Below are 144,179 nucleotides of genomic sequence, written 5' to 3' on the forward strand. Positions count from 1 at the left end.
CACCCTGGGTATTTTATATAGGTGATGAAACACTAAATTCTATACCTGAAACTAATATTACACTGTATGTTAACTAACTAGAAGTTAAATAAAAAAATTTAAAAATAGAGTATTTAGAGACCCCCAAAAAACTAAGTTTCTAATATCTCCTGAAGCTAATATTTTCAACTTGACCCAGAAGCTATATAAAAAAGGTATTTTGTATATTTCTAGGTATATATTTATTAACCCTTTGATATTAATTTTTATTTTATTGTTTTGGGACCAAAAATGTGTCCTGTATAATTTATACATTTATTGTGAAATGTATTTGTGACCTAGAATACCATTGATTATTATATATGTTCTAAGGCAATGTTAAAGAGAGTGTATATACTCATTTTAAGAAGCAAAGCTTATCATATCCATATATACAAGATGTATTTCATTGTAAAATTCATTTGGTTTATTATATTAATCACATGTGCATTTTTGGAAATATGATATACAAAATATCCTGACATTTTTTTCCCTCTTCAGACCACCTAGAAATGATAGATAAAACCAAACAAGCCCCTTTAAATTAAGTGCTGAACTTTCCAGAAGTAAGGAAAATTCTTCAGAAGACAAACAGAAGTGGAGTGTAGGCAGCAGGAATCAGAGTGGTAGCTGAAGCTGAAGCTTATTGACTGTGTTTTTTATGAGACTTTTAGGGGATGGGAAATACACCTTGGACTTACCCCAAGGAGTTGGAACTGAGAACCTACCACTCACAGCTGTTAAAAGTTGCAGGGTTTCCAACATGCATAGAAGTAAAAGGTATGGCAGTAAGAGCACAAAGGACTAGAAAAAGGACATGAAATTCACCATTTCAAGATTGGTACACTCCATGTGAAGAGGTAAAGGCAAGCTCTGATGCTTTAAAGATACATAGCCCAGAGCAGCTACTGAAAGATAAAGCTAACCAAGGAAATAAAACGGAATTCTAAAAAATATTCATTTGTTACAAAAGAGGGCAGGAAAAAAGAACAGATAGACCAAATAGAAAACAAAGAGCAAGATGATAGATTTGAAGGTCACTGAATTGATAATGACAGTATATGTAAAGTAGGGACCTAGAGGACTCAGTGAAACAGACCTGGGCCAGAACTTCATTTATTACTTTGCCGCATATACCTGTACTCAAATGGGAAGTGTGGGGCAAGGATGTCATTATTTTGGGTCCCTCAATATCAACACCAGCTTGGACCTTATATCCATCAATTTACAAATGATCTGGGAGTTTTCCCTTCCTCAATCTACATTTATCAAAATAAAGGGTCTTTGTTAAAGGACTAGGAGAATCACTATCTTCTACCCTTGCTGTGGAGTTGCAGAATCCTTGCCAAAGCATGAAAAAGAATTAAAAATGTATCCAAATTAGAAAGGAAGAAGTAAAATCATCTTTATTTGCAGATTACATCATATTTTATATGGAAAATCCTTGGAATATCACTCAGCCATAAAAACAAATGAAACCTTGCCATTCACAACAACATGGGTGTACCTAAAGGTATTATGCTAAGTGAAATAAGCCAGAGAAAGACAAATACCATATGATTTTACTTTTATGCAGAATCTAAAAAACAAAAGCAAATAAAGGTGCAAACCAACAAAAAACACACAGACTCATAAATACAGAGAACAAACTGGTGATTACCAGAGAGGATGGCAATAGGGGTTTGGGCAAAATAAGTGAAGGGGATTAAGAGGTACAAACTTACAGTTATAACATAAACAAGTCATGGGGATGAAAAGTACTTTTCATAGGGAAATTAGGGAATACTATCATAATATTGTAATAACTTTATATGGTGACAGATGGTAACTAAACACAGTGACCACTGCAAGTATATATAGAACTGCTGAATCACTATGTTGTACACCTAAACTAATCCCAACATTATCAACTATACTTTGATCAAAAAAGAAAATCCTAAAGACCACCAAAGGCTGTTAGAACTAATGAATGAATTCAGTAAAGGAAAAAAGAAAGAAAGAAAGAACAATGAATGGAGGCTGAGGTTTGTGCCCCAATGGAAAATCATGAACCTTTGTCTAGTGACTAAATGCCAGAGCTAGTTTTGACTCTGAACTCAATAACTAAGAAAGAGATCTGGTTCCCATGAGGAAGGACTCTGTGATAGATCGATAGATAGATGATAGATGATAGATAGATAGATAGATAGATGATAGATAAGCGAACAAACAAAAATCTCACTTGATACTTTGTTGAGGAATTTTGCATCTATGTTCATCAGGAATATTGACAGGTAATTTTCTCTTCTTGTAGTGTCCTTATCTGGTTTTGGTATCAGGGGAATACTGGCCTCATAAAGTGACTTTGGAAGTGTTCTATCCACTTCAATTTTTTTGGAATGGTTTGAGAAAGACTGGTATTATAAATGTTTGGTAGAATTCACCAGTGAATATATCTGGTCTTAGACTTTTCTTGTTGGGAGGTTTTTATTATGGATTTAATCTCCTTACCAGTAATTAGTCTGTTCAGATTTTCTTTTTCTTCATGATTTGATCTTCATTCTTTATTTTTTAATACATCGATTAAGCAATACCTTTATTGACTACTGTTATGGACATTGTGATGCCCCACTCAGACCCCTCTTCAGTGAAGGACTTGATGTCCCAGATGCTGGTGCCAGTGATAATGGCAGATAGTCCTCAGCTGCCTACACTCTCAGGCATCACCTGAGCTGCAGAGACACCCTCAATTAAGGTCATGCCCCTTCTCAGAGTGGTACACATCCAATGACTGCTTGATGCAGGAATATAAAATGCTAGCACTTTGAGGCACCCAGGTGGCCCAGTCGGTTAAGCATCTGCCTTCAGCTCAAGTCATGATCCTAGGGTCCTGGGATCAAGCCCCACATCAGCTCCTTGCTTCTCCCTCTCCCTCTGCCTGCTGCTCTCCCTGCTTGTGCTCTCTCTCTTTCTTTCTGTCAACTAAATAAATCTTTTTTAAAAAATGCTAGCACTTCACCTCAACTTAGGACAACTCTATAGGACCATTTTGGCTCCAGAGCTCTTGTGGTCAGCCAAGACTGGTGTTGGGTCTGCAACACAGCTGGATCTTCCTCTGCCCAATCTTGTTTCCATGCCCTCCCTTCCACAGGTGATTATTCCAAGTACACATCTAATAAACATCTGGAACACTAAACTCTATCTCGGAGCCTGCTTCCCAGAGAAGCCAAGCTGCAACAATTGGTACTAGAAATAGTCTGTGAAAGCAGGAGATAAGATGGGGTTTTGGAGCTGGATTACTTGCCATGGGGACAATATCACTGTTAATAGGCAGAGCAATGAGACCATATCACTGTTAGTAGGCAGAGCATAGGTAGTCCCAGGAACAAAGTAACAATCCAATTGTTAAAACTTTCACTGGTGATGAACTGTGGTGGTAAGTCAGTGGAAGAGAATGCACTAACTGCTGTAGTGAATCAAGCATTTGAGAGATATGGTGGAAATAGTAACTACAGGGGCACCTGGGTGGCTCAGTCAGTTAAGCGTCTGCCTTCGGCTCAGGTCATGATCCCAGGGTCCCGGGATGGAGCCCCATGTCAGGCTCCCTGCTCAGCAGGAAGCCTGCTTCTCCCTCTCCCACTCCCCCTGCTTGTGTTCCCTCTCTCACTGTGTCTCTTTCTGTCAAATAAATAAATAAGGTCTTTAAAAAAATAGTAGCTACAAAACTAATGAAAACGGGTGAGTATGGTTAAACCGTATTAAATGCTGGAAAAAGATAACAAAAAGCTCAGAGTGATTAGTGACCAACTGAAAGCTGAGTCTGAAATTCAGATGGTTTCCTTTGTAGTTTATCAAGTATTGGGAGGGCAATGAAAGCTGAGGATCATACCCAGGAATAAATTTTCGGTGTACAGTTACACTGAAACTCTAAAGAAAGATGAGGTCAAAACTGAGACCGTTCAGGGTCAGGGTCTGATTGGGAAAGAATGCGTCCTGATACATGAGAAGGATACATCTGTCTTAATGGTCTCAAAATCTTGAATCCCAAGATTCCCCTGAACCTTCTGAACCTGCACAAGTGTTCCACCCCTATTAAAAGCTAGCATCCTCTTAAAGAGAATGCAAAAGCCTTTTCAAAGCAACATGTACCCTTCTCAAGATCTGCCCCATCTCCTCTCTTGGTGTCTAGGCCTATAACTAGGATTATGTCACAATATAACCCAGTCAGGAACATGCTGGGCCTGATAACAGAAGAAAAAGACTATACTTCAAAAGAACTACAAGATTAGCTTATATAAACTAGAAAGAACCAGGAATATTCTCATAGGATTAGATTCTAAGGGAGTTATGATGAAATGAGCTAGTACATAAAGTTGAATACATATTACAAAGATTCAGGATTTAATATCCTGGCAAGGACCCCAGAAGATGGTACTAGAAGCATGGAAAAAGCAATGGACCACACTAAAGGAATTTGAAATACCAGAATTACCTTGGAACACAGTAGAAAAAGAGATTCAAAGGCTCAAAGAAGTGTTCATGTTAGAATGAATATATCATGTAAGGCCAGAAAACCTATCAAATTATTATGTTCTATTGGAAATACAAAAGAGACATTATTTCCAGCCCATAAGAAATACACTGGTGAGAGATCACCAATAACATTAAAAACTTCAGTAGTACATCTCCTATGTAGTCTGGGACTGACAGTAGGAGAGTCCTTTAAAGAGTCTCCCTGGTAACTATGGGGTTGATAGAAGCCCTTACAAGTTAGAGTCCAGGTGAATGCACATAATCACAGGAAACAAATTAGGTGCAATTATAATGGGTAGCAAAGTTGGAAGGGCATCTAGTTGGACCTGATACACAGAGAGTTGTGGAGATGGTTTAATAGAACATGCTCCCCCAGGGGAAATATGGATGGATAGCCAACAAGTTACTATTCAATTTGTCCCATCAAAAGAAAGAAAGGATTGATATTGAAGGCAATAGCCACAATTTTTTTGTGGCAGCTTCCAGACCTCAAACAGGTTTTCGAGATGGAACTCATTGCCTTAAAAAAAGACTGGGTCTCCAGGAAAAAGGATCTTGTAGCAATAAAGCAAGTGTACACAGGTATTTACTCATGTAACTGCACTGGGGAAAGGGAAATACCCAAACATTTCTAGAACTCCTTTAAACACAGAGTCCAAGTTAACAGTGACACCCAGTGGGGCGCCTGGGTGACTCAGTTGGTTAAGCAACTGCTTTTGCATTCTCTTTAAGAGGATGCTAGCTTTTAATAGGGGTGGAACACTTGTGCAGGTTCAGAAGGTTCAGGGGAATCTTGGGATTCAAGATTTTGAGACCATTAAGACAGATGTATCCTTCTCATGTGTCAGGACGCATGTGTCATGACCTGGGCTCAGGTCATGATCCCAGGGTCTTGGGATTGAGTCCCACATCGGGCTCCCTGCTCATCAGGGAGCCTGCTTCTCCCTCTGCCTCTGCCTGACACTCCCCCTGCTTGTGCATGCTCACTCTCTCTCTCTCTCTCTCTCTCTCTCTCTCTCTCTGTCAAATAAATAAATAAATAAAATCTTAAAAAAAAAGTGACACCCAGAGACCCAAAATACTATCATGGCCCCCTATTATTTCAGGAGCATATGGGAACAAGGCATTAAAAAGTTCCAGACAAGGTGTGACCCTCAGTGGGTTCACTGGGTCCATGTACAAACCTGATGGTCACTTCCCTGGATCCTAAAAGAAAAATTGGAATTGACATTACTTAGAGATTAGCACAACCCCCACCTTGGGTTCTTGGCCTACAGGGTAAAATCTATCATAGTGGGAAAGACCAAGTAGAAATCTCTGAATCTGCCTCCCATTCAAGTTAAGATAATAAAAAATTGTCATATTGGGCATGGGTCAGGGGCAGAAATGAGTGCTACTCTTAAAGATTCAGGATGAGGGAGTGATGGGTCCCAATACCTAATTCACCAGCCTGGCCTCTGTAAAATTAGATATTAGAGAATGACAAAAGACTACCACAGACTTAACCAAGTGTTAGATTTAATTGCAGCTATGTTGCTAGATGTGGTCATCGTTGCTAGAGAAGATTATTAAAGCCTCGGGTACATGTTGGTCAGTGAATTTTTCCAATCCTATGGAGGATCAGAATCTGTTCACATTCCCATGAAATGGACAACAATATATACTACGAATTTTCCCAAAGGCTCTAAAGCTCCCACCTTCTGTTAAAATATTGTCTGAAAAATATGTGGACATCCTTCAGAATATCACATTGATCCACTATATTGAATGTTATCATGCAAAACATCAGGTGGCTGGCATGCTGGAGACCTTTGTAACACACATATACGTCAGAGGTGAGAGATAATCCTGCCAATACTCAGGGCCCTGCCACATCAATAAGATGTTTAGGGGTTCAGTTGTCAGGGGTGCACTAGAATATCCCATCCATGATAAAGGACAACTTATGACATCTTGTAACTTTCACCAAGAAGAAGGAAGTACAAAGCCTGATAGATATCTTTGGAGCCTAGAAGCAGCATATTCTATACCGGTATATGCTCCAACCCATACACAAGGTGGCAAAAAGCCTGGAGCAGGAAAGGGCTCTATAGCAGTTCCAGACTGTGGTATAAACAGCCCTGTTCTTTGGTCTGGACTACCTATTAGACTCTATGATATTAAAAGGATCAATATTGGGGAAAGTTGCCATGTGATGTTTTTGGCAAGCCCCACATGAGAATCACTACACAGAGCCTTTAAGTTCTGGAGAAAGGCCATTCCACCTTCAGATATGCTACTGGGACCTAGTAAAGACTGTATCCAACTGATGAGACAACAAGAGATCATATGGGTACAACTGCCCATCTTGAGGATATTTCTGTTAGGCCCAACAAGTCTTAGTGTTCGGAAGCCCAGCAATAATCCATCACAGGTAGCAGTAGTACAACTGGGATCAAACCAGAGCAGGACCAGAGAGCACAAATAAGCTCCATGAGCAGATAGCCCAGACCTCCAATCATCACCACAGTTGTATGAGTACCTGTGTCTAAGTCACACTGAGGGATTCCTTATGTCCAGATAACAGGGGAGGAAAAGTTCAAGCTTGATTCATGGATTGGTCTTCTTGGAATGTGAGTGCAAGCTGAAAATGGATGGCAGTATAAATCTACTCAAGTACAGCCTTGAAAAACAGGAGAGGGGGGCCTGGGTGGCTCAGTTAGTTAAATGTCTGCCTTCAGCTTGGGTCATGGTCCCAGGGTCCTGGGATTAAGTGCCGCATCTGGCTCCCTGCTTAGCAGGGAATCTGCTTCTCCCTCTGCCCCTCACCCTGCTTGTGCTCGCTCTCTCTCCCTCATTCTCTCTCTCTTTCTCTCAAATAAATAAAAAAGAAAATCTTTAAAAAAAAAGAAAAGAAAATAGGAGAGAAGAAAATATCCTCCTTGTGTCCAGAGCTTTGACAATGTACCTGGTCAGACATTTTGTGGAGAAAGAGACATTGCTCAAGGTTAAAATATATACAGACAGACTCTTGGGCAGTGAAAATGGCTTGGTCAACTGGTCAGGGACATGTAAGAGGAAGAAAGATTAGAAGATTAAATACAAGGAGGTCTGGCATAGAGGCATGAAGATGGGCATGTCGAAAGGGCATGAAGTATGAAGACATTCATGGTACTGTCCATCAGAAAGCATTCACTATGGATAAAGTATGACTCAAGCAGACGACATTAGCCATCTCTGACATCAGTTGTTCTACCACTGGCACAATGGACACATGTCCAAAATGACAGGGATTGAGGACTTTTGTAGAGTAAACATGGACCCCACTTACCAAATGTACCACACGCCGGCAAAAAACTAAATCTGACTCCCTAATATGGCACAATTTCTTGGCCATTCACTGGCAAGATGACCACAGTGGACATTTTCAGCCCTGGAAGAGATAGGAATTTATTTTAGTAAAAATAGATATAGCCATTACAGCTTATGCTATCCAAGTTCCGCAGTTCCGTTGATGAATAATCCCCTTCTTTCCTTAAGCAAACCCAGAAATTCTCCAGCTGGGTTATGTAAAAGCCATCAGGAAGAGCCACCCCCTGGCCAAACTGGAGGCATTTGGGGCATCAGAATAAATAAGATAGTAACATATTCCATGATGATTTAAATGATTATAAAAATAAACAAATTAAAAATTGCATAGCAAATATACCAGAAATTAATTAATTACTTTAGTACTTGATGACATATGAAATGTTTACATAGTTTCAAAGTATCGTGCTATAAAATGCTTATTAATGGCAAAAGAGGAAAAAGTAACTTTATAGTAGAGAGGCCTGGAAGTCACTATTTCGATCATTTGAGTGACCAAAGTGATCATTAGTAATGGGATAAATTGAAATTACATGCCATTTGACAGGATGCCATGAAGAGAACACAGCATCACTATCAAAGATGTATAACCTGAGTCTCATCATGGGAAATATTAAACAGATACAAACTGACTTATATTCCACAAAATAAGTGTCCCACATTTCTGAAAGTGTCAAAGCCATTGTTATGAACTGAATCATGTCCCTCACAATGCATATGAATTTTGGATTGAAGCCCTAACCTACGATGTGACTGTACTTAGAGATAGGGCCATTAAGGAGGTAATTAAGGATTAATAAGGTCATAAGAGAAGGCTCCTAATCTGATAGACTGTTGTCCTTATAAGAAGAGGAAGAGAGAGAGGAAGATAAGGAGTGTGAGAGAGAGAGAGAGAGAAAGAGAACAAGAGATCTCTTCAGGTCCATGCAAACAGGAAAAGCCATATGAGGACACAATGAGAAGAATGGCTGTCTACAAGCCTAGAGGAGAAAGAGGTCTTATCAAAAACTGACACTGACATCAGCTTGATCTTGGACTTGCAGCCTCCAGAACTGTGAGAAAATAAATGGCTGTTGTTTAAGCCAGTCTTATGGCAACCCTAATAGACTAATACAGCGTGAAATCAAGAAGACTGAGTAACTGGCTTTGCCTTTCTAACATGTACACATGAATCTTTCTTAAGCAAAAGAATTTCTGAAATTATATTAGCCATACTATTTATCTCAAATGTCTTCTTTATGAATTTTGTAGAAAACATTGTGGTTAACTCCTCAAAATCCAATTCCACCTTTCTGCCACTATATAGCAATAATATTGTTGAGTAAATTGCTTGAGCTCCAGGAATGATTTCTGATTAATACAAACCAATCACTGCAATCATAAAACTCTTCTTATAGAGTGGTTCCTAACTTCAAACTTAAACCAACCTCAGCATAGCAATCCCCCGGCAACAGAGATGGATTTCTAAACCATTGGCCAAATTAAGGAAGAACACTTTTTCAAAGGTTGAGGAAGAGATGTTCTCTTTATTCCACTTAGACATGAATGAGGAAATAGCCATCATCCTAAAACTCCAAGATGAACAAGTCTTAAAAAGAAGCATATACTTTGTATACCGGAGATGAGCAATAGTAAGATTATAGGTCCTTGAGGACATTCTTGAACTACTGGATCAACCAACCTTGACCTTTATTCTACTTCTGGACTTCTAGTTATGTGAACCATTTTCATTAATGATTTAAGCCAAACTGACTTGTGTTTTCTATGTTGCAGATTAAAGCATCCTAATTGAAGCAGTAAGCAATTATTTTTTCAACACGTACAACCATGACCCAGGCACTCTCCTATACATGAACAAAGCAGAAACAATTGCCTTTCCTTCATATAGCTTATTCTAGCCAATTATCTTTATTTTGATTCTCTATCTTCTCTACTTTATCTACCATTACCTTACACATTGCTCTAATCTTTTGTATGCATGCTGGAACATTTATTCCAGTTTGTCTACTTCAGTGCTTAACTGATTTTCTACACCCCTAATTACGCCGTTTATCACCTCTATGACAGATCTTTCTTCTTCCCTCTACTTCCCTACTATATTTTTAGTTTCTTCACAATCCTCTCCTATTGTGAATCCATTTGGTGTCATCCATCTTCACTTTCCTCTTTATCTACTAACATTTTATCTCATATTTTCTATCTTCATTGGTTTTTTGATAAATAAGGGGAATTTCTTTTTTATACTACTGATGATGCAAACAATATCTTAAGTTGACCTCCTACAGTATTTTCCACTGAAAGCATATTGTCTTCAACCTACTGTAACTTCACCTGTTCTCCATGACCTTCAACAATAACAAAAAATTAAATCCTTTATTTTCCCCAGTTTCTTAAGTTATACAAGATTCATTTGTTATATGTTTATATGTAATATACAATATGAATATATATAACCACTTTGCATAAAATTTCTGTGAAAGAAAATGATAAGCAACAACTTTTTCAATGAATAAAAGCATGCTTTCTGCTATCAGGGAATGCAAAGTCTCAAAAAGATAAAAAGTCCAGCCTAATTAAAAAATCATTATTCACCTTCCTGGCATAAAGAAAAAAAGGGCAATTGTAAAATCTTATGATCTCTCGTAGAATGGATAAGTACCTGCAAACAAACTTTGAAAGAGCATATGGCAGATAGGATTTGAATATTAACAAAATAAGTCTGGAATATGCCTTTATTCTGTTTTGTGCCAGGAAAAATGATACTCCCCACTCCTAACTACTCCAGCCAGAAGAAGAACCACATCTGAAAATCAGAGATTCTGCCTTCCTAATTTAAACCCTAGTGAAGAATCACAATATGGTAGGATACTGCATAGAGAGGATAGGATACATATCATCTGTTAACATGATTTAATAGAAATAACATTTGTACTATTCTGTACACTGCCTTTGTCCTCTTAACTTCCTCACTTACTGTACTACAGAGTAACTATTGTAGATAAAATTTGATTTTTTTCAGTCCCCATTTTGTAATGAAAAAGAACACATAAATTAGAGTGATCTGGCTTAGTCTAGGCTATAACATTCAATTTCAGTGTAACTTCTGAAGACTTAACTGTGAATTGTGAAAAGAAATGGATTGTTACAGAGTTGTATAGTAAGAATCAATGAGAATAAATTTGAAAATGTGTCTTTAAACCGTAGAAATATGTTTTTAAAATTACATATTAAACTTTTCACTAAAGGAACATAATTTTAAGAATATCTCTTAGCTTAGTAATAAAATAAAACAAAATGTGTTTACTGTTTGATAATTGTATCACTTAACATATAGCCCCTAACTGGGGTGTCTGCTCCCAAATGGTTTATATTTTATCTGCTTTGAACTGAATTTCCATCTGCTGACCTACTCATCTAACCAATACAAATGATTTTAAATATGTTTGTTTCATTTGTTGATATTAGTGTTGCCTACATTTTTAGTACTGCTAAAGAACTGTATCATTTTCATTTACTTTTTCTCAAATCATCCATATCAACAACACAGGACTAATTAGCTTAGAAGAGCTAGCTGTTCCCGAAATCACTGAGGAGAATCACAAGAAGCCTCAAAGTAATCTCTGTCAGTGAGTTCCCACTTCTTATTCCCACCTTCTGTGATCATGCTGTGACTTTGACAACCACCCTTGAGGGAATAGTTTTGCCAGCTTACATAGTGAATCAAAGGCAGAACTAGGAAAGGAATGGAGCCCAGTATTTTCCACTATTGGTCATCTTTATGCCAGTGCATACAGGGCTTCCTATTCCAAACTGACCCTGCATGACTTGCTGCAACATGATAGCATCCCCACAGTGGTGCTATTTCTGGGAACACTTAGGTACAGAGAGAGCTCTTGACATAGCTGTGACTAATGTAATATTTAATAGTATACATAAAGGAAAAAACATAAATGGGTATTGTCTTGCTCTTCTCAGTATTAGAAAAATGCAGTGTTTTTACAAATACAAAGGAGTATTTTGAAATTTATAAAATTAAAGTGAGAATTTGTGATGATCTAAAATATTAAATCATATATTATAGATAAGTAGATATCAAAATATGTAGCTACCTGTCACAAATATTATTTTTGGTTATGAATTGCTTTGTAAACAAAATAGCATACAAGTGCTCCTACAATTTCTAAAAGTATAATATACATTAGAAGAATCTGGCCAATTTTATTCCACATGATCTAATAATATAACAATTTTATAAAAAGAAAACCTAAAACCATGGAGAACCTGGGTGGCTTAGTCGGTTAAGCATCTGACTCTTGATTTCCGCTCTGGTCATGATCTCAGGGTCCTGGGATGGAGCCCCGAGTCAGGCTCCCCACTAAGCAGGGAGTCTGCTTGTCTCCCTCTCCCCCATCCCTCTCCCTGATAGTACACATACTCTCTCACACGCAAATAAATAAATCTTTAAGAAAAGAAGAAAACCTAAAATTACATTTTCTTAGGGCACAAAAGCAATGACAGAATCATCTAGAGAAGGTGAGATGCTAACTGATAGGTGCAAATATTCCAAAATTTTTTCCTTTTGCAATATTCAAACCATAATACAATGCCACCACCTATTGATGGAATGGCAGAATTGAAATCCATAGATTACAGACAATGCAGTATCAAATATTCATGGGAATTATAAATCAAGGTTCAGAGCATAGGTCATTAACCATTGATTAGATGACATATATCAGTAATACGTTTAGATGGTAATTGATTTGTTTACATCAATGGCTTCTTTGACTTTCTGGCATTCTGTGGAAGGACACAGCATTTCTTTAAGGGCTAATTATTGCTTGAACATAAGAAAATATATAATTGATTTTAGTTTTCTTACATATATTTAAAAGTAGATTTTAGAAGAAAATATTGTAAGAATTATTTTTTCATATAACACATAGTCACACTGGATTGAATATTAGGGATCTGCAGAACACATTTTGGGGAATCTAGACTTCATTTTCTGGAAATATGTTGGTTTGGATAACATCCAGTAAAAACATTTAAAAATAAACTTTATAATAAGGAAAATATACTCTCCAGTGCATACTTACCCTTGCAAGAAAGCAAGAGACATCCCCATACACCAAACCTGAAGAAGAGCCCCAAAAGAAGAGCCATAAGCCAATGAACTAAATATCCCCCAACTGTCCTGAAGGAAGGTGTATCTGTGTTTGGGGGATGGGGATTGCCTTCAAAGTTCTTGGGTTTTAAGAGTCAAATCAAAAGATAGTAACCTGAACTTGTATGATGTTTTTAGATGAAAGTGAACCTTTCAAATAGCTATACCTTTAGTAAAAGTACAGAATAGAAAAAAAAATACACCCACCAACTTGGGAAAATGACAAGGAAGTTTGTGTTGATGCGAATCTAGATCAATAAAAAGTTGGGCTTAATAATTTGTGATATTGGAGTTTTCGTCTGACAGGATGAAGTTCTTATTTCTACCATGTATATGGCCCAGGAATGTTTCAGCTGAGAAAGCAAGATAAAATTAGTCTATGGCTCCATTACTGTACAATATCACTGGAATATCCAGACGAATGAAATTCAAAATCTCTTTGAAGGACAAATCATCTAGATCATACAGGCATACAAGATTCTCACAAATAAAGCTTCACAGAAAATATGCTTATAATCCAAAATCATAAAACCAACAAGGAAACATTTCATCATAAGTGAGTCATGTAACACTATTATAAAAGCTCTGGCAAATCTGAAAAACAATGAAATATTTTGATTTGTACAAATTAAAAACAATCATTGATATTTAAAATTCAATAAGTTGGTTAAAAGCAGGTAAAACAAACTTAAGTAGAGAATTAATAAATAGAAGACTTTATTTCACATATATAATGCTGCAGAGACAGATAAAGAAATGAAAAATATGAAAGACAATTTGAGACATAGAATATGAAATGACTAAACCTAATGTGTGCTTCTTCAGATTTCCAGAGATAGACAATAAGTGGAATGACTGAGAGAAAATATTAAAATTTAAGTGGTTGACATATTTCCCAAGTTTATGAAAAACATAAATCTCTAATTTGAAAATGTAACAAATACCAAGCAGGATAAATAGAAAAGAACCACACCTACATAACACAATGAAACACAGAAAACCAAAGGTAAAGAAGTACTCTCCTGTGCAAACGGAGAGACAGGACAGATTTCCTAAAAGAAATGACAACTACATAAACTACAGACTTCCCAAAAGAAACAGTAAACAGCAGACAATGGTAGAATGTTGTGCTTAAGCAATGGGAGAAAACAACACTCACATTATTCATGTATTTTATTTTATTAGTTTATTTTATTTTATCTTATTTTATTTTATTTTTATTCATGTAGGCTTGACACATAACGTTACATTAGTTTCAGGTGTACAGCATGGTGATTCAAGTCTATACATTATGCTGTGCTCACCACAAGTGTAGCTGCTACTTTCTGTTCCCCTACAACACAGTTAACAATATCACTGATTATATTCCTTTTTTTTTTAAGATTTTATTTATTTGACAGAGAGAGACACAGCGAGAGAGGGAACACAAGCAGGGGGAGTGGGAGAGGGAGAAGCAGGCTTCCCGCTGAGCAGAGAGCCCGATGTGGGGCTCGATCCCAGGACCCTGGGATCATGACCTGAGCCGAAGGCAGACGCTTAACAACTGAGCCACCCAGGCGCCCCCTGACTATATTCCTTATGCTGTATCTTTTCTACTTCACTTTTTAATTCCATAACTGGAATCCTGTATTTCCCACTCCCCTTCAACCATTTTACCCATCCCTTTTCCCCCTTCACTTCTGGGAACCTTCAAATTGTTCTCGGTATTTATGAGTCTGTTTCTACTTTTTGTTTGTTTTGTTTTTTTAGATTCCACGTATAAGTGAAGTCGTATGATATTTGTCTTTCTCTGTGTGACTTATTTCACTTAGCATGGTATCTTCTAGATCCACCCATCTTATTGCAAATGTCAAGATCTTATCCTTTTTTATGGCTGAGTAATATTCCATTGCATATATCATTTCTTCTTTATCCATTCATCTTTGGATGGACAAGTGGATTGCTTCTATATCTTGGCTATTGTCAATAATGCTGCAATCAACAAAAAGGTGCATATATCTTTTCTATTTAGTGTATTTGTTTTCCTCGTGTGAACACCCAGTAGTGGAATGACTAGAGCATATGGTAATTCTGTTTTTAATTTTTTGAGGAATCTCTAAATTGTTTTCAATAGTAGCTGTACCAATTACATCTCCACCAACAGTGCACAAAGGTTCCTTTTTTCCCACATCCTCACCAACACTTGTTATTGCTTGTCTTTTTGAGTCTAGCCATTCTGACAGGTGTAAGGTAATATCTCATTATAGTTTTGATTTGCATTTCCCTGATGATTAGTGATGTTGTGCATCTTTTGTGTCTCTTGGCCATTTGTACGTCTTCTTTGGAAAATTGTCTATTCAACAGGTCCTCTGCCCATTTTTTAATTGGATTATTTGTTTCTAGGGTGTTGAGTTGTATGAGATCCTTATATATTTTGGTTATTAATACCTTTCCAAATATATCATTTTCAAATATTTTCTCCCATTCAGTAAGTTGCCTTTCTGTTTTGTTGGTGGGTCTCTTCTCTGTGCAAAAGATATTCATTGGTGTAGTCGCAATAGTTTATTTTTGTTTTTGCTTCCTTGCCTGACAAGACACCTCTGGAAAAATGTTACTACAGCTGATGTCAAAGACATTACCACCCATGTTTTCTTTCAGAAGTTTTATGGCTTGAGTTCTCACATTCAGGTGCTTAATTCATTTTGAGTTTATTTTTGTATATGGTATAAGAGTGTGGTTCAGTTTCATTCTTTTGCATGTAGTTCTCCAGTTTTTCCAACACCATTTATTGAAGAGACTGTCTTTTCCCCATTGTATATTCCTGCTGCTGTTTTCATAGATTAATTGACGATATAAGTGTGGGTTCATTTCTGGGCTTTCTATTCTGTTCTATTGATCTATGTGTCTACTTTGTGCCAGTACCATACTTTTCTTATTATTACAACTTTGTAGTATATCTTGAAATCTGGGATTGTGATGCCTCCAACATGGATGTATCCTGGAGAATGTTCCACGTGCACTTGAAAGGAATGTGTATGCTATTGTTTTTGGATGGAATGTTCTGTTTATATCTGTTAAGGCCATCTGATGTAAAGTGCCATTCAAAAGACACTGCTTCCTTATTAACTTTTTTACCTGGATGATCTGTCCGTTGATGTAAGTGGGTGTTAAAGTCACCTACTATTATTGTATTACTGTCAATTTCTCCCTTTATGTATGTGTTAGTATTTGGTTCCTGAGCACTCTGCACCAGGGGTGTCCTAGCAAGCCGTCTGGATTTGAAGTGACAGAGACTTGGAGTGTTCCCAGTGCAATGGCTGGAGCTGTAGAAACAGGAGTGTCGCAGTGTGCACCATGTTGGGACCATATAGGTAGAATGGCTGGAGCTGGTGTGGTCTAGGTGACCAGGACCCACTGAGGCAGCAGTGTCTAGAACCCTGCTCTTGTCCATACTACCAAGGAAGAGGGGGAACATAAACTGGGACACTTGCCAACCCCTCTGACCCAGAGAGTTTCAGCAACTCCTCCAATATTTGTCATAATTCTAGGCCTTGTTCCTTTCTATTCTGTTGCTCTTTTAAACCACAGCTTTTTGTCTGTGCGCCAGGGCATCCAGAGCTGGGGTGGGCTAGGGACCTTGCTCACCAAGGCAGCAGACCAGCTATGGCATCCGGAACTAAATATCAAATACTACCACTACTTATACTAATTCAGGTAATTACTTATAGCTAAAAGAATAATTTTCCAGCTAGAGATAGCAATTTTAAATTCATGGACACCTAATATAAAATATAGCAAAATATAAAGCTATATCTGTCACAGCAAGAAAAATATTGACAAATCCTCCTTAACAGTGGGAGATTTAACATTCTCTCTGAATGACTGATCAACTAGATTTTTTAAGAAGTTTTTCAGACTGTGGATGGATACAACAATGAATTAATCTCTTAATATATTAGTGATACATAGGATGATATACTAAAAAATCAGGGAGCAGATACTCCTCTCAGTCGTGGACAAAGCTTTTACAAAAGTTGACCATGAACTAAGCCTAAAAGCAAGTGTTTCCAAATACCAGAGTAACAGAATCACAAGATGTGTGTTCACTAAACAAAATATAATTAAACTAGAAATTGATAATAAATTGATTAAGAAATATTTGAATATTTAAAATTTACTTGGAAATAATAAATTGAGGGATAAAATATAATGGGAATGTAAGCATATTTAAATGAATGATGATTATGAAAATAGTATATATCAAAACTTGTTTAATTCTTGCTGATTTTGTAGTACTAAACACTATATTAGAAAGCATCAGAAAGATTAAAAATAATGAAACTAACAATCTAACTCAGAAAATTAGGAAAAAAAGAACAAATAAACAGAATATAATCATTTTGCAATGCCTAATGAAGTAATTGATTCAGGCCAAGATTTTAGTGGATGCCAAACCATTAGACAAAAAGTTGACAGAAAATGGAATTAATACAGAACTAAAGTAGAGCCCACACATTCCTTTATGGTGACACCTTACACTGTGATCAATATCAGCAACATTAATAATTAGACAGCCAGATTTTTGATGTGATGTAATAAGAAACACATAGTATTATTCTTAAAATATTCTTGCAAAGAAGATTTTACCAACTTAATAATGTATTCAAATTAAATCAAATAAAATCTTTACACCTAAACTTCCAATTTATAGGAAATACCAAAACCTACAGTGATACCAAATATCAAACAATCCACAAAGGAAGCATATATACTTTAAAAATCAGATGTTCTAAGGGAAAACTGATCCGATCTCTTCAAAAAACTAATGTTATAAAAAAGAAGAAAGAGAATGCTCTATATTAAAATATCCTTTAGAGAAATACTGTATATTGCCATTGATTGAATCATGGTCTGAAGAAACTAGATTTAAAAGGAATTGTATGAACTAATGGAGATATATGGATAATATTAAATAATATTAAATTATTTTAGGGAATGATTTATTTTGTTAGGTGTGATAATACTGTTGTGGTTATGTAGAAAAGTGTCTCAGTTTTAGAGATGCATAGTGAAATAATTAGGAGTATATTGTTATGATATCTTTAATTTGTATTTAAAAATTTACCCAAAATGGATGAAACCAATGATTTAATTGTTAAATCTAAGAGGTATTTATAATTCCCTTCATTTTTTGCATGTTTGAAATTTTTTATAATAAGTTTCAAAATAAAAAGAAAAAATAGAAGCAGCCTCAGAGATCTACTATTCTGTGCTAATGTGAACCAGACGTTGGCCCATCTAGGCTCCAATCTCACCTAAAGCTGCCTCCCAGTGTTGCACAATGTGTGGCACTGAAAGATTTAGGGGCAGAGGTCATTCATCCCACAGCAAGCGTGGCATTCTGCCATGAGTGATCATGACACTAATTCAATCTTCTCTGGTTTTATACTTAGCGCTCCAATATGAACTTGAGTCAGGCAAATTTGGAAAGCTCCAACTTGAGATAACCAAGAAAACTGGGGAGACATTCTGAGATTAAAAGCAGTTTCAATTCTTGGAACCAATTTTCCTATCCAGTTTTACCATTGCTGACTTGGTTTAAATCCTCCAGAACATTTCTGGCTGTCTCATTCTATCCAGTTTATAAGCTTTACCCAACAGAAGTTGCCATTCTTCTTCCAGAATATGGAAAAAGAGTTATATTCTTATACTGATAAAAATTAAACAGCTGAATTTCATATTCATTAATATGAGCCTCAATCTATCCAAATGGCATTCAGTATGTGCTGTGAGGGACTCACTGATAGGCAAGCCCTAAAGGAAAGCATAAGTGACATTGGGAGAGAAAGATCTTGAGCATTAAAGGCAAACTTTGCTACAGAAATTCAAGGGAAAAGTACGACCTATAGAATGAAACATGGGACAGGCTATGAATAATGACAGTTTTGTTTCTATCTTATTCACCCTTTCATTTCTTTTTCTTGCCTTGCTGACTATGACCTCCTTTATTATGTTGAATGAAAGCGACAGTAGCAGGCATCCTTTTCTTGTTGCCAATCTAAAAGGGAAAATTTTCTAGTTTCTCCACTAAGTATGATATTGCCAAAGGCTTTTTTACTTTTTGTTCCTGTAATGGATTCTATTGGTTTCCACCAAGGTTCTTTTCATTGAATCAGTCAGTGTAGCCAACCCCCAGCTACTGAAAATTATTGACAGTTAAAATTTATAGCTGCCCTTTTCCACAAAGAATTATCCTGGATCAAACTGGAGCCAGGGTGGCAACCAGTGTCTACTGAGTGAAATAGGATTACAAAGACTGACCACTTTGTAAATACCATTGGGACATTGAAGAAAGAAAATTACAGGCTCAGGTTTATTAATCAGCAGTCTAAGACAAAGTATGAGACTCAAAGTTGTCCTTGGCAGCATTAAAAACAAAATTTCTTGCAGTAAGGGAGTAAACAAAGCTAAAGGCTAGATATAGAATTTATTTGTGAGAATATCAAAAATTCAGAGGAGGCCAAATTCTCCTTGCCTAGGTCAGGGCCCTCATAATAAAGTGGTATCCTGAGGTTTCGGATGGGGATATGCAGCCTCACTTCCTCTCTATATGTGCCTATCCACACACAGCTTAGATATCTTCCCATTATGGCAGCTGGCTTCCCACAAAGTGGAAGATCCAAGAGATCAGGCAAAAACTTCAATACTTTTCATGACCTAGTTTTAGAAATCAGGTACCTTTACTTCCACAATACTGTGCTGGTCACACAGTTCAGCCCCATCCAGTGGTAGGAAACCACTCAAGGGCATGAATATCAAGAAGCATGAATTATGGTTACCATCACGGAGGCTGTGTCCCACAGACCACCATTTGGCTTTTAATAATTCAAGTCGCTCCTACACATGAATTCTCATAAAGTCTCATACCCTTGCCATATCAACTTGAATTCCATGGACCTCATCATCTAAATTAGGGACAAGCATGTATGAGCTTCCTTGAATGTAGTTTCTGAAGACTAATGAATGAAGAGACAGTTATCTGGTCTGCACACCCATCAAAATGGTGGGGCAGGGATAGGATAACCACCATAGACTCTTCCATATAAAACTGGTGAAACAGAAGGGATACTGGAGTTATGGGCCCATTTCTAAAATCTAGAACATCAGACACATGTTCATAGATCCTTGATTAGGATTTAAGTCTTGGGAATGATTCGGTGTGGTTCTGGATCTGCCTTCTGAACTTTTGGTTCTACCCTTCCTTTACTTATGAAGGGTATCTCAAATTTACAACTGGCCATGTTCTCAGCCTTCTTCCTACATAAATTTGAGGATTCCAAGTTCAATTTTTATTTTTATTGTCCCTGTTCCTTTCAGTTCAAATTAGTGCTGCTTCCATAAGTATGATTATTTTTAAATTATATATTAGTGTTTTTTTAAGTTTTTATTCTAACTTCAGTTAGTTAACATACAGTGTAATATTAGTTTCAGGTATACAATATATGATTCAACACTTCTGTACCAGAAATGAACTCACAACTATATGGTCAGTTAATCCTTGACAAAGCAGGAAAGAATATCCAATGCAGGAAAAGACTGTCTCTTCAACAAATGGTGTTGGGAAAACTGGACAGCAACATGCAAAAGAATGAAACTGGGCCACCTTCTTATATCATACACAAAAATACCTTTAAAATGGATTAAAGACCTAAATGTGACACCTGAAACCATAAAAATCCTAGAAGAGAACAGAATATGTTTATTTTTAAAATCTTTGTGGTTCTCCTAGGAATCTTACTAAAGTTTAGTCCCTTAGATAATAGCCACACTGCAAGTCTCTTTGAGATAACCCTTTTTCTAATTGGACTTCCCAGTGAGGCTACTGAAATATAACACACTTTAGATTCTTAGAAGCCCTACTATTTAAAGTAGAAGGTCCATGAGACACGACTTTAAAACATTACAAGGATTTTTGTTTGACTGATTTTTCTAAGGTCTTTACAGGCACATTGTCCTCTTCATTTTTAGACCATGTTTTCCTGAACTTTTCCTGCACTTAATCTTTGCCTGGAATCCATTTTTAAATGTTTACATCATTCATCCTATGGAAAGTCCAGGAATTCTCCAAACCAGCAAATCCTTCATTTTCATGCTTAACAGTTATTTCATGAGCATCTCTCTCTCTTCTTGGATTTTACTATAGGCGACAAGAAGAAGCCAACTGGCATGTTCAACAGTGTGCCTAGACATTACCCAGTTCACGAAGGAAATTTTCTACTTTCCATGTTAGTGCAGGAGACAGCATGTTACACAGGGATCCCCTTCGCTCTAGTTTCCAATAGTATTTTTCTCACTGTCCTTTAAGCCCTCACTGTCCATCCCCTTGGGATCACCTGGTTCCCATAAACAGTCTCATTGCTGCCATTTGCCTAACATTTCTTTTAAAGGCTTTCCACCTTCTACCTCCTTCCTAGTTTCAAAGAAATGCCCATATTTTTTAGATTTTTTTATTTGAGTGGCATCACAGTCCCAATATCAAAATCTCTATTAACTATCTATTGCTATATAAACAATTACCCCCAAATGTAGTGGTTTAGAATAACAATAAATATCTTCTATCTCTTAGTTTCTTTAGACAAGAATTTAGGTGCGGCTTGGCTGGGTAGTTCTGGCTCAGGGCTACTCATGAGGTTCAGTCAGATATCAGCTGCGGCTGCAGTGATCTGAAAGCACAAATGGTCTGGAGGATCCACTTGAAGATGGCTCACTCCCATGGCTATCAAGTTGATATTGGCTATTGGGGGAAGGTTTCAGTTCTTCTCTATGTGGGCCTCTCCATAAGACTACCTCAGTATGTCATGACATGTTAGTTGACTTTTCCATGAATAAGAGATCCAAAAGAACTAAGGCAGAAATTTCAACACCCTTTAAGACTTAGCTTCAGAAATCACACAATGTCATTTCTGCAGTATCTTATCTTCTGAGGTCACCCACCTCAGCCTTATTCACTGTTGGAAGGGACTACACAGGGCATGAATGGCAGGAGGTAAAGGGCATTGAGAGCCATTTCAGAGACTAGCTACCCTAAGATGGCTCCCTTCAACCAAGACAGAAAATCAAATACAATATTTCATTCTGGAAAGAATGTCAAAGATTAGTGCCACGCTAAAAGACTTAAAGGATGCGGAATAATGATCTCCATCATAGTCCCCATTTAATTCACCAGTCTGGTCCCTTTCAGAACTGGATGAATAAAGGTGGATGTTGGTAGGTTACGACAAACAGCTAAAGAATAGCCCTTCTTGCGGCTCCTGTGTGGGCTTTGGTATCTCTACTACAGTAGATTCATACAACTTTGGGTGTGTGGAATGTGACTACTGATAAAATAAATGTGTTTCTTCGATACTTTTCTGTAAGGAGGATCAGAGGCATTTCACTTTCACATGGAATGGACTACAATACATATGCATTATCTTGCCCCCAATTTGTATTATGTCTACTGCTTTCTGTTACAAGATAGCCCCAAGAGATCAGGACTATCTAGAAATTCCATGAACATCACACTGGTACAGTATATTGATGATGTATTATCTGTTTCTACATAATGAAGTGCCCCAAACCTTAGGACTTAAAATGCCAATAAACATTTATTACATCACATGGTTTCTGTTGATCAGGAATTTGGGAGAAAGTTAGGTTTTGGCTCACAGTCTCTGAGGATTTTACAGTCAAGGTGTTTGTCAGGGCTGCAGTCATCTGAAGTCTTGACTGGTGTTGGAAGTCACACTTTCAAACTGGCTCACCCATCTGGCTGGCAAATGGGTGTTAATGATTAAGAAGAAACCTTAGATCCACATGGATCTCTCCATTGGGCTACTTGAGGGCCCTTATAACATAGCAGGCAGCATCCCCTAAGAAAGCAAGGAAGAAGGTTCATGACCTTGCCCTAGAAAGATTGCCCTATTCAGTGTGAGAGAGGAATGCAGAAATAGAGGAATAGCAAGGGGAGAGAATCACTGGGAACAGGCTTGGAAGCTGGCTACTACACATAACATCATATTAATTGGACCTGATAACTAAGAAATGGCAAGTACAGTTGATCCTTGAACAACAGAGGGGTTTAGAAGTGCTGACTTCTCATGCAGTTGAAAATTTGTGTACAACTTTTGACTCTTCAAAAACCTAACTATTAAGAGCCTACTCTTGGCATTAAGACTTGCAAATAAAATAAGCAGTCAATTACCATGTATTTTGTATACTATATGTGTTATAGACTGTACTCTTACAATAAAGTCAGCGAGAGAAAATAAAATGTTATTAAGAAAACCATAAGAGCTGGGGCACCTGGGCGGCTCAGTCAGTTAAGTTTCTGCCTTCGGCTCAGGCCATGATCCCAGTGTCCTGAGATTGAGCAGCGCATCAGGCTCCGTGCTCAGCAGGGAGCATGCTTCTCCCTCTCCCTCTGCCTGCCTGCCTGCCTGTCTGCCTACTTGTGATCTTGTTCTCTCTCTCTCTGTCAAATAAATAAATAAAATCTCTAAAAAAATTAAAAAAGAAAATCATAAGAGCAAATTTACAGTTTGTACTATATTTTAAAAATCCACATATTAAATAGATCTGTGCAATTCAAACCTGTGTTATTCAAGGATCAGCTGTACTCTGGATGCCTGGTAAGAAATGTGCTCCAGAGGGTGAAGGATAAACTCAACAAAGATACGGGAGCCCTATCAAATCAGTGAAACGTTTCTGGGTTTACTGGTCTGGGCGTTTCTGGACTTCCCTCCAAAATAAGACAAGTTATGTACCTTGTACCTCCAACCACTAAGAAAAGAGCACAATGCTTAGTAGCCTGCTTTATACTTCAGAGGCAGTACATTCCATACCCGAGCACGATATTCTATCGTATTTATCACGTGGCACATGAATTCTTGAGTGGAGTCAAGTGCAAAAAGAGACCTTGCTGCAAGGTCAGGCTGCAGTAAAAGCCCTCTGCCTCTTCCGCCATATAATCTTACAGACCTTGTGGTTCCCAAGATATCTGTGGGAGAGAAAGAAGCTGGGTGGACCCCTAACAAGCCCCAGTAGGAAAGTTGCAGTGCAGAAAAAAAGGCTATTTCCTCATTTGTCTGCAACTTCAGTGTGCAGCCTGCAGTTCTGCCAGCTAACCTGGCTATCTCTCCATTTGTCTTTGCAGGTGATATTTCCTCTGCCTGAACTATTTTATCATTGTATATCTTGGCTCACTCTTTCATGGCTCTGCTTACATGCAACTTTACCATGAGTTAGGGAAGGACTAGATAAAATTGCAACCCCTACTCCTCACCCAGAGCTCTCCTTCTCTGCTTTACTTTCTACAGAGGTTTTAATGCAACATACCAAATACTTCATTTGTTTTTTTTTGTATGTTATCCATATTAGAATGTAATTTTGATGAGGGTAAGAATATTTGTCAATTTTTAAACTACTGGATCCCCGGTGTGTGTGTGTGTGTGTGTGTGTGTGTGTGTGTGTGTGTATAAAAGTGCCTGTATAGTAGACAGTAGGTAAATACTTATTGGATGGATAAATGCTAGACCCCAAATTTTAGTGAACATCTAATGAACATCTTCATTTCAATGCCCTTGAGACACTGATCATTATCTCTCATTCCATTTGGCAGACAGAAGATTACCTCCATCCAAAGATGTTCAGGTCCTAATCCTTGGAAATTGTGAATATAACTTGTGTAGATTATGTGGAAAAGGGGAATTAGGTTGCAAAGGAAATTAAGGTTGCTAATTAGCTGACCTTAAAATAAGGGCATTATCCCAGAGCGGCTGCAGGGACTCACACTGAGTCCTTAAAGCTGGAAGAGGAACAAGAGGAGGAACTCAAGAGTGGTGTGATGTTAGAAGAACGCAACTAGCTTTTGTTAGCTTTAAAGATGGAAGAAGGGGGTGACAAGCCATGGAATGCAGGCAGCTTCTAGAAGCTGGAAGAGGCAAGGAAATGAACCTTTTCCAAAGCCTATTGAAAGAATAGCCTTGGCTTTAGCCTGGTGAGACCCTTGTCAGACATATGACCTTCAGAACTAAGTAATACATTTGTGTTGTTAAGTCACTAAATTTTGTGGTAATTTGTTAAGATTGCAATGGAAAATTAATACACTTCCTCCCTGTTCTCTTTAGATCTATTTATTCTCCTACACCCTCTTTATTACCAGGAACACAGTATAATACAGTGGTCATAGCTTTCTTTCTGGAGCAGGGTCAGCCTCCTCAAATCCAGTTTCTAGGTAGTAGCTTCAGGAAACTTCAGCCTTCAGAAGACAAACTCCTACTTATTTACTCCTGTTTCCATATCTGGAACCAAGCACACCTATAGTTTTGATCCCCATTTGTGTTTCTATTCTATTTCTGATCAACAGAGATGCTAATCTTGTATTTAAGCATAGTTAAGTTTTATTAAATTTTAATGTCCCCTTCCTTTCATAGTAAATCACCAAGTTTTATCCATTCTACTTCTAAAACGTCCAAGGGATTTGCCCCTCACTGAAATTGACACTAGTACTGTTATACTTTAAGTCCTAAGCATCTCTTCAAGGATTATTGCAGTATCTTCCTAACCGGGTTAGCTGTTTCCAGGCTTTCCCATTTTAAATCATTGTCCTCACTGCATACTGCCAGTTATAATTATAAGGATGATGTAATATTACTACACTGTTGAAAAATCTTAACTAGCTCCTATTATATTTAAAGTTCATATTATTAAGAACTGAGTAGTATTAAGGCCACAGGCTCTGGAATCAAATCGCCTGTGTTCTGAACTTTTTGTTTCAGTACAGGTTCTGGGTCAGAAAAATCTGGGTTTGCATTCCTAGTTTTTCCATGTATTGCATGACTCAGGGCAAAGATTTTTCCTCCTAAGAGATCACTAGAGTACTTTTTCCAGAATGGTGAGGGTTTCTGTACTGTAATACATGTAAATTGCTTAGTACCGTGACTGGCATAAAATGTGATCAATAAATGTTAGCTGCTTAACTATGTAAGATAGTATTCAATGTTATTAAGATTCTGGCCCTTTATATTAGTCTGCTCAGATTGCTATAACCAAATTCCAAATATTGGGTGACTTAAGTAGCAGAAATTAATTTTCTCACAATTTGGAAGGCTGCAAGTACAAAGATCCAAGTGCCATCGGGGCTGGTTAATGGTTCTTCCTGGCTTATAGACAGCCACCTTCTTACTCTGTTCTCACATAGACTCTTGTCTCTGTGCATGTGGGATGAGAGAGCTCTCTGGTGTCTTCCTCTTCTTATTAGGACACCATTGGGCTAGGGCCCCATCTTTATGACCTCATTTGACTTAATTACCTCTTTTTAGGAACAGTCTAAATACAGTTACATTTAGAGGGTTAGGGGTTCAACATATGGATTCGGAGGGGACACAATTCAGTCTATGGCACCCTCCTTAACCTGACATTCCTGACTCATCTCTTTCTAGTGATACAAATGCCAGGCTCCTGCCATAATAGTATTTCGTGTCAAAAATGCATGTCCTCCCTTTCTTCTCTAGTCAAAATTCTATCCCGCTCAAATGCAGAAATAACTCATCTTCCATCTTTGCTCCTATGGTACTTTGTTCAAGCCATTAACACAGCTAACATAAGATTAGTATTTTTCAGTTGCATATTTCTTTTACATAAGATGTTTTCTGTTAAATCTCATCATTATATGATGTAATTATTATTAATGACCTTCCTTTATGAATGTGGCAACTGAGCCTCAAAGAGGTTGTTTATTAATCCTATCAAAATTGAGAACACTAAAAAATGTGATTGTTTGTAGAGGATGGTACTATTCACTGATTATGAAACATTGAAAAAGGAGTTTTATGGAGAAAGACGTTTTATTTGACACATAGCAAGTTCAAGGTGCTTATGACACATCCAAGTATGCAAATATTCTGTACCTATTTAATATGCCAGTCTTGGATTAACATACAATTTGGGACTTAATCTTCTCATTCCATAATGTTAGCACAAGTAAGTGTTAAGTGGTGAATAACCTCTTTTAGTGGTTAGTGAAGAATAATGTGTTAGTGAGTAATAATGCTAAATTATTTATCCTATATGCTTAACATTCTTTTTCTTCTCACTCTTACCATATATCTTAACTTCTTAGCAGACAATTTTTTAAATCATAGAAGTGGACAGAATCTGAAGTGAATGACATCTTAAGAGATTATCTAAAGACAGTTCTCTTAATTTATAGATAAAAAAATAGTATAGTTAAAATGACTCATCCAAGGCCACAGTTAGTACTCACATAAGAAGTAACATTCATATTTTCTTTTTTTAAATTTAAGTTTATACCTCTTAATCATATTCATATACATAACATTCACATTTTCTCATTCCAATCAAAAGCCTATTCCATTATACCAGTGATTCTCAAACAGTATTCTGCAGAACATAAACTATGTGAGAAGTTCAGTGAATAAAATTGTTCAAATGACTTTTAACCCTGAATACAATCCTCTCTCTCAGAGAGTTGCAGTGAACAATTAACTTTATTTAACCCAGAATTTAATGATAGAACCCCTTTTCCAGCATGCATTAATGCTAGTAGAAGATGCTTTGGGAAATGATGCACTATGCCATATTTTAGAATGACAATGGTGGGCTTAAATGCTTAGTAGGAAAATTATCCTGCTGAGATGAGGTCAGGCTAATGCAAAGGAAAGAATTTCATTTGTTTGATAGATTTACGCTGTTATTGGAAGATGTAGGGCATATTAAAAAATAGTTTTATGGGGCGCCTGGGTGGCTCAGTCATTGGGCGTCTGCCTTCAGCTCGGGTATTGATCCCAGGGTCCTGGGATCAAGCCCCACATCGGGCTCCCTGCTTGGCGGGGAGCCTGATTCACCCTCTCCCTCTCCCCCTGCTTGTGTTTCCTCTCTCGCTATGTCTCTCTCTGTCAAATAAATAAATAAAATCTTTTTAAAAAAATAGTTTTATTAGTAAGTGAGTATGGGATTGTTTGAGTAACTTGCCTAGGATGTATTAATCATATTGTAGGGTAGGTTTTTTAAAGATCTTATTTTTCTTAGGTAAATGGAATGTAAGTACACTAAATTGGGTGTTTGAGGGCTTCCAGGTGGAGAATTGTTCTTTCCATGGTAGTTGCTGGGAACCAGGTAATGAAGTCATTGTGCTTTGTTTGACAGAGAAATTTTGGGAAAGACAGGAAACTAAACACAGAGTTAGGGTTTCATGTAGTAATTAATTCTGTTGCTGTGAAGTAGTAAAGAAGGCTCAAGGGAATTAATCATGATGGAAATCTCAGCCCAGTTTTATGGCTGTGCACTGACTTGAATTTGAATTAAAGGGAAATATTACTAATAAAATTTACATATGAACAGGAAGTTTCTGATTTTTTTAGGACTCTCTTTTAGGACTAAAGATCATTCATGCAACCTGTGTACATCCTAATGATACACATAGATGGTATTAAGAAATAAATATGTGATAAAATATGGAACAATATAAATACTTCAAAGTAAATTTACATAATTTTCAAGTTATTTTGGTAAGAGAAAGCCATTATTGTCCTGTACCAGATATAAATGCAAACTTGACTGCTTTCAATATGTATTATGTTTATATATAGTGAATAAGAAAATTTTAAATATTAATTTGCATTTCTATTGTATTTAAGCAAGGTCACATTTTAGACGTTATAACTAATGAAATAAACAATATAAATAATTTAACATTAATCAAACATTCCTTGTTAAAAATATGCCGTTAATTAAAAAATTTTAAAACATTGCAAATAAAGAATATACCTAAAAGTGGAAAGGACAGATTTCGCCAGCTCTTTGTAGCTGGAAACTTAAGAAAAATCACAGACCAAGAAATATTCTATTTTTAAAATTACATTTTGGAAGTTTAGCCCTTTTCCCCCATATCTATAGAGAGTTAATCAAATCTCTAACTATCTGTATAGTAATGGAAAGAAAACAATTGTGGCAAACATCTCTGAACTTAGAGGTCTGCCACTTACATCCTCTATGAACATAGACCCTTCTATGTCTTTCAGGAAGTGAAATAAACCTATCAATTGTAAACCACCAAGCAAACATTAGATATTTAACTGGACCAGTCAGTACTACTTCCCCTGATCCCTCGCATGCTGAAAGATAATGAATTTTTAAATTCCCGTAAAGGCAGGTTATCATTCCTTCTACTAATACTTATTGATCCAGCAATGTTCAATGCACCATACTAGGTACTATGAATAAGACAAGTCCTTGATTTCCATAAATTTATATCCCAGGAGAGTAATTCTTTGCAAATACTAGGATGAAGGTAACGGTCATAAGCAAGTTACAGAGAAGTTACCACGACCGGCTGCTTTGAATCTGTTTCCCTATAAATAGCTTTGTAATTCTGCCTTACATCCGGTAGAGATATTTCTATAATGCACATTATACCACACCCTTCGGTAATGTATATAATAGTTGGCTAGACTTTATAGGATTTATCGAGGCATACAGGCTGACAGCCTTTACATTACTGGTGGCTCTTCCTCGCTGAGACTCAACCATCGTCTTAAGAGTGTAGTTCAGTATAACTAATATTACAAATTTTTAAAGACTAGGCTATGTTCAGGCCCTAAGGTTTCGTCCTCAGAGCCTACCGCTAAGACCACGGCAGTGCGCCGAGGAAGGTGTTCCTAGATGGTAAAAAACACGCCAACGCCCAGGGAACGCTGCAAGTCCGCCGGCACAAAAGCTGTCAGCCCACCTAAGGCCGGAGGCTGAGCGCAGGAAGGCCGGCGGCCTCCCGAGAGGTCGGAAGCGCTTCCTGCCCCCCCACTTCCGCTTCCGGGGAGGCGACTCCCGGGCCCTCCTGGCGTGGGGGGCGGTAGCTACAGGGGAGCCGGAAGTGGCCCGGCACTTCCGGTACGGGAAACTCCTTGCTGCCGCTCCGGCTGGCTTGACAGGCGCGGTCTCTGCAAGTACATCTCTCTCCTTTCGTCTTCCTCGCGTCCAACCCCCGAGCTCTTTTGCCGCTGCCGTCCCTCAACTCCTGTCTCCGAAGGCGCCCCTTCCCCATGTTCCGGGGCAGGAGTCCTGAAAGCGAAGACCCGCTCGCCGGTACCCCATCATGTCCGAACTGACTAAAGAGCTGATGGAGCTGGTGTGGGGCACCAAGAGCAGCCCCGGTCTCTCTGACACCATCTTCTGCCGCTGGACGCAAGGTACCCTGGCTGGGCTCAGACGTCCAGCCGCTTCCTTTGCCCTGCGAGAGGCTAGCTGTGCCCCCTGGCTCGCCCCGCACTCTGTCCCGGTTGTCCTCAGTTCTGAAACGACTTTCTAGAAACGCCCTGCCTGCCTTGCGGGGAGTGGTTGGGTAGGAGAATGGTTTCAGCTAAATGGTTACACTGAAGCCCCGAAGCGCCTCTGCCACTCCCTGGGCTGCCCTCCGACTGGAGAGCAGGGGTGGTTGTTGGGCTGCAGTGTGTGACACTGAGGGTACGCTCTGTGCCCCGGTGTCAGTTTCTCAGGAAGTGTTGTGGACCCCTGAATCTTAACCCCCTAACAGGCTTCATGATACTTGTGTTTGGTTTAATTTTGGAGAGAGAGTGAAGTCCGCAGGAAAGTCAAAGTGGCTAATTCCAGAAAGCAGCTCTGTTGTTTGTATTTTAATTACGTGGTTAGACATAGTACTCGGTGTATGAATATAGTGTTGTTTGCTATCAGGTGCTCTCTTGACCCAAAGCATCCCGGGCTTTGAGATGGTTTAGTATCTGTTAAAATTAAAAGGAAATGTGGATCATAGCACTTTCTGTGCTGGTCTAATTGTCCAGATGGGATTTTGAGTTATGTAAGAAGTTTTATTAATACGAACACTAATGAAATAAAAATTACCATTTATTGAATTTCTGCACTGTGCCAGGCCCTGCGTTAGGTACTTGATCCTAGCAATTATCTGTAATTCTGAAATTATAATAAAACACAACATTGCACACTACTTAAGGTGACTTCAGAAAGACTGGTGAAGTTAAGTGAGGTTAAGAGCCTTTGGAGTCAGAAGGATTGGTAATATAAGTATGTAAAACATCACAGGCCGGTAAATAATAGCTATTCATTCTTATTATTAAATCATTTATTTAGAGAATACCTGTTCTCAAAGGATTTGGGGCAATTTTAGCATAGTAAATCCAAGTTCCTACCTCATAGTGTGTATTTTGTAACAAAAATTCAGGATTTAAGTAAATCCCTTCCTCTCTCCCAGATATGCCTCATTTAAGAGCTGGTAAAATTAGACTCCGTGTATTACAGTCAGCTTATTTAGTCCATCACTCTTTTTTTGCTGATCAGGAAAATGAGTGGTGGGGCTAAACAGGACAAAGTTGCACAAATTTATAGAATGGGAGTGAATTACAAGTCTCCCAATTCCTAATACAGCTCTGTTTTCACTATATTCCTTTGAGTTTCCAAACCTGAACATGTAATTAATTTGGCTCTTTTTACACATTTTAATTACGTCACTGAAGTAATATTTTCTGAAACCTTGGGCTCCTGCATTTGCAGATTTTAAAAAGCTTACTTTCTACTTTGACTTAATTTATCCTAATAGTGAACAGCCCAGAAGTACACAAGGCTGTGAAGGGTTAAGAAAAAATTACTTCCTGTGTAAGTAGTTAGCATTAATTAAATTTTACAACATAGAATAAGATAGTATTCAGCCTTGTTTATGTTAATACTGTGATGCAGATTCCAGGAGAATTCAGAGGCCATTCTAATAACGGTTAAGAGAAGGCTTTGGAATAGGTGTGCTTTGGTCCCAGATTCAAGTTGTTTAATTTACTTAAGCCTCAGTTTCCTTCTCTGTAAAATGCAGATAATAGTAGTGTCAACCTTACAGGGTCGTTGTGAGGATTGAAGGCATGTAAGTCCATTGAGGCCCTTAGCACGATATCTGACATACAGTAAACACTCAAGACAATGGAGGTTCTTAAGACTTAATTTAAAAAGCGTTTAATTGTAGGCTAAGCCAAAGATCACTCTCTCTAGCTGTGACCTGACAATTACAAGAAATTGTTTATTTGATGAATAATCATTTTTTTACTTTTATTTCTTATTGAAGCATAGAGGATACATGATCATTATTTAAAGTACAACTTTATAATGATATTCGAAAATGCTGTGCCACAAGAAGTTCCTTAAGATTTATTCAGTCATTGGCATTTAAAAATAAAGGATTTTTTTCTTTTTAGGGTATGCTTATATTGTGGATATATAATTCCTCATGGTCTTACATTGATCAAGATTTTCAGGTGACCAAATATATATTTTTACGTTACCACCTCTGAATCAGAGGGAGGTTGTTATTGGCTTTGCGATGTTAACTGTTGTATTCATTTATTCATTTAGAGGCAGAAATCATTGCTAAAGATTGCTTTGGCAGTCATTTGGGATTATGAGACTAGGCACAAGACCTTGCTTTGCTGCACTTGCCTTAATGCATTTGTAATGTGACACCAACTTTGGCTCTATTTTCTAGTCTGTAATGTGCTTTGACAACTGCAGTCTTGTAAGTTTTTGGAAGCAAGTTAAAGTGTAAGATGTTTAGGGTAAATATTTGTAAAATTATGTTTAGGCATATTCCATTTATGAACCCATATTGATCACATTAAGGTTTTTTTTTTGATACATTAAAACAAGCTGCAGGAGTTGCTGCAGCACAGAGTTGGGTTTTTTTTTTTCTTAATTGATCTGGCAGTTTCAGATAATACGTGAAATCAGTGAGCCACAGAAGTGGCACATAGTTGCTTTAATTCATTTGGCAGTTTTAGATAATTCTCTCCTGCAATTCCTTTTACTTTGGGGGAAGAAACAGGGTTTTATGGGGTTTTGGTTTGTGTTTGGGTTTTTTTTTTTTGCCAGTTTTTCTTTGAAAGACAGTAAGTCACATAATTTAAAGATTTGCAGCTGTTATTTTCTATCTTGGAAATTGAGTCTCTACTCCTGCCTCCTTCCCTCCTGCTCAGTTTTGCCTGTGATCATTTTTTAAGAAAAGTGCGTATTTTCTACCTCTTATTCAGAAGCACCATTTATCCTCGCCCCTTTCCCACAAACTATAGCGATGTTCCTAGGCCTCTGCAGGTCAGACTTGGCAGGTAGAATGGGAAGAAAGACAAATAATGAGCGTAGCACAAATGAAGTACATGTAATAGTTAGAAGGTAAAGAAATAGGGAGTTGTGGAATGGGGTGGTGTGGCTTGGCCTTATTTTAAGAGGAGATTTGAGCAAACACTAGAAGCAACTGAGTTATGCAGTTATCTGAAGAGTGTTCTAGGCAGGGAGAATAGCCATTATAAAAGACTTGATGCAGAATATTTCTGGCTTTTTGTTCAAGGAGCAGGAAGGAAACTAGTTCAGCTGAAGAGGGAATGAGGGAAGGGGAGAGTATAATAAAAGATGATGTAAAAAATAATTTTCATATGATGGCCAGGAAAGCCTTATAGGCCATGGTAAGGACTTTGGCGTTTATTCTGAATGAAATGAGAGGTCATTGCAAGGTTTGGAGCAGAGGAGAGAAATGACATGACAAGTTTTTAAACTGACTGACTGCTGTGTTTGAGGATAAAGTGTAGTGGCTTGAGTGAGACAGCAAGATCAAACGAGAGACATTTGCAGGAATCAATTGGGGTAGAGTTGGTGGCTTAGACCAGGATAGTAGTACTGGGGATGGTAGCAAGTGGTGTGATAGACCAACTCCCAGCAGAACCAAAATAGAGTCATCTAGATCTGACAGGAGTAAGTATAAATCTTATTATAAATGAAAACATTTTGACTTACTGGGAATTTCTGTTTTCTTTTCAGTATTGATTTTCTAGTTCAGTGTTTAGCAGACTTTTTCTGTAAAAGAGTCAGCTGCATTTATTGTTTCTGTCTCAATACTCCTCTCTGCCATTGCAGCAAAAGCAGCCCTAGATAATATAGGTATGGCTGTGTTCCAAAACTGCATTTACAGAAACAGGTCAACCCCTGATCTAGATTATAAGCTCTGAGAAATCTTTTTTTTTTTTTCCTTTCCCCCCGCCCTTTCCCCTAAGCTTTAAGTTATTTTATTGTTTAATGTATAAGATTAACCCAAGAGAGAGAAACACAATTCCTGCTTATACCTGTTCATTGTTTTGGGGGGCCTCATGGAGGTGGAAGGGGAATGGAGCTGTAGTTGGCTGAAATTAGAGTTTGGACTTTTGATATAGGACAATTTTTGTTATGTAATATAAAAAAATAAAATTTAACAAATAACATGATAAGTGAGGGATCAGTTAAAATGTAAGTATCAAATGTAGTTACAAATTAATACATTTATTATAATATGATTTAACATTTTACCAAAGTAAATGTTAAACCAGTATAATTATTATTGTTATTATTCTTGAGAGAGGGTGAGCAAGCATGCACAAGCAGGGGGAGGGGCAGAGGGAGCTAGAATTTTTAGCGGGCTTCCAGCCCGGGGCAGAGCCTGACATGGGGCTCTTTCTCATGACCCTGAGATCATGACCTGAGCTGAAACCAAGAGTCAGACGCTTAACCGACTGAGCCACCCAGGCATCCTCATACACCATTATTAATTAATTTTTCTTCCAAAATGAGAATAATGTGGATCATATCATTTCAGAGGTTTTTGTTGTTGGATGCCTCTTATTTCTCTCAAGGATATACTCCTCTTTCTCCAGCCTACCTGAATCATGTCACCTAAGATCCAGTTCTTTTAAACTTAAAATTTGTAAGCTTATATGACAAAGTTAATTTCTTGGTACTTTGAATACAAATACTTTGGTTTTTTAGTTCAAAGTATCTATCATAATATCTTACATTGCATTATGCTTTACAGTTTTTGGAATTCTTATTTAATCCTTGCAACAACCCTGCGAGATAGCAAAGGATAAATGTAGTTATCCTCATTTTTATAGAGGAGGAAACTAAGGCACAGTTCAGATTTGACTCAACCAATATCATTGAGTTTGTAATGACAAACCAAGTCTTTCTAAGGGCTTTGTTTACTTGGGAGCCTAGAATTATGGAGGCAGAAGTTAAAATACTGATTTAAATAACATATATATGCATAGTTAAGTCATATGAAAGTAAGATTGGAAAGTTACAAAGAGGTTCATGGCTCAGGTTTAAATTAGTTACGAGCTGTAAAACTGAGAGATTTCTGTCTGTAGGACTGGAATGTGATACAAAATTATGTATTTAGGATCAGATGCTTTAGATGGCTGATTTCAGATTTAATCAGAAAAAACCATTTTGTGAAAAGATAATTCCTTTTAAAAGTAGGAGATCATTTGAATATAAGAATACAAGAGAAATAACTGTATATCCTAAAAAATTAAACTCAAGTGAAACCTTATATTATAAAGGGAGAAGCCTACTTAGCCTATCTTGTTTTAGCATAGCATAGTTAATTTACATTTAGTTGACTTTATTTCATTATAACCTTTTGCTCATTATCAGCACACTCAAACATGTATACGTAATTAAACAGAATTTGGAGCACAGCAGATCTGCCTAGAATTCTCGCCATGGGATTTTTATACAAAAGCAACTCACTGTAGTTCATTTCAGCTATAAGCCCCACCCATGGATCTTGAAAACTGCATTACATTACTAGTAATTTTAAGGAAGGTAAGAATTCGTTCCTGATTCATGTTTATCACATAGCCCGAATGTTTGATAGATTCTAGTTTTGCTTTGCCCTTAGGCCCAACGTCAGGGATCCTTTCCTTATTTCTGGTAGGAACAGAACTGGACAGAGTGGGGGGGCCTCTTGGCTTCATCTCTTGTTCCTAGGTTGGACCTCAGATTTGGTTGTCTTGACATGATAACCAGCACCCTTAGAGCTCATTTGTCCTGTGCATCATACCTGTTTCTCATCCTCCATATAGCCTGTCATCTATTTCGTTTCTCCCAGGCTGCTACGTATCAGTGGAGAAAATTGTGGTCAGCATCAATACAAATGCAGTAATCAAACCTTAGCTGAGACCTCGGCATTTCTCTCAGTTCTTTATCTTGTCAGCTTTTCCTAATGTTTTTTAGAATTAACATTCTCCTCAGTTCTCTCTCTCTCATTCCCCTCACTCTTATTCAGTATTATCACTTCCTCTTTGCCTATATATTTAATTTAGAAGCCTGCTAAGATTTACTGCTTCTGCTAGGCCAGTGGCTTTCAAGTTTTTTTAACTTGGGGCCCCATTATACTCTGAGAAATTGTTAAGGACTTCAATATGAAAAATAAAATTAATGAGAGCTGAGGCATTGTTTTACATTTCTGTAAGTCTCTCTAATGTCTGGCGCATTAGAAGACAGCTTGGATCCTTACATTTGCTTCTCGGTTCAATCTGTTGTAATATGTCGTTAGGAAGTGTATGCAGAAGATCCAGCCTCACCAAGATTGTAATTGGTAAGGTAGGAGTCATACAACAGCCTTTTCAGGTAATTGTGGATATTTGTCTTTGATACTACACCAAAACTTGACAGGTGGTAGTTTCTTAGAGGTTATTCGCAACATGCAATCTGAAACCACATGAATGAATTTTTTGTACTCTGTCAAATTGAAAACCATTGGTTTGTCTTGTACTTTGAATGGATCTTTACCCATGCATTTCTAACAGCATGCATCAGTCATTTGAAAGTTATTGGTCCACTGGTTTATTCAGACATTCCAAATGATAACACATTTCAATATCAAAAATCACATTTATTACTGTCACCACTGATCTCATTAGAAAAATATCTAAGAATTGAGGTGTTGTCAAGTTCACAGTGGTAGATGCAGGTTTTCCAAAATGTTAGTTATGCTTGAAGGCCTGAAATTCTATCACTGGTGAATATAACTGTCAGTTATTTTTCTTGAAGTATCAGGCTCACTTCGTTCACTTCTGAGAAAGGGTTTGCCACATACCCAAGTCTGAATAATCATAGTTTGTCAGTAGCTCTTCAGAATTAAAAACAGTGCTCTACAAAAAAGTACTTAGAGCTTGCAATTCAGAAAATTACATGCTTTTTCTTGAGACAAAGATCAGTCATCATCAAGGTATGTAGCACAGGTGCTTTATGGGTAGTTTCCATTTTGTCATGCAGAATAGTTTTAAAAAGGGCACTTTATTCAAGGTCAAGATTTAAATAAAATTAGCGTCAGTGAGGGCATTCTTTAGTTAAATTGGCTTTTGTGTGTGTGTTTGAGAGAGGGTGGTTTTGTTTACTAGTATGGTAACTGCTAATGCAGTTTAATGACGCTGCCTTCGTGTTTGCTGAGACACCAGCAATCACACCTACTGTTTGCTTTTGTACCATGGCTATGAATGTCAACACAGTGTAAAGGGCAAATAATGTCTTAGTATCCTTACGAGAATTATTTTTACCCCTAGTAGATCCCCTGAAAGAGTCTCAGATTTCCAAGTTTCTATAGACCACACTTTGAGAACCTCTGTTTATCCAGTCTTTCCCCGCCCCACCCCCCCACCACCACAACTCTTTCTAAGACTTGGAGTCTTTAAACGTCCTCTTTCCCATGTAATCACTCTTTTCCTGTTTTTAAACCCATGCCCTTCATTCTGTATAAATAATAATTCTTTATCCAGCTACCCTTCAAGTTACCATATTTTTTGCCTTCATTTGTTTAACAAGTAGTTTTCTTTTACTCTTTCTCCTTGTATTCTGAATCACTTTAAATCACTTTTACTCTCTCCAGTGCTTTGGATTTCTTCTTTTGTATTCCCAGTGATATGCTTAATCCAGTGTTTTAATTTATGTTTTTACTCGACTCAGCAGCCTTTGTAGCCAGTGACTACTCTTTGCTTCCTGGGGGACTTCAGTGTGTTTTTCTCTTACCTTCCAGTCTTTGTCCATCTTCGCTGACTCAGCCTCTGCTTATTTTTTAATGTTCCCAACTCCATTATTTTTGTTTACTTGTTCTCATTTACTTTGACTGCCAGTGTTGAGGATGATTCAAATTGCTGTGTTTAATCCTAATCCCTGCCCTGAGCTTCAGACCCATATTTCCCCACTTCTAAGAAATGTTGCCAAATGGGGGCGCTTGAGTGGCTCAGTCAGTTAAGCATCTGTCTTTGGCTCAGGTCATGATGTCAGGGTCCTGGGATCAAGCCCCGCATCAGGCTCTCTGCTCAGCGGTGAGTCTGCTTCTCCCTCTCACTCTGTGATGTCTCTCACTTTCACTCTCTCGCAAATAAATAAATAAAATCTTAAATAAATAAATGTTGCCGAATGGTTATCACACAACTGAACTTGGCACACCTAGAAACAGACTCCCCTGTTATCTTTCCTTGCAACAGTTCAAAAAGCACTTATTGAGCATTAACTATACTAGGAAAACTGGTCAGCAGAACAGGCAAGATACCTTATAGGCAAATAATAAACAAGTAAACAAGCAATAATGAAGTAATCATTGATTAGGGAAAGTACTGGTTATGCTGATGGTAGGAGAGACCTACTTAGGTTTATCAGGGAATATCTCTGAGAAGTTAACACCTAAAATGAGTCCTTAATAATGAGAAGGATTCAGGTTTCTAAAGAGAGAAGGGGAAATGCATATAGAAGGAACAGCAAGCACTAGGGCTAAAGTAAAAACCTTGAGATGTTCTAAAGTCACTGTAGATGATGAATATGAGAGTGAACTGAGGGAATGTGGGTTTGATCATGGTGTCTTTTAAGGCCGTGAAAAGGAGTTTGGGTTTCATTCTAATTGCCATGAGAAGCCACTGAAATGTATTAAGTAGGCTATGACAAAATCTGATTTCCAAGTCTGAAATATTCCTCTGGTAACTCTATGGTGAACATATAAGGATGGGGGGTGGGGTAAGTGGGGAGAAACAGGGGCATCTACTTGGAAACTTAACAGTATTCTAGATGACAGATGACAGTGATTTGAACCTCAGGGTAGACCAGAGATGGGATAGAAATGGACAGATATAAGTCATGTTTTGGGGTCTTGAACCAAGAGGATCTTGCCTTAAGATGACAAAGAAAGGGTTAGCAGGTGTTTCAAGTGGAGGGCACAGTATGTTCAAAGGTAAGAAACCTGACAGAAAATGGGTATTTGAGGGCCTGAAAGATGCTCGGCATGCCTGAAGGTCCAAGAGGAAGAGTGGCAAAGGATGAGATAGGAGATTTAGGTAGAAATCATATCATACAGGACCGTGTTAAGAAAACTAAACTCTGTTTATGTCTGGAATTGTAATCTGGGCTCTATTTGAGAATTCTCTGATTATAACCAGTAATGGAAATCTTGAGAGTAGATGAGTTACCTAAGGAAAATATATGGAATGAAAGAACCATAGATCCTAAAGCCAAGACATGAGGAACATTAGCATTGAAGAGAAGTTGACGGAGGGAACTGAGAAGAAACTGAAAAGGAAAATTTGCAACAAGGGGGACCAGTAAAGCCAAGGGGCAAAGGTTTTTTCAGAAGTCCATGGTCAGGTTTTCAGGTGATTCTCTGGAGAGTAAATAAGAAAAGACTTGAGAAATCGCCTGTATTGGTCATTGATGAACTTGGTGAGAATGAATTTGGTGCAGTCAGAGGTTGAAAGCCAAATTTTGGGGGTTAAATAAATTACAAGAATAATATCATAAGGTTGAATAATTGTAAGGAGATTGAGAGAGTGCATATAAGACAACTAGGTGGGCTTTGAGAGGGTGGTGGTTGGAGTTTTCGGTGGGTTTTTTTTAATGGTCAGCTGGATTTTTTAAATTTAGACTTTACTTTTTTAGAGCAGTTTTCGGTTGACAGCAAAACTTGGGGAAGCTACAGAGGTTTCTCATATACCTCCTGCTCCCACAACATGCGTAGGCTCCCCTATTAGCATTACACCCCACCAGGGTGGAATATCTGTTAATGGTGAACCTGCACTGACGCATCATTATCACACAAGGTCCATAGTTTACAGCTCACTCTTGGTGTTATACATTCTCTGGGTTTGGACAAATGTATAATATGGTTTCACAGTATTTTCACTGCCTAAAAATCTTCTGTGCTTTGCATATCATCCCTCTTTCCTGTCTCCCTCCACCAATCCCCGGAAACCACTCATCTTTTTATGGTCTTCATAGTTCTGCCTTTTCTAGGATATCCTATAGTTGGAATCATAACAGTATTTAGCATTTTCCAGTTGGTTACATCATTGAGTAATATGCACTAAGGTTCCTCCATGTCTTTTCATGACTTGTAAGCTCATTTATTTTTTAGTGCTGAATTATATTTTGTTGTCTGGATGTACCGCAGTTCATTTACCCACCCATTCACTTATTGAAGGACAACTTAGTTGCTTCCAAGTATTAACAATTATGAATAAAGGAGCTGTAAACATCTGTGTGCAGGTTTTTGTGTTTACGTAAGTTTTCAACTCTTCACTCAAAGAAATTTGGGTGGATTCTTAAGGAGGATTTTTTGTTTTTTAAATATGTGAGACACATGTTTAAGTACTGTTTGAAAGAGAGGGATTGAAAGGTTAAGAGAGCAGAGGTGGGATGGAATGGGCTCCTCTATGCTGTTTCTTATCTCAATTGTTATCACCTAGTGTCTCAAGCTAGAAACTTCAGAGTCTGCTCTAATTTCTTTGCCCCACTTGCACATACTCATCAAATCTTAATTTTTACCTAAGAAATACTATTTGGATAGAGTTTCTCCTCTCCATACTAATAATGTCAATTTTATTAGGTCGACAGCATCTCTGTATGGCTGTTGAAACAGTCTCATCCCCATTCTGTTCCTTTAAAAAAGGGGAAAAAACAGTATGATCATATTACAGTTTAATTAGTACTTGTCATGGTCTGGCCCTTCCCAGTATTAACCTCTTGTCAGCTTTCCCTCCTCCCAGTTACCATCTCCCCCGTCCTACCCCCATGCTACCCTTAAGCTACGTTAAATTTCCCCCTGCCCCATAAATTTGTCTTGTTCTTCCCAAACCTTTTTTCTTAAATAAAGGTAAGTTTTCTTTACCTGAAAGTCATTCCTCATCCTTGTCCTCACAAACTCCTGTTCAAGATCAGCCCCAAAGTCACCGGTTGTGACTTGACTCAGGCAGAGTAATTCGTTCCTTTCTGTATCCATAATACTGTCTTCATACTTCTGTTTTTTTTTTTTTTAAGATTTTATTTATTTGACAGAGAGAGACACAGCGAGAGAGGGAACGCAAGCAGGGGGAGTGGGAGAGGGAGAAGCAGGCTTCCCGCGGAGCAGGGAGCCCGATGCGGGGCTCGATCCCAGGACTCTAGCAGATGCTTAACAACCAAGCCACCCAGGCGCCCCCGTACTTCTGTTTTAACATTCATTTATTCTTTATTATTTATTTGTTCATATGTCCATGTTCACCTGTACTGTTGGCTCCTGCAGACCAGGGACTTTGTCATTCATGCGTACATCCTAGATGCTTGCTGTAGTATTTTATGTTCATTAAGTGTTCATGGGATGAATGACTGAACTACAACCATTAGTGAAACTTTACATATTCTTAGCATGTTCGAATTGGAAACAGTCATTTTAAAGATAAGTACACAGAGACCTAGGGAGGCGAAATGATTTCCCAACAGTGATACAGATAGTAACTCAGTCCTCTGGACTTCTGGCCCTCTGCTGTCTGTAGGAACATCTACTAGTTGCTCTCAGTCCGTGCTGGTTGGGTAATAGTGAAATTGAGATAGAGCTAGTATGAGCACATTCCCTGTCTGATGCCTTTAATTTTTAGCTTATAGAATGTGACTCAAAGATTTGGTTGAAAAAATATTCTATATGGAAAGGATCCTAAAAATTCTCTTTGAATTCAGTAGATAGACTTGTCTTTCATCAAATAAAGTATTTAATTTAGTATTCTTTTACTAAGGTCCACACTTTATCCCCTTAGCCCACTTAGAGGGGTCCCTAGGTGCAGATTTTGTGTGCGCACGTGTGTGTGTGTGTGTGTGTGTGTGTGTGTTTACATGCATTTGGGGCACAGGGTGGGAGCATAGGCTCCAGATCTTTTTTCAGAGGGTTTCTTGATCCCCCCAAAAATTAAGAACCACTGTGCCTGAATAAATTGGAGATATTTTGCTTTTGTAATAAGTGATCTTTCTCAAAGCATACATTAAAAATTCTTTGGGCTGCTGTTTGAATTTCATTTTTAATCTTTGCTACTTGCTTTCATTTTTAGGGTTTGTGTTTAGTGAATCAGAGGGATCTGCATTAGAACAGTTTGAAGGTGGCCCCTGTGCTGTTATTGCACCTGTTCAGGTAACATAGACTACTTTACCAACTCCTTAGAGGGACATGTTCAAACGTTTCATACTTGACTTTTTGTTTTCTACTATCTATATGTAATGAGACATGATCAGTTATCTCTTAACTTTTGTTCGTGTAAATTGCTATAAATATCCAAAATAAAAAGTGAATTCAGAACATAAGCAGGTTATGCAGCAATAGCCTGTAGACTGTCTTTATTTTCAAGAAAACGTAATAGGTGTTCACTGACCTTCAGAAAATGAGGAATTAATGATAATGACATCTTTCTAATACAGTGATCCTATCAAGTCATAATGTTTTATGCTATTGTTAGGTATATCAGCAATTCTTTTCATTTGTTCTTTCTGTAAAAATGATTTTCCTACAAAGTTGAAGATGAATAATATTTTCATGCTCTAAAACCTTATACATTTTTAAAAATAAGCTGTATTTACAGTTTTAGGCCGTTGGCTTTTAAAATAAAATTAGTAATAACTGACTTCAAACAGAATTTCCGAAATTTTAAAAAAAGGTTTTTTCTTTGGGCAAGATAGTGTTAATCTGAATATATTTATTTATATATATATATATATGATTTTGAATCCTAATGTAGTGTTTGAATTTCAAAGGCCGATTTGCTGCAGATGTTACATTGTTAAAACCACAAATTGAATTTTCAGTTTACTGTCATACTTAAAATGTCTGAGCAGCAGTGTCACTTTACAACTGTTCTAAGAGAAGCTGGAATTTATTATGTTTTAATCAGCACGTTTTGAAAATACATATTTAATGTGATATTTATTATTCATTGAGCATAAGGAACACATTCCTGAACTGTTAGCTGCAAAGTAAATTTGTCTCAAGCCTTATGCTCCACATTATTAAATTAAAAATTTATCTCTGAAGGAGGCAAAAAAATCTCCTTTCATGACTGATTCCAAAATATAACCTTTATAGGTCATCATTTTATTTCTTTAAAGGGTAAAATTGATTTTTTGCATTAGAATTATAAAAAAAATTAAGAAAAGTTTGAATGTTTGAACGTTGCCTGGGAGTAACTGAATATAAAGAATAAAATTTAACTGTAAATTAGTATTAGAGTTGTTATGCTGTTAGGCTGGGGGCATGTTTTGGTTGCTTGCAGAATCTTACTATCTGATTTTGAAGATTCGTTGTCCTGTCTGTATTTAAATTAGATTATATTAATACTGCCCCTACTGGGTTTTTACTAAAAGTCTATGAATGTTGTTAAATGCAAGGTATACCACAGGAGCTCCCTGTTTTATAAAATTCAGTATATTTCCACAATGGTAGCTATTTTTTTGCAAGGGATAATTGTAATAATGTTCAAAGCCCTCTTGTATCTTTGAGGTAGTAATTTAGTTTCATAGTCACATAAATCTTTTCAATCATAGAAGAATTTTGGGGTTTTTTTTAATATTTCAATGTAAAAGTCAAAACTAAACCATTAAGCCTAATGAAGGGAAATGAGCAAGTCTAGATATTAAAACTTTTTTAAACTATAAAAATTAGAATAAAAATTAGAACGTGGTACTATTGACAGAAGAATAGGCATATTATGGGACCCAGTAGTTAATACAGGACTAGACCACATTACATATAGCAATTTACCAAGAATTTATCACATACTACAAATCAGTGGTAGAATAAAATGAAATTTAATGAATGTCACTGATATGCCTGGTTGCCAGTTTGAGGGGCAAAACGAATTTAGATCATCTGATACCATATACCAAATATGTTCTTGATATAATATTTAATCAAAGAAAAACTAAAACTAATTATTGTCAACACTAGAGAAAGGATGAGTTCCAGGCTCAGAAAAATATTTGCAGTGAATTAATATTGCAGTAAGTAGATATTATCTTTCTTATACAAAGAATTTGTACAAATTGGTTAGAAAACACTAAAACTCCAGTGGTGAAATGATGTGTATGCAGTCATCACAGGTGGAATAATGATAGACAACCAGAGAATCAAGATGTTCAACCTCACTAGGAATCCAGAAAAAGTACAAATAAAACTGTAACTATATTCTATTGGTTACTCTTTCTAATTTTTAAATATAAAATAATTGCTAGTGCATATATGGGTAGGATGATGCTGGCATATTCATACTGCCATATAGTACATTTGTACTTTGATTTGGGGAGGGAATTTACGTTATAACAGGAAGCATAATGCAGATTTTTTTGATGAAATGATTGTACTTCTGTGAATCTTAAAGAAGTAATCCTTAATATGGAAAAGGTTGTGTTCAGTAAGTTTTTATAGTAGTAAAAGAAAAAATTATAAACCTAATATACTGTAACGTAATTTACACATGAAATGATGTTTGAGTATATTTTGATAGCTCAGTAGACATTTAGTGATTAAGAATTACAGTTATGAATCCTGTGGGAAAACAAAAATGAGAAACGTAGTCACATACCCATTATGCTTCTCACTTGTAATAAAAAATAAAACAGGTATGAAAGAAAGACTGGAAGAAAGTATATCAGAATACTAACAGCGTTCGTATTAGTGGTGAAATAATGGGTATCCCACCTCATTTTTCCCGAATTTTGGGATGTAGTTATACACCTCAGTTTTATGGTTGTTGCTATACTGGGGAAAAGTGAGAAACACTTGATTATAGTATTGGTAGATTTTACTTCTATAAGAATGTTGTAGAATATTACTTAGTTTTTTGTTAAAATATTTTGAAATGATTGCTTATTAGGTGGCAGGTACTGTGCTAAGTGCATTACGTAGATTATTTCATATAATCCTCACTGCAGCCTTTTAAAGTTTATGCTATTATTATTTTTAGTTAGTAAAGTAGTGGAACCAAGATGCACACCTAGGTGTGTCTGACTAAAAGCAGTCCTCTTATCAACACACTACTGCTTTCGAACATGTAAGTGAGAAGCATCGAAGTAACCTTCTTCTTGGATCTGCCCCCTGGAAATTCAGATACAACAGATGGCACATAAGGGTCTTCATTTTTAATAACCAAGTCAGGTGACGAGGATGGAAGTGGTCCATAAACTGCACTTTGAGAAGGAAACACTACTGAACTGCTTTCTATCAAATCATTAGTATAACACACTTGACTCACTTAAGGAAAGGTGAGAGGTCCATTTGTTTTTTTTTAAATCTTGTAACTTTTTTTAGTTAAACCAGGAAGTTGGAACTCATAATAAAGTGATGAGACTTGTAGTGATATTCTCATATCACAAATCAGAGCTAATAGAGCAGAACCACGTTTGTATTTTGATTTCTTTTCCCCCAAGGAATCTAAGAGAAATGTAGACAGACTTGTTCCTGTTTCTAGGGTCATCACTTTGTGAATGAGCAATAAGTTTCTTTATGTGTTACATTATGTGTCTGTTATTTTGAGTCAATTGAGTCAGTTCTTCTATTTGCCAGAAAATACGTATCATGAAAGAAGAATTTTATGGATCTAGAATCAAGTCTATATGGTAGTATATTCTGAATAATATGCTCAATTACTGTTGAATGTGAAGGGAAACTTTCTGAAATTTTTATAGCACTATGTAGATCATAAAGGGGTACAAATTAGGGTTTTGTTTCCATTTTAAAATAAAAGAATAAGGTATGTTTATAATGCATTCTAATAATTATTACTTTAATTGTGTAAAGGCATTTCTTTTGAAGAAGCTCCTGTTCTCTTCAGAGAAGTCTTCTTGGAGGGATTGCCCAGGTATGATAGTGGTCTTCTATAAACTTTTCCTTCACCTTCCAATTTATAGGTGATCTGTGCAGCTTTCAGTGGCAATAGTTTAACTGAAATTATTTATCTTAAAAAATAAACTGTAAACGGGATACTTTTTCTTGAGGTTTATTTTTTTTTCAGTGTTTCAGAGATTTTCATCAACAGTGACTCCAAATGTTAATATGTGTATCCCCAAATTTGGTTTACCCAAGAGGTCTAAGACAGGATAATAGAACTAAGGACAAAAACCTTTGGCCTCTCACTAAAAAGTGGTGCCATTTCCCTGAACTGTTAAATGATAACATACCGTAAGGAGCAGTCATTTGTGTTTGTTTTGTGTTACTTAGCTCTGAGCAAGAACGGAGTTACCTTGTATTCCTGCACCTTTTAGTACAGTGCCTTACACAGTGCAGATAACACTGCAAATATCTGTGGATTAAATTGCATACGAAGCTGTCCCAGCTTCTGCAAGATGATTAGGTCAGAGAGCTGTGTGCTGCTACCTGATAACAACAAACATTTGCATTCCACTTGACAGTTTGCAAAGTCTTTCCTTTAGTTAGGAAGTGAACAATTTCATGGGGACATCACAGTAACTTCTGGAAGAATGGGGGATGTATTATAATCCTAGTTTGATATATAAAGGCAAAACAGTTTCCATTCCAAACCATACCCTTAGAATCTTCTAATGATTGTGAATTTAAGAGCTGAAGTGTCGCTCGTATATTTTTTATTAATAGCTGAAATGCAAAATAAATTGTAGAGAAGAAACCAAGAGATACTATTATTAACATCAATGTTTTATTTATAAAATTTGATATTTGTTATACAGAAATATATTCACATTGATAAAATATATAACACTGTCATAAATGTAAATGTCGTGGTGGTTATAAAATGACCTAATTCTTGCCTTTAAAGAACTGCTAATCTATTAAGAGAAGTAGAATTCTCCCCATAGCATAAAATTTTACACAGGATGTGTACACATCATATCCCCTTTGAAAGTTTCAGGGGCAGTACTTACTTTTGGAGAGCTATACTGCTTGAAAAGGGGAGGTGCCAAGGCTCAGGAAGAAGTTGTCTGAGCATTTTCTCATTGCCCCTTTCTATAAAAGTCTAATGTCCAAATCACTGCAGTATAGTATCGGGAGCTTCTGTATTATGCAGCATAACCATGATGGCGTCTGCTAATGTAATGAATTGTGGTATTGTATGTGCTGACTATGTGTTATCTCATTATCCTTACTACCCCTGTGGGACAAGGAAATCAAAGACATTAGACTAACTCAGAAATGAGGAAAAAATAGAAGTCTCAGCAGGCCCTCACACTGTGCCTGGTTCTGCAGTCAAGGAGACCTCATGGCTCCAGGGCTCCCTTTGCAGCCCAAGGAAGGGGAGCGATCAGTACCAGGTTATTCCAAGTAACGTATTCTTTCTCCTAATGTTTAATTCTTCATTTTTCAGGATTCTTTTTCTAATTAATGGCAATATTTAATAGTGATGACATATTAATCCTCAAGCACATTGTTTTTTTTAAACAGATGGTTTATTGTGCGGGAGGAATCCTCCACTTAAAATGCTTGAATTTCACTATTAAATTAAAACAGTCTTAATATTGTTATCCATGACAGGATTTTTTCTTTTCAAAGAAAACCATTATAACTGATACTTTGGTTATTTTTAGAGGAAGAGCGGAAGGAACTCCTTTGTCATACCTTATGTGATATTTTAGAAAGTGCTTGTTGTGACAACTCTGGATCATACTGCTTGGTTTCCTGGTTAAGAGGAAAGACGGCCGAGGAAACGGCTAGTATTTCTGGGAGTCGTGCAGAGTCTAGTTGCCAAGTGGAACATTCTTGTAAGATACACTTTTATTTCCTGAACTAATTTCTTGTACCTTTGTTTTAATAAAACTATTGAAAATTTTAAAGAAAAAATATTTAAAATTTTCATAACACATCTCTTTTTTTAGCCTGAGCTTAATTCATGAGCCTTAGTATTTTTCATTTCCCTGTCAGTTATTTTAGTTGTTGGAGGATATTGCACTTACCGTGTCATTTTTAGAAAAAAGAATTGCATCTTTTAAACTTTTCTAAAAGTTTTAGTTAATTTCTGCTTGATGACAATCTCTTCGGAGCTTTGGAACTCTCATTTAGAAAGTTTAAAGAACATAATCCTACTTACGTTAGTTTTAGATGCTTTAATGTTGGTTTTCTTGGTATTGGAAAAAAGGGATTTTTTGGGGACATTAGAAAATTTCTTAAATATCTTTAGTTTCTTAGAGCAGAGATGGGTGCATTATTCTTCATTACGTATTGTTTCTTTTCCTCCTGAACTTTTTGGACATTATGTAATACAGTCTACATATATGGATTATTTTAAGGTAGTGTTACGAAAAGGATTTTAATTATTCCTTCATTTAAATTTTTTATTATTGAAGATTTCTCTATTAGCTATTCTTATTCATAAAAAATATGCTGTGGAATTTAGCCTTTGAAAATTCTTATGCAATCGACCTCAAAACTGCCAGAATGCACTGGTAAAATGGAGACTTCTGGTGGTACTGAGGTAGATAAAGAATTGCTGTTCTGTTTTTCTTTTCAGGAATTCTCTTGCTAGTGTGTGACTTTGATAATTGGTAGTACTACGTGCTTATATCGAAGAAGTGGCTTATTCTACCTATGATGCATTCCATTAACTATCATCTCTGCAGAAATTATTTTTAAAGAAATTGGACACCTGATTTATAGAGAGTAAATTTTGATTACTCACGACATAATCTCGATTTCCATGTAGGATGATCCCTGAGGCACGATTGTCTCCACAGACTGAAATGACTCTGATTATGTCAGCGTCTTCTTTCTCCTGCAGTTGTAGGGGCAAATTCTACTGGGAGTACATTGGCAAGGAGTAATTTTTAAAATTTAAACAGTTGAATGATGTTTCTGTTTGAGGCCTTTTTAAACATAGCCTTTCAAAAAGAATTTAACATACTTTGAGAGTTGATGACAATTGAAGAAAACAAGTGGAAAATATTCACAGGGATGATAGTCAAAAATCTTAAGGTTGGCTTTAAAATATTTTCCAGGTTTTACTGGGTTTCATGAAAGCACGTTTAATATTGCATTTAGGACATTAAAATTCTGTTAGAGGAACAGTTGAACTAATTAAAAGTTGTTTTAAAGAATATCTGCATAAAGCCAATCTATATATTAATATGCAAGAAAATAGTAAGATCTTTTCTTTTAACATTTTTTGTTAGTATTTTTGTAGTACACTCTGTACTTACCATGGGGTATACCGTACATTTTTGTAGTTAGAGGTTAAATCGCTCTAGGTTAAATAGCCTCATAATGTATTAACTTTGGTACTTGAGTAATTTAAGTGGGCATATTAGATTTAATTTCTCTTCAAAAAACATATTTTAGTAGTTTTCCAATTTACTTTGCCCCGTTTTTTAAAAATGGATATGAAATAAAACCATATTAAGTCTGTTTTTAGGACTGTAAAAATTTGTAAAGTTTTGTTAACTGAAAATTTGAGAATTTACCTTAGATGTTGACAAATGCAAAGAACTTACATTAAAGTTTTTATTCCGTATAACAATCTTTTACCTGTTCTTTCCTTTGTTCCCAGCTATGTTCTTTTTCTTGTGTTTTATATTTTTTCACCATCCTGCCTGCTAAGCTTTTTATTTTGCTTGCCTCTTTTTTCTAAATTACTATCTTTATGTCTACTTTCATAGTGTATACCCAGTAGAATTATTTAGGTAATCAAGCGCTGCACAGCAAATTAGTACAATTTGGAAAAGGTTAGGTCGAATTTTTATTTTATCCTGAAATTTTACATGTGAGTTGTTTTCCCCTTTGTCAATAGTACATTGTGCACAAACATTAATTTCATTGGCTTGTGTGGTGTGTGTAGTTTTTGGCTTTTGGTAACGCACACTTGTTTGCAGTAGTGAATGCTCAGCTTCAATTTCAGTTTGTTTCCCACACGTGTCAAAAGCTTATTGAAATTAACCCATTTGGACTGGTAAAGATTTTTAAAAGTAGTTTAAAACATTTGAAAATTAAAATGATTTTAAAACGATAGCCTAAAGAAACATTTTTAATTGTAATTCAAAAACATCCAAATTTTGAATTCGTAATGAATTTCTTTGATTCTCTAGTAAGAATATTTAAAAGTACTAAGATTTGCTTTATAAACTATATGTGAACTTGTTCATTGTGATAAATTAGAGTATTTTGATTCACGTATGAGATCTTTAAAGCTGTTATCTTTGTAAAGGGAGCCAAGACTCTCTGGATTCAAATCTCAGCTCTGCTGTTTGTTGCGTTGTGCTCCAGGGAGGCTTCTTCTCTGCCTCGGTTCCTCTTCTGTAAAATGGGGATGATAGGGTTGTTAGAGGATTAAATGAGATTAGACCTGTAGAGCATTTGGAAGGGGCTCTGGCACTTGGTATAAAGTGCTACATAAACATTACCTTGGATTTAAATGATTTCTTTTATTTCCTGGTTTTTTTAAATTTATAATTGTACTGTATTAATGATCATAATCTAAATAAGTTACTGAAAACTTCTCTAACAGTTGTACAAACAAATGAGGAAACAAACTTAAAGCTGTTGTTGAACCTGTGTAGTTTCAAAGTGCTGTGCCTTTTTATACACATTAGTTTAATAATTAAACATTAACCTAAAGATTTTATGTTATAAAGGAGGAAGATTAGCTGTGGTGATTTTATTTGGATCTGTGAATTGAAAGATTATTTAAAAGTGCAGGACACATTTCATTGATGTGTGAAGCACTCTCAGTAATTTCTCATATTTTATATACTAGCCTAACTGAATTGAAAATAAATGTTTATTATTTAATCACCCTTCTACATTCTCAGTATTATGTCCATTTTAGTTATAATCATGGTAACTAAGATCCTGAAATACAGATTTGTGTTATAGTAAAGTTGAAAACAAACAGAATTTTAAGAAGGGAGTAAGGAAATAGGGAAAATTTTGATTGCTTGAAAGTATTTACAGCCTGCTGTGTGTATCTTGTGTCATTTATTTGCCATGTGTAGTGCTGAAAAGTGTCTTTTATGTATAGCTGCCTTGGCTGTCGAAGAGCTTGGCTTTGAGCGATTTCATGCATTAATTCAGTAAGTAACATTGGAACATTTAAAATACTTACCTTGTGGACACATTGCCATTTTAAGTCTGTTCATACTGTGGAAAGGTACTTAGATTTATATACTTGAGGATTAATTTGTTATCAGTTCTTTTTAATAATAATTTATAAATGTTTACTTAAATTATTCTGATTCCTAAATTAGCTAACTACCAGAATACACTTTTTTATATTAAAAGATGCTTCATCATTACAACGAAAAAAATCATTCTAGCTTAATGTTTCTCTGAGCTGAATGAATACAAAGATTTCTAATGGGATAAATATTTGAATTATCATTTCATTTGCCAAAATATGCCTTCTATGATTCCCGTCAAAAGTGCCATATTTTCGTTACAGCGTTAAACTTTTTATTGTTAAAGGTAAGGATAGCTACACTGATAGAATTACAGGTGGCATTTGAAATACGACATTAATTTCTTTTAAAAGAAGCCACAAATGTATACCTTATCTTTGGTATTCAGATATTTATTACATAATTTTCAGGCTTTTACAGAGTAAAGTTTTCTTTTTTCTTGAACACTTCTTAGAGCTACTTCATTCTTTAAGAATGTGTAATTATTGTAGACATTATTGATGCCAGACAGTTCACCTAAGTGATGAAGAGTTTTCCTGCCAAGTAGGCATTCTATTTTAACGGCATATATTTAGCGACGTTTGTCAGCAGCTACAGCTTTTGCTTTTAATGGCTACATTTGTATTTGAAAATTTGAGGCGCAGAAATCTCATTTGTACATAATACAGTTTAATGTATAAGACGATTTAAAAATTTTCCCATTTGTCAATGTAGTCAGTCTTATCATAATACTAATACTGAATTCTTTCCCCCCCCCCCCCCCCCCCCCAGAAAAAGCTCATTCAGAAGTTTATCAGAATTAAAAGATGCTGTCTTGGACCAGTATTCAGTCTGGGGAAACAGATTTGGAGTATTGCTTTTTCTGTATTCTGTGTTACTGACAAAGGTTTGTTTAAGAAGATGCTTCTTCTCGCTTTTATTAGAGTTCAGTTCTGTTTTTCATGCTGTGATGAGTAATTTTATTTTTCATACTGTTTCTAAATCTCAGAATAAAAATCTCTTATGCTGATTATAAGGAATCATCAAGTTCTCTTTCCTCACCACTCACTTAGTACTTAACCACTTTCAAACTTAGTTTCACCCCTGATCTTCTGTGTTATAGAGGTTATCAGTAATGTTCTAATTATGAAATGCACTCAGTTCTTCTGAATTTTATTTTCTTTCATCCTAACAGTATCTGGCATTTGACACCTTAATGCCGTCTGGAAGCTCTTTCTGATGCTCAGTCCCTCTCTTAACTTACTGATAAATCACTGTGCTAGTTCCCTTTTTTTAATGTCTAATGATCCCACTTCCTCCCCCCCCCCCTTTTTTGATGCTTCATTTTCTTCTTTCCCTGTTAATTCCTGCTCCTTTCTCTCCCCCTCTAAGTTTTTATATTGCAGAAGTTTTTAGTCCCTGTCTTCTGTATGCTTTTTTTTTTTATGGGCATTTTATTCTCTCAACTTAACTTGTATGTGGTTAATTCCAGTGTGTACACTTCCTGTCCTGCCTTTTTTTCCCCCCAACTGCTAATCTCCCATCTCTTAACAGCCTTTTAGTCTCAGTTGAGTATCCTGCTAGATTTACCACGTTTGCTATCAGACTTCTGTCATTTGACAGATGTGTATTGGGCATTGACTCTCTGCTGGGGGTTGGAATTATAATGTCAGAAACAATTTTTTTAAATGATTCCTCTTCAGTACTATAAAAAATAAATTGACACATTAATAATTCCATGATGACACTGTTTTTAGATGTTTATTTGTTGCATGCACAAAGAATGGGGGAAAATAGAAGTCTTAGGTTTGGTTTTCTTTTTTCCTTTTTTTTTTTTGTGGTGGAATCAAGGACAGACTTTACATAGTAGGGACAGTGTGGTGGGTATAGCGTCTTGATGGATGAGGAAAAGTTTTCTAGATGGAAAAGCTGTGGGAAGATTTTTCTGAGCCATGGAAACAGCAAGTATAAAGGCATAATGAATTTGGGGGTGTAACACCAGAAGAACTGTAAGGAGTTTAGTATTACTGCAGCATAATGTACCAGGAAGGCAGTAATGGGAGATGAGACAGTGCACTTACGATAAAAAGGCTCAGAATGTGAAGGCCCTTGTAGTCTGTGCAAAAAATAATTGGCAGTCTCACCTGGCCGAAATTAGAACGGAGCAAAAATTTTGGACACGGTAATAACAAGATCTTTTTGTTGATAAGGTTCCTTAAATTGAGGTTAGAGTTGTATGAGAGGGAGTTGGTGGTGGGGTTGAAGACTAGAGTCAGGAAAATGAGAAAGAGTGGTTACTGAATAGTGAACCTAAGCTGGGGCAGTGACCATGGAAATGGAGAAGAAAGAGCGTATTTAGAAGCATGTTCTAAATTTGGAAATTTAAAAACATTTTCGGAGCACGTTTAAGAGAAAGAACCAAAGGTACTTTGTAGTTGGTTAGATGTGGTGAAGAGCAATGAGGGTGGGATCTGAGATGACTGATGTCTTAGGAATTTGGCTTTGACTGTTCATTATTCCCCCATTTTTTATGCTTAAAACTTTTGATATCTCCTCTTCCCTTCATAGCCAAAAAACCATCATGTCTAGTTGTTCTTCCTTGAGCTGGTCTTTGAGATGATATCCCCTCCCTCACCAGTGATTGTCACTTGTTCTTATTATTCCTTTTGGCTTTATCATGGCCTGTTTTGTATTGTTAACAAGGCAGCAAGTGCAAAATCTCATACTTGTTTGTGTTGTCCTACAATATTTAGGCGTTCGTAAAATATTTGGATTGTTGATTAATGTCTTTAGTCCTTAGAAAGGGTCTTAATCTGATAGAACCAGTGGTTAAAGTTAGGTGAATAGCACGGTGACAGGCAGTTATTCTTTGTTCTTTCAGGGCTGATGAAATGAAAATGACCAGGTCTTGTACTTACCTAGACTTCTGGGGATTTGGATGCCCTTTTGAGGAATTAAAAAAAATCAGAAAATTGGTTTTTAAGAAAATAATCCTCCTGCCCTCCTAGTTTTACACTTTATTTTGTCAGTACATGTTTAAATTACTGATATTTCTGGGAATGCACAATCAACTCTGTTTCCTTCTGTACCACTTAGACATTTTGTATACTTAAATTGACATCGCTATCAACACTCATGTGTATGTCTTTAATACCAGTAAGTTTTTTAAAAGGCCTAATACTTCAGATGCCTTAGCAGATGTATTAAGTCTGAATTTACTTTAGCCTGAAATTAAATGAATATTAACTCTTAGGATTTAATAATTTTCTCCTCCCTCCTCCTGAAACTTAAACATCTCTCAGTACCCCTTGCACCAACATGCCGTGAGATCTATTACCCATGAGACAGTCAGTGTTCTTTGTATAGAGCCAAGGAAAGAAAAAATATTCTTGGAGGAGCTCCTTCTTAACCATTATCATCTCATGTGTTCTCCCACATCAAATCTGGGTAATTTTTTGGGAGAAAAGTTACTTAAATAAATGTGTTTTACTCATTTATAGTAAAAAATGGTCAGTTTATAAACTACTGTAATTTTCATTTTTAGTTTTTAAAATAAGTCAATGAATTTTTTGGTTCCTTTAGGGCATTGAAAACATAAAAAATGAAATTGAAGATTCAAATGAACCTTTGATAGATCCTGTATATGGACATGGCAGGTAATTAACTGAAATCTGTTCTCTCCCTACATGGACTTAAGTTTTTAGAAACTTGACTTAAAGATAATCTGAGTCAGATACTTCAGTCAGTGTTGACAGCGTAAAGCATGTGGATTTGAGTAGTCTGTGCTTTATGCATTGCTTGCTTTATGTACGAAATGATAATTTCCACTTCACATTTATGTATGCATTGCACTTACCGTGGCACATATTTTCTTTAAAGATGACAGCGGGTGGTATTTTAACAAATTCTGCTTTATGTTCCACTTAATTTTTTAATGAATGCAATTTACTTATTTTGACTTAGCAATAAGTATATCCTTACCTATTTGTAAATGCTTTCCTGCTTGAGGGCAATATTTTTTCCCTGAAACCACCCCCCCCCCCAAGCTCTTTACAGTTCTACTAAAATCAGTAAAACTGATAGTTAACCCCACTCTGTTACATAAGTCCTTCTCTTTAGATCTTTATGCCTCAGATGTTAAAATTGAATTGACCATCAAACAAAAAATAATAATTACATATATATTTATAGATGATTATAAATATTAAGCAAGTTATTAGTCTAAGTAATCTTTTTTCCATCCATTTAAACGTGATATCTTAAAGTTGTTAAATTTAGATGAATATGTAGAACAATAGATACCATTGTGATGATACACTCAGTGATACATTTTGAAAGCTGTTGTTCAGTTGAGTGTACAAATAAAAATGGAAGGTATTTCCTAACTTTGTTTCTTAACCAACATAATGTAGAAGTCATTACTTTATGCTTTACCACAGGGATCATTTGATGTGAAAACTAGTTTATTCATGTTTTAATTACTTTTAAATTTTTATTAATAGCCAAAGTTTAATTAACCTCCTACTGACGGGACATGCTGTTTCTAATGTGTGGGATGGTGATAGAGAATGCTCAGGAATGAGTAAGTATATTTTTTGCTGTGTTTACTCTTTGATGAGGACTATTTCCTTAGAGTATGGTTGAGTGTTACTCATCTACTTAATGGCTCTGTGCTACTTAGAGGTTAACATAAGTGCTTTAATATAGAAGAATCCTTCCCTGTTTTCAAGGCACTGTCACTTAAAGAGTGTGGAATGGAGTTTGGAGGCAGACAAACTTGGATTCAAATTCCAAGTGTAAGACTTTGGTCAAGTTACTTCTCCCACCTTTAGTTTTCGCTAGTATAAAATTGGGATTGTAGAACTAACTTCTTTAGAAGGTATAGATCTCTTTTTATCTGTAAATCTAGTACATATTTATCCAGTGGTATCTGTAAATCTCAGACCCTATTGCATTTTCTTAAAATTGAGAATTACAAGTAATGCAATTTGAAATATTTGGTGAGTCTAGTGGTTTTTTCCTATATTACATTAAGTGTGTATAATTTCCTTTGAAATGCTGGGCAGATTTAATGTTATCTGAGAATTTTAAACTACCACCTCCTCCACCACACCTCCATTTCTGTCTCAGTTATTTCTTTGCTGTAGTTTCGTGCGTTCCCAGGGACCTTGAAGTGAAACACATTATTGGCCAGTTCATCCACTTAAGAGCCGATATATAGTTACGAATAAAATTCCCTTCAGCTTATTAGCGGGTCAGTCTAAATTCAGGTATTTACTCATTCAACTTATATTAACTATATGTATCTCTTTTTGGAGTATGTAAAGCATAGGATGGGAAGCTTCTGTAGTTTCTACAGTTCACAAAGAAATTTATTTCTTCTATAATGAGATGAAACTGTCACCAGATAGGAGAAGCAAATATTATGATTGAGTTGCTGCTTTTTACTCCCATTTAAATTAGGGAATCTTGATCTTAAATTTGAATTTTTCTCAAATTTTAGAAATAGGTATAGTTAATTAAAGAAACAGGAAAGGATATAATATTAAGGGGGGGAAAGGTGAGTAAAAATTATAGAATTTCAGGTTTAAAAGCACCATAGCACAATCCAGCCCTTCATTTATTTAAGAAGTGTAATAACTATCTTCCCTCCGTACATTAGATAAAATAGGCAAATTATTCACTCGTGTTTAGGTTAGAATGAGAACCTAGTTTTGCTGATTTCTGGCAAAGGACAAAAAACTCAACGGCCAAAAAAACTACACAAGTTTCCTTGCTCTGTTTTTGTAAGTGAGCCCATTCTATTCTTGAACCTTCCTCTGATTCAAAGCTGTGAAGGCATTTCATCCTGCCAGTTAAAGGTATGTCATTCTTTCTTCAGTAATATGCGCTCACCCACACGGCTTCTGCACAACCTCTCCTTTTCCTTCCCCCTACCGTTTCTGGGGCCTGAAGTATCTTAGATCAGCTCAGAGGCTCAGGGAAGGAATGGCTGGTTCCTGTTGAACTTAGGTTGGGGTATGTCATCCCACCTGTCCCTGTCTTGGCTACTCCTCCTGAGTCTACAGCTCATAAGTCTTTCCACCTGGACTTTGGTGCATTGCTCTGGCTCTTGATAGTAGTTACCATGGTCCTCCTTTCTCTTCATTCTGCAAATTCTCCTAAGACTCTCCTACTGTCAAAACCAGGCTATTCTGTCTCCCTAGGCTTTTCCTCACCTACCCTCCCGTAGGCTTTTTTTCTTGCCGTGAATTTGTTACTTTCCCCATAGAGTATTAGTCACTTATCCAAGTTTTGGTTCTTGATGTGTACAAATTCATTCTTTTCTGTTGCTTGAAATATTAGCTTTGAAAGCTATTGTCTCGCTGTGAATTTTTTTTCAGTATAGTTTAACTATCAAAACTAAGCAATGACTTTATTTTTTTTTTTTTTTAAAGATTTTATTTATTTATTTGAGAGAGAGAGAATGAGAGATAGAAAGCACGAGAGGGAAGAGGGTCAGAGGGAGAAGCAGACTCCCTGCTGAGCAGGAAGCCCGATGTGGGACTCGATCCCGGGACTCCAGGATCATGACCTGAGCTGAAGGCAGTCGTTTAACCAACTGAACCACCCAGGCGCCCCTAAGCAATGACTTTAAAGTACTTATCTTGGAAAAGAAAATAGGCAGGGCATATTTCTTTCATTTTCCCTTAATTGTTAGGAATGTTGAAGTTGAATTTGTTTTCAGTCACCAGACTTAAAAATCTGTACATTATTCGGCATTTATTGGATGTTTTTCTGATCTAACAACATGGGAGGAGGTTGTGATACATGTAATATACAAAGAAAAAGTATAATTAAAGAGTTACTAGTCGTAAAATCCTTAAGCAAGCCACTTCTCCTAGCTTCAATTTACTTAGTTATAAAATCTGGAGGTTTAATGCCTTCCTCAAAGGGATGTTATGAAGATTAAGATCATATTTCTAAAATGCCTCAACTGGCCCATGGGGAGAACTTAACTTTCCCTCAGAAGCACACACACAGTTTGGGGAATTAAGAACGTGCACACAAATAACTATAATGCAATGTGAAATGAAGCATGTTGAAACAAAGTATTACAGACGAAGGAGAAAACTTCTACTATGATTATGTTGGGGTAAACAGAAATACTTTAAGTAGGAGTTAACATTTTAATGGGGCAAGATGGAATGAGCGAGAGGGCATTTTGAGAAAAATAGCAGGTTGTGTTTAGGAGCTGGAAACAGATCAGACTAGCACCCTGGTTCTTAATCCTGACTACATCTGACCACTGGGGAGCTTAAAAATAGGTCCATGCTCTGGCCTCAGCCGAGAGTAAATAAATTAGAATCCCTAAGTGGTAGAGCCTGGGCATAATAATTTTAAAATTATCCCAAGATGATTCTGATGTGCAGGCAGGTTTGAGGACCCGCAGATGAAAGCACTGGATCTGTGAAGGAGACTAGTAAGAGGAAGGATCATAAACGTGGGGCTGAGTAAGAACTCAGAGGATCTTGAATACTAAGCAGTTTACATTTTAGTTGGCAAGCATTAGGAAGATAGTCACTGAAGGCATTTGGAATAGAAGAAAAAAGACAGCAACTAGTATTTATGTACTTTGTGTAACCAGTATGTTTTTAGATATGTGTCTTAACTTTGATAGATAAAAAGGCGAGCCTCAAGATGATTGAGTAATTTGCCCCGCGTCAAACAGCAGAGGCATAAACTGCTTTGGACCACACCCAAAGCCTGTGCTCATTCCACCATAGCACGTTCTCCCACTGTACCATTCTGTCTCTGTCGGAGAGACTACAGGAAGGTAGAAGTTACAGAATTCAGCTGATGAGATGCATGAGAGGAAAGTACAAATAACTAGTAGGTTTTCCGATAAAGCTTATTGAATAAATGAACACGTGAAGAAACATGGCAAACGGACTTGAAGTTGCTGTGGCTGTTTTGGTGGCGGAAGAAACCGTCTTTGTCCTCAAGTATTTCATTTTCTTTGAAGAGCAGGTACAGCTAATGATGATGGTCAGGAGTACTCATTGTACAGCAGTGGTGAACATTTATTTAACAGTGCTAAGCACTGCTCTTAGTGTCTAATTACTGTATTTTCCCCCCATTTACTCACTTCATTCTTAGAACTACTCTGTGAAGATCATAGAGTAGAGGAAACTAAGGCACAGAGTGTTTAAATATCTTGCTTCATTTCACACAGCTTAATAAATAGAGCTGAGGTTTGAACAACCATAGTCTGATTCCATGTAACAAGCATACTTAATCATTACGATAGGCTGCCTCTTATACTACATTTCACAGAATCGAGTGCAATAATAAATATATAGGATGATGTGGAAAACGTTTATCTTACTAAATTTCATACCGTGAGAGGTAGTTAGTTGCCTCATTTATGGAGAGATACTGATTTTGAGAATTTAATCCAAAGATCTTTGTCCATGAAACAGAGTCAGTGAATGAGCCATGCTGTATTTCTCATTCAAGGAGAATGAGGACTAAAATAATTTAGCAATTTGCAGGGTCTTTGCGTCACAAGAACAATTGAGGTAGAAACCAGATCATAGGGAGTAAATATTTCAGCCATGTAAGCAAGGAAATTTTACTGGTGAAAGAGGGAAAGGGGAATTGATTGCCCAGGTGAAGAGATGGTGTGTGTAGTTTTTGTTTTTGATTTTTTTAAGATTTTATTTATTTGACAGAGACAGACACAGTGAGAGAGGGAACACAAGCCGGGGGAGTGGGAGAGGGAAAAGCAGGCTTCCCGCTGAGCAGGGAGCCCGATGCGGGGCTCGATCCCAGGACTCCAAGATCATGACCTGAGCCGAAGGCAGACGCCCAATGACTGAGCCACCCAGGCGCCCTGTAGTTTTTGTTTCAAGGGATAGAAATCACTTAAATTGTTTGTTGGCCTGATGTTTATAGCAGCAATGTCCACAATAGCCAAACTGTGGAAAGAGCCAAGATGTCCATCGACAGATGAATGGATAAAGAAGATATGGTATATATACACAATGGAATATTATGCAGCCATCAAAAGGAATGAAATCTTGCCATTTGCAACGACGTGGATGGAACTGGAGTGTTATGCTGAGCAAAATAAGTCAATCAGAGAAAGACATGTATCATATGACCTCACTGATAGGAGGAATTCTTAATCTCAGGAAACAAACTGAGGGTTGTTGGAGTGGGGGTGGGGTGGGAGGGATGGGGTGGCTGGGTGATAGACTTTGGGGAGGCTATGTGCTATGGTGAGCGCTGTGAATTGTGCAAGATTGTTGAATCACAGATCTGTACCTCTGAAACATAATTATATGTTAAAAAAAAAGATAGCAGGAGGGGAAGAATGAAGGGGGGGAAATCGGAGGGGGAGACGGACCATGAGAGATGATGGACTCTGAAAAACAAACTGAGGGTTCTAAAGGGGAAGGGGGGTGGGAGATGGGTTAGCCTGGTGATGGGTATTAAAGAGGGCGCGTTCTGCATGGAGCACTGGGTGTTATACGCAAATAATGAATCATGGAACACTACATCAAAAACTAAGGATGTAATGTATGGTGATTAACATAACATAATAAAAAATAAAAATAAAAAATTGTTTGTTGGCCAAGGGAAGGGAGCCACCTTTAATCAAAGTCAATGGGGTCAGGAGTAACAGTAACCTTGGAAAGATGCACAGTTCTTCTAAAATAGGAAGAAAGAATGTGCTGAGAAAAGAAAAAGACATTTGAAGTGTGAAAGATTTAAATAGGGAGAATTTTTGAGATTTTGAAGTCTTCTGAGAATGAATGGACAGAGGTAAAGTTGGAGGCATAAAAGGAAAGAGTTTGAGTCCACTGCTTTAAGAAGGGATAAAAAAATGGATCATGGGAGAGATTTTTAAAAGTGCAGTCAGCAGTAAGAGGTAGAGATGAGTTTACATAGAGTGATGTAGACTGGATCCAACTGGTAAAGCTTATAGTTAGGCTTTTTCCTGGCAGTAAGCATCTATCTGGCAGTTGGAGAGAAAATGAATATTATATATGTATCTAGGAAAGTCCAAGAAGGAAATAGGGCATTTTTCTTGCCTTTAACTATAAAGGCAATATATGATCTGTCATATATTTATATATATATGTGTATATATATATATATATAACATACAATAAACATATTTTTCCTAGTTTGTCTTCTGCCTTTAGTTTGCTTATGGTGAACATGTATATTGTTACCATTTTTGACTGTATAAACAAAAACTGCAGAGAACATTTTTGTGTATAAATTTTTACATATTCAAGTATTCCTATAGGATAGATTTCTAAAAGTAGAATGTGTGATAAAAATTTAGGCATCTGTTAATTTTTGTTACTAATAGGTTTATCAAGATAGAATTCACATACCACACGTGATACTATTTAAAATGTACAATTCCATGGTATGTATGTATGTATTTATTTCAGTTCCGTGGTTTTTAATTCTTAGAGTTAGGTAATCATCACCAGATCAATATTAGAACATTTTTTTTGTGCCCATTTGCAGTCACTCCTCATAATCACCTGCCCGTCAGCTCCTAGCAACAATTAATGTTTTCTGTCTCCATAGATTTGCCACAACTGGGGATTTCTTATAAATAGTTCTATAAATAGAATCATGTAACATCTGGTCTTCTGTGACTGACTTCTTTTACTTGGAATGTTTTCAAGGTTCATCCATGTTTTAGCATATACCAGCACTATACTCCTTTTTATTGGTGAATAATATTCCATTGTGTAGAGAGACCATATTTTATGTATTCATTAGTCAATTGATGGGCATTCAGCTTGTTTCCACTTGGCCGTCCTGAATAATGTGGTTAGGAATATTTATGTAAGTTTTTGTGAGGATATATGGTTTAATTTCTCTTTGGTATCTATGAATGAAAATCCTGAGTCATATGATAACTCATATATTTAATCTTTGAAGAACATTCGTAAAACTGATAGATAAAGCCAGATTACCTTCTAAAGTCTGCTTTACCAACTGCTAATGTATCAACTTGGCTTTTAATGATGTAGGGGGCTTCCTGTTTTTCTGGATCCTGGCCAACACTCAGAACCGTCCATCTTTATTATGTCATTTTACTGATAATTCACATTTCTGTTTCCTCCTGAGCCTGTGCTTGATCATCTTTTTTGTGTGTTTGTCAGCTTTTAGTATTTCCTCTTCTGGGAATTGCTTCTTTCTAGCTTTTTGCATTTTGAAGGGAAAGATTATTGTCTTACTCGCAATTGCTAGGAACTCTTTATAAATTCTTTCTTTTTGTTTTAAAAATGTGTTGCAAATGTTTTCCCTCAGCCTTTTCTGTCCCTTAACTTTGTTAATGGTATCTTTTATTCTACCCAAGGTTTTCATTTTTATAAAGATAAATCATTTCATCTTTTCTGTCATGGCTTCTGTTTTTTTTCTTGTTGTATTTCTCCCACCACAATATTAAACTAATAGTTCCTAGTATTCTCTTCAAATGATTTTGTAGGCCTTTTTTTAATGTTTAATTCTTTAATCCATTTGGATTATTTATTTGTGAGTTGTATGAGATAGAGACCTACTTTTTTACTTTTTCCCAAAGAATTGCCTAATATCCTAACTTGTCATTTCTCCACCTGACACACCCACTTGATCAAATAACAGATTTTCCCATATGTATGAAACATTCTTTGTTTCTCTTCTATTCCACTAATCTATTTGTGAGTTCTTTGCCAAAACTACCTTATTGCCTAGTTTTATGTTCTTTGATATTTGTCAGCACGTTTCCTACTATTATTATAATAATAATATAATAATGTACAATTATTATAGCCATTTTTACATTATCTAGTCCAATTGAACTTCTTTCAGCTTTTTAAGTTGCAGTTTTAAGAAATTTGTGAGAATTTGAATGAGTTATGTTAAATTTGTAGATTATTTGAAAGAAGTGCCATCTTTACAGTAGTAAGTCTTCCCATTTAGATTGGGCTTTTTTTGTACCTTTTAATGAAAGTACATAGTGTTGATCATATAGGTTCTATAGTTCCTGAATCCATGTACTTTATTCTACCTCAACTGTTAAAACTATCTTTTGCTTCTGCGATAGAGTACACATAAACTTGCAGTAGAACTCGTCACTTAATTTCATTTTTGCCCACCCTCTAGTCTTTCATAGTGGCTAGTGGGATATTTTAAAAACTAAGTCAGATCATGACAGTTTCTCACTTAAAACCATTCAGTGACTGGCTTCCCCATGCACTTCGACTCTTTACGAAGGCTCTCAAAGCCTTTTGTGGTTTGGCCCCGGTCTACCTGCCATCTGTCTTTATTTTGTACTAATGCATGTCTTTTGAACTGAGATTTTCTTTGCTTTGTTTGCCTGTAGATCAGTTTTTCAATGGTCTCTTTCCTACCTTCAAGGCATTCTGTTGTATTTGTGCACTGTGTTATTGTATGTATTGTACATTTATTGTTTATGTTTATTTGATTATTTGAATGTTTTCTTCATTTTATGAGATTGAGAGAGTCAGCTCTTATCAATCAGAAACCCAGAGCTTGCTTGCTTTTTCCTTTTTAATAGAAATCGTTATCACAGTCCATCCAGGCTGCAATTAAATAGCTTATTGAACGTTGATGAACTTAGGATACTAAGAGAATCTAAACTGAAAATTAAGATCATTTTGAAATTTTAGTATTTTTAAGTAATATGAATTGCAATTTAGTGGCTAGTTGGTATACAAATTTGAAGTGTTTGGTTTATCAAAATTTGAGAAAGGGGCAGAAGTGCTTATTTTCTCTGTATTTTATTACTATAAAAATTAGCTGGAGCTAAGTTGCCAGATATAATACAGACTCCAAGTTAAATTTATTTGCAGATAAATCATTTTTAGTAAAAGTATGTGCCATTCAACGTTTGGAATATAGTTTTACTAAAAAAATTACTTGTTTTTTTAATCAGAAGTTTAAATTTAACTGGACATCTTGTGTTTTTATTTGCTAAATTGGGCAACCCTAGCTATATGTCAACACTGTAGCAACCTGACTTCTTAGGAATATAACAACCAGTAAATGGGTTTGAAAAGCTTTTCACTTTCAAAAATAGATTCATAGGTTCATAGATCAGATTGTGTGTATTTATGCAATTTATCTATCAGTGAGATAGCCAAATCTTTCTTAGTATCTTACTGCTTTTTAGTTTAGCTGTTCTAACATTCTTGCATATAAGTCCATTCTTTTTAAATTTTTCTAACTACAGATTTTTTACCTTACTCAAGGACCCTGTATAATTTCATTCTAGCTTATTTTTCAACCATCAGAAACCTATGCTTGAAAAAAATTATGCCACTTGCTTTTATTTCTTTGTTTGTGCTACACCTTTTGCCAAAGACCTATACCCCTCCCCGTCTGTGCCTCTGCAGTCCTTCACTGCCTACTTCACATGCCATCCCTCCAGGGATAGCTTCCTGATTCTCATGGCCGAAAGCGATCTATCCTTACCTCTGCGCATTTTGTTTTCATGGCACTTAACACATTCTACTTTGATACCTACTGTTGGGGGGGGAGTTTTTTTAAACGTAGTAAGAACATTTAGCCTGAGATCTACCCTCATAATGATTTTTTTTTAAAGTTAAGATACAGAATTAACTGTAAGCACAAAGTTGTACAGTGCATATCTAGAACTTACCTTACATAACTGCAACTTTATCTGTTGGATAGCAACTCCCCATTTCCTCCTCCTTCCATCTCCTGGCAGCCATCATTCTGCTCCACTTCTTTGAATTTGACTATTTCAAATACCTCATCTAAGTGGAATCGTGCAGTATTTCTCCTTTTCTGACTTGTATATTTCACTTAGCATTGTATCCTGAAAGTTCATTCTCTGTTGCCACGTATGATAGGATTTCCTTCTTTTTTAAGCCTGAGTAATATTCCATCATCTGTATGTACCACAATTTCCTTATCCATCCATCCGTTGCTGGACTTTTAGGTTGTTTCAACATCTTAGCTGCTGTAAATACTGCTGCACTGAACATGAGAGTGCAGATATCTCTTTGAGATTCTGATTTCAATTCTTTTGGATTGAATACCCAGAAGTGGAATGGCTCTGTCACAGTAGATGTATTTTTAACTTTTTGAGGAACCTCCATACTAATTTCCATAGTTGGCTATACCATTTTACATTCCCACCAACAGTGTACAAGGGTTCCAATTTCTACAGATCCTCACCAACAACTTATGATTTGTTTTGACTTTCTTTTCGATAATGGCCATTCTAACAGGTGTGAGGTGATACCTCTGTTGGGTTTTAATTTGCAACTCTTATGATTAGTGATGTTGAGCATCTTTTCATGTATTGTTGGCCATTTATATGTATTCTTTGGAGAAATGTCTCTTCATGTTCTTTGCCCAATTTTTAATTGGATTATTTGGGTTTTTGCAGCTGAGTTTTAAGAGTTCCTTATATATTTTGGTTGTTAACCCCTTATCAGATATATGGTTTGCAGAAAGGATCTTGTCTTCATCTTTGTAGTCCCCATGGTAGCTTTGTATTCCTGCACTATGCAGCACTGTTTTTTTTTTGTTGTTTCTGTTGTTTTTTTTTTCTTTTTTTGTTTTTTCAATACTTGGCACTCAGGGTATGTTTCTTAAATAAATGCAATGCAGTTATCTGGTTTCCAAGTCAGCATCAAATTTAAAAGGCCCAAGTGGGCCTTCCGTAGATGCACTGACAGCAGTGAGAAGTGACAGTTGAAGTGGAAGAGAAGAAGAAAGAGAGGCAAACTGAGGAATGTAAAACTTTGCATGTGTATAACAGTCTCACTGACTGAAGCAGATAGGGTTGATAGGGACTCAACGTGATTAATCTTAAATGCAAGGCTAAGAAAACAAAGTTAGAAAATTCTAAAATATAATGACACAATTATTAGGGTTTTCTGCAAATATCTTAATAAGTCTTGAAGTCAATTTACAAGTCTTACATAAGTAAATTCTGTAAATTGTGATATGTGAGATTGGTATATCCTCACTACATTTACAACTTCATAAACTAATAAATACTCTTAAGACGCACATTAGCTACTAAAGATAAAAATTTTAAATATATATTTTGTTTAAAGAAATAATTTTTAAATATTACCATTTAAACTACATGCCTAAATATGTGCTTACTGACCCAATCTGAATAATTCATTACCCAAGAATTATGAACAGCTAGTTTGCTAGAGTTGGTAGCATGATATTATTATAAATATACCGTTTCAGGTATTTGTTTCAAATTCCGAGGAAATAGATGTTGTAGTATCTAATCATAACACTAGGTGGTGGTATCTGATTTTAGAAATTAAAGTGTGGAAATGTTTCTCAACATACGTATTCTTTGAACTGGAAAACATTTAGTGCTTAAACCTCAGAAGGAAGAGGAAGGAAAAATTAGGTAATGGAGTACCATTTTTACCTATTAGGGTTGTTCACCCGCACTCCCTTTTTTTCCTTTGAATGCTATAAACCAATGATTACCATGTTGTTTGGTTTCATGCTCTTGACACTTTGTTTTGTTTTGGGTTTTGGCTTTTTGTGGGGGTTTTTTTTGTGGGTTTGTTTTTCTTTAATTTTTTTTTTTTGCTCTTGACATTTTTAAAAATGATGGAAGATCTTGGGTCACCTGGATGGCTCAGTCAGTTAAGCATCTGACTCTTGATTTTGGCTTAGGTCATGAGATCAAGCCCCATCAGGCTCCACACTGGGCATGGAGCCTCCTTAAGATTCTCTCTCTCCTTCTGCCCTTCCCCTCCAGGCATGTCTCTCTCTAAAAAAATTTAAAAAATAAATGATTCAAAATCCCAAAGAGCTTTTGCTTATATGAGTTATAACCAAATAATGTTCAGTATTTTTCTTCTTAAAAATTAAGACTGAGAAATTTAAAAAGATGTATTAACTTATTTTAAAATAACAATAATACACCCATTACTTGTTAATATAAATATTTATAATAAGTAACTTTTCTAAAATGAGAAGAAAATTAGTAAGAAGAGTGACATTGTTTGTAAACCCCTTCAATGTCTAGGTTAAGGTTATTAGTGGACATATCTGTTTATAGATTCAATCTTTTGAGGTAGAACAAACATCATTTGGCCTCTGGAAAACTTCACTTTACACTCTTGAAAGCTTAAGAGAAAAAAGCAATTAATGTTTTTCTAATGGAAATCATTTTGATTTCATGTAGTCTCTAAAAGGGTCTTGTGGACCCCTAAGAATCCTAAAACACAATTTGAGAACTATTGTTATACCTCCCAAGTACCTGTAAGAAGCTAGTGAAAAAATACAAACTATATATATAATTACATACACGTTCTGTTAATTTTGGACTTGCAAATCCAGAAGGTTCAACAACCAGTTCTTAGCTTATACTGTTGTATAAGGATACATAGTATGACTAAGAGTTGATGATATTACATTAATTAGAAAAATAAAATATCTTAATAGAAAAATGGACAAAACATGACCAGATGGTAAAAAGGAAACAAAGTTATAAATACATTGTATTTACAGTGGGCATAATTTTTAACCAGAAAAAAAATGCTTTTTAGAAATATATATGGACCCAAATTACTATTATAGTTGCATTTAATGTATGTTAGCTGAAAGCTATAGTCTGTAAAAGATTTGATTAGCATTATAATTACATCTCTGTTGTGGAATAGTCTGTTCTTCATTTTCTGAGCTTTGTCTGTTCTTTATTATCCACATGCCTGACCTCAATTCTCGTCTTTATGCTGATTCCCAAAGCTCTGTATCCAACCCTGACCTCTCTTCTGTGTTCCTGAGCCTTACTTCCAGTTGTGAATCCATCTCTAGCAGAAGTCCTGAAGTTTTCTCCATCCCAGCTTGTCTAAAACCAAAGTCATGTTCTCTCTCCATACCACTTCAGGACTTCTTAATTTCCTTTACTTAACTTCCTTTTAGTTAATCACCATTTATCAGGTTCCCCAGGCTAGAAACCTTCAAAGAAAGGTTTGACATATTCAAACATTAAATACATAACTTTTCATACTTTGTTGTTTCCTCCGCCTTGAATTTTCTTCATACTCTCTTCTTCGTGACCTGCAAAATTCCTACATATGCTTAAAGATTCAACTCAAATGTTGTCCCATTTGTTTTTTTCTTTTTTGAAGATTTATTTAGGGATGCCCGGGTAGCTCAGTGGGTTATGCATCTGCCTTCGGCTCAGGGCATGATCCCAGGGTCCTAGGGTCAGGCTCTCTGCTCCGTGGGGAGCCTGCTTCTCTGTCTCCCTCTGTGATCCCCCCCCTTGCTCTCTCTCAAGTAAATAAAATCGTTATTAAAAATAGATTTACTTATTCATTTGAGAGAGAGCTGGAGGGGACGGGGGGAGAGAGAATCCTCAGACTCCCCCGTGGAGCGCAGAGCCTTATGTGGGGCTCAGTCCCGCAACCCATGAGATCATGACCTGAGCCGAAATTAAGAGTTGGACGCTCAGCCTACTGAGCCACCCAGGCGCCCCTCACAAAAGTTTTAACTTTTGTCTTTTCCATCTGAAAAATGATTTCACACTTAAAAAAACAAATTCCAATATACACCTTCCCTAATATAGTAAGCAAATGTTCTTTTATCACAGGATAAAGTGTATATGGGGCACCTGGGTGGCTCCATTGGTTAAGGGTCGGTCTCTTGGTTTCAGCTCAGGTTGTGATCTCAGGGTCATGGAATCAGCCCAGGTACCCCCGCCCCACCCCGCATCGGACTCTGTGATCAGCATGCAGCCTGCTTGAGATCCTCTCCCTCTCCCTCTGCCCCTACCCCCACCCCCTCACAGGCCTGCTCACTCTTGCTCTCTCTCAAATAAATAATTAAATCTTTAAAATATATATATATACACACACACAGTGTATATGTATATGTAAACAGAAAAAAGACGCATTTTTTTCTTGTCTGTCTTGATAAACTTAGTCTTTGTAAGGCCAGACACCTTGTTCCGTTTGTCTTTATTTCCCGAATCTTAAGCACACTGTGTTTGTTTATAGGAGAAATGGATGGTATCAAATACCCGTGTTTTAAGTATTGTGCAAGTAGGTTCACTGCTATACAGTGATAAATTTTACAAATAAAGATTAGCATATTCATTTGTTTAAGTCAGAGTCAATTCAAGTTGGCTGTTTTGCCTGGATATTATTAAGTATCTCTTCTTTATTTTGTCAGCATTCCTTGGGTTTCAGAGGGGACAGTGTCTTCATTTTAAAAGTTAAAGTTGAATATAAGGTTTTATAAATATAAATACATTTAATGTACATCTGAAGCATCACATCACCCACCACAAACATGATCTAATGGTATTTTATAATAAGTAGTAATATACTGATAATTTGGTGGGAATGCTTAACAATAAATATGTGCTAGGTTTTAAAGTGTACTTTTGGGGAAAAGTAAAAATTCTGGGGTAAAATGTATATATGTATACATCTATATTTACGTTAAGTAGTTTTCAGATTTATGTATGTTAATGAAGTACAAACTTTTTTTTTGTAGAACTTCTTGGTATACATGAACAAGCAGCTGTAGGATTCTTAACATTAATGGAAGCTTTAAGATACTGTAAGGTAAGTTGATTTTTACGGTATTTTTCAGTGTTTTTATTCACACCTCCACTGTTGTGGACAATTTTTTCTCCTATGATGACGTAGCTTACTGCTTTTACTATGTACTTCTCAGTTCTTTCCTGATCTCCTTTCCTAAACTGACAGGCATATTAAGGGTAGAATTAAGTTGGCTGATTATGCCAAGTTTCCTATTTGTGAGGTTTATTCCTTTTTGAGGGTAGAGGGCAGAGCCCAGTAAAAAACAGTTTATAAAAATAGACACACCATTATTGAAAATAAATTATTTTTTGGTGAACCAGGGGAAAAGGATGTATTGTTTCTTCCTCATAACAGTATACTTCACGGAAACAACTGGTAATACTTATCAGGCAAAGAAAAAAAATTTGCTAGATGCCTGAAGTTTTAACTTTTGTCTTTTCCATCTGAAAAATGATTTCACACTTAAAAAAGCAAATTCCAAGCATTTCACAGCATTAAATTCTTTAGCACATGGGCTAAGGTTAGGAACTGCCATGAACTTCTCATCTATTGTTAAATATTTCATTGTTTTCCTGCATCAACTGAAATAACTATTGGATGTTCCAAATAGTTTTAAACGGGGTTCAAATCATTAATGATTTACACTTAATGAGATGGCCTGATTTTGGAGGAAGGAAGAAGTAGATCTAATTTTCTTTTCCATTTTAGAATGGTGGGTCCCTAGCAGTGGTTCTGGGGATATGGTGATTTAGTAAAATAACAGTGTCTTGCCCTCTTTCTTTCTGTCTGTCTGTCTTTTAACTGGAAGTGTTCCTCTTTCCTGACAACACTTGGAGTGATATGGGTATGATAATCAAATAGGTTTCATCCTGCCCTTATCCATTAGTAGGGATCGTATTGTATCACAGTAGTAACTCTTTTATTTTCGGTGACTTTAATTTACAAGCTAAAGCTATTCTGAAGTAGCGTGGCAACCAGAGCATCAGGCTGCATCCCGTTCTCCCAAGAAACACACACAAACATTCATCGATCCTGAAAGTGTGTGCATGCCTGGGTGCACGTGCGCACACGTACAAATGATGACTACATAGAAGTGATGACTGTGTTAATTAACTTGATTGTGGTGATCTTTTCACAGTGTATACATATACAAAAACATTAAGTTGCACACTTTTAATAATATATACAGTGTTCATATGTCAAAGATATTGTAATAAAGCTGTTTTTTATAAAGCGTGTGTGTGTTTTGCAGGAGGATCGGGTGTGGAGATGATGCACTGTGACATCTTCACCGTCTGGCCTGTAACGCCCTGATCTAGACCCTGTCTGTCCCTCTTCAGTTGCTTTGCCCTCTCCACTGCTGTGCTCTGGCTCTGCTGGGTTCCTGCCAGATTCTCAGACGCACCCAAGCCCTTTCCTGCCTGATAAGATTTCATTCATACTTGCTGTCATTTCTGCCTGGAATACTCCAGCTTGTAAATGGACGGCTCCTCTCCCTTTCAGGTCCTACTTAAAGTGGTGCCTCAGAGACCTTTTCCTCAGCCATTCCTTCAGTGACTCTTTTTCACAATGTCTTAAGAATAATCACTCTACAATGATCTTTTCTCTTTACTTATTTTTTTAATCTTGAATTTGCTTTTTAATTGTCATCCCCAGTGGATTATAGACTCTCTGAAGCCAGTGACATTGTCTGTCTGGGTACATATACAGTGTTCAGTAAACATTTGTTGAATGAATGAATGGCCAATTTCACCAGAATTGTAAGCTATTCTAAATCATGTTTTTGCTTTTCTTTAGCTGTTAGGTAGAACAGGGGAATGCCTGTTTTCCCTCTTAGATCTTAGTGGGAAAACAGTAGTGGCTGTGTATTCTCCTATTCCATATTGCTCTAGTGTTCTAGCAGTAACTGGTAGTTTATAAGAATTAAAGATTCTTTTAATGGCCAGACACAACACAGTGGTACTCAGATAGATGAAAGGCAGAACTCTCCGTTACTTTCACTTCCAAACAAGGGAGGGCTACCAGACAGGGCCACCGAGGGGATTATACCTGCGGACAGGGCAACGGTGAGGCGTGACCATAGGGGGCGGCTTTGGTATGGGTGTTGGGATGGAGTTAGGTAGGTTTCATGGGCTCCCTGTGGATTAGATAATTTCAGTGAGTTCTAAGGTTCAGGGGTGAATCTCCTTGTCTGACACCTGGCTCCAGGGCGCTTAGGGCCATACATAGAGGCCTGGAGTGTGGGAGACCTGGAAGGGAAGTGGTTGGGGTGGTGTGATACAGCTTTTTTGGAAAAACTATGTTACACTGGTGTGTTCGTCTGTATGTAACTGTAGATGTCCCTCTGAAAACCTGTATACATTTACTTTTCACTGAACATTTAGAGAATAACATTAAGGAAATCACTGTGTATTAGTTTTATGAATCTGAACATTTCCCCGTTTTTTAATATTATAGCAAGTTGCTCTTTAGAAATTAACATTTTCATATCATTTTGACCATATGTGTTCATTAACACAAATGCAAGTCTACACACATAAAATGAATGAAGAAGGTGACTGAGTGCTTTTGACTGCCCCGCCCCCCCCCCTTTTTAAGATTTTATTTCAGGGAGAGAGAGAAGAGAGTGCTAGGGTGAGCGGGGGAGAAGGGGCAAAGGTAGAGGCAGAAGCAGACTCCCCACTGAGCAGGGAGCCCAACACGGGGCTTGATCCCAGGATGCTGGGATCATGACCCGAGCTGAAGGCAGACGCTTAACCACCTGAGCCACCCAGGCGCCCTTCTGTGCCCTTTTTTTAATAGATAACTCGCATATTATAAAACTCACCATTTTAAAGTGTGCAGTTCAGTGGTTTTTCACAAGGTTGTGCAACCATCACCACTTATTAAGAATGTTTTTCTTAACTCTCACAAGATTCTCTAAACCCATTAGCAGTCACTTCCCCACTTCTCCCCAGCCTCTGGCAGCTTTATTTCTCTGTGGTTTTGCCTATTCTGGACATTTCATCTAAATGGAATCATACAATCTGTATCCTTTAGTGTCTGGCTTCTTTTCACTTAACTGTTTTCAGTGTTCATTCTTGTTTGAACATGTATTAGTACTTTGTTCTGTTTATGACCAAATACTCTGTTGTATTATATATCAGTTTTGTTTATCTGTTCATCAGCTGATGGACATTTGGGTTGTTTCTGCTTTGTGCAGAAATTTTTATTTTTTTATTTTTATTTTAATTAAATTTATTATTACTTTATAGTAATAAATAATACTGCTGGGAACATCCATGTATATAAATTTTTTGTGAACATGTTTTCATTTCTCTTGGATGTATACCCAGGAGTGAAATTGTTTGTCATATAGTAATTATATGCTTAACTTGCTGAGGAGCTGTCAGACTGTTTTTCCAAAGTGGCTGCACTATTTATGCATTCTAACTTATATTAGCATAAGACACTTAATGAGTTCATTCATTTACCTTTTGATCCTACCATATATTATCCTCATATTTTGCTTTTACCTTAATTAAATAACACACAAACGCACAATTTTCTAAAAGAGAAATTAAATAACTACTAAACTTTTCACCACAAGAGGCTGCTACCACATGAGGAGTCAGAAAACCTGAGTTTTAATTCCCGCTCTGTACTAGTTACCTGTTTGAATTCAGACAAGGCACTGATCCTGTATATTTGAAGGACTTATGCTGAGCACCTCTGAAATCCCTTCTACTCTGAACCTATGATCAGAGCTTTTCCTTTGTCTTTGTCCTTTGCTCTTACTCTCTGTTTTCCCCAAACCATCATCCTTCCTGCTCTCCTGGTTCACCATTGCCATCACATCCCGCTCATCCTTCCCATCATAGGACAAAGATACTGGTGCTCCTGTCCATGAATATAAGAGAGTACCTATTTCCCACTTCCTAATGATTAGATAAATTCCAAAGGGCCATCGTGGTGGTTGAAAGCAGGGCATCCTGTCAGGGCTGTTGACTAATGAGGGAAGAATTGCCCTGATTGCTGCAGGTAGCCACTTGGCATTTCCCTGTTCCAGGGAGTCTGTGTGAGAAAAGAAAATACACCAAATTAGATTGGTAAGGTTGTTTTTAAGTTGTAGTCTCTGTCCTCATAAAAGTATAGAATTGATTGATGTGAACATGATGCGATTTCCCAAGTCTGTTTTTTGTTGTTGTTGTTGATTTTAAACTTTCTCAGTCACACACACACTCTCAAATTTTGGATACTGTGGTTTTTATAGATTCAATATATAGCCATGAGACAGGCTGTAAGTGTAACTTTTTGTACATTGTAAGGAGACTTCTTATTGTAGAACTTAGAACTTACCTCCAACCATGAAGAATCAAGTGACAGGATTCGTTCATATTCTTAAATATTTTGGAGTATATATTTTGCTTTGGAGAGATTATATTGCCCTAGGTTCTTTGAAGACAGGATGTGCTTAGGCTTTTTCCCTTTACTTATTTATTCGTAAGTATATTCATTTGTTAATTTATAATTGCTCTCCTGATAAAGTAATTATCATCAAGTTTGTAGTTTAAGGATTTGAGAACAAAGCTGAAAATCTAGAAGTGGTCATTCTGTTTAGCAACTTTAGTAAAACCTGAGAATGATTCTTAGGGCTAAACTAAGTTTTTCCAGCTTCCTGTTAAATCTGTATTACTGTTACTCTGATGTAAAGGTACAATATAAGCTTAGCCCTGGCTGTCTTTATAACATTGATTTTTACATTCAGCATTTGACCTTTATGGGTGAGGCAATCTGGCACAATACATTATTCCATTTAAGTATAAATTGGACACTTCAGTTATGCTTCTAATATTCGTGGGCAAATATTCAGCAGGCAGTATAAAATTTTCATTTGTTTGTTTATTTTGCTACATTTGTTCTAGGTTGGTTCTTACTTGAAATCTCCAAAATTCCCTATTTGGATTGTTGGCAGTGAAACTCACCTCACCGTATTTTTTGCCAAGGTATGCTTATAGCAGGACTTTTTTTTTTTTTTTTTTTTAAGTATGACATCAGGCAACTAGTAATCTTAGTCCATATTTAGTTTGGATCTTTGTGCAAAATTCAGTGTATTCCTACTAACAAGTGGATTCTTCCAAAATCTAAAAAATTAATAGTAAAGAAAATATTGTTACACTGCTCTAGTTTTACAACTATTTCTGTAAACTCTGTCATGATTAGTTATAATTTCTTTATCTTTTATAACTTTAGAGCTTTGGTTTTCGATATTTTTCACAAGTCACTGTTAAAAAAGTTTTAGAGTGCTCTTCTGTAGAGAGGATAAGACTAATTTACATAACAAAATAATTTTAGTTTTAACATCTAGGAAAATATTTTTAAATCTATTAATAGTTCAGTGGTATAGAAGTGTTCTTTTAAGATGTAATAAATTCTACAGCTTTGATATATATATATAGTTACAATATTGACATAGATTAAATGCATTTGAATATGTTTATTTTCAAATTCTTAAAACAAACCTGTTTCTAAATTTCATCCTTTAATGATGGTATTTCTTTCTCCACATGGAGTGGTTAAGAGCTCTGGAGTCAGACAGACTTCGTTTGAATCCCAGCCTTCCCACTTCCGAATGTTGTTCAGCCTCTTTTCCCATGTCTTTAAAATAAGGCTTTCTGATAATACCTCACTCTTAGATTTGTCGTCAGGTTTAAATACAAAATGTTTAGCGGTACCTAGTGCAAGTTAAGTACCCGGGAAATCTTGGCTGTTGCCATCATCATCCTCACTGCCATCGTCATTATTCTGCATTTATTAAACGTGGAATTGCTGATGTTGGAGTAAAGGGAGAAAATACAGAATTGTTTATTTTGAGGTTCCTTATGTCTAGAGGACTTTCCTGATTACCCCATATGCTTTTTTAGATTGTACTTGTTAGTGTAATTTTACTAGTGTCTGAAAGAAGTATGACTCATATAAATTATACCAAAGAGTGAGCTGACAGTGCTAAGTTGTGGGGATCTGTTTTCTCACTTATTACTGGATTACTTTTAATATGCTGCCAAAATCTAGTGAGTGGATTTAGAGCAAGACACGTACTTACCTTAAACATAAAAAGCTATAAAATATAACTCAAAAAGTACAGACTTCGACAGAACTACAGTAGTAAAAGTACTGATGAGTTAAATTTAGTCTGAAAGCTTTTGCTGTTTATTTCTCTCCTGAAGTAGAAGAGAAGTTAAAAACATAATGTAAACTATAAAAACTAAACAACTTTGAATTCCAGAGGGAAGATTTCATCATTGACTAATTTTTGTGTCAAGTGTTCCAAATTTCCAGAAAAGAAAATCGGTTCCAGTTTACATGCAAAAATGTAGTTTCAAGCCAATTATTATTTTTATCTCCAGCCCCATTTTTTTTAGCACAGGAAAGCTAATAAATTCTATGAAACAATGTAAGTTTCATATATAAAAGATAATGAGATGAAAATATTTTAAATATTAAATTTTATTACTGATATTTAAGAAATGAATTTGTTGTTAAGTATCAGAAGGGATTTTACAGGAGGTTAATGGAAGGACAGTGTCAACTGAGCTGTACAAATACACAGACATTTTGTATTTTAGCATCTGTTAAGGTCTTTTGATAGATACCTTCTTTTCTATGAAACATACACTTTCTACCCACCTGCTTGGTGTTCTTTGTTGTTTCCATAGCATTTGGTCTGTTGTGCAATTGCATTTATCACACAGTGCATAGTTCCTACTTCCCATACCTTTTGTTGTGTGTCCAGTGAGCCTTGTGTAGGGCAGGGACCCTCTCATCATCTTAATCACAGACCTCAACCACGTGCAACAAAACGTTGAATGAGAGATGTGCATAGAGAGAAAGACCCCTGTCTCACAGAACAAGCTCCGTGTACGCCTCCTAAGTCAGACAGCATTTTCAAATTTCCATTTACTTGCATCCCTGGAGCTACCGATAATCCTGATTGGAAAATGCACAAACGCAGAAAGTGATAAGAAAGAATTTTATGGTGAGATTTTAGGGTCTTCCACTACTTAGGGTCTTCAACTTCAACTATATAATAAGAATCACATATATCAAGTACCTTATTTCTCTTTTAGAAGTCTTGACTTTTATTCTAATTGTTTGGTACTTACCTTTGTATCTCTGGATCTAGTACATAGTCTGGCACATAGTGTAGGGATTCATTAGTTCAATGAATAAAACCTGTGCATAAATTTTCCACACTTGGGTTCCAGTGATACTTACATCTTCTAAAAATATTTTTTCATGACTCATTCTGAAGCTTCTTAAAAGCATGACTACTTCCTCTTCGGTGTATTTTAAAACAACTCAATTTAGACTGTTTGAACATGGTTCTTTAAAAAGAGTTGCAAATAATTTTTCCCTTTGAGATAAAAGCTGGGAGATCACATAAGTAGTGAATGAGATCAGTAACATTTTGTAACATTTATTAGGTCCAGTTTAAAATTTTTTTTAAATAAAGTAGTATTTATGTAGTCTTTGTCATATAGAAAATACATAAATTGTGCTGTTCTTCACATTCTACATTCTAAGACCTATTATTTGATCATTCTTGGATATTTCTATATTTGAGCAAGTAATTTTGGCCTTGTTTTGTTACTCAAAAAGTAATCTAGAGGTTTGTTTTTCTTATTTATTTTTGAGTTTGGGATTTATTTCTTTTGGGGGATTCACTCACTTTATGTTCCATGGCCTGAAACAAACAGGAGCGTAATGTAAATGCTGAGGTCTTTTTCTGTAAAACTGATATGTTTGTATGGATATGTATTTCATGTGCTGACCTCTTTGCGCTGATTATGATTAAGTAAAAAAGCATGTTTATAGGTCACAATTTTCAAAGCAATCTGTAATTTAACATTTTAAAATGCTTTTGGAAAGCAGTGTAATTCTTGATGTGACACACCGGAGGTGATGGTAGTTGCAACTGTCCTCATTCGTGTGTATATTCATTTGTCAGAAATTTACTGGGCATATAGTATGTGCCTGGCATTATGCCAGCTGCCGTGAAGACAGTGGTGAGCAAAAATAGATGTGCTCCTGTTCTTATGGAGGTATACATTCTAATGGGGGAGGTATTCATCAAAGAATCACTTTTAAAGCTATAAAATTATAACTCTGATGAGGGCTGACAAAGTACAGGTCTATAAAGCTCTTAAGAATGTATCTTAGTTTTGGAAGATTAGGAATGTTTCTTTGAAGAACTGATGTCTACAATGAGCATCAAGGCATTAGTAAGATGAAACTATGGGAAGAGGGAAAAAAGCCTTCCCTAGACAAGGAATAGGAGCCAAGGACTATGGTGGGAGCAAACTGGAAGAGGAGAGCGGGAACACTGAGGATTCGAGGGGCAAAGTGTGAGATGAGGGTACAGAAGCAAAAGCAGATCTTTGACTAGAAAGACTCTGTTCAAAGAGTAATGACAGCAAAAATCGGTGGTGGGAATAGTTCTGGGGGAAATAGGAAGGAAAGAAACAGGATTAAATTTGCATTTTGGAGATGACTTGGCTGATTGTGGAAAACAGACATCCTGAAGGATAACCTAGGGAGTGGGTAAAGAAGACTTTTGTTGTAGTCTAGGTAAGCAGGGGATGTGGTTTGGCCAGGGTAATGATGGTAGACATTAATGGAAGTACATAAATTTGAGAGATTTATTCCTGAGGTAAACTGACAGGACTTGGTGACAGATTGGATTGGATAGATGAGAGTTAGAGAAAGGTAATGAGATGAGTGTTTTTAATGATTAATCTTAGAGTGTCAGAGCTCAGCAGCTTTGCTCTTGTTGAATGTACCCACTCATGATTAAAACAATTTTTCACTGGGCCCATTGACCCAGTCAAGAGTAAAGACACAGATACTGTAGTTCGGGGTAACTCAACAAAATTGGCCCAGCCACATAACCCCACAGTGCGGTTTACAAGTCCCGCCCACATGGGCAATGCTTGGAATGCTTACATGAAAAACAGAAATCAGAGCGATAGGGGGAGTACGTGGGTGGGTCAGCCCGGTGACGGGTATTGAGGAGGGCACGTACTGCGTGGAGCACTGGGTGTTATACGCAAACAATGAATCCTGGAACACTACATCAAAAACTAATGACGTAAATGTCTGGTGATTAACATAACATAATAAAAAAACTTAAAAAAAACAGCAATAGGGGAAAGGAACTCAATAAAATAAATTTAAAAAAAAAGAAAGAATGGAGATAGTGTAGGACAGTATAGGGCTCAAAAGAAAACTTCAAAAAACCAAAAACTGTAAGAAGTTATTATATCCATGAAATTCTGGAGGCTATGAGGAAAGAACATTTGACAGACAAACCAGAAACTGAAAAGTTACTGAAAGAATTGAAAGACAAATTGGAGAAATCTCTCCCCTAGATCGTTGGCAGTAGCTTCCTAACTGAGGACTATGCTGTTGCCCTTTGAGGAGCTGTAGTATCTTCTCAAATCAGCAACTAGAATGGCCCTGTTAAAATGTAAGTCACTTCATGTTACTCTTACGCTCGAAACCCTACATTGGTTCCCCTTCATTAAGCATAAAAGCCGAAGTCCTTGGAATAACTTAGTAGGCCCTACCTCACCTCATCTGATTGTTTCCCCATTGCCTTTCTAATCACATTTCCCACTACTCCCCCTTCCCGTCTTGCTTGGCCACGCTGATCTTTCCTCCTAAGGAATGAGGCAAGCCCTTTGCATGTGCTGTTCCCTTTGCTTAAAATGATCCTGCCTCAGAGGGGGAGACGAACCAAGAGAGATGATGGACTCTGAAAAACAAACTGAGGGTTCTAGAGGGGAGGAGGGTGGGGGGATGGGTTAGCCTGGTGATGGGTATTGAGGAGGGCACATTCTGCATGGAGCACTGGGTGTTATGAACAAACAATGAATCATGGAACAGTACACCAAAACAAATTATGTAATATATGGTGATTAACATAACAATAAAAAAATTAAAAGATTAAAAAAAAAAATGATCCTGCCTCAGATGTCTGTATACAGGATTCTTTTCTTCCTTCAGGTCGCTATTCAAAAGTCACCTCCTTAGTAAAACCTTCCCTGGCTACCTTTTCTAAGAAGTCAACCCCTTACTCCCCCCACCTTTTCATTAACATTCTCACAGATACAGGTATATTTTAATTGAGATGAAATTCACATAACAAAATTAACCATTTTCGAGTAAACAGTTTAGTGGCATTCAGTACATTCAGGGTGTTGTGCGACCACCCCCTGTAACTAGTTCCAAAACATTTCCATCACTCCAAAGTAAAACCCCACATCCATTAAGCATGTACTCCCCATTCCTTCTCTCCAGAACCCCAGTAACCACCAATTTGCTTTCAAGGTCTATGAATTTACCTATCGTGGATACTTCCTATAAATGGAATCCTACAACATGTGACCTTTTGTTGGGAATTCTTCCACTGAGTGTAATGGTTTTGAGGTTCGTCCTCTTTGCAGCACGTTATCATCACTACTTCAGTCCCTTTTATAGCTGAATGATACTCTGTTGTATGCACAGAACACAATTCCGTTATCTGCTCAGTGGACATTTGGTCTGCTTCCCCCTTTGGCTAGCGTGTATAATGCGAATGTTTCTCTACAAGCACTTGTTTGAGTCCCTGTTTTCAATTCTTTTTGCTAAATACTTAGAACTGGAATTGCTGGGCCATATGGCAATTCTATGTTTAGCTTTTTGGGAAACTGTTTCCACAGCAGCTACACCATTTTACATTCACATCAGCAATATACAAGGGTTCCAACACTTGTTATTTTCCTCTTTCCTTTTTATTATTATTATAACCATCCTAGTGAGTGTTAAGTGGTCATTGTAATTTTGATTTGCATTTCCCTAATTAGTGACTAATGATGTTGACCATTATTTTATATACTTTTTGGCCATTTGTATATATTCTTTGGAGAAATGTTTATTCAAGTCCTTTGCCTATTTTTGAATTGGGTTGTTGGTTTTTTTGTTATTGAATTTTAAGAGTTTTTAATATATTCTGGTTTTAGGTGCATACTATATATTTGTTTTATATATCTGTCTTTCTCAGTAAGTTCTCTGAAGGCAGGATTTTTGTCTCTCTTGTCTCCTATTTTCCACTGCCTAGAACAGTGCCAGACAGTGTTGGTGCTCAGTAAATTTTTGTTGAACAAATGATTCCAGAAAACACTGAAGATTTTTCTCAGCAAAAACTGTGATATAACCATGTTGGTATTTGAATAAGGGGAGAGATGGGGACTTAGGAATACTGAGTTGTCTTTGATCGTAAGAATTCAATAGATCTCTAAGCTTATAAACCAAGAAATAACAGTTAATGTATTCAATATCTATACAGAGACTAAAACAGAAGAACTCGCTTTTGCTCTTCTGCCTTATCAACTTAAATACACTTACAGGTTCTTTCTCCAGATTAGTGAATAAAAACAACTCTGATGAGTATTTATAAATAAGCGTTGTCACATTTACTTTATCATATTTAAAATTTCTGTTCATGGTTTGAGGATGGGTAAGAAAATTTGTTCCTATTCAGTAAAATAACTTTAATTAACTGTAGTTTATTTTAAAAGAGGTGTAAAGTTTGTGATCTTAAATTTGAGTGCCAAACTGTTTACTTAATAAAGTTACCCTTGATATTTGAGATGTCCAGTGGCCCAGAACTTAACTTTTTTATTTTATTGGAACCCTCTTCCTGACCCATGGAGAATCATTCAACACATTTTGTAGGGTAGGTAGAGATTTTTCACAATTCAATCTTATTTGAAAATCAATGGTAAAAGTAAATTTAATAATTGACTTTATGAGTGGGTAAAACTTCAGATTGATTATAACCATCTTTTTTTATCTCCTTTAAGTTTTTAAATTTAACTATCTGCCACATTTTATAAGTCCTCTTACTCTTCCATCTGACATAGACAAAGTGATCTTTATCTTATTAAACCTCTGTATCTTGGAAACAACAAATATGATATTGTACTCTTTGATGTATCTTAGAGAATGTGGTTGCAAAACATACATAGAAATCATCCTGTATAAGTGGGAGTTTTATACTTAGGTTATGTGCTGTTCCTCCTCCATATTAACTGCAGGGATCGCATAGGAACTCAGATCCATCAAGCAGCAGGGGTCCCACAGAACCGTGTAATAAGAGGATGTGGGTGAAAATGGACTTCTTCAAAGAAGGAAACTTAATTTCCATTAAGTAGGGTGGAGAATTCTCCAAGCAAGTCATTTGAGCCATGATGGAATAAAATTTTCAGATCGGTGCGTTGTGAGAGAGTGTGCCTTATAGGTATGGGTAGTATGTTAAAAGTCATCATACCATGGTACTTTTATTTTTAATTCAAGTACCATGGTACTTTTGATAAATTGAAAACTTAAGAACTTACTGCACAGGTAAAAGAAATGATTTTGAGTAGTAGATGCTACTCAAAATAGCAAAATACTCTGTATTCTGTAGAATACAGAACCTATATTTTTAAACTTACCTTTTTTGAATTATTTCCCTTAATTAAAAAAAATAGCTCTTACTGTTAAAATAAAGCTGTGTAACATTTTTAAATTATCTTTTAGGAGTCCGGTCTTTTCATACTGGAACACGTATACTTTAAATGCCCAGATATCACCTGACAATATTTGGGCAGTTGTCCACTTACCTTTTTCTTCTCTCTAACCATCAATTTTTCCCTTTGATTTTTTTTTTGTCTTCCTTTTTTTATATTTTGGTTTTAAGATTAAATTATTTGGGTCATTTTCATTATTTCCTCATGAATTGGAACTAATTATGAAATTAATTTTTAGAGCAAATTCAAGATGAGGGCTTTACATTTGAAAATATGATACTTTTGGGACCCCTGGGTGGGTCAGTCAGTTAAGCATCTGCCTTCGGCTCAGGTCATGATCCCAGGGTCCCGGGATCGAGTCCCGCATCAGGCTCCCTGCTCGGCGAGGAGCCTGCCTCTCCCTCTGCCTGCAGCTCCCCCTGCTCTTGCTCTCACTCACTCTCTCTCGCAAATAAATAAATAAAATCTTAAAAAGAAAAAAAACTGGGCGCCTGGGTGGCTCAGTTGGTTAAGCGACTGCCTTCAGTTCAGGTCATGATCCTAGAGTCCTGGGATCGAGTCCCACGTCGGGCTCCCTGCTCGGCGGGGAGTCTGCTTCTCCCTCTGACCCTCTTCCCTCTCGTGCTCTCTCTCTCTCAAATAAATAAATAAATAAAACCTTTAAAAAAAAAACTAAAATACTTTAAAAAAAGGAAAATATGATACTTTTGATTTTGTTAGAATTATATGTGTATGAAGTAGTAGACAAAATAAATTTGTCGTTTTTGTTTTTATTGTGCATTTCAATCTCAATGTGGGATGACAGCTGCTGGTTCAATATAGAAATAGCTGGAACCCACCTAAATAACAGCTAGTTTCATCTTCGGAAGATCGGTGACTAATTTCCCTGGTAATCCATTTCATACTGTCTTTTGAAGTTGGAGAGATGAGTTTTACATCTCTTTTTGTTCTCTTTTATGGTTATAAAAAGGACTCTGTGTGTGTGCAGAGTATCACCTTTGACCTTTGCTGTGATAAAGCAGTTTTCCTTTTAGGTAAGAACACATGAAATGAAAGCACATGACTGTTCAAACTCAGAATATATAAAGAAACTGAACTGAATGCGAAGGAGGAACAAAACATGTAACTGTTCCTGCATGAGCTGACTGCTTACGGTGGTATCTGTTACTGGGAGTCTGTTCAGTATTCTTTCTCCGGGGCAAGCGCCTTTTGTGTGTTCATCCTTGGGTGTAACGTTAGGAGACTACTGAGATTAAGTGTTAGGTTTCTTTGTTTAGCTGTTTAAAAACTGGACAGCCCTACTGGACCATTAATACATTTCTCTACATGTCATAAACGCAATTTTAAGAAAAAGTGAAACAATGCTTTAGAGACTTTGTTATAAAGAAAATTCAACCTGTGTGTGTGTCTTCCCTTGTTGGGTCAAAGTCGTGGAACTTGGAAGGCAGGTAAATTCACAGGTGGGCATTCTGTAACATGTAGAAGGTTGCAGTTTGGGTTTTGCTATATTAATGTAGTTAGTCACCCCATCCATTTATCTTAAGTAGATTTGTGAGTTTGTGCTTATGTTTCAATGTCATGCCTTCTCTACTATAGAAAGGAAATGGATTTGAGACCTAAAGTACTTATTTTTATAGTTAAAGTCATAACTTGTCTTGTGTGCCTTTAACACCTATCCTCTAACGTAAGAATAGCATCTGGTATTTGAACGACTTAGAAAGTTTGGGTAGAAGTCTACATAAATTAACAATTTTCAGTTATTTAAATTATTGAAAAACTGTGAATTTTTAACCACAAACTGTTTGCTAACTGCTTAGCACACTTTGGAGCTAACCCTCATCTGTAGGGTTAGGCCAAGGATTTGTGCCGTCATAAATTTTATGTTTAACTGTTTTTATCAGAGATCTTTCAAAATATATTATAAATATTCTTGCCTCCTTCAAGTGACAAACCGCTCTCACCTTCTCTTTCATACTACTGTGAATGCCCTTAGGCAACTGTTTCTGTGTCTGGTTTTTATTTTTAGGATTTTGCTTCTCTGTTAATCATGCCAGTCACGTCACCCTGCTGACTGAAGGCTATCCCTCTTTCCCTTTCAATTTGTTTCTAATGTTTTCTTGTGACGGTAGTCATACAATTATCCAAACAAGGTAAAATATCATTGATAAAAGGCCTGCAGCTGTTCTGTCATGAGTTTTAATTAGAATCGGTATGGATAGGTCGACATCTCTAGGTGTCTGTCTCTAATTGATGGAAATAATTGCAGTAAATACACCGGCTGGCAGAGTAGAGCAAAAGGTCTTATGTAGGTAATGGATGATAGTGTTAACAAGTTTGTGAGTTTATTTCTCTGTGCTTTTATTTGTGTCACCCTCTACCCAGAATGCGACCAAAATCCTGCTCGTTATTCATGGTCCAGCCTTGATGTCTTTTGTGTTTTGACTCCTGCTTCTCTTACTCTCTTGTTGCCCCTAAAATTTCTTCCAGCTTTTTACCTCCTTGTGATCACTGATGTGAACTGCGCTTCACCTGTTTTCCGCCAGGACCCGGTGTAGCTACCAATACTTAGGCATTGCACTAAGTCCTCTGGAATTGAAGTGCAAAGACGAATGACACGGTGCAGTGATTTTCTCTTTCCGTTTACTGAGCGGCGCCTGTGTCAGGCATTATGCTAGCCACCTTGCACGCATTCCTCATTTAGTCCCCAGGGCACCCCTGTGAGGTAACGACCGTTTCTCATCTACATTTTATAGCCTGGGGCCAGTGAAAAATAACCTCTCCAGAGGTATATACGAGTGAACGCCAAAGCCAAGATTCAAACTCCAGTCTTCTGACTCCGTAGCTTTTCACTTGTTCTGTCCCTGAGGATAACAAAAAACAAATAAGTACACAAGGGTGGAATAGAGACCGGAAGAGGGGAGAGGTGAGTGCACAGGATATGATACTTGAATTAAAGGACATGATAAGTTTTTGACTTAATATGACGTAAGGGCAATATTCTAGGCTTGGAGAAAAGATAAAGCAAAAGGACGAGATGGGGGATGTGACGGTCCAGGCTATATTTGGGGAATAGTAGTTGGTTTGGTATGGCTGAACCATACTGGTTGTGCTGGAAGACTAAGAAGGAAGCAAAGGTTGGGATCAGATATGGGACCAGCTGGAATAATCCCTTATTCCCAGACCATCTTCACTCTACTATGTCTGCATGCTTAGCTTGATATGGAAGGCTTAACGTGAATTTTCAAGGCGTGAATGTCAAGCATGTACATGGAAGTAGAATAACCTTCATAATGAACAAGAAGAACTTTTCCGTAAAGCTCTGATAAAACTTGAGTATTAGAAATTTGAATATTGTGACGATTTTTCATAGTCGAACCCTGTTTCAAATAATATAAAAGGAGAAAGGATTTGTGGGCGAGGGAAGGGTGTATGGTCAGGGTTGTCCCTTACTTTGCAGTGATAACTAATGCAAGCCTGCCAAGCTTAAATTACACAGTGTTATGTGGACTACAGTGTAATCTTCGTAGGCATTCATTTTCATACAAAACGTAGAAAGTCTGTGTATGTGGAGATTCCCCTTTATGCAGCTTACAGTATTACAGTCAATGTCAGAGGGTAAACATGAAGGGAAAGACAAGAGGAAAAGTAGGCCAACTATGAACAGGAATGGCAAATATACACGTGGCACAAGCAAAATAAAGCCCCGGCCAGAGTCATTTTAATTCCTTTTGCCAGTTTCTTGAAGTAACAACCCGGAAATTTCAGTGATTTATTCCATATTCAAGAAGGAGGCAATGAGAGCAGTCCACCCCAGGCAGGAGGGATATTAGACCACTAGAATTATTTAGATTTCCCTGCCTGTGTTGGTGATTATAAAAGCATTTCAACAAGGTGAGTTGTGTTATATTTCAATCCTCTACAGACCGTGCACCCTGTATTTGCCTATACTGGGTACACCGCTCCCACCGTACCCCTTCTCCCCAAACACACACCAGAGCTTAGTTCTCTCTTAGTTTACATGGTGGCTGCAGGTGTGTTCCATGTGCCTTCTTCATTCTAAGATCTGGACTGAAGGAGCAGCCTGTCAGAAATGTGCAATTCTCGGGGGATGGAGGGAAAAGAGAAAGACACTTGGCAAAGCCACGGGTGGGCACTTAAAGCGTCTAGGAGCTAGCAGAATGTCACTTTTGCTTATATTGCTCGGGCCAAAAGAAGTCACCTGGCCAAACCTGATGTCAGTGAGGGTAGGAAGTAGACCCCTCCCAGAGAGGTACTTCACAGCCCATAGCCACAGGCCGTGATAAATAATCCTCCTGTTATAAGGCAGGGAGGCGCAGGAAATTGAGAACAGCAATACCACCCAGCACCATAAGTTACTTTGTGTCCAGGTGATTTAACTGAATTTAAAATGATTCAAATGGTACAGAGTCTTTACTTAGAAATAAGGAGGAATTTTCTGATTTATTTTTATCCAGGTGATCATTGACTATTAAACCATTTAAAGAAGTCACAAAATCAGTTTTCTTGAATTATGCAGGTATTCATGTGCGGGGAGAGGAGTGGCTTAGGTTAGCCGTTCTCTTCATGAAATTCAGTAGTTGAAAGGCTAACAGCTTCTTCTCCACCTGCTTCTTGACCTAAGCGAGAGAACACAGAAAATGATTATAGATAACCCAGCAGAGTCATTACTCAAAGTGGATGCCTTGGGCCTTAGGGATGAATTCTTTGGCAGAAACCAGTTGAGAAAGGCTGGAAGGATTATTAGGGTGAGTTGTATAGTTACGACAATAGGGAGAAAAAGAAGCGCATTCATTAGTATTAATAATAGTAATGATTCTAATCATGTCCGTCGGAGACTTCCTCCTACTGCCGTATTTCTGCTTGTACATTTAGAGTGGTTTTTTTGGAGAAAGAACCTTGAAGGGCTTTTCTTTATGTTCCTTCCCTGACTTCTCTGCTAGTGCAACACAGATCAGCACTACACAGCAGCAGGCTGTTGTGGAGAGAGCCAGGGGCTTTGCCCATTTTGGGAGAAGTAATGGAAGAATAAGGAAAAAGTCCACTGTCCTAGCTACTTTCAGTTGACGTGGCAGTACCTGAATTGTTTCTGACATTTGCACTGAAGAGTATTATGTACTTGAGAGCATTTGGTGATTGATTTAAAATTGGTTTCGTAGTGATTCCCAAAATATTTCCAGAAGTATAGTTAGTGAGTTTGAGTCAATGTGAAATATAAAGTGATTTTAGAGCGCAACATTACTTAAAGCTTAAAGGGAAATTATGTACCAGTTAACTTTTTTCTTTTGAAGCGCTCTTCATGGCACTATGAAATGTTGTCTGCCGGCTAAAATGTTGTTACATATGTGTGATCATTCCTGCAGGTAGGTAAAACTCTTCCAGGTTCTTTGATTACTTAGGAGATTTATCTTGATAATGATGAAAGGTATAATGAATAAACTTTAAAGACCTTTTTTCAGTCATGAGCTCCTTATAGCTAGCCAGCGAACTGAACACAGGCCTGCCTTATGTTTCAGTAGGTGTTTAGAAGGATAGCTAATGTTACGACATTTTAAAAGGTTTGCGGTGAACGGCGAATAAGTACAGGAGTAGTGCAGGCAGAACCACATGAAAGAGAGCTGCTTGTTACATGGCTATAGGGTATTGGATAGTCCCATTACGGCTTGGCTTGCTTTTGCCCCTTCTCTTCTATAGCACTTTGTCAGTCAAGGAAAGGTGGTTGAGGCTAGATAATTTTAAAAAGCTGTATTGTTTAGCAATCCCTGTTGGCCAGTAAATTGGCTAAATTGAAATTGTTCTGACGTTTCTCTGATAAAAGCATCTGATTATATTTGACCAAGTAGAGAACTACTTTTAGAGGAAAAATAATTTTGATGGTAAATCAGGGTTTAAATAACTAAAACACTATTTAAATAACTATTAGGTTTAGTATCTTTTCCCAGTGGAGGTACCTAAGAGAGTTTCAGATGCAATAACTGTGGAAATTTTGTTCTACTTAATAAAGCTAGTGATAAAGAAAAGAAAATGCTTACAGCTAGCCTTATTGACTTGGATAACTTGGAATTACATCATTAGAAACTATTTATAACTCAGTGGTTTTCTGAGGGCGGGGGGTTGATGTATGTTTGGATTTTATTTTAGGAGGTAATTTTCTTAATACTGTTCATCAACATAAGCATATAGTAGCATATTTTTCTCTCTTCCAGTAGATTGTGACCATAAGCATACAACGTAGGTCTTTACCATTTCACAGGCTTGCCAGCCAGTATTCAGAACATTGTGGGTGTGTGCGTAGTTGTATGCAAAAAAAAATGTATTAAATATATAAAAGCTATTGCTACATGAAGTCCCAGAAATGGAAACCTGAAAGGTAAAGTTCTCGCATTATTCCTCACACTTAAAACTGTTAGATGAGAGTTCTCTTTAACTTCATCCTTTATGGTCAGCGAGAAAAATAGAGCAGTTGTATCTCTCACTAAAATACTTTGTCTTAAGATTATAAAGGACACTTTCTCAGTCGAATGAATTCTTTACTTCCCACTCAAACGTGCTATGCAAGTATGAAATACATTTGACATTTAATATATTACCAAATTCACCACATAGATCATTCTGTTCAAGATCCTTAAACCAGGAACCTTGTTCAGAAGTCTTTAAATAAATTGGCCAAAATTAGTGTTGGCATTTGTCATTTTAAATCAAATTAGAAAGGTAAAGTGTTCAACATGGAACCCTTAATGGGAATAGGTGGTTTTATAACTTTCCCAGATCTCCTCCATAAACGTTTAAACATTACATAAACTTAAACAGCCTTTAACAAAAGATCATTTTCTATGCTAATCTAAAAAGCATTGTAAACAGTCAAACTAGGCAAGCCAGTAATCAGTTGGGAAGACTATACTGGCTTTTGGAATGTTTTCATTGGAATTTAATGGGGGGGGGCTTTTCCTTTTCTTTTGTCCCTCTAGCATAAATACATCTTAAAATGAGTGGTATGATTAAAAACAGTTAATTTCTAAGGACTTTAGCAAATTATTCGTATATCATTGGGACAAAAGGAGCAAAACAAGATTTAAAAAAAGATCATTCGTGATAAAATTTATTAGTAATGACCATCACAGTTGCTGGGTTCATTATGTGGAACCTGACCAGTGCCATTGGGTTTTATTTTGGGAGGAGAAAAGGAATTTCTCTTTAGATAGTTCACATCTGGGTTGTTTGCTCACATCCAGGGTTTTGAGCTACTTATTTTACACTTCTGAACTGCAGCCACAATTCCTTTTCTGCAGTCCTCCATTCTGACATCTTTGAAGTAATCTGCTGTCCTCCATTTCCGTGTCTCACCTCGTAGGTTCTCCAGCCCTGGCCTCCCTCAGTGCTCAGGTCCTGCTCCCACTGGCCTATGAGCATCTTGCAGTTGGCAGACATGGAGTGTTCGTGGTGCGCTCAGCGTTAGGAGAACTCCATGTGCTCCACTTGGATACATAACCGTCACCTCCTAACCCCTGATGTTCACAGTCAGATTCATTCTTCCATCAAGGCTGATTTCCCTTCCTCACTGCAGCTTTTCTCACAGTTCTAGTCCCCCACCCACGGCTCTGCTAATTCCTTCCAGCTAGGATTCCCTACCCTCTTTCTCTTTGAGCTGAGAGCAAAGTATCTTCTTCGTAAAACTTGTTAAGGGACACCTTTGTATTCCCAGATGTGTCAGAAAGAAGGATGTTGAATATAAGTGCCAGTGCACTTGGGGAAATAATATGTTCTCTACAGCATGGGGCAGCAAACTGGCCCAAAGGCCAGATGAAGCCACCAGCTAGTTTTGTAAAATAATTTATTGGAACACATCCATGCTTATTTGTTTATGTATTATGGTATTGTCTTGCTGCTGAGATCACATGGCCCTATTTACTCTCTGGCTCATTACAGAAAAAGTACGCCAGCCCCCAGATGTTCTAAATGAACATTTGTCAAACCAGAGTACACTGGGAGTTGTGCCCAAGCTTCAAATGATCTTCTAGATCAGGCCAGCCTATATAGCCTGTTCAAACAAGAATAATACATTTTCTAAAGCCTATTTTTTTGTATGTTCATAACCAGAGGTAAGCGATATGTAATGAACATTTCATTAAGTCTGTTTTAATTCTTCTCTGCGTTAGCATAGTATATTTTTTTATTTATAGTGCTTAGAGCTTAGAGATAAGGCATCAGGTAGTTCACTTTCAGTTCTTTCACACCCCTGCATTTTCTGACATCTTTAATGCCAGAGAATTTGATGTAAGCCTTTTTCTGTGGCTAAAACTGGAATCTTCCTCGTTAGCTCAACAATAATTTCCCCAAATTTCATTTTGTAAGAATATTAAAGTAATACTTCAGCTGTATTCTTTGCCCCCCTTCCCCTGAAAAGATTTTCTTTTGTGACCGAGAAAAACAGTATTTCCTTTACCTTTATTTAGATAATTCAAAGTCCTGTTTTAACACCCATTTTAAGCTTTTCCTCATCACTTACTAATAACAAAGGTTGAAATGCAACAGATGGTTAATAGAATGTATCCTCATCTTGGGCCAGTATAAGTTTACCCTTGGGTAAAATCTCATCTGCAGCTCTACCTTCTCCTCATCCAGAATTTCAGTGACAAATCCCCAAATTCCAACAGCCATGCTAAAGGGAAGAATCGAAAAGAAGTGGGGTTGGAAATAGTTAAGAAAACTAAAGCTTATGGTGAACTACATGGAGCGACTTTTGTAATTACAGTTGGAAGTGATAAAAACAGCTAGGGGATCATAATAATAGCCCCAGTGTTAGTAATTGCTCCCTAAATCGGAGAGCTGACAACATGGCAATCCTAGCGTCAATACGAAGTTCATTATAGCACTAAGGCTGTACTGGTGATGTATTATAAAAAGGAAAGAATTTTTAAGAAATACTATTTTAAATAGGCTAACACAACACAAGAATCTGGCATTATCAACCCAAATTACAAATGCATTCTTCCTTTGACCCAGCAGTCCTACTCTGGTGCTCCATTCTACAAATGAAAAACTGTGCATGTATGAAAATTACATGTTCAGGTTTATTTGGTGCGGCCTTGTTTATCACAGCGAAAGATCAGACATTGTCCAAGTATCCAGCAATGAAGAACTGGATGATAAAATCAGAAAGGGATTGAAAGGCCAGATGAAAACATGCCACTTGACATGCAGTTATCCGCAAAGTAATATTGAAAGTGCAGGGAAAGGAGACCCTAAAAGTTGCTATCGAGGGATAGTAAATGGGAAAGAATTGTACATTCCCAAATTTTACTGTGTTTATTTAGCACTTTTTAACTTTATTATGTGAAATATGTGTAAGGGTTTGCATCTATTGATTTCCCATTTCCATTTGACTTCTATTCCCATACAAACTGAAGCACCTCGTCTCATCATAAGAACTACACTAATTGATTCTTACACTTTGTTCCTTCATCTTTGAGATAAAGAGGGGCGCGGTGATTCGGGCAAAAGTTACTATAAAAACTTATTTCCACAGAGGAATAGCATTTCAAATTGTATTTAACAGTTTTATCCTATAACTTGTTAGAGGATTCAAGAAGGTTAAAAGGGGGTAGTTAGAAACTTGTTCTCTAATGAGATTTGTATAAGTGAACACAATTTTAGACAAAGGCTCAGGCCAACGCTATGAATAGAGGCAAACAACTGTAGCTCCGAGTCTAGAATTCTATCAAGTAGAATTTCATAACAGTTTAAATATGTGGAGCAAAGGTTTGTGAAGAGTCTAAAGTAACATTGAATTCTGATTTTTTTTTGATAAATTGTAACATTGCTTACTATGCAATTAGTCGTGATAAAGAATTTTATGGGAAAAAGAAATCTGCCTTCAAGATATTTCCTCTGAGTTAAGAAAAATTAAAATTCTGGACATGCAGAACTTGATTATTGATCTGTGGCTAGGTATTGCTATAATAGGTTTACTAAAGTAATAAATACCAAATGCATTTCTGTGTAATTGTTTGCTATCATATCTCTGGATTTAATTTTTAAACATTTAAAAACTAGATATATTGTAAGTTTTATTTCTTTTTATTTGAACGATTAAAGCAAAAGTGTAAGTCATTACTTTTTGCAGGTTGCCTTTTTATAGTAATTATCTATTTAATATTAGACTTTTCGCGTGTTTTTATATAAAGCTTCAGTATCATGCTCACAATAATTGCCTATGGTTGCACTATTATTCCCATTTTTCAAATGTCCAATTAAGGCCCAGAGAGTTTGTGACTTAGCTAGTCACACACATCTGATAGAAATATCACTCAAAATCTTCTGACTCCCGATTTCCTAACTTCCTCACCCTAACCTCATATTTGTTCTGTTTATTTTTAAGGCCATGCTATTATTGTGGCTAGTTGATAGCAGGCTTTTTATCTTTTCAGGACATGGCTTTAGTTGCTCCTGAGGCTCCTTCAGAACAAGCCAGGAGAGTTTTTCAAACCTATGATCCAGAAGGTAAAAGATTTTATTTTATTATCATTGACTCAGTGTTTTATATCTTTATATGTTTGAAATGGATTGATACCTGAGTTTTATTCAAAAGTATTTTTGGATTATTGAATAAAATGTAGGTTGCATTTCGTGAAAATTTTAAATTGGAAACGTAAAAATGGGAACAAATAAGGATGCTTAATGATTGTCAAACTCACATGGTGTAAGGTTTGCAGGTTTCTTGGGGTAACAAAGTTATGATTACTTGCATCTTGACCTCTGAAAGTCTGTGTTAAACAGGAAAATATCACCTTCTAAACAAGCTTTTTGAAGTTATTCCTTTATTCTGTTATTCAAATTAATATTAAATAAGTCTTCCAGAATACTTTTAAAAATTGAAATAGACAAATATTCTGTAAATTTTAGGTATACAAAGTGTTGCTTTGATAATTTATATATTGCAAAATGGTGACCACGGTAGCATTAGCTAACACCTCTGTCATGTCACATAGTTACCATTTTTCTGTGGTGACAATTAAGATCTAGTCTCTTAGCAACTTTGAAGTTTATTTATAGTACAATATTTTATACTATAATAACTACGCTGTGCATTCGCTCTCCAGAACTTATTTATCTACTAGTTGCAAGTAACATCTTAAAACACCTCCCCCACTAACCTACCTCCCCAGGCCTCGGTAACCATCGTTCTTCTCTATTTTTTACAAATTCAGCCTTCTTAGATTCCACGTACAAGTGACATTGTGCAGTATTTCTTTTTATCTGTCTGACATTTCACTTAGCGTAACGCCCTTGAGGTCCATCCATGTTTTTTCAGAGGGTAGGAGTTCCTTCATTATCGTGGCTAATTAATATTCCATTGTATGTATAGGTATATAAACCACACCTTCTTTATCCATTTACCCACTGGGGGACAGTTAGGTTGTTTTCACATCTTGGCTGCTGTGAGTAATGCTGCAGTGACTGGGGTAGTGCAGATACCTCTTCAAACTATTGATTTCAGTACCTTCAGATAATACCTACCACCAGGATTGCTACATCATATGGTAGTTTTCAATTTTTTGAGTAATTTTTATAGGTTTTTTTTTAATAGGTGTACCATTTTATATTTTCTCCAACAGTATATACTGATGCTCTTTTCTCCACATACGCATCAACATTTATCGCTTTGGATAAAAGCCATCCTAACAGGTGTGAGCTGATGCCTCATTGTAGTTTTGATTTGCACTTTCTTGGTGATTGGTGATATTGAGTATCTTTTCATATGCCTGTGGGCTATTTGTTGTCTTTAGAATAATGTCTCTTCAGACCCATTGCTCTTTTTTAATTGGATTATTTTATTTTTTGCTATTGAATTCTATGAATTCTTAAGGGGTTAACGCCCCAAACACATTTTCAGATAGAGGGTTTGGGAAGATTTTCTTCCATTCTGTAGGTTGTCTTTTCAATTTGTTGTTTTCCTTTGTTGTTCATAGGCTCTTTAATGTGACCCCACTTGTTTATTTTAGGGGTTTTTTGCTTGTGTTTTGATGTCTTATCCTAGAAATCACTGCCAAGACCAATGATGAGGGTCTTTTTTCCTATGTTTTCTTAGAGGAGTTTTACAGTTTCAGGTCTTACATTTAAGTCTCTGATCCATTTCAAGTTAATTTTTGTGAGTCGTGTAAGGGATCCAGTTTCATTCCATTCCATAGCCGTCTCATGTAGATAACGAGTTTTTCCAGCACCATTTATTGAAGAGACAGTCCTTTCCTCAGTGCGTGTTTGTGGCATCCCTGTCAAAAATTAGCTGACCGTATATGAATGGGGTTACACCTGGGCTCTCTGCTCTGCTGAACTGGCCTCTGTGCCTGTTTTTATGCCAGAACCATACTCTTATTATAGCTGTGTAATACAGGTTGAAAATCAGGTAGTATGACCCCTTTGGCTTTCTTTCTCTTTCTCAGGATGGCTTTGGCTGTGCAGTCCTCTGTGATTGCAAACAAATCTTCTCTATCTGTGAAAAATTTCTTTGGAATGTTGACAGAGATTGCATTGAATCTGTGGATCGCTTTGGGTACTATGGACATTTTCACAGTGTTCTTCCAAGCCAAGCATACAGGATATCTTTCCATTATGTATCATCTTTGATCTCTCATCAGTGTCTTCATTTTTGGTGGATAGGTCTTACATCTCCGTGGTTAAACTTATTCCTAAATATTTCATTGTTCCAATGCTATTGTAAATGGGATTGCTTTCTTAATTTCTCTTTCAGCTAGTCTGTTCATGTATTAAAATGTAACTGGTATCAGTACGTTGATTTTTGTATCCTGCATATAAAATGAAACTCCTTATTAGTTCTAACAGTGGTTTAAGGGAGTCTTTAGAGTTTTATATATATAAGATCATGTCATCTGTATGAATGCCTTTTCTTTCTTTTTCTTACCCAATTGCTATGGCAAGGACTTTTTTTCATCACTGAGTATGATATTACCTGTAGTTTTGTCATCTGTGCCCCTTATTACATGAAGGAACATAACTTCTTTAAGAAATGTTTTGAGCGTTTTTCTCATGAAAGGATTTCCATTATGTCAAATGCTTTTTCTGCATATTGAGATGATCATATTTTATTTAATTTTATTAATGTGACATGTACCACATTTATGGATTTCTGTATGTCAAACCATCCTTGCATCCCTGGAATAAATCCCACTTGATCACAGTGTATGATCTTTTTAATGTGCTATTGGGTTTGGTTTACTAATATTTTATTGATAATTTTTGCCTCTGCATTCATCAGAGATATTAACCTATAGTTTTCTTTTCTTGTAGTGTCCTTACCTGGCTTTGGTATCAGGATAATACCGGCCTTATAAAATGGCTGAGGAGCCATACCCTCATCTTCAGTTTTTTTGGTACAGTTTGAGAGGAACTGGCATTAATTCTTTTAAGTGTTTGGTAGATTCACCAGTGAAACCATCTGTTCCTGGACTTTTGTTTGTTAAAAGGTTTTGGATTACTTTGTCAGTCTCCTTTTGTTAGTGATCTGTTCAGATTTTGTGTGTCTTCATGATTCTGTCTTGGTAGGTTAAATATTTCTAGAAATTCATTTCTTCTAGGTGGTCTAGGGTGTTGGTGTATGATTGTTCATAATAGTCTCTTCTGATACTTTGTGTTTCTCTGGCATCAAGTTGTAACGTTTCCTCTTTCCTTTCTGATTTTGAGCCCTCTCTTTCTTGGTGTACATAGCTAGAGGCTTGTCTGTTTTTTCAAAACCAAGCTCTTAGTCTCATGTTTTCTGGTCTCTATTTCATTTATTTCCATTCTGATCTTTGGTATTTCCTTCTTTCTGCTAACTGTGGACTTAGTTTGTCTTTGTTTTCTAGTTTCTTGAGGTGTAATGTGAAGTTGAGATCTTTCTTAAACTTCTCTTAAAACTGCTTTTGCAGCGTCTCATAGGTCTTGATATGTTGTGCTTCCATTTTCATTTGACAATATTTCTTGATTTTCCATTTAAGTTCTTCTTTGACACATTGGTTGTTCAGGAGCATGTTGTTGAATCTCCATGAATTTGTGAATTTTCCAGCTTTGTTACTGATTTCTAATTTCATACCTTGTTGGTCAGAAAAGATACTTGGTATGATCTCAGTCTTCCTAAATTTGCTAAGACATTTTTTGTGATCTATCATGTGATCTATCCTGGATGTTCCATGTGCATTTAAGAAGAATACGCATTCTGCCGCTGTTAAATAGAATCTTCTGTATATGTCTGAAGTGTCATTTAAGTCCGTTTCCTAACTGATTTTCTGCATCGATCACTGTTGTTAATAGTGGAGGAATTCACTACCCCACTTTTATTTCATTGCTGTCTAAAATTCTCTCCCGTGTTAATAAGTGTTTACTAAATTGAGGTGCTCCAAAATATGGTACATAAAGGTTTACAATTGTTATAGCCTCCTGATGAATTGATCCCTTTATCATTACATTGTGGCCTTTTCTCCTGTAACAGTTTTTGACTTAAAGTCTATTTTATCTGATATAAGTATAGTTACCCCTGTTCTCGTTGGTTTCCATTTGCTTGGAAAATCTTTTTTTAATCCCTCTGAGAGTTCTTCAAGTTTAAGTGAAGTCTTTTGTAGGCAGCATATAGTTGGGTTTTGTTTTTTTTATCCATGTAGCCACTCTTTTCATTGGAGAATTTAAACCATTTAGAGTAATTATTGATAGGTAAGGACTTACTATTGCCATTTTCTTAATTGCTTTCTGACTACAGTTCTGTAGTTCCTTTCTTCTCTTGCTGTCTTGTGACTTTTAAAGCAGTATGCTTTGATTCTTTTCATTTATTACAGAGTTTTGCTCTGATTACTGTGAGGCTTTCATCATATGTCTTACAGCCATCCATTTTAAGCTGATAACAATTTAACTTCAGTTACATCAGAAAGTTCTACCCATCAAGTTCTACCCATCAATGTGCCCTACTCATAATTTATTTTGATGTCCCAGTATACATCTCTTTTTACTAGGTATTCATTAACATAATATTGTAGCCATGATTATTTTTAACACTTTTGCCTCAACCTATATGCTAGAGTTCACAGTGATTTACACACTGTTACAGGATGAGAACATTTTGTTCACTGAGGTATAATTGACATAAAACAATTTCAGCTGCACAACATAATGACTGTGTATATTGTGAAATGCTCAAAATACATAGGTTTTTTTTTCTTGTGAGACATTTCAAAGTCTTTTCTTTGAGCATCTTGCAAATATGCAGTGCAATTTTACCTGTAATCACCCTACTGTACATTACATCCCTGTAAGTTATTTTGTAACTTGAAGCCTACACATTTGACACCCTTCAACCTTTACATTCTCTATCCCCTACCACCAACCCCACCCCGAAGCAATAAGTCTGTTCTCTTTATCTGTGGGCCAACTTTTGTTTTGTTTTTAGATTCCCCACGTGACAGAGATCACACAACATTTGTCTTTGTTTGATGTATTTCACTTAGCCTAATACCCTCGCCTTCCATGATGTTGTAGAAAATGGCAAGATTTCATTTTTTATTGAGGAGTGATATTCTACTGTGTGTGTGTATATATATATATTTTTCCCCCCCACTCATCCACTGATGGACACTCAGCTTCCATATCTCGGCTGTTATAAATAATGCTGCAGTGAACATGGAAGTGCACATATCTTTTGGAGTTAGGTTTTTAATTTTTTAAGGAACTTCCATACTTTTTCCAGAGTGGCTGCACCAACAGTGCACCAATGTTCCCTTTTCTCTACATCCTTGCCAACACTTGTTATTTCTTGTCTTTTTGGTAATAGCCATTCAACAAGTGTAAGGTAATCATTGTGGTTTTGATTTGCATTTACTTGATGACGAGTGATGTTGAGTACCTCTTCATATACCTAGGTGTTGGCCATCTGTGTATCTACTTCAGAGAAATGTCTATCCAGATCCTCTACCCATATTTTAATCAGATTGTTCGGGTTTTTTGCTGTTGAGTTGTATGAGTTTATGTATTTTGGATATCGACCCCATATCAGATATATCATTTGCAAATATTTTCTCCCATTTGGTAGGAAGTCATAGCTAAGCCATGTCCTAGAGCTTTCCACCCATGTTTTCTAATAGGAGTTGCATGTTTTCTGATCTTAAATTCAAGTAGTGAAAGGATTAAGTTTTTATCTATGGTATAAGTCAGTGATCCAGTTTCATTCTTTTGCATGTAGCTCTCCCAAATTTCCCAATGCCATTCATAGAAGAGACAGACTGTCCTTTCCTTGCTGTGTGTTCCTTTGTTATGAATTGGCCATTTGTGGGTTTACATCTCTATTCTGTGCCATTATGTGTCTGTTTTTATGCTAATATCATACTCTTTTGATTACTGTAACTTTGTAATGTACTTTGCTATCAGGAAGCCTGATTCCTCCAGCTTTGTTCTTCTTAAGATTTCTTTGGGTATTTGGGGTCTTTGTGGTTCCATACAAATTTTAGAATTGTTTATTCTAGTTCTGTGAAATATGCTGTTGGTATTTCGATAGGGATTGCATTGAGTCTGTAGATTGCTTTGGGTAGTATGGACATTTTAACAGTATTAATTCTTCCAATCCATAAGCACAGAATAGCTTTTTATTTGTATCTTTCACTAATGTGTTATAGCTCTTTAACTTATTAAATTCCTATTTTATTCTTTTGATGCAGTAGTAAATGGGATTGTTTTTTATTAGTGTATAGAAATGCAACAGCAACCTCACTGAATTTGTTAAACCATTTTTTGGTAGAGTATTTAGGGTTTTCTGTATATAATGTTCTCTGCACATAGTGACAGTTTTACTTCATTCTTCCCAATTTGGATGCCTTTTCTTTTTCTTGTCTAATTGGTTGGCTAGGACTTCTAATACTTTGTTGACTAAAAATGGTGAGAGTGGACACCTTTGTTCCTTACCTTAGAGGAAAAGGTTTCAGCTTTTCACTATTGAGTGGGATAGTAGCTGTAGGTTTGTCAAACGTGGCCTTTTATTATGTCGAGGTAGTTCCCTTTATAAATGTCTGCTATATTGAGAGTTTGAATCATGAATGGATGTTCAATTTTGTCAAAAGCTTTTTCGACATTTATTGAGATGATCATAATATGATTTTTTTTTTATCCTTCATTCTGTTAACATGGTGTATTAATTGATTGAGTTGTGGATGTTAAACCATCCTGGCATCCCTGGAATAGATCCCACTTGATCATGGTGTATGATACCTTTAATGTATTCTTGAATTTGATTTGCTACTACTTTGTTGAAGATTTTTACATCTGTGTTTATCAGGGATATTGGCCTACAGTTTTCCTTTCTTGTGCCATTTTTGTCTAGTTTGGGAATATTCCTGCCTCTTCTATTTTTGGAAGAGTTTGAGAAGAATTGGTATGTATTCTTTTAACATATTTAGAATTCATCAGTGAAGCCACCAGGTCCTGGGCTTTTGTTTGTTGACAGGTTTTTTGATTACTGATTCAATTTCCTTACTCACAGTCTATTGTAGGTTTCTAGGAATTTATCTGTTTCTTCTTGTCCAGTTGTCCCATTATTTAGTATATAATTGTTAATAGTCTCCTCTGATCATTTGTATTTTCTATGATCGTGGTATCAGGTGTCGTGACTTTGATTCTGATTTTCTTTGAGTCGTCTCATTTTCTTGGTGCATCTAAAAGGTTTATCAAGTCTCTTCAAAAAAACAGCTCTTAGTTTTATTGATCTTTTTCTATTTAGTGTCTATTTCATTTATTTCCGCTCTGATTCTTGTTCCTTTTTTCTCCATTAATGTGGGACTTCATTTCTTTCTAGTTCCTTGAAGTGTTTGACATAAACAGTCTTCTGTTACACTTCCAATAGAGGATTTTGAATTTGACTGTATATTCACCTTTACCATTGAATTTTATACTTACATGTTACTAATTCAGCGTCCTTTCATTTCAGCCTTAAAAACCCTTGTATTTCTTGTAGGGTGGGGTACATGGTGATAAATTCCCTTAGCTTTTGTCTCTCTGGGAATATGTTTACCCAGCAAAATTGTCATTCAGAAAGGAAGGACAGGTAAAGTATTCTTGTTGACAGGTTTTTCTTTTGAGCACTTGCTCTCTTGGCCTGCAAGGTTTCTGCTGATGGCCTGATTGAGATTCCATGTATATGAGGAGTCTTTTCTTCTCAGTCTTTGATTTTTGAGAGCTTGATTACAGTAACATGTCTTGGTGAAGAAGCTCTTTCGAGATCTTTGAGCTTCATGTACCTAGATGTCCCATCTTGCTCTCCAGATTTCACAAGGGAAACCCTATAAGGCTATCAGCTAATTTTTTCAGCAGGAACTTTGCAGGCCAGAAGTCAGTGGCTTCATATGTTCAAGTGCTGAAAGGGAGGAAAAAAAAAAAAAAAGAAGAGATAGAGTTTCTCACAGCAACCAAAATTAGAGGAGTTCCTCACCCCTAAACCAGCCTTACAAGAAAGGGTCAAGGGACTCCTTTAGGTGGAAAAAGGCCACAACTAGAAGAAAATTATGAAAAGAAAAAGTTTCACTAGTAAATGCAAACATTACAGTAAAGGTAGTAGATTAATTGTATAAAGTCAATATGGAGGTTAAAACACAAAAGCAGTGAAATCAATTATATGTACAAAAATTAGTCGAGAGGCAAAAAAATGTAAACAGGACATCGTCTACATAAAATGTGGACTAGGGAATAAATATTTAATGCTTTTAGAATGTGTTTGAACTTAGTATAGACACACACACAGCATGCTGTATATGAACCCCATGATAACCAAAAGATACACAAAGAGAAAGCAATTCAAACGCTAAAGAAAACCATCAAATCACAGCACAATGGCAATACATACATAACTATACAAATTACGTTAAATGTAAATGGACTAAATGCTCCAGTGAAAGGCTATAGGCTGACTGAATGGAGATAAAAGAATAATATTCTGATGTAAGTGGGGTGTTAAAAGTCTCCTCCTATTACTGTAATACTCTCATTGTCTCCCTTGAGGCCTGTTAATCTTTGCTTTATATAATTAGGTTTTCTTATGTTGGGCACTTAGATATTTACAATTCCCATGTCTTCTGTTAGAAGGATCCCCTTATCATTATGTAATGCCCTTGTCTTGTTGCTGCCTTTGTTTTAAAGTCTATATTTTGTCTGGTATAAGTATTGCTATCTTGCTTTTTTTTTTTTAAACTTCATTTGTATGAAATACCTTTTCCCATCCCTTCACTTTCAGTCTGTATGTGTCCTTAGGTATGGAGTTTCTTGTAGGCAGAATACAGACCAGGAACAAGACAAGGATGCCCACTCTTGCCGCTTTTATTCAACATGGTAGTGGAAGGTGCAGCAATCAGACAAGATATAAAAGGCATCCAAATTGGTAAGGAAGAAGTAAAACTATTTTCAGATGACATACAACTATATATAAAAATCACAAAGAGTCTGCCAAACTATTAGATCTAATTCATGAATTCAGGAAAGTTGTAGGAATCATAATCAATATGCAGAAATCTGGTGTTTCTATACACTAATAAACGAGAAGGGAAAGGAAGGAAACCATGCCATTTACAACTCTATCAAACAGAATAAAATACCTAGCAATTAATCTAACCAAGGAGGCAAAAGACCTGTACTCTGAAAATTGCAAGACATTGATGAAAGAAATTTAAGAAAACACAAATGGAAAGATAGACCAGGCTCTTGAATTGGAAGATTCAATATTGTTAAAATTATTGATATCACCCCAAGCAATCTACAGATTCAGTGAAATCCCTGTCAAAATAGCAATAGTGGCTCTCACAGAACTTGAACAAAAAATTCTAAATTGCATGTTGAACCTCAAAAGCCATAGCAAGCTTGAGAAAGATGAACAAAGTTGGAAGTATCACAATTCCAGATTTCAAGATACACTACAAAGCTTTAATAATCAAAATGGTATGGTATGGCATACAGATCAAGGGAACAAGATAGCCCAGGAATAAACCCATGCTTATGTGGTCAATTAATCTATGACAAAGGAGGCGGGAATGTACAATAAGGAAAAGACAAATCTCTAAAATAAATGGTGCTGGAAAAACTGGACCACTTTCTTAAACCCTACACAAAAATAAACTCAACCTGGATTAAAGACTTAAATACGAGACCTGAAACCAAATGAACCCCAAAAAAACCCACACTGGCAGTAATTTGGATATCGACCTTAGCACTATTTTTCTGGATCTGTCTCCTCAAGGGAAACAAAAAAAATAAACTATTGCCCCTACATCAAACTAAAAAGCTTTTGCACAGCAAAGGAAACCAGCAAAACAAAAAGGCAAGCACTGAATGAGAGAAGGTATTTGCAAATGATATATCTGATAAGGGAGTATTATCCAAAATATATAAAGAATTCATACAGTTCAACACCAAAAAAAAACACATCCAATTTTAAAATGAGCAGAACACCTCTATACATTTTCCCAGAAAAGACCTACAGATGGCCAACAGATGAAAAGATGCTCAACATCACATTAGTGGAAATGCAAATCAAAATCATATCACCTCACATCAGTCAGAATTAATCTGGTATCAAAAACAAATAAGTGTTGACAAGGATATGGAAAAAAAGGGACCCTCATGCCGTGGGGGTGGGAATGCAGGCTGGTGCACTGTGGACAGCAGTATGGCGTTTCCTCAAAAGTACTTGTAAAAATACAAGTACTACATGATACAGTAATTCCACTTCTGGACATTTACCAGAAGATAAGGAAAACATTGATTTAAGAAGACAGAGACACCCGTGTGTACTGCAGCATTATTTACAATAGTCAAGCTATGGAGGCAACCCAAGTGTCTATAGAAGAATGGATAAAAATGTGGCATGTACACAGGAGTATTACTCAGCCATAAAAAAGAATGAAATCTTGTCATTCACAACAACATCGGCAGACCTAAAGGGTATAAGGCTAAGTGAAATAAGCCAGACAAAGAAAAATACCATATGATTTTACTTAGATGCAGAATCTAAAAAACAAAGGAACAAGCCAGCAGTACAACAACAATGGTGACAAGAGAAACAGACTCAAATTGATGGTCACCAAATGAGAGGAGGGGAGGGGCAAAATGGGTGAAGGGGATCATGAGGTACAAACTTCAATTCTAAAATTGAAGCCACAGGGATGAAAAGTACAGCATAGGGAATATAGTCAATATTGTAATATGCTTCTCATGGTGAACGTTTGTAACATGTAATTGAATCACTGTGTCTATATATATATGTATACACACACACACACACAAAATATCAACTACAATTCAAAATTACAAGTTCAATGGCTTCCTAAACTGCTAAGAACACTTCTGTTGGTATCCGACGGCCTGGACTCAAATCCCACCTCTGTTACTCAGCTGTGTGATGGTGGGCATGTTCCTAATCTCAGTTTTCTCCTCCCTAAAATGGACTTAATACCTACTTTACATGGATTATTCGAGTACTCAATAAATTGACCACGTCGTTTTAAAAAAAAAAAAAAAAACGGTGGCACAGAGCTTCGCTTTCTTCAAAGCACTGAATTCTACATAGATGGTATTTGAAATGATAGACACAGGTTTGTGTATTACACACAGTGGGATTTGTTCTGTTTTCTCTTACTCCTTCTCCTCCCTCAACCCTCCCCCTGGTATAATTACATTTCAGGAAGCAGCCCAGTTTGGGCAAGGGATATGTATTTGGATTTAAAAAAGAGCCCCTTAAATGCTATTTCTTTAGGTTGATGACATACAGTGACTGTTTACTGTTCATCAGCCCTTAGACATTCTCTAGAAATTGCCTTTTGTTCAATTCAGTCCTCTCTCTTCCTCTTAAATGATACCATTTTCTTCTGTTCCCTTGCTGCCCCCCCCGCCCCCCATCGTCACAGCCATCCTTCACCTTGCTATAGCAAGGTCAGCGCTGTTTAGTGTAGGCCACCCCCCCCCCGATAGTTTCTCTGTGTCCCGCCACCATGTTTTGTTTTGTAGCTTTCCTGTCACATAATACAGGTGGTTCTGTAGGACAAGCCATAAATTACTGCTTTCTTTCTGATTTTTCTTATGTTTACAAAGTGTTTTTGGTTGAACCATGGTGCCTGAACAGAGTACTTTGTTGAAACTTTAAGTTAGGACTAGCTTGAATACTTAAATATAACAAGGGTTGTTGAGCAGCCATTGTGACAAGCAGCCTCTACCTGGCAGGACCTCACATCCACAGGAGCCAGGTGAGCCAACCAGTAGTAATACTAAGGCAAAGAGACCAAGAAACACTGAAACATGAAAATGTCATAATTTCGCCTAGGGACAAAAGTTGCATACTTTTTTCTACAGGTTATATTAGCTATACATTATTAAATTTTCAACAAGATTAGGTAAAATATAATACAACGTTTAGTAAAAAGGAATTTACTATTTGACTAAATCAAACAGCATTAAATTACCTTTAGAGCTCGATTTTATTTTCTATTCCCAAGAAACTTGACTCTCACACCTCCCGTGGTTTGAAAATGTTACAGTCCTAAGTGCTACCCTGTTCTCCTCCATCCCCCATCTCCTCACAAGTTGTCTCCTGCCTTCTCTGTTAATTCCTGAGATTTGCTTTCCTCCTGCAGCAGTTTAACCAGTGACAACACTTGCCAGGCTCTCCCTTTTATTCCCTTGGCTTTCAGAACAGAAATCAGGATTCAGTGTAAATGGTGAGCTGATCAGGAAATGACTCACTTAACTGCAACTGTAACTTTCCTTCATCGGTGCTTTTTTACATTGAGTTATTCCTCCTCTCAACCACTCCACACTTTTTACAGTTAAAGCTTCTAATTTTTAAACACACAGCTTTTCCCCTTTTCAAGTGTTTTAAAACAATTTAACTGTATCAGAACACTTACATGATAAATGCTTAAGATCACAACTGGTGCACTCTCACGTCCTCTCTCCACCTCCTGTCCCTCATTCTTCAGAGTCTTAAAGCCTGTGGAAGTCCATTTTATGCTCATCTGGTTAAGTTACCGATATGCATTCAAGCTGTAGAGTGCTGCTGAGGTCTCGGTAACTGGTCAGCAAATGGTCCTCGCTGGTATTTCCTCTGCTCTTGGTACCAAGGGCTTATCATTGCATCTCTACTTTAATCATCTCTCAGGAATTCCTTGCCTAAATACTAGATGTCCTAAGCTTCATCTGCTTTCAGACTTAAGGATTTCTTTTTCTAAAGAATTTGTCTGATACTTTATTTGGTATGAATTCAAGAATAAAGTAACATCACAATAAAGGTTTTAAAAAGGTAAGCAGTTTTCCAAATCGCCTCTTCTAATTGGGGGTATAGTAAAAGTCTTTGGTATATTTTATGAAAATTAAATTATAGTCTAGCTTTCAAATACTGTACGCACTAAATGTAGAATCACTGAGTGGGTAGTTACTGTTATTCTCCAGAATGTCTGTGCTTAAGATACTCATAGGTATCTTAAAAATATGTTGGAATATTTATGTTTGAGGTTAATCGTGTTTGAATGAAGAAGGTTGTTTTCCTAGTTGTTGTTTGCCTCTTTATAGCGCTAGTTAGCTCCTTATCTGGGTGGAAGCTGAGTCTCTAATTATGTTAAGAAGAGCTAAGACATCCCACCATTCAGGGCTCCTGAGGAACACTGTAATACAGACTGTTTATCAGGTGGATATACATGAGAGCCCAAAAAACAAGGAAACATATGCGGATAATTGTTCCGGTCAACTAGTGGCCAAATAAAGCCTGTTTTACATTTTGAATGCTGACGTTTTAGCTGTAACTTAGCTAAACAAATGAGTTTTCTACCTTTTAAACTGAGCAAATTTAAGCTTACAAAGCTTGAATATTTTCACATGTACCTTCAAACAAATTCTTTACTTACTCTATGCCTCAAATTAGTGGTACCTTGAAAATTTGGATTTAAACCTCCACTTTTAAAAATTATACATGTTTAATTATCCTAAATGAGGGGCTATCCTAAATGAGGGGGGCCTAGGTGGCTCAGTTGGTTAAGCTTCTGCCTTCGGCTTAGGTCATGATCCCAGGGTTCTGGGATCAAGTCCTGTATCGGGCTCCCTGCTCAGTGGGGAGTCTGCTTCCTCTCCCACTCCCACTGCTTGTGCGCTGTCAAATAAATAAATAAAAATCTTAAAAAAAAAAAAATCCTAAATGATTCTTGGCCTTTTAGTCAAGGCCCATTTTTCTTCAAATGGCTAAGCATCTGCTTAAGAGGTTTAAGACTGTAAAATCTTAACTTCTTCCTTTCCTTTCTGAAGTCCATGCCACATCCTCAAAGAACCACTACATTTTATTCTGCAGTATGATTATAGAAGCGGGTCTTTTGTACATCTTGTTCTCCATGACGAGACTTAGTTTCTAAATTATCTAATTCCTGAAAAGGATATTGTGTGGAAAGTTGATTTAAAGCTGAAACAGTCTCCAGGAATGAGTAAATGGGTAGAGAAACTCAGACATTGCACATTTAAGGGAATGAACTTGCTTGTTAAAACTGATTTGAAATGGCCCTACACGCCTTCTTTGTGTGTCATGTGCTATTGCATCATCCAAGTTTGGGCCCTTTCCCAATGCTATTTCCTCAGCAAGCCCAAGAAAAGGAGTATTTTCCATAAACTAGTCTTCATCAACCATTTGATTCTGTTCTGAATTCCAACTTTTGAATTTTTCCCACTAAATCTATGGCTTTTATTTAAATGAAGTCTGTTACAGGGATAGCTCTTGGTCCTATATTGTCAGATATTTAAATAACAAAACATCATTAACATTATTTCAAAAAGAATGACATAACTGCCATTGTAACTAAAGGAATTTGTTGGTAAAGACTTAATTGGATTTCTTAAAGGGAATTTAAAGGTTCACATTGTTATTCAAAGACATAATTACTTAATAATTATGAAAACTTTAAATAGAAAAACACTTTTATCGTTGAAATTTATAAGTCTCTTTAAGGAGTAATTTGACTTTCAAGTTTCCTTGGAATTCTCAGGTAGAAGTCATGTGGATTTTTTTTTTAATCAGAAAAATAAATCATTGCCTCTGTGCCTAAGAAAACTCAAAGAAGAGAGTAATAATAGGCACAGTTGCCTCTCACATGATTTTTCTCATAGCATTTCTTGAAGTAAACTCTTATTCAAGATGCTAATGCTATTTTTCCCCCCCCCAGATAATGGATTTATACCTGATTCACTTCTAGAAGATGTGATGAAAGCACTGGACCTTGTTTCAGATCCTGAATAGTAAGCTAAATAGGAAATATTATTTAACTGACTCAAAAGGATTCCATTACATTTAAAACAGTACACACATTTTGGCCTTTTTTAAAAATCTAAACCTGCATATAGGCAGCTTAGTTCTTTACGTAAAGCAAAGATTTAGGAAGAAATCAAACTAATCTTATAGCAGAGACTTAACATACTCTTTTTCTATTGTTTTTTCTCACTACAAAACCTTTTCCATTTCTTTTAAATTTTGTTCATATCTGAAAGTAATGACAGTTATCTGTAATGTCCGTATTGCTAGTTGCCCTGCTTAAAGGACCAGCAACCTTCTGACTTGGTCTTAAAGACATCTGATCGAAGACACTGGACACTCTATATCATTAAATTGATTGATCTAAAACCTTTGTAAGCAACCTTACGGAATGTTATGTTTTGTTACAGAATAATAGTTTTCAGTCTTGCCAAATGTTAATATCATGTCCTCTTCATTCTTTTATATTTTGTACATTGATACATCTATAACTTCTTAAATTTGTGCTTTTTGTTATCCATAAGAATCTCTCATTAAGGGGATACATCTTTTGCTCAAATAGGAAAATTTAAAGATCACCTATGATCTGTACTAACTTTTCCTCCTTCTGCAGTTTATTTTCAATCTGAAAGTTATCTGACAATGAACAAATTAGAGCTTACAAAACATCAAAGGAAAAGATTCAGCAAAAGCATCATCAAACATACTAGTATATGCAGTTTTTAGAACTTGATATATAAAATGGCTTGGTGTATTTTCTTTGAGAGTATGAAACACACAGACATTTTCAAATTGCTCACATCTGAATTAATTTGTCTCTTATTACCTAGAGCTCTGATATTATTCATTAATTGCTTCCAACTTAAAGAGGAGGAACTCAATTCAGAAAATTAAATTTGTCCAATAAATGGTATAATTGTAATTATGAGTTGCGATTTTACGAAATATGTTATTTCTTCTAAATGGATTTCCAAGTAGAAACCGTCTTGTTTATTGACTAATTTGCCAAAGAGAATTGAACTCGAGCAATTTTGGTTACTGACAATTCTTAAGAGGGAAAGGAGGGAAAAAAAAGTTTTTTTTTTTCCAAATTCTTAGATATGTGGCTATATGTCTACTTAATTTTCCTTTTTTCATCAGCATACATACATACCTTGAATTATAAAGTTAGTATACTAAGTGAGACTGTTTTTCTAGAAGTAGCTGACAGATTGGACTGAGTCCTTCATTCTGTATTTTGGTCTACTCACATTTAAAATATGTGATGGCCTATAAATGAACAGCACCTCATTAGGATTAATGAATTAAATACATTAAATATGACCTTGCCTTCATTTGTTTCATGTCCTAACCTGCTGCCTTTACTCAGACCTGCTCAACTGTCATATCCTTTGCGTTGTAGAACAAGGTGTATTTACCCTGGCATGTAGGATTGGGGAGAGAACATGGAAAGTGAAAAATTTCTGCAAAGACCATTTTCATTTTTACAACTCTGCCTTCCTAGTTACACATAACCCCTTTCACCAGCCTTGGCTCCACCTAAATGGCAAGGGCTAAGCAAAGCACCGTTCACTGGAGTCTGCTTCTGGAATAATATAGTCCGTGCCTCTCACTGTCCTTCACTACACCTCAGCTCTCTTTACCCTCTGGGTTACATCGTCTAAGCTTAAATTTTAAGCTTCCTTCGCATTTGGTTCTTGAAAGTAAGTCTTTTGGGAGATGTTTTTGATTATCTGATGTTCCTTTTGATACTGTTTCTTCTTTGAGCTTAAACATTTTTTTAAGTTAAATGCCTCATATGATTGTTAAATTCAGGCATACCTATGAAGCAAAGAGAATTGCCTGTGGGAGGTTATAAGCCTGCCTTTACAAGCCAAGCTTTTTAAATTACTTTACCTAATAAGGGACCATGTTCCAAAGTCGTCATCATCATTTAAATTCTAAATAGTAACAGAGTGCTCTGGTTTAAAAATAACCAAGTTTTGGCAAATTAGATGTCATTCCTGTGTATTTGTCATTAAGAGTCTAAAAAGAACAGCTCTTAAGATTTTTGGCAGTCAGATGTGTTATAGTACTACTAATTTAATCTTTATGAAAGAAGGAAAATAAGCTTTTTCTCCTTTGGTATCCACTGATTTTCTTTTTTCTTTTTTTCCCTCCCCATAGTATAAATCTCATGAAGAATAAATTAGATCCAGAAGGATTAGGAATCATATTATTGGGTCCATTCCTTCAAGAATTTTTTCCTGATCAGGTAACAGAGTTGAAGAAATAGTTAATGTTTTGTTCTATTGGGATGAACATTTTGTGATTCTTTCAGCATTTCTCTTCTACTCAGGCAAAACGGTCTAACATGCAGATAGAAGACAAAGCACAGTTATGATGTGAATACTTCTCCATACAGAGAGGGTAGAAGGGCATGTGTGTTCCAAAACAGTAATACAAAATTTCTGGGGAAGAGTATACAGGCACCAGTATATACACACTATGGTAGTGTTTTTCTAAAGGGAGTATGACATTAAGAGACAGGTGGAGTAAGAAGAGAAAGGTCCTCTTTATCTGCCTGCACCTTGTTTTCCTTCTCTCAGGTCACGGTCAGGCATAGATGGTATGTATCTTTTTGGAACTTTTTAAATGGATTTAAATAAATAGAGAAGGTAAGGAGTCCGTATGGAGGGGAAACGCCTAAGTTCCAGGAGAATTTTAGTTGAGTAAAAGAAGAACCTTTGAGAGGAGCTGTGCTATTTCATGTTAGGACTTGTCTTCCACTGGGCTTTGAGAGGAGCTAGCCTCAGTACTCCTGAGTGATGACGACATCATTGACAAAGTCCATTCTGTAGCCTACGCCTGTCTTTTCTTCATATTTCCTATCTCAGTGAAGGATTTAACTGCTAAACCAGATGCTAAATTTAGGCCAGGTATAGTGGGATCGTTTCATCAGATACCATTGTGGTTTATGTTAAAGATCATTGTTTCGATAGAAATGCCAGTTTCTATTTCACCTCTCTTATAAAGGAGAGGTACTGCCAAGCTTAAAATGATGGAGGGGAAATGTCAAGATGTAAGTGTTAATTTGATGTTTCAGGTTTAAATTCACAGAGTGGACATTATCACTGACATTCAGTCTTGGTAATTAAAAGAGAACCCATATTTTCTGAATCTGGATCTGTTATGGTTAATGTGAGGAAAGAAAGTGAGGTGAAATTCAAAAAGTCAGTATATCACAGGATAGCTAGGCTTCTTTAAATTTTGGTAAATGCTTCATGAAAAAAATACTCTTTTCTGACATTATTAAAATGACTACTGGATTGTGGTATCCTCTGTTTTAGATATCTTAATGTTTAGTAAATGATAGCATTAACTTTATAGCATTAAATTAAAAACTATTGCCCTAAATCTGGAGGCAGATTTTGAAAAGTGCTTGGGAAATATAAACAAAGTGTGATAGTTACCAATTATTCTTTTCAGATGTGATTCATCACATAATAGTATTTGTAAATATTCTAAGAACTTAGTAGTTCAAGAAATTAAATTTTTAATTGTAGTATTCCTTGAGGTAATTTTAGTCCCCTGGTTCTTTCGAAGTGTAATCTCCAAAAGCTTATTAGAAATGCAAGTTCTCAGGTCCCTTCTCCAGGGGATTCTCCAGGTGCCAGAGTTTGAGACCTGCTGCTTCAGAGGAAGACTGGTCACACTCCCGCGCCTACTCTCATTCTTCTGAACTTCCTGTGGCGCTTCTCTTCTGACCACAGCCCACACCACTGAGGTCATCTTTATACTCCTTTGTACCTAACAGACCAATTTTGTGAAACTCAGTAAACATTTAATCGAGTAAAACTTTACTCGAAAGTTTTGACCCCCCCCAAAACTGGGGTCAGAAGGGCAGCCAGGAAAATATCTAACTTCAGTAATCTCTGCAAACGCTTAAAGTAGGTGCCAGGGAAGAGCAATTTCTTTGCCTGGAGGAAAGGCAGATTGGAGTGAGAGGTTAGGGGGGCTGTGGAGGAATACAGAGAAGCATTTCCAGGCAGTTTGTTTATAATAAGAATAGCAGAAGCAACTACCATTTTTTTTAAAGCTCATAACTATGCCTGGGGTACTGTGTGCCTTATGAGCTCGGTACTATTTTCCCTCCATTTTGTCAATGAGGAAATTGAGGATTAGAGAATGTAAGAAAATCGCTTGAGGTCCTACAGCTAGACAGTGGCTAATTCAGCAGTCCAGGGTAGGTACTGCGCCACTGTGTTAGTTACCTTCTGCTGATATTTTAGCATTTTCTGCCAATTGTTAATGAGTGGAACTAACGAATATAAATTGTGTATCCATTCCAGTAAAATGTTTACTTTTGAAGTTAAAGTACATTAACTCTGAAAATAAACAGCCAAATTATCTAAGTGACTAATTCCATCAACTCATGTATACAATTAAGAAAATGATCACATTAATTGATTTTTCTTTTTGGTAAAGCATTTTGAGTAGGATGCAAAGAATTATAAGCTTCGATTTATTAGATCTCTTTCTTAGTTACCTGAGAGAGAGCATGGGGAGGGGGAGGGACAGAGGGAGAAGCAGACTCCCCACGGAGCAGGGAGCCCGATGCGGCGCTCCATTCCAGGACCCCGGGACCATGACCTGAGCCGAAAGCACACGCTTACCTAACTGAGCCACCCAAGCACGCCACTTTATTAGATCTCTTTTCTCAACTTTCAAGTTTAAAAAAAAAAAAATGAATGTACAAAGAGCCAACAACCAAGTCTTTTCATGGGAAAATGACTAATACGTTTGTCTGAAACAGAAAATTCAGACAACTGAGTAGGTGGAGAAATGGCAGAAAAGGTAGATTAGGTCCTGTATTTTAGGATTCTTGGTTGCAAATCACAGCCCGAATTGACTGCAGTGGGAGGGAAAAGGAAGAATTGTGAGGAGTAGCTTACATGCATTCAGGAACGGGAGGAGGGGGGACTGGGGCCATCTGTCCCTCTCCCGTCCTTTCTCTAGAACACTGAAGCCACTGTTGCCAGCAGCTCTCTTCTCTTAGTTCCAGAAATGGAACAAATTCTAATATGGACCAGGACCAGTTTTTGTCCCATGCGCATCCTTACATCAATCAGATAAGGCAAGGAACACAAGGCCCTAGGCCCTGAGGGAAATAACTGGAGCCAGGTACCTCAGGTGGGGCCAGACCATTAATGGCCTTGAATACCAGGTTAGGAGAATTGAACTTGATCTTTAGCTAACTGAGAACAGAAGGTTAAGGCAGTAGGGATAACATGATCAGATTTCCTGCAAGTTTAGTAAAATAGGAATTTATAGGATTTCACTTCTTTATGGGATATTATTAAAGTCTCCTGGCACTATAATTTGCATTTTCATTTCCCACAAGGATCTTCTCACTATTTAAAAGTTGACAGTATTTAGATGGGGGAGGGTAGGTGAAAACCCCTAATACAGTATTGTAAGCTGAATGGAAAATATTGGTACAGAGATGTTTGCAGGCTAACGAAAACTGACATTACTGCTCTTATGTATTTATTGAGAGGAACAAATTATTTACAACCAGGAAGAGAGGGTAAAATTTTAGGAAATATTTGTGTTTTAGAACCCTGTCCTTTAAAAAAAATAAACCAGTACAGAAGAGCTTGTGATAAAAATCAATACTTCCCCACTTTCCAGCATCTTCCCCAGAAGCAACTATTTCAGTTTTTGTTTTCTAGTAGATAAAGTCTTAAGTTTCTTGCTTCAGCAAATGATTTTCCAACCAAAATTTTCCTTTCAACTGCTAATTAGAAATTGCCTAATATAAAAGTATACTTTAAAGTCTTAATAGTATTTTATTTATAATAGGGCTCCAGTGGTCCAGAGTCTTTTACTGTCTATCACTACAATGGATTGAAGCAGTCCAATTATAATGAGAAGGTATGATCATTCGGAGTAATTTGTCTTCACTTTAATTGGTAAATATGAGTATATAACAAGGTTTGATTCCCATAAAACTTTCCAAGAGTCTCTACTCTCTTTACTATTACAACATATTTTAGCACTGGTTATATTTTGATCTGATCAGTGTATGTCAGTCATTGAGATCTTCATTGGAGTTTTGGAACAATAGTTTCACTGTGACAAAATAACTACATTTACTACATTTTGTTACTCTTGGCTGTATAGATATTACGAAGTCAAGTTTTGCCCATAAAATAGGTCCTGTTTTATCTGATAATTGTAATAACTTCAGTTAAATTCTTTGTGGACAATTTTTCAGAAATGGAAGATGTACTGGGGGGAGTTAAAAAGTGTGAGTTGTACTCTCATTGTATTAAATTTATTTCACCACAACTAGAAAGTAATCTATTAATGCAAATAAAGATGCAAATGTGTTTTTATGGAAACTCCCAGTTAAAACTAAGAAAGCTTATAGATTTTATATTGGAAGAACCTAATTACAATCATGTGTACCAAACACTGAATATATAAAAATATATGTACTTTGGAAGAAGGCAGTCTGTATCTGTTCCTTTTAAATTTTACATTTGGAATTTCTCTTCCTACAAAGAGAGATTAATGACCGACTCGTTTAATGTACACAGTGAGCCCTTATAATGGGTTGGGGTATTAGTATATTATTTCATAGACAGCTCTGAAAGTTTATTGTAATTAAATCAGAATAAAACTTGTTTCCAATATCCACCTGCCCATGTATATTTTATATGATCATTGCCACTGTGTATAAACTACCTGGCTCGTTTTATCTGCCAAACTTTTTTGTTTCTGTCCTAACACCCTTCTTTATTTTTTCTCCGTGATTTTTCATGCAGTACAGAGTACCCTCATGAATAGCGTTTCATAATTACAGTAGCAAATTTGCCTCTAGCTCTGGAAATTTAACATTTTTAAATTGAAAGAAAGTCCTCCTCTGAATATATAGCTCTATTTGTATTACAGTTTCTCATCTCATGAGACAGCATTTCCATTCCAGTGCCTCCATATTAAAGCAGTAAGAAGTATATGTTATATAAATAAACATTTCTTCCAACTCGTATATGTTAATTAAAGGATGATTTTTTTCCTTTATCAAAAACAACCTGCATGTATTTTAGGATTCACATTTTTAAAATCATGATCTTAATCTAAAAATCAACTGCCAAGCTATCAGTTAAAATGTGTATCACCATCTTGTTTCCAGATATATTTTCACATTAACTAGTAAGCAAATATTCTTGCTCATATCAAAATAAAATTAAATATAAAGTTCTATATGAAACAATATGCAACGCCTTGTTTGCTAGCCCATGCAAAGTTTTATATCCTTCATAAGAATTGGCTAAGAATATTGGTTGACCTTTGTGGCTTTCTTTGTTCAACAGGTAATGTATGTTGAAGGGACCGCAATTGTTATGGGTTTTGAAGATCCCATGCTACAAACAGATGACACTCCTATTAAACGCTGTCTCCAAACCAAATGGCCATACATTGAATTACTGTGGACCACAGATCGCTCTCCTTCACTAAACTAATTTGCCTATTTATAAGGAAGATTGTAATAGCAGATGTTGAAAGAGGGATGCAAGACTGGCAGTCGGCTACATTAAGCTATACACTGGTATCACTGATTAACTGTAAATAACAATTAAAAACACATTTTCGGTGTTTAAGATATGTTTAAATTATTTGTTTTAAAGCTTTATGTTAAAGGTTATCCTATTTTAACTCTTTATGTGAAATTTACTGGCAAAATTAAGCTTTAATCAGAGTTCATCACTTTTACAGTCAGATAATTGATCATTTATTGCATTGTAAACATCCTAATACTATACAGCATTTGTATATTGAGTATCAAAGTTACTATTTATAAACTACTTTGGGTTTTTATTTCATTCAGACATTTTATGGTTTCAGTGATTCTGGCTTGCAGTCTATCAGCCTCCACATTGAAATGCACAAGAATTAAATCTTATTTCTTCTCTAAAATCTGGTTTCCGTTAGGAATACTGATAAATTATCAACCTGGATTCTTTGCCAATTGGCTTAGCTCTGGCATGTTTATAAAAAGTAGAAACTATAAGGGAACATTACCGTTTATTCACTGATATATAGAGGATGTATTTCATAGCTAAGAGAATCTGTTTGATGGTCCTAACACTGTTAACTTACTGTGTGTGGCCAAATACACTTTTCCAGATCTGTCCCAGCAGCCCTGTAAGCCAGCTTTCTTGTATATTTATGTGATAACTGCATGAGAACATCTGTTATTACATTAGTATATTGCATTATTTATTATGATCCTGGTGGATGGTCTAAATAAACATTTTTTTTCTTTAACTGTAGCTTGGCATTTTTTATATTAGTGACTCAAAAGAAACTGATACTCAACGGTGTTTCTGCCCAGCAATCCTGAGAGTACATCATAGAACAAATGCCTACTGAACTTCTACAACACCTTGAAAAGGAGACCAAACCGTATGTTGACCTCAGTTCTAGAACTTACTTACTTGGACAGCCAGGAGTACTAGAACCTGCATAGACAAAGTTACAGGAGCCCCAGCCTGTTTATTTTAGAGAGAGATTTATTTCAGTAGGTTTGTTGCCCAGCAATTTGAAATGTGAACAGCCTCCTTCCTTCACTTGAGAAGCATTTGTCAAGTATCCTCTTAGGAATTTAAGAACTGAATTTTATGGGCACCTGTGAGACTCAGTCAAGTGTCTGCCTTCAACTCAGGTCATGATCCCAGGGTCCTGGAATCAAGCCCCACGTTGGGCTCTCTGCTCGGGGGGGGGGGGGGGCAGGGGGCGGGGGAGGCCTGCTCTCTCTCTCCCTCACTCCCACTCTCAAATAAATAAATACATCTTAAAAAAAAAAAAAATTTACCTTCATTGTTTAGCTGAATATGTATTTGCTCTGTGAAATTGGGATTTTATTTAAATTTTATCTTTATAAATGTTAACAATTCTAATATAAGTAGGTTTTAGCATAAGAAAAGATTTTTGGTGACATGTTCAGGAGTGTGATACTAGCTACTAGAATTACAGCTGTGCGATGTCTTTTTTTGTTGTTACTCTTGGCTTCTTCCAAATGTATATAAAACACATTGTGCTAACTCTGGTCCCAAATTCCATAGGATTATGAAAAAGCATAGATTTTCCCATAAACATTGAGCCTACAAAATAGTGTTTACTTTTTATGATTGTTATATAACCATCCCAAAAGCTTCGTGGCATAAAACAATCATTTTACAAATTCTGTGGCTGTAGACTTTAAACAGAGCACAGTGGGGAGGGCTTCTCAATCTAGAGGCTCAGCTGGGAGACTGGAGGCATCTTTACTCATGTGACTGGACCTTAGCTCGAACTAAGAGACAGATAATAGAACACTACACTTAAGGCTGTGGATACATTTTCTTTACACATGGATGTGAGATGCTTACCAAGATCGACTATATGCTGGGCCATAAAGCAGTCTAGATAAATCCCAAAAGTTGGGAAATTAAGCGGCACACATATAAATAACGCAAGGGTGAAAGAGAAATTGGAAGTTAGAACATGTTTTACTGAATGATAATTAAGACAGCAAAAATTATGGATGTGACTAAAAGTTTGGAAATTGGAAAGCTAAGCTTTCATCTCAAAATAAACCAAAGACAGTAAACAAGATAAAAAGAGGTATTAACATAAAAAGAATACATTTGTACTCCTACCTCACACCATATGCCAAAAATAACTTAAAATGATCAGAGGTCTGATTGTAAGAGCTAAAACTATAAAGAGTAAGTCTTCATGACTTTGAACCCATAGCAACAGTTCCTCAAAATACCAAATACAAAAAGATTGTCTGGACTTCACCAAAACTAAAACCTTTGTGTGTCAAAGGACCTTATGAAGAAATATTTTCTCCCCATAGAATGGGGAAAAATCATATGTATCATAGGGAATTTGTATCTAGAGTATATAAAGAATTCATAATTTAAATAAAAAACAAGTATTTTTCAATGGGCAAATGATTTGAAGAGCTGTATCTCCAAAGATGATACACAAATGTCCAGCTAGTAAACACATGAAAAGATGCTCAACATAGTCATTAAGCAAAATCAAATCAAAACCACAAAATAACCATTTCACACCCACTAGGATATCTAAAAATCAATGGTAAAGTCACTTTAGGAAAATAGTTGTATGGTTTCTCAAAGAGTTAAATACAGAGTTAGCATATGATCCAGCCATTCAATCCTAGCTACATATATTTGCACAAAACATTTACACCAAAATCTTTTATGTGGGCATTCATAGTAATGTTATTCATACTCAACAAAAATGGCAACAACCTAAATGTCCATCAAATGATGGACGGAAAAATACAGTATATACATACAACTGAGTATTTGGCAAAAAAAAAAAAATTTACACATGCTACAACATAGATGAACCTTGAAAACATTACAGTTAAAGAAGCCTATCACAAAAAGGTCATATATGATTCTACTTTTGTGAAATGTCCAGAATGGGCAAGCCATAGAAACAGCAGTGGGATTAGCAGTCACCAGGGGTTGAGGATAAATGGAGTAGAGAACATAATTGGAGAGTAACTGCTAATGTGTATGGAGTTTCCCTTTGGGGTGATAAAAATGTTCTAGACTGGATCATGGTGATGGTTGCATAATTCTGAATAGGCTAAAAAACACTGAACTGTGAGAATAAAAAAGAAAAATGAAATAAGCAGATAAGAAGCAGATACATAATAGGAAAAAAATCCAGAAGTGAACATTTGCTGGATATGGATCCTATGTGTATACGCAAACACGCACGCACACACACGATGGCACATTACTCATCCATCAAAAAGAATGAAATCTTGCCATTTGCAATGACAGATGGAATTAAAGTGTATTATGCTAAGCCAAATAAGTCAGTCAGGGAAAGACAAATACCATACGATTTCATTCATATGTGGAATTTATGAAACAAAACTGATGAACATGGGGGAAGGGATGGAAAAAAAGATAAAAATAGAGAGGCAGGCAAACCATAAGAGACTCTTAACTATAGGAAACAAACAGGGTTGCTGGAGGGGAGGTGGCTGGGGGCATGAGGTAATTGGGTGATGGGCATTAAATGGAGAGCACTTAATGTAATGAGCACTGGATGTTATATGCCACTGATGAGTCACTAAATTCTACCTCTAAAACTAATAATACACTATATGTTAAGTAACTTCAATGTAAGTAAAATCTAAAAATAGTGAAAAAATTAAGAATGAAATAACACACCAGAAATTCTCTAGGTATTAAAAAAACTGGAGGATATTATATTATTATGCCAATAAATTTAAATTTTTAGATGAATGGACTAATTATATGAGAAATAAAACAGAACTGAAATAAGAAAATCTTACATCCATTAAAGAAGTTTAATCAATACTTTAAAGCCTTCCTTCAAAGAAAACTCTTGGCCTACAGGGTTTCGCTAGCAAATGCTTCCAGACACTGAGGAAAAAATAATACAAATTGTAAACCAGTATCTGCAGGAAATAGACAAAAGAGCATTTATTTTATGAAGCCAAAATGGTGCTGAGAGAATAGAACCTGACAAAGACTTTATAAGAAAGATTACAAACCAGTATTTCCCATGGTCATGAAAACAAAAATCCTATACAATATGAAACCCATCAATAAATTTGTATCTGTTGAATCACAGATCTGTACCTCTGAAGCAAATAATGCAATATATGTTAAGAAAAAAAAATAACAGGAGGGAAAGAATGAAGGGGGGGAAATCGGAGGGGGAGACGAATCATGAGAGACAATGGACTCTGAAAAACAAACTGAGGGTTCTAGAGGGGAGGGGGGTGGGAGGATGGGTTAGCCTGGTGATGGGTGTTAAAGAGGGCACGTTCTGCCTGGAGCACTGGGTGTTATGCACAAACAATGAATCATGGAACCCTACATCAAAAACTAAGGATGTAATGTATGGTGATTAACATAATAAAAAATAAATTTGTGTGTGTGTGTGTACAATGTGCTTATATGTAATACATAACTAGTGAGTACTGCAGAAGTATTAAGTTCGTTTAAGATAAAATCAGTAGCTTAACATTAACAGATATGTAACGGTATGAAACTAGAGATCAATTTCAAAAACTGGGAGAAATACAAACAAATGGAGGCTAAACAATATGCTGCTAAACATCCAAGAGGTCAATCAAGAAATCAAAGGGAATCAAAAAATATTTGGAGAGAAATTAAAATGTAAACACTACAGTTCAAAATGTTTGGGCTGCAGCAAAAGCAGCTCTAAGAGGGAAGTGTATAGCAATATAGGCCTATGTCTAAAGAAAAGAGCCCTACATTAGTAGGAGGAAGGAAATAATAAAGATCAGAGCAGAAATAAAAGAACTAAAAAAAAATAGAAAAGATCAATGAAACTAAGAGCAGACTCTTGGAAAAGATTAAAAAGAATAGTGACAAACCTTTAGTCAGAATATTCAAGATAAAAAGAGAAATTCAAATAAAATCAGAGGTGAAAGAAAAGTTACAACTGCCACCAAAGAAATACAAAATATTATAAGAGACTATTGTGAACAATTTTACTTTCCAACAAACTGGACAACCTAGGAAATGTGGAAAAATTCCTGAAATGTACAGATATATAAACTTCTACGACTGAATCGGGAAGAAATAGAAAATCTGAACAGACTGATTACTAGTAACCAAGTTGAATCAGTTAAGAAAAAAAAAAGCTCCCCACAAACAAAAGTACAGGACTAGATGACTTCACTGGTGAATTCTACCAAACGGTTACAGACAAGTTAGTAACCTATACTTCTCAAACTATTCCAAATAAATACAAGAGGAAGAAATGCTTCCAATCAGTCTGTGAGGCCAGCATTACCCTGATACCAAAACCAGACAAAGATACTACCAAAAAAAATTACAAATACCTCTGATGAACATAGATGCAAAAGTCCTCAACAAAATATTAGCAAACCAAATTCAAAAATACATTAAGAGGATCATTCACCACAACCAAATGAAATTTATTCCAATGATTTAGTATTTGCAAATCAATCAACAAGATAAACCACATTAAGAAAATGAAGGATAAAAATCATATGATCATCTCAATTGATGCAGAAAAAGAATTTGACAAAATTCAACATCCATTCATGATAGAAACTCTCAACAAAGTAGGCATAGAAGAAACATAATAAAGGCCAGTATAACAAACCCATAGCTTACATCATACTCAATGGTGAAAAGCTAAAAGGTTTTACTCTAAGATGAGCAACAAGTAAAGGATGTCCACTCTCTCCACTTTTATTCAACATAGTACTGGAAGTTCTAACCACAGCAATCAGACAAGAAATAAAAGGCATCAAATTGGTAAGGAAGAAGTAAAACTGTTTGCAGATGATATACTATAAATGGCAAACCCTCAAGACTCTACCAAAAAAAAAAACAATTAGAACTCTTAAAAAAGAAAATCACAGGCCCAAAATGGTTATGACTTAGGTTAAAGCCCCCAGTCAATAAACTGGAATTTTCTGGTCAGCATCAATGAGGTGACTTGCCACATGGGCCATCTTCATCCCCAAAGGAAGATGAAATGGTATGCAAAATAAGATCCCTTGAACTTCCTTGTAAGAGAAGGTGATCTTGCCTGAAACAATCCTTCCCTTTATTTTGCTAATTACTTTCTTGGCCCACCCTCCTTCCTGTAAAAACCTTCCATTTGGGGGGCGCCTAGGTGGCTCAGGTGTTTGGTGTCTGCCTTTGGCTTACATCATGATCCCAGGGTCCTGGGATCGAGCCCTGCATGGGGCTCCCTGCTCAGCAGGGAGGCCTGCTTCTCCCTCTCCTGCTCCCCCTGCTTGTGTTCCCTCTCTCGCTGTCTCTCTCTCTGTTCTGTGTCAAAAAATAAATAATAATCTTAAAAAAAAAAAAAACCTTCCATTTTGTACAACTCCTCAAAGCCCACCCTCCCCTCGCCCCCGTTTACTAGCTGGGATGCTGCTTGATTCATGAGTCATTTAATTAAGCCAGTTAGATCTTTAAATTTTACTTGGTTGATTTTTAAGATTTAATAGCAGCAATGGGATCCTACGTGAACTCCAATAGCATTGGGAGACAAGAAACACAGGCATGGAATCCAAAAAGCTTTTGAGTTCACTTTCTTGCCATTTCTGAGGGCTATGGGTAAGCTTCTCTCAGTTGTGAGCTCCAGTTTTGTTGTTGTTGTTGTTGTTGTGAACATTTGAGCTCCCAAACTAGTTTATTTCCTTCACAGGGCAGGTAAGCTTGAGAGGGCAGATGGTTATGCCTGGAGCCCAAATGAGCTGGCAGTTTTGCACAGAGCCCCACTGAGCTGGCAGAAGGGTCTGCTAGAGCTAAGCCCCTAGCCTTTCAGACCACAATTCCCCAGGTGGAAAACGTCGGTAAGGTTCCATGAGAGAACTGGTGGTGCACAAAGGTCCTTCTTGTGTCCCAGACACAGTAACATGTCTTGATTACTCCAGATACATTAAGGTGCAAGTTTGTTTGCCTTCTTTAGTGTAGATAAAAGCCATGCTAACAGGGATCTTGGAGACCAAAAAGCTGCAAAAATTGGTGGGCACAGGCCAAGCATTTAAAGGCTGTTAGGGTGCTCCTTAAGAAGACTCCCATGATAGAAAATTTGACCACAGCAAGAGTTAGATTGACACTATGTCACCCACCAACCTCAAGAAAACTGTGTAATGAGATACACTGTGAATCACACACAATCTCGAACCCTGAGGCACATCCCTTCTTCTAGGTATCAGTTCTGAGAAACCCAAAGGCTTAGCTAATGGGATCCTTAAATTCTCAAGAGTCAAGTATACAACTTTCCAGCACACCTGTGTATTTTACATCTCAGAACTGGAGTCCCCCAAATTGCAGATACCTAGCAAAAACAGCAAAATCTTACTAAGCTTGTTTCATCTCCTGAGAAACTTGGCTTGGTAACCATTAGATGGAGATGGGGGTGAACAAAATAAGGCCAGACAAAATGTGGGTTAACTCCATTTGCAGCTAGGGTCCTACCAAACTTCTGCCAGCCCTCAGAGGAGTTACGACTTAGAAATACAATGGTCATTATGAGGAATATTCCAGTTAGTAAGATCACTTAAGAAATGCACTTGAAAGCAAGGGTTCTAGTTAAGTGGAATGGGATACCTATTTTAACTGGCATGGAGGAGCATCCTAAAGTTTTCAAATTTCCAAAGTAGTTTAACTGAAATTCATTACAAAAAAAAGCTAAGAAAAAAACAGGAAAAGATACCTAGAACAAAAGATTGTAAGACTTCTATAACTCCTGATGTTCCCCTCTATCATTTGAGTACTCATCCTAGTAATTGTCTGAACTGCTTTTCCACTCTGAAGTGACTATTCTGCAATTATTTTTTTTTTTTAATAAAGGTACCCAGAGGGAAAAAAAGACATTCTAACATAGGTTGATAGAGGTTAGTCTTTAATATCATTTAGGCGGAAACCCAATTCTTTGAGGAATTAAAAACTGTCCTTGGAGGGCAGAAAAGATGGCAGAGGAGTAGGGGACCCTATTCCAACCGGTCCCCGGAATTGAGCTGGATATCTACCAGACCACTCTGAACACCCACAAAATCAGCCTGAGATGTAAGAAGATAGATTTGGATCTCTACAAACAGAATATCGCAGGCGGTTCTGTGACTCTGTGGGCAGATACCAGAGGATAAACGGTAGCGGGAGGGAGCCTGGCCATGGGGATCTTACATCTCTGGTGAGCGACAGCCTCCCGCGCTGGGGATGGGGCACAGACTCGCCGACCGCTAGTGGCGGGGAAAGGACTTTAGGGCAGCCCCCCGATGGAAACCAGGAGCGGACCACACGTGCAAACTAGGGACAGTTTTAGAAGCACAAAGGGCAAAGACATGCCCTGACCTGGAGGCGAGAACTGGGAGCGCTGCGGAGGGGCGCACAACCCAGGAAGCTGCAGTTTACAGCAGCACAGACAGAAATGGAAATAGTGTGGCCTGGAGAGCTCACTGAAGAACAGACTGTGATCTCTCCACTCTGAGACAGCGGGTTGGAAACGGTCTCTTCTGCTCTGATTCTCGGAAGAGACACAGAAAGCTGCCAGAGTCCCCAAAAAAACGGTTTTTACTGAGCCCATCCCCCACCACAGGGGGCAGGGCAACCCTGCCCAAACAGGGTTGCCTGAGTAACAGCGTGGCAGGCCCCTCCCCCAGAAGACAAGCTGGGAAAACAAGAGGCCAGCAACCCTAAAGTCCCTAGAAAACAGATGCATCTTGCTTGCGTTGTGGTCAATAATTTGGACTCTGTACACTCCCTCAACCACCCCCAACAGAATGACCAGGAGGAGGAACCCCCAAAATAGGAAAGAGGCTATGACTAATGCCACAGATTTACAAATGGATTCAGATATAACCAAGATGTCAGAGATGGAATTCAGGCTCACAACTGTGAAGACAATAGCTAGAATGGAGAAATTGATTAATGGCAACATAGAGTCTCAAAGGGCAGAAATGAAAGCTGAATTGGCAAAATTTAAAAATGCTATCAGTGAGATCCAATCTAATCTAGATAATCTAACAGCTAGGGTAAGTGAGGCAGAACAGATTAGTGACCTGGAAGACCAATTAAGAGATAAAAAGTTAAAGAGGAGGCCAGGGAAAAACAACTCAGAATCCATGAAAATAGAATCAGAGAAATAAGTGACACCATGAAATGTGCCAATGTCAGAATTATTGGGCTCCCTGAGGGGGTGGAGAGAGAGAGGACTAGAAGATATATTTGAGCAAATTGTAGCTGAGAACTGCCCTAATCTGGGGAATGAAACTAACATTCGTGTCCTAGAGGCACAGAGAGAACCCATCCCAAGATCAAGGAAAACAGGCCAATGCCCCGGTATGTAATAGTAAAACTCGCAAATCTTAGAACCAAGGTAACCATCTTAAGGGCAGTTAGGGGGAAAAGATTCCTTATGTACAGAGGGAGGACTATCAGAATAATGTCAGACCTATCCACAGAGACCTGGCCAGCCAGAAAGGCCTGACAAGACATATTCAGGGGCTAAACGAGAAGAACATGCAGTCAATGCAGAGACTGAGCCGAGGTGTGGGCTCTCAGCTCAGGGTTGCCATAAACTGTGATCTGCGGCATAGTCGGGCCACTGCTCCTCCAGCAGGGACCCAACAAGAGGCAGAGCCGGGGAGACTCCCCTTCCTCCCCCGGGAGGAGCGGCGCGGGAGCGCACCGCGGGGATTTGCCGGGTTTGGAGACTCCACACGGGGTCGTGTGCCAGAGATAGAAACGCTTGGTCACAGGCTGGGTGAGCATGGAGTACAGCCGGAGACCAGGGAGACGGGACTGACGGACTGCTTTTCTCTGGGGACACACTGCGGAGCGGGGCCCCGAGTTCTTGGCTCCTCCGGGGCGGAGATTGGGAGGCCATTATTTTCACTCTCATCCTACAAAGCTGTACAGAGAGCTTGCAGGGAACAAAAGCTCTTGAAGAGCAAACCCAAGCAGATTACTTAGCCTGGACCAGGCAAGGGCGGGGCAATTCCGCCTCCAGCAAATACATGTGGGAACCACGGCAACAGGCTCCTCCCCCAGAAGATCAGCACGAACAGCCAGCCAAGACCAAGTTTACTGATCAATGAGAACGGCAGAACTTCAGTGCTAGGGGAATACTGCACATAGAATTCATGGCTTTTTCCCCATGATTCTTTAGTCTTTCAAAGTTAATTTTTTTTAACTTTTTTTAATTTTTCTTTTTCCCTTTTTCAACCAACATTTTATCAATCCCTTTTTTAAAAAGCCATTTTTATTTTTCATTTTTAGAGTCATATTCTACCCCTTCATAGTAGTTACCCTTATTTTTGGCATATATATATATATATATATAAGTAGTTCTCTCTTTAAAATTTTGAGATACAGTTTCTTCTAACAGATTAAAATATACCCTAAATCTCTAGTGTATGGCTTTGTTCTAGTCTCCTGCCTGATCACATTCTCTCCCTTTTTTTTTTTCTAAATCCTCTTCTTTCTGTTTTCAAACTTATCAATTCCTTTTATAATATTTTTTATAATTTTCATCTTTACAGTCATATTCCATCCTTTCATCGTATCAACCCTTATTTTTGTACAAATATAAGTTTTTCTTTCTTTAAAATTTTGGGAGGCACTTTCTTCTAACAGACCAAAATACACCCAAAATCTAGTGTGTGGTACTGATCTATGCACCAGCCTGATCATCTATGATCATATTCTGTTTGTCTTTTGTTATTGTTGTGTTGTGTTTTTGTTCATTTTTATCTTTTTCTTTTTTCTTTTTTTTTCTTTCCCTTTCTTTTCCCCTGGTTTCAGGTCTTTTTTGATTTGTTTAGAGTATATTTTCTGAGGACACTGTTACCCTGTTAGCATTTGGTTCTCTCATTCGTCTATTCTCCTCTGGACAAAATGACAAGATGGAAAAAAATCACCTCAACAAAAAGAACAAGAGGTAGTACCGACTGCCAGGGACCTACTCAATATGGACATTAGTATGATATCAAACCTAGAGTTCAAGAATCATGATTTTAAAGATACTAGCTGGGCTTGAAAAAAGCATGGACGTTATTAGAGAAACGCTTTCTGGAGAAATAAAAGAACTAAAATCTGACCAAGTTGAAATAAAAAAGGCTATTAATGAGGTGCAATGAAAAAGAGGGGCGCTAACTGCTAGGTTAAATGAGGCAGAAGAGAGAATCAGTGATATAGAAGACCAAATGATGGAAAATAAAGAAGCTGAGAAAAAGGGAGATAAACAACTACTGGATCAAGAGGGCAGAATTTGAGAAATAAGTGACACCATAGATGAAATAATATTAGAGTAACTGGGATCCCAGAAGGAGAGAGAGAGGGGCAGAAGGTATATTGGAGCAAATTATAGCAGAGAACTTCCCTAATGTGGGGAAGGAAACAGGCATCAAAATCCAGGAGGCACAGAGAACCCCCCTCAAAATCAATAAAAGTAGGTCAACATCCTGACATCTAAGAGTAAAACTTACAAGTCTCAGAGACAAAGAGAAAATCCTGAAAGCAGCTCAGCCAGGAGATCTGTAACCTACAATGATAGAAACATTAGATTGGCAACAGACCTATCCAGAGAGACCTGGCAGGCCAGAAAGGACTGGCATGATATATTCAGAGCACTAAATGAGAAAAATATGCAGCCAAGAATACTGTATCCAGTTAGGCTGTCATTCAAAATAGAAGGAAGATAAAAACCCTCCAGGACAAACAAAAACTAAAAGAATTTGCGAACACCAAACCAGCCCTACAAGAAATAGTGAAAAGGGTCCTCTAAGCAAAGAGAGGGCCTAAAAGTAACATAGACCAGAAAAGAACAGAGACAATATACAGTACCAGTCACCTTCCAGGCAATACAATGGCACTAAATTCATATCTTTCAATAGTTACCCTGAATGTAAATGGGCAAATGCCCCAATCAAAAGACACAGGCTATCAGATTGGATTAAAAAACAAGACCCATCGATATGCTGTCTGCAAGAGACTCATTTTAGACCCAAAGACACCCCCAGATTGAAAGTGAGGGGGTGGAATACCATTTACCATGCTAATGGACACCAAAAGAAAACTGGGGTGGCAATCCTTGTATCAGACAAATTAGATTTTAAACCACAGACTGTAATAAGAGATGAGGAAGGACACTATATCCTACTTAAAGGGTCTATCCAACAAGAAGATCTAACAACTGTAAATATCTATGCCCCTAACATGGGAGCAGCCACTTATATAAGCCAATTCATAAGAAAAGCAAAGAAAGACATCAACAACAATACAATAATAGTGGGGGACTTTAACACCCCCCTCACTGAAATGGACAGATCATCTAAGCAAAGATCAACAGGTAAATAAAAACTTTAAATGACACACTGGACCAAATGGACTTCACAGACATATTCAGAACATTCTATCCCAAAGCAACAGAATACACATTCTTCTCTAGTGCCCATGGAACATTCTCCAGAATAGATCACATCCTAGGTCACAAATCAGGTCTCAACCGGTACCAAAAGATTGGGATTATTCCCTGCATATTTTCAGACCACAGTGCTTTGAAACTAGAACTCAATCACAAGAGGAAAGTCGGAAAGAACTCAAATACATGGAGGCTAAAGAGCATCCTACTGAAGAATGAATGGGTCAAACAGGAAATTAAAGAAGAATTAAAAAAATTCATGGAAATAAATGAAAATGAAAGCACAACGTTCAAAAATCTTTGGGATGCAGCAAAGGCAGTCCTAAGAGGGAAATAAATAGCAATACAAGCCTTTCTCAAGAAACAAGAAAGGTCTCAAATATGCAACCTAACCCTACACCTAAAGGAGCTAGAGGAAAAAAAGAGCAAATAAAGCCTAAACCCAGCAGGAGAAGAGAAATAATAAAGATCAGAGCAGAAATCAATGAAAGAGAAACCAAAGAACTGTAGAACAGATCAACAAAACTAGGAGCTGGTTCTTTGAAAGAATTAACAAGACTGATAAACCCCTGGCCAGACTTATCAAAAAGAAAAGAGAAATGACCCAAATCAACAAAATCAGGAATGAAAGAGGAGAGATCACAACCAACACCAAGGAAATACAAACAATTATAAGAACATATTATGAGCAACTCTATGACAGCAAATTAGATAACCTGGAAGAAATGGATGCATTCCTACAGATGTATCAACTACCAAAACTGAACCAGGAAGAAATAGAAACCAGAACGGACCTATAACCACTAAGGAAATTGAAGGAGTCATCAAAAATCTCCCAACAAACAAGAGCCCAGGGCCAGATGGCTTCCCAGGGGAATTCTACCAAACTTTTAAAGAAGAATTAATACCTATTCTCCTGAAACTGTTCCAAAAAATAGAAATGGAAGGGAAACTTCCAAACTCGTTTTATGAGGCCACCATTACCTTGATCCCAAAACCAAAGACCCCATCGAAAAGAAGAATTACAGACGAATATCCTTGATGAACATGGATGCAAAAATTTTCACCAAAATACTAGCCAATGGGATCCAACAGTACATTAAAAGGATTATTCACCACGACCAAGTGGGATTTATCCCTGGGCTGCAAGGTTGGTTCAACATCCGCAAATCAATCAACGCAATACAATACATTAACAAAAGAAAGAACAAGAATCATAGGATCCTCTCAATAGATGCAGAAAAAGCATTTGACAAAGTACAGCAACCTTTCTTGATCAAAACTCTTCAGAGTATAGGGATAGAAGGTACATACCTCAATATCATAAAAGCCATCTATGAAAAACCTACAGCGAATATCATTCTCAATGGGGAAAAACTGAGAGCTTTCCCCCTAAGGTCAGGAATGCGGCAGGGATGTGCACTATCACCACTGCTATTCAACATAATATTAGAAGTCCTAGCCACAGCAATCAGACAACAAAAAGAAATCAAAGGCATCCGAATCGGCAAAGAAGTCAAACTCACACTGTTTGCAGATGATATGATACTTTATGTGGAAAACCCAAAAGACTCCACCCCAAAACTGCTAGAACTCATACAGGAATTCAGTAAAGTGGCAGGATATAAAATCAATGCACAGAAATAAGTGGCATTCCTATACACCAACAACAAGATAGAAGAAAGAGAAATTAAGGAGTCAATCCCATTTACAATGGCACCCAAAACCATAAGATACCTAGGAATAAATCTAACCAAAGAGGCAAAGGATCTGTACTCAGAAAACCATAAAATACTCATGAAAGAAATTGAGGAAGACACAAAGAAATGGAAAAACTTTCCATGCTCATGGATTGGAAGAACAAATATTGTGATGATGTCAATGCTACCTAGAGCAATCTACACATTCAATACAATCCCCATCAAAATACCATCCACTTTTTTCAAAGAAATGGAACAAATAATCCTAAAATTTGTGTGGAACCAGAAAAGACCCCGAATAGCCAGAGGAATGTTGAAAAAGAAAAGCAAAGTTGGCAGCATCACAATTCCAGACTTCCAGCTCTATTACAAAGCTGTCATCATCAAGACAGTATGGTACTGGCACAAAAACAGACACATAGATCAATGGAACAGAATCGAGAGCCTAGAAATGGACCCTCAACTCTATGGTCAACTAATCTTCACAAAGCAGGAAAGAATGTCCAATGGAAAAAAGACAGTCTCTTCAACAAATGGTGTTGGGAAAATTGGACAGCCACATGCAGAAGAATGAAACTGGACCATTTCCTTACACCACACACAAAAAGAGACTCAAAATGCTTGAACTACCTCGGTGTGAGGCAGGAGTCCATCAACATCCTAAAGGAGAACACAGGCAGCAACCTCTTTGACCTCAGCCGCAGCAACTTCTTCCTAGACACGTCGCCAAAGGCAAGGGAAGCAAGGGCAAAAATGAACTATTGGGATTTCATCAAGATAAAAAGCTTTTGCACAGCAAAAGAAACAGTCAACAAAACCGAAAGACAACTGACAGAATGGGAGAAGATATTTGCAAATGACATATCAGATAAAGGGCTAGTATCCAAAATCTATAAAGAACTTATCAAACTCAACACCCAAAGAACAAATAATCCAATCAAGAAATGCGCAGAAGACATGAACAGACATTTTTCCAAAGAAGACATCCAAATGGCCAACAGACACATGAAAAAGTGCTCAACATCGCTCGGCATCAGGGAAATCCAAATCGAAACCTTAATGAGATACCACCTCACACCAGTCAGAATGGCTAAAATTAACAAGTCAGGAAATGCCAGATGTTGGCCGGGATGCGGAGAAAGGGGAACCCTCCTACACTCTTGGTGGAAATGCCAACTGGTGCAACCACTCTGGAAAACAGTCTGGAGGTTCCTCAGAAAGTTGAAAATAGAGCTACCCTAGGACCTAGCAATTGCACTACTGGGTATTTACCCCAAAGATACAAAGGTAGTGATGTGAAGGGGCACATGCACCCCAATGTTTATAGCAGCAATGTCCACAATAGCCAAACTATGGAAAGAGCCTAGATGTCCATCAACAGATGAATGGACAAAGGAGATGTGGTTTACACACACAAACACACACACACACACACACACTGGGATATTATGCAGCCATCAAAAAATGAAATCTTGCCATTTGCAACGATGTGGATGCAACTAGAAGGTATGCTAAGTGAAATAAGTCAATCAGAGAAAAACAATTATCATATGTTCTCACTGATATGAGGAATTTGAGAAAAAAGACATAGGATCTCAGGGGAAGGGAGGGAAAAATGAAATAAGAGAAAACCAGAGAGGGAGACCAACCATAAGAGACTCTGAATCTCAGGAAACCAACTGAGGGTTGCTGGAGTGGAGGGGGGTGGGAGGGGATGGGATGCTGGGTGATGGACATTGGAGAGGGTAGTTACTATGGTGAGTGCTGTGAATTGTTTAAGACTGATGAATCACAGACCTATACCCCTGAATCAAATAATACATTTTATGGTAATTTAAAAAAAAAAGTAAAAAATAAAATTAAAAAAAATAAAATGTATAGAGAGAGGCACCTGGGTGGCTCAGCTGGTTGTGCGTCCAAAACTCTTGATTTCAGCTCGACTTGTGATACTGGGGTTGTGGGATTGAGCCCCATGTTGGGCCAGCACAGAGTCTGCTTGGGTTTCTCTCTCTCCTTTTCCCTCTGCCTGTCTCCCTGCTTGTGCTCTCTCTCACTCTCCCTCTCCGCACCGTCCTCCACCGACTAAAAAAATAAATTGTAAAAGAATGGAAAGACATGAAAGACATGAACAGACATTTCTACAAAGAAGACATCCAAATGGCTAACAGACATATGAAAAGATGCTCATCATCATTCATCATCAGGGAAATGCAAATCGAAACTACAATGAGATATCACCTCACACCTGTCACAATGACTAAATAAAAAACACAAGCAGCAACAAATGTTGGTGAGTATGTGGAGAAAAAGGAACCCTCATATACTGTTGGTGGTAAAGGAAACTGGTGCAGTCACCAGGGGCAAACAGTATGGAGCTTCCTCAAAAGTTAAAAATAGGACTACTACTTGGTAGTAGTAGTAATTGCACTACTTCGTATTTACCAAAAACAAATACAAGGACACTAATTCAAAGGGATACATGTACCTCTATGTTTAATGCAGCATTATTTACAATAGCCAAATTATGGAAGCAGCCCAGGTGTCCATTCATAGATGAATGATGAAGTGGTATACACACACACACACACACACACACACACACACACACACACACACAATGGAGTATTACTCAACCATGAAAGAATGAAATCTTGCCATTTGCCACAACATGGATGGAACAATAGAGTATAATGCTAAGCGAAATAAGTCAGTCAGAGAAAGGGAAATACCATATGATCTCACTCATATGTGGAATTTAAGAAACAAAACAAATGAACAAAGGGAAAGATTCAGACTCTTACAGAACAAACTGATAGTTACCAGAGGGGAAGTAGAAGGGGTAATGGGTTAAATACATGATGGAGATTAAGGAAGGCACTTGTTTTGATGATGTATGGAACCTGTTCAATCACTATATTGTATACCCGAAACTAATATAACACTGACTGTTAACTAACTGAAATTAAAACAGAAACTTAAAAAAAAGAACAAATCAGAGAGTTGGGACAATCACAAAGGTTTGAGAAACAAATAAAAGTTAGAACAGGGTAGAACAATAAGGCTCATCTCCTGCAAGAGAATACTCCATCAAGACTGGGAAAGGTGGCTATTTTATCTACTACATAAAAACCAACATGGAGAATCAGGGAAAATAAAGAAACAAAGGAATATGTTCCACATGAAACAAAAAGAACATCAGAAAAAGATGTTATGAAGAGGTAGGTGATTCACCTAATTAAGGGTTCAAAATAATAGTCATAAATGTGCTCATCAAGGTCGGGAGAACAATGCATGAACAAAGTAAGATTTCACCAAGATAGACAATTTAAGAAAGTACCAAACAGAAAACACAGAGCTGAAGAATATAGTAACTGAACTAAAAAAATACATGGGTTCAACAACAGAATAAACAAAGCAAAAGAAAGGATTAGCACTACCCTTAAACAGGGCGGTGGAATTCATCTGATCAGAGCAGCAAAATAAAAAACTGATGACACTTTAGGAATTTAGAGGACAGTATCAGGTAAACTAATTTTGCACTATAGAGTCCCAGAAGGAGAAGAGACAGACAAGGTAGAACACTTAAAGGAATAATGGCTGAAAACTTTCTTAACCTGGCAAAGGAAACAGATATCCAAATTCAGGTATTTCAGAGAGTTCCAAATAAGAACCCAAAGATACCCACACTTAGTCATATAGGATATAAAAGAGTCATATAGTAATGAAAATGACAAAGATAAGTAGAGATCTTAAAAACAGCAAGAAAAAAATAAGTTGTTGCATATAAGGGAACCATAAGAATATCAGGTTTTTTGTCAGCAGAAACTTTCCAGGCCAGAAGAAAGTGGCACAATATATTCAAAGTGATGAAAGGAAAAACCAACAACCAAGAATATCCTACCCAGCAAAATTTTCCTTCAGAATTGGAGCAGAGATAGTTTCCTGTCTAGAAAAACTAAATGAGTTCATCCTCACTAGGTTGGTCTTACAATAAATGTTAAAAGGAATTCTTTAAGCTGAAACAAAAAAGATGCTAATTAGTAATAGGAAAACATGTTCAAATGTAAATTTCATAGACAAAGTTAAATATTTATTTAAATTAATACCTTAATGCAATGGTGGTGGGCTAATCATTCCTAAACCTAGTATGAATAAGACAAAAGGAGTAAAAATAATTAAAAATACAGTAATTTTTTAGTTGATACACAAGACAAAAATGCATAAATTGTGACATGAAAATCATAAAGCATGTAGATAGAAGAATGCAGTGTTTTAAAATGTGTTCAGACTTAAGTTGTTATCAACTTACTAGACTGGTATAAATATTAGATTTTTATGTAAGCCTCACATTAACCACAAAGGAAAAACCTATAGTTAATACACAAAAGATGCAGAGAAAGGATCTAAGCCTACTTTTAAGGAAAAATCATCAAATCACAAAGAGAACAAGAGAAGAAGGAACAAAGGAATTATAAAACAGCCAGAAACAATGAGCAAAATGACAATAGTAAGTCTATACCTATCAATAATAATAATTACTTGAATGTAAATGAAATGAAGAATCCAATCAAAAGACATAGAGTGGCTAAATGGGATAAAAACAAAACAAAACCCAACCATATGCCATCTACAAGAGACTCATCTCAGCTTTGAGGACACACATAAACTGAAAGGAAAGAATGGAAAGAGATATTCCATGCAAATGAAACCAAAACAAAGCAGAGATATACTTTTGTCAGACAAAATAGACTTTAAGACAAAGACTGTAGTAAGAGACATAAAGGTCATTATATAAAAAGAGGAATAACCCAACAAGAGTATAACATTTGTAAATATATACCTAAATATATTAAGAAAAAACACTAACAAGTATGAAAGGGAGAAATATACAGCAACACAGTAATAGTAGGGGACTTCAGTGCCCCACCTTCAACAATGGATTATCTAGACAGAAAATCAGTAAGAAAACATTGGGCAAAATCTACATATTAGATTAGATGGACTTACACAACATTTCCACAACATTCCATCCCAAAGGAGCAGAATGCGCATTCTTCTGAAGCACAATGGAATATAATTCAGCATTAATCGCATGTTCTATCCCAAAACAAGTCTTAATAAATTTAAGAGGACTAAAATCATATCAAGCTTCTTTTCTGATCACAATGGTATGAAACTAGAAATCAATTACAAGAAAAACTGGAAAATTTAAAAAATACAGGGAGATTAAACAACACATAGTGAATGGGCCAAAGAAGAAATCAAGGGAGGATTCAGAAAATATCTTCAGACAAATGAAAATGGAAATACAATATATAAAAACTTATGGGATGCTGCAAAAGCAGTTGCAGGAGGGAAGTCTACAGCAATTGACACATTAAGAAACACATTCTCAAATGACCTACCTATACCTCAAGAAACTAGAAAAAGAAGAACTAAATCCAAATTTAGAAAAAGAAAAGAACAAAGGTCAGGTGGGAAATAAATGAAATAGAGACTAAAGAGAAAACAGAAAAGATCAGTGAAACTAAGAGCTGGGTTTTCGAAAAGATTTTAAGTGACAATTAGCCAGACTCACCAAGAAAAAGAGAGAGGACTCAAATGAAATCAGAAATGAAAGTGAAGAAGTTATAGTGGATACCACTGAAAAACAAAGGATCACAAGAGATCATTATAAAAAATTCTATGTCAAAACACCTAGAAGAAATGGATAAATGCCTGGAGACATTCAACCTATCAAAACTGAATCATGAATAGAAAATCTGAACAGACTAATTATTAGTAAGGGTATTAAACTGATAACTAGAAACTTCCCAACAAAGAAAAGTCCATGACCAGATGGCTTCACTGGTGAATTTTACCAAACGTTTAAAGAAGAATTAACACCAATCCATCTCATACTGCTCCAAAATTAGAAGAGGCAGAAACCATTCCAAACTCATTTTATTAGGCCAGTATTACCCTGATACCAAAGCCAGGTAAGGACACTCCAAAAAAAAAAAAAAAAAAAAAAAAAAAGAACCTATAGACCAATATCCCAGATGAACATAGATGCAAAAATTCTCAACAAACTATTAGCAAACTGAATTCAAGAATTTATTATAAGGATCACACACCATGACCAAGTGGGATATATCCCTGGGATGCAAAGAGGGTTCAACAAACACAAATCAATAAATGTGATACATTAATAAAATTACAGAAAAAATTCTATCAAAATTCTAATGACATTTTTCACAGAAATAATAGAAACAATCTCAAAATGTATACGGTACCACAGAAGACCCCAAAGAGCCAAAGCAATCATGAGAAATCAGGAAAAAGACAGACATCACATTTCCTGACATCAAACTATACTACAAAGCTAGTATCAAAACAGTGTGGTATATAGACACACAGACCAATAGAACAGAATAGAGAGCCCAGAATTAAATCCTCACATATGCGGTCAACTAATATTTGATAAGGGAGCCAGGAACATCTGGTAGGGAAAGTTAGTCTTTTCAACAAATGGTCATGGAAAAACTGGATAAACATACACAGAAAAATTAAATTGGACCCTTGTATTACCCCAGCAACAAAAATTAACTCAAAATTGATTAAAGACTTAACCATAACACCTGAAATCCTAAAACTCCTAGAAGAAAACATAAGGATGAAGCTTCTTGACATTAATCTCAGCTGATTTTTTGGATATGTTTCCAAAAGCACAAATGAAAAAAAAAATCGAGGAGTGCCTGGGTGGTGGTTCAGTTGCTTGGGTGTCTGCCTTCAGCTCAGATCATGATCTAGAGGTCCTGGGATCAAGCCCAGTGTCTGACTCCCTGCTCAGCAGGGAGCCTGCTTCTCCCTCTCCCTCTGCCTGCCGCTCCCCCGGCTTGTGCATTCTCTCTCTCTCTCTCTCTCTCTCTCTCTCTCTCTCGCATTCTCTATCAAATAAATAAGATCTTGGAAAAAAGAAAAGAAAAATCTACACATGGGACTACATTAAACTTAAAAGCTCCTGCACTCAAAAGAAACCATCAACAAATGAAAAGACAACCTACAGAATGGGAGAGAGTATTTGCAAGCCCATCAAATAATGAGTGAATATCCAAAATTTATAAAGAACTCATAAATTCCATTTTTAAAATTATTTATTTATTTATTTGAGAGAGAGAGGCAGAGCACAAGCAGGGGGAGGGGCAGAGGGAGAAGAATAAGCAGACTCCCCGGTGAGTAGAACTCCTAGATCATGACCTGAACTGAAGGCAGATGCTTAACTGACTGAGCCACCCAGGCACCCCTCATACAACTCAATTTTCAAAAACCCCGTAACAATTGGATTTTAAAATGGGCACAGAAAACTGAATAGGCATTTTTCCAAAGAAGACATCCAAATGGCTAACAGGTGTAAGAAAAGGTATTCAGTAATCACCAGTGAAATGCAATCACCATACTTGACACCTGTATGAATGGTTATCATCAAGAAGACAAGAGATAACAAAATAGGCAAGGATGGGGAGAAAACGGAATCCTTGCGCGCTGTTGGTGGGATTGTAAACCACTTCAGCCAAGGTGAAGAACAGTATGGAGATTCCTCAAAAACTTAAAAAGAGAACTGTCACACAATCCAGAAATCCTACTTCTGGGTGCGTATTCAAAGGAAATGAAAACTTGTTATCAAAGGGATGGATGCACTCCCATGTTTGCTGAAACATTATTCACAAGAGCCAAGATATGTAAACAACCTAAAAGTCCATCATTGGATGAATGGATAAAGAAGGTGTGGTATACGTTTACAATGGAATACCATTCACCCAGGAGAAAAAAGCAAACCTTGCCATTTGTGACAACATGGATGGACCTAGAGGGTATTATACTGAGTGAAAGAAGTCAGACACAGACAAATACTGTATTATCTCATTTATACATGGATAAACAAAGTGAACTCATAGACTCGGAGACCATATTGGTGGTTGCCAGAAACAGGGGTTGGATTGGGGGATGGGGTGAGGGGTGGGGTGAAATGGACAAAGGTGCTCAAAAGGTACAAACTTCCAGTTACAAGATAAATAAGTCCTGAGGATGTAACAGCATGGTGAATATAGTTAACAATACTGTAAAATGTATTTGAACATCACGAAGAGAGTAGATCTTCAAAGTTCTCATCATAAGAACAAAAGTCTGTAACTATGTGCAGGGATGGATGTTAACTAAACTTACTGTGGTTATCATTTTGCAATACAGTATACATATATCAAATTATTAAATTATACACCTTGGACTAATACAATGTTGTAGATCAGTTATATCTCAATTGAAAAAAGGAGGTTGATGATAGGAATGTAGAAATAAGTATCGACGAACTAAGCAAAAGAGACAGTTAAAGGCTTACAAAACCAACATGTTCCTCTTCTTTCAAAATCAAACACTGATTGCTGAATGAGTAACACAGGATACCACTGATCTTTTAGGCTCACGCCAGTCCATTCCAGGAAGATGGACAATAAAGCACAAAGAGCACTGGACTTGAGATTATAAAATTGGATTTTAAATCCTGGCTCTATCACATATTTGACTTACTCATTTAGAAAGCATGCAGTGACTAGCTGCTAGGTACCAGGCTGTGTGCTGGCTAGGTCACTAATGTTTGAATTCTAATTCCTCCGCTGTAAAATGGGAATAATTATACCTGTCTCACACAGTTATTATCCAAGTCAAATGAGATAAGTTGTGACTGTTCTTGACTCCCATTTATACTCAGTCGTAGCCAGTTGAAAACATTTTCTCTTGTTTAATTCCTCAGCATAAGATTCTTGGTAACAATCAGAAAAAAGAGGCCAACTAGTAAAAAAGGTCACACCGCGGGTCAAGTTCAGCATTAGTTCTGACAGTATGTCAAGTATTACTTTCACAAAGTTTTTTGATTATAATTAGAGACACCATTTTTTATGGTGTCTCTGCGTCAGCCACTGGACTTGTCCTAAGACTTTTCAACAACCCTACTACACTTTTACGAGTGTAGTACTTAAAGTTTAGAGATGAAGTTACTGTGCACAATCACATGATCAGAACATGGCAGAGCTGAGATACAAGGCTGGTTTTGTCTGTCCCTTGTACGGTGGCCCTGAGTCCAGAGAACAATGTCACCCATGCTTTCAAAGATAAGGTGACTTTTGCACAGCTCAGTACAATGAGACACAAAAATGTCTGGTCTCATCTCTGAATATTTGCTCCCAGTATAGATTTGGGCAACTTATTTAAATACTTTTATTCGTATTTTATGTAAGATGAAGTTGAAAATGATATTCATCTTCATTTACAAGAATTTAGTGGTCACTTCCGTACATACTAAATAACATATTAAAGATAAAGCATTCCAGCCCATACTAGATGATCAATGGATGTTTTTTTCTTTTCTGCTCACCTCTTCCTCATGAAGAAGATGGAATGTGAAAATCGCAGAACTGCCATATGGACTGGGAGACACTTGTACTGCAGTTCAAATTTACAGCAGCCCAGAATTTGTAAAAAGAACTATCTAACTGGAGAAAAAAAAATATATCACATGATTTACCGGCATACAAACATAGTATGTATCCTATCAGGGTATGTAACTTAAAACAATTTTCTAAGTATGAAAAAAATATTTTGCCATGAAAGTCTTTTGATTTGAGTAGAAGACTCACAGTACAAGTATTTTTTTCCACCATGTTCCAAATCAGAATTAATACTAAACATCTCCACTGAAGAACACTAACTCATTCTATCAACACAGCGGTTACATTATGTAATAACATTTTCCTCCCTGTCAATGCACTTCTTCTCTTGTTCTCACTAACTGGTGTTACATATTAAACCAATTGACTAATTCTAAACAAATATTTTGAGTGAAAGAGCAAATGCAAGCCATTTCTAGCTGTCTTGCCGAATTAAATTAAAACATTTTGTCACATAAACGCACATATAATCGTTTTAAAAATTTAAGCGGGGACATGTGCCATGTCAAAATCATAATGCTCCAGAAAAACAAAAAAAAGGTGTTTTTTTTTTCATGTACTAAATTTCCTATAACATCTTATTTAGTTACCGTCACACTTCTCATCTACTCATTTTTATAATTTCAAGAAAGTCGGTACCACTTTTTCCTATATGGCAGAGTTCCAGAATCCTAACTGAAATACACAACCTTGCAAGAGGTTGGAACCAAAAGCTAACCTAGTGGACATTTCTGAGGGCATAGTGGACCCCTGACACTGGTCCTTCCATTCACTAGCTATGCATTCCTGGATAAGTTGTTTTGTTTCTATCTTGTTTTCCTCACCTATGAAATGGCTTATTGTGGAACTCCAAACAACTTGCATGCATTTTCTGGCTCAAAGTAAATAGTAGGTGGTGGGAATTACAATGTTTATCATTGATCTTCAGGTTATTCACTTGCCAAATAATGACTCCATACCCTGATCAACCAACAAATACTTTTCTAAAGGAGATGGTGCACAAATCTTCTGGGACTAGACAGAAAAAAATAGAACTATTTAAAATATTCAAGCTCCCAAACAATCCAACTTCTTATGGAACAGAGTGACAGTTTTCAGTACATTCCCCAATGCAGGTCGGTGACCTCAGTTACAATGCTAATAATCACAGCAGTAAGTTTTGGGCTTCTAAGAGGTAGCACCAAATCTCATTCCCTTCTGTGGTTCTAATAACACCTTGTTGAACAAACTCGGGGCACAACCGTGGTGTACAACACTCATTTGCAATCCTTTTTAATAATCACCCGCTTGAATTAGGGAAATTTCATGCATTGTTTTTTTTTTTAAGATTTCATTTATTTATTTGAGAGAGAGAGTGCTCACAAGCATGAGCATGGGAGAGGCAGAGAAAGAGAGAAAAGGAGAAGCAGACTCTCTGCTGAACCGGGAACCCAATGCAGGGCTCGATCCCAGGCCCCTGGGCAGATCCTTAACCAACTGAGCCACACAGGCACCCCATGAATTGATTTTTCTCTTAAACTACTGGGGTTATAAGAGTCCCCTTCCTCCAGAGGAGTCCACTGTCCTCACTACATGTGACACCTGATACAACTACAGTAAAAGATAATTAAGAACAAAGTAACATATTAAGATTCAACTGACTAGAGGTCTCATACTCCAACAAACGAGGATATTGGGTGGCCCCACTGAATCTTGACTGGTGAAATCTGAAGCCGCATCGGTTAGGAGATTAGGTAAAAACCCCAGGTGATGGCATAAGAAAAAACAAAAAAAAAGCCTGCTTTAGGTATAAAGGATTGTTTCTCTCTCCTCGCGTGGAGCAAACCCTTGAGCAAATAGCAGCTTTGGTTTGGCTGCAGAGGAGTCTTACATTTGTGGAGCAAAAGCACGTGGGGTTTGGGAGCAGAATCTTGCACTGAGGAGTTGAGGTCTCATGCTTAAATATTTAAGAGGAGGCCGTGGAGAGTGCTGAGGTTGCATAAAGACAGGCGGGAGGCGGCCAAATGTAAACACCCTGGTGCAACGTTTCTACGAGGAAATGGTGTTACAGCCAGGACAGGGGTATTTAGGAGTCGGAACCAGACATTCCCAAAGGGTTGAAATCCAAGAAGGGGGAACTCCTTTCAAACAGCAGGTAAGAGGGCTATCCAGAAAGACAGAGGCTACCTGGTAGAGTTCATGTTACATCCCCACTCTACAGGTGAGAAAGCAAAAACTCAGAGGTTGAGGCTCAACGTCCCTGGTAAGTAGCAGAGCAGGGGCTCAAACACAAATCTTTGAGTAGGTCCTACCTGTCCCTAAGCCGAAGGCAGAGCTGGACTGACAAGCAGGGAGTCTGTGGTCTCCAGGGGCAGGGAGCCAAGCCAATCAGTATTTTTCCTTCTGCAATCAATCCTCAGCCACCTCTAGTACTGGTTCTTCTAGTTCAGCAATGCTGCACTGGTTCACCAGCTACCATCCTATCACCACTTTCCTTCTTTCTTCGTGTAAGAAAATGAGAGGAAATGTTTCTGGGACGGTCTGTCCTTGGGGCAGTGCAATATTCAAAGGGCATTTCCTCCTCAAATCATGTTTGAGAGTGGGTACTGGGCTCCCCTCCCTAAGACCAAATGAAAGAGGCATCAGGGGAAACACTTTTTGTAACAGTGGGTGCCTGCGACATTGAGAGACCTTCTCAGACAGCAGCTTGGGGATATGTTCATATGCTGTTCTGAACAAGACAGAAGAGAACCAGAGAAGCCATGACTCAGCAGTGGAACGACCTTCACTTCTACTGGGACACCAGGGGGGTGTGTGGGGGGCTGAGGGGGTAGGAGTAGTTGTGCTTGAACTACGTCCAGGTGGCCCAGCTAGGATAGCAGCCCCCAGGAGTCTAGTATGTCACACATCAGGCAACTGTAGAAGGAAACCCCTCAGCACACTGTAAAGAACTCCTCCATGTACCCCCCCCCACCCTGGAGAGAGCACCACTGGGAACCCATACATGAGAGGATCAATGGCAGGTTAGTGTCACCCAGGAAAGGAGTACAGCCAGCCCAGAGAGGGCAGCAAGACCTTCCAGTTACATCCCTTCCCTTCTTGTCCAGCACACTGGAGCATCATCCCCTGCACTTTGCTCCCTCCCTAAAGTAGGCAGAGTCCCAGTAAGGGTGGGGAATGGAGGGAGATGAGCTTCATATGGAATTTGAAATTCAAGCTTTAGACTAGATTCCTTTCATAACTTTAAGTGAGCTGAAAGTTAAGGACTCTTAAAATAATTCTTAATCTCCACCTTGCCCCCTCCCCACAATCAAACCAGCAAAGGAACCTGTCAGGTTTACCTCCAGAATATGTCCATAATCCAGCCACTTCTCGCCACCACACGGCTTCTTCTGGGTACAAGCCACCACTCTCTCTTTTGTAGATTATTCTAAAAAGCCTCACCCCACTGGTATTCTGGCTCCCAAAACCTTGCCCCTCTACAGCTTATTTTTAACACAGCAGACAGAACAGTCCTGTTAAAATGCAATTCAGATCATGTCACTCTCCTATTCAAAACCCTCCAATGGTTGCCTTTCTTGTTCAGAATCAAAGCTTAAGTCCTTACACTGGTCAATATTGCCAGATACGATCTGTACCCACTCACGCCCCATTTCTTATTCCTATAACCACCCTACAAAGACACTCATATGTTCCAGCCACAACTGGCCTCTTGGCCAATTTTCAAATTACCCTGCACACTGCTGCCTCAGGACCTTTGCACTTGCTTGCCCTTTTCTTGAAATACTCTTCCCTCAGATATCCCAAGCCTCACAGAAATAGCAGCCAACCTACAAAGGCCATATACTGTAATCTTTGTCATTGTTTTTGAAGGTCATTACCACATAACTAACTCTAAGCTAACTGATACACTAATTTATTTTATTATCTGTATTTTCCCACTAGAATATAGGACAAGGATGTTTGCTTGTTTTGTTCACTAGTGTTTAACACACAGTGGGAACTCCGTAAGCATTTGCTCAATGAATTACTCTAGCCAAGAATTTGTTGAAGGATGGGAGACAACATTTGATAAATTATGGTTTAAGCCAGTGACTGGGGGGTGGGGAATATTTTGACACTTTCACTACCACAGAGTTATCACACAATAATGAACCAGTTATCTGTGTGCTTGGGGTACAGCAAATGCTGCATCAAGGTGTATTATGCCTATTTTTATTTGTATGTCAAGGACATGAAACTGAAATGAGGGTAGAAAGGCCAAAGGTCTTTCATGAAGGGGCTGGGATGCTGGGGTAGTGGGAAATTCCAAATGGCCTTGCTCGTGTGGCTGAGTTGGTGCAGGTCGGCCACTGGCAGTTCACGTGGGGTGGGGTCCAGGGTCCTCCGTTCTTTCCCACATGGACCTCAACACACAGCTGCTTGAGCTTCTGCACAACACAGAAGCTGGACTCAAAAGGAGTGGCCCAAGAGGACAAGTCTCAAAGTGCTCGTGCCAAGCAAGCCTCCACTCATGTTTCATCAGTTGATGTCTCCATGGCCAATATTAGACGCGTGGCCAAGCTCAGAGACAGTGAACAAGGTGACTCCATCAGGACAGGAGCATCAGGGAACCTGGATCATTGGGAGGAGCCAAAGGAACAGCTTCTCAGGGAGTATCTGGACCAAATACAGACTAAACATCCAGCATTTCAAACTGTTCACTTAATCCAAGGGTAAGCTCATTTGAGAGATCATTTCACACAAACCAAGTTTGCAAGAGCCTGATCTATAAATGATAATGTCAATTCTTTAGTTTTTCTTGGGAAGTCTACGTATATTCAAACTCTGTGCCATTCATGTATGGCCTTGTGAGGAGTCAACAGGAGACAAAAATTTCTGGCCATGTGGTAAGCAAGCAATCAGTAAAAAGGAGAAAAAATAAAGAATAAAATAAAAATTTTGCCTTGTCAAAATGTCATTACAGCAAGTTAATAACACCTAGTGCTATCATTTTCCAAGTCAAAGAATATTTTCATCTCAGTCACTGGAACTAGTCATTAGAGTCAAAGCAAGGAGCCCTATGGGCAATGCTAAACAGAGCAAACTTATTTCACTCTTTAAAATTTCTACCTTAAAGACTTAATATTGGCTTGTGCAATTATCATTTCAGAATTAAAATACAACCAGATTACCAAGGACACATCTACTAGTTTAAATTTAAACTGGTGGTTTCTGGATAAAATTCAAGGATACCGGTTTCAACAGCAAAATA

The 144,179-nt window shown here is 37.0% G+C and overlaps 1 protein-coding gene across 3 annotated transcripts; it reads left to right on the forward strand.

Moving 5' to 3' along the window:
* The first annotated feature begins 29,967 nt into the window (after positions 1–29,967).
* On the forward strand, positions 29,968–116,502 carry MINDY3 (MINDY lysine 48 deubiquitinase 3). 3 transcript variants are annotated; one of them, XM_028114152.2, is made up of 15 exons: positions 29,968–30,270; positions 42,241–42,320; positions 45,975–46,035; positions 47,735–47,908; positions 51,154–51,205; positions 52,082–52,196; positions 54,872–54,945; positions 55,792–55,871; positions 69,827–69,897; positions 74,781–74,861; positions 92,912–92,984; positions 107,687–107,759; positions 109,939–110,026; positions 113,617–113,688; positions 116,095–116,502. In XM_028114152.2, the coding sequence occupies exons 1-15, from the start codon at positions 30,177–30,179 to the stop codon at positions 116,191–116,193; spliced, it is 1,287 nt and encodes a 428-aa protein (XP_027969953.1). In that variant the 5' UTR covers positions 29,968–30,176; the 3' UTR covers positions 116,194–116,502. The 3 variants fall into 3 exon arrangements, with proteins under 3 accessions (XP_027969953.1, XP_027969952.1, XP_027969954.1); XM_028114151.1 differs by lacking the exon at positions 116,095–116,502 and adding an exon at positions 115,134–116,088; XM_028114153.1 differs by lacking the exons at positions 74,781–74,861; positions 116,095–116,502 and adding an exon at positions 115,134–116,088.
* Positions 116,503–144,179: the final 27,677 nt, after the last annotated feature.

The sequence above is a fragment of the Eumetopias jubatus genome, unplaced genomic scaffold (assembly GCF_037043125.1).
Source record: "Eumetopias jubatus isolate StellerSeaLion01/CBP00866 unplaced genomic scaffold, mEumJub1_p1.0 scaffold_8, whole genome shotgun sequence".
In the NCBI taxonomy this organism is placed as follows: Eukaryota; Metazoa; Chordata; class Mammalia; order Carnivora; family Otariidae; genus Eumetopias; species Eumetopias jubatus.

What these genes read in the sequence shown, in the direction of transcription:
- MINDY3 (XM_028114151.1), top strand. Translation starts at nt 30,177, where the DNA reads ATGTCCGAACTGACTAAAGAGCTGATGGAGCTGGTGTGGGGCACCAAG. An exon ending in TCAAACCTATGATCCAGAAG is followed by an intron (nt 92,985 to 107,686) that starts GTAAAAGATTTT and finishes TCCCCCCCCCAG; the next exon opens with ATAATGGATTTATACCTGAT. An exon ending in AGTCCAATTATAATGAGAAG is followed by an intron (nt 113,689 to 115,133) that starts GTATGATCATTC and finishes TTTGTTCAACAG; the next exon opens with GTAATGTATGTTGAAGGGAC.